This window comes from Nicotiana sylvestris, chromosome 9 (genome assembly GCF_000393655.2).
Source record: "Nicotiana sylvestris chromosome 9, ASM39365v2, whole genome shotgun sequence".
Taxonomy (NCBI): Eukaryota; Viridiplantae; Streptophyta; class Magnoliopsida; order Solanales; family Solanaceae; genus Nicotiana; species Nicotiana sylvestris.
The window spans coordinates 1,854,081-1,998,259 of record NC_091065.1 but is presented as its reverse complement, the minus strand read 5'-3'; the positions used below and the strand labels follow the sequence as shown (position 1 = coordinate 1,998,259).

The 144,179-nt window shown below is 34.7% G+C and overlaps 7 protein-coding genes, 1 long non-coding RNA gene and 3 other non-coding genes across 11 annotated transcripts; 3 read left to right on the top strand and 8 right to left on the bottom strand.

Moving 5' to 3' along the window:
• Nucleotides 1–31,736: 31,736 nt before the first annotated feature.
• Nucleotides 31,737–35,257, bottom strand: LOC104224949 (large ribosomal subunit protein uL1z-like). Its single transcript, XM_009776679.2, has 5 exons — nt 35,146–35,257; nt 33,724–33,943; nt 32,790–32,955; nt 32,169–32,374; nt 31,737–32,041 (listed from the first exon to the last, which is right to left on the bottom strand). Exons 1-5 carry the CDS (start codon nt 35,148–35,150, stop codon nt 31,988–31,990), a joined length of 651 nt encoding a protein of 216 aa, XP_009774981.1. The 5' UTR covers nt 35,151–35,257; the 3' UTR covers nt 31,737–31,987.
• A 10,519-nt stretch (nt 35,258–45,776) lies between these two features.
• On the bottom strand, nt 45,777–51,015 carry LOC104224948 (ABSCISIC ACID-INSENSITIVE 5-like protein 1). The gene is made up of 6 exons (XM_009776678.2): nt 50,943–51,015; nt 49,508–49,786; nt 48,417–48,742; nt 46,790–46,861; nt 46,130–46,159; nt 45,777–45,996 (listed from the first exon to the last, which is right to left on the bottom strand). The coding sequence occupies exons 2-6, from the start codon at nt 49,758–49,760 to the stop codon at nt 45,910–45,912; spliced, it is 768 nt and encodes a 255-aa protein (XP_009774980.1). The 5' UTR covers nt 49,761–49,786; nt 50,943–51,015; the 3' UTR covers nt 45,777–45,909.
• A 14,067-nt stretch (nt 51,016–65,082) lies between these two features.
• Nucleotides 65,083–66,458, bottom strand: LOC104226687 (uncharacterized). The gene is made up of 2 exons (XR_710895.2): nt 66,144–66,458; nt 65,083–65,282 (listed from the first exon to the last, which is right to left on the bottom strand). It is a non-coding gene; the product is annotated as an uncharacterized lncRNA (long non-coding RNA).
• A 16,108-nt stretch (nt 66,459–82,566) lies between these two features.
• LOC138878824 (U6 spliceosomal RNA) lies at nt 82,567–82,670 on the bottom strand. The gene has a single exon (XR_011402598.1). It is a non-coding gene; the product is annotated as a U6 spliceosomal RNA (small nuclear RNA).
• Nucleotides 82,671–85,480: 2,810 nt separating this feature from the next.
• On the bottom strand, nt 85,481–86,140 carry LOC138876947 (uncharacterized). The gene has a single exon (XM_070156218.1). The coding sequence runs from the start codon at nt 86,138–86,140 to the stop codon at nt 85,481–85,483; it is 660 nt and encodes a 219-aa protein (XP_070012319.1).
• Nucleotides 86,141–94,505: 8,365 nt separating this feature from the next.
• On the bottom strand, nt 94,506–94,610 carry LOC138878823 (U6 spliceosomal RNA). The gene has a single exon (XR_011402597.1). It is a non-coding gene; the product is annotated as a U6 spliceosomal RNA (small nuclear RNA).
• Nucleotides 94,611–94,780: 170 nt separating this feature from the next.
• LOC104226689 (uncharacterized) lies at nt 94,781–98,562 on the bottom strand. Its single transcript, XM_009778719.2, has 5 exons — nt 98,299–98,562; nt 97,360–97,629; nt 96,076–96,287; nt 95,716–95,977; nt 94,781–95,188 (listed from the first exon to the last, which is right to left on the bottom strand). The coding sequence occupies exons 2-5, from the start codon at nt 97,624–97,626 to the stop codon at nt 94,862–94,864; spliced, it is 1,068 nt and encodes a 355-aa protein (XP_009777021.2). The 5' UTR covers nt 97,627–97,629; nt 98,299–98,562; the 3' UTR covers nt 94,781–94,861.
• Nucleotides 98,563–103,497: 4,935 nt separating this feature from the next.
• TRNAS-UGA (transfer RNA serine (anticodon UGA)) lies at nt 103,498–103,584 on the top strand. Its single transcript has one exon. It is a non-coding gene; the product is annotated as a tRNA-Ser (tRNA).
• Nucleotides 103,585–124,693: 21,109 nt separating this feature from the next.
• LOC104226690 (zeatin O-xylosyltransferase-like) lies at nt 124,694–126,257 on the top strand. Its single transcript, XM_009778720.1, has one exon. It carries the CDS (start codon nt 124,707–124,709, stop codon nt 126,144–126,146), a length of 1,440 nt encoding a protein of 479 aa, XP_009777022.1. The 5' UTR covers nt 124,694–124,706; the 3' UTR covers nt 126,147–126,257.
• A 1,653-nt stretch (nt 126,258–127,910) lies between these two features.
• Nucleotides 127,911–136,625, bottom strand: LOC104226692 (uncharacterized). Its single transcript, XM_009778721.2, has 5 exons — nt 136,535–136,625; nt 134,773–135,029; nt 131,540–131,751; nt 129,570–129,837; nt 127,911–128,516 (listed from the first exon to the last, which is right to left on the bottom strand). Coding segments are annotated over exons 1-5 (1,029 nt in total). The 5' UTR covers nt 136,536–136,625; the 3' UTR covers nt 127,911–128,225.
• Nucleotides 136,626–138,933: 2,308 nt separating this feature from the next.
• On the top strand, nt 138,934–142,193 carry LOC104226693 (uncharacterized). Its single transcript, XM_009778722.2, has 4 exons — nt 138,934–139,317; nt 140,064–140,275; nt 141,100–141,361; nt 141,441–142,193. Exons 1-4 carry the CDS (start codon nt 139,150–139,152, stop codon nt 141,765–141,767), a joined length of 969 nt encoding a protein of 322 aa, XP_009777024.1. The 5' UTR covers nt 138,934–139,149; the 3' UTR covers nt 141,768–142,193.
• The last annotated feature ends 1,986 nt before the right edge of the window (nt 142,194–144,179 follow it).

The window sequence follows — 144,179 nt, the reverse complement described above, 5'->3', positions numbered from 1 at the left end:
GACTGTCCACCAAATACATGCCGGAACAGTCCTCCATCTATCTCTGCTAGTTGCTTCAGCTCCAGCTTCTTCCCAGCTATAAATGACATCTTTAATCCTGTATGGCATTGACCATGAAATACCCCTAAGACTAATAAAGATTTTCCATAGTTAGTCTGTAATCTTGCAGTGTAGAAACAAATGGTTGACAGTTTCTGCATTTTCCCCACACAGAAAACATCTTGAACACAGAGAAATTCCCCTTTTTATGAGATTATCCTGGGTTAAAACCGCCTCCTTTGCTAGTAGCCAAGTGAAGCAGGCTACCTTGTATGGAATCTTTGTTTTCCATATATGTTTCCAAGGCCATGTGTCTACCTGTTGATTATCATGATTCAAAATCTTATATGCATCCTTCACTCGGTAAACCCCTCTGTTGTGCCTCTTCCACCATATTGAATCCAACCCTTCCTGTAGTCCTGTAAATGCTTCCAGCTCTTTGTAGAGGTCAGTTAATCTTGTTATCTCCCAGTCATTCAGCAATCTCCATGAACTTGGAGAAATTCTTTTCCAACTTTCTGATCTTATATTAACATACACAGATATAAAATACCAATGGTTGTTTAGAATCGACTAGCAAGAAGTGTATTTCAAAAAAAAAACTTTTCCAGCTCCCTTTTTTGTTTGGAATGCGAGAGGTAAAGGTTTTCAGAGACATACATGGGCATAAATCTCCAAGGTAATGCAAAGAAATTCTAAACAAGTTCACCTAATACCTATGAACAAAGTTTCTTTCTGTCGTTTTCTTAACATTCAAGAGTTACAACCACATAGCATCCCATCTTTATTACTATATTAGAAGTGGGAGTGCACTAGGTGAAGCAGGGAGGCCTTCGTCGACATGCCTGCTTTACCTAAAATATGTTTGCCACTCCTTTTATATATTATTATCCCAATTGTCATCACAAAGTTTTGTAAATAAAAGAAACTTCTTAGGCATTCTCAGGGGCCATATTGTCAGCCCAATTTGTGCTGTATTTCCCTGATATGTCTGCTTAAACTTTGTTTGAAATGAAAAACAATGCCGAGAACCTGGTGGTAACCAGGTGAAACCAAATATTTGCTCCATATTTTTGAAGCTTTACTTGAGCAAAAACAAGAATAGAAAGATCCTTAAACAAGAATATTTTTGAAAGACTTATTAATACTTTACCATTGTTTTTACTCTTCACTCATTAGTTCTTAATTAAAATATCAAGCAAAATTAATAAAAAGGAAAAAAGATGATTCATTCTTAATTTGGTATGCTTTTATACTTTATCGTATCAACTTTTATTTACTCGAGCTTAATTATTTATTCAATATATTTACTACTAAACTTAAAAATATAGTCATCTATTAGTCCTAATTAGTGTTATTTGCCAAAGCTTTTGATAGAATTGTGATACTAAAGCAACTGAGTTACACAAATGATTTTTCAGAATGATCATGTTCCAAATGGTTTCACTACCTAGCAATGAAATGATGAATTGGGTTATAATTGATTTCCTTCTACTTTGAACGTATTCAAAATATTTGATGAATTACTTAATGTAAGTTATTATTTTTAATATAAAAATAAAATATCTCCTCGAAATATATCTTACACTCACTTATTATTTATAACTATTTTTAATATCATACTCGAAATTTAAATATAATAACTTTATCTAAAAATTTAGCTAAAATTATTGAATCGCTAAATTATATATAGTGTTCAATCTAGAGAAAGTTGACACATAAAGGATATTTCAAATAGTAAATATTCATTAGCAAATATAGACAAAGCACACCTAAGCAGTTAAATATTTTGCGAAATTTCCCTTGATGTTTGAGAACATTGATTAATAGTTGATATTTTTTATACGATAGGTTCTATGAAAACACCAGTTAAAATAGTATAATATTAGAATTTTCTTCTTTTCATCACAATTTTAATTGTAATGTTGGGCCTGCGCACTGCTGCTATTATTGTCATATCCTGCGATTAGCAATACCGAAAATCAAATTTTGACCATGTCGCAACATAAGGTTATTCCAAGGATAACATTAAGAACACAAGGGCGTCCTGTTTGAATTCTTTAGTTCAGGAGCTTCATTTGTAGTCAGTTGGAAATTATATTACTTTCTTTGTCCATGTGAGCAACTAAGATTCATTTGTATTTTTCAGTTTAATTAAGCTAATATCTTTTAACTATTTTTTCAATGCTAAAATTTATATTGTCCAAATATCCAAAGGACAAAATAGATACTATGGAGTTCACTGTGTGTTTTGAATATGGAAAAAATAAAGATATTTGTCATGTTACTCATTTGCTTCATGCTCCTATGGCTAAAGGATGAATTATTAAAGTCAACAACGGAATGCACACATCCATTGGTTTAATTTTATCATAAATAAAATTTTATAAATCTCAAAAGGAAGATACAAAGGACCATTTAGTTAAACAATCTTATATTAATGCTATTAAACAATTATCTTAATTATATGTGTCGATATATTAAATGATACTTTTTGAACGGGAAACATCATTACTAGAGAACCTATGTACGACCATTTTAAATAACAAAATATAAGTTAGGAAAAAAAATTACTTATGCTAATTAGTGAACTCGATAATGAAGCAAGCTACTTTTACAATTTGATTTTCACGTGATAATAGGGATCAACAAAATTATGATAGTAATTTCTTTTAAATAATTTCAAGTAATATAAGATTAACTCTAGGATCCTTTGAAGATGGATTTTAATAGAAGTTTTTTCCATAACGAAAACAAATTATACTCGAGTATTTAGCATATTTGGAGGTAGAGCCAGAATTTTAAGTTTATAGTTATGAATTCTAAACGTTTTAATTTATTGTCTAAATTAATATTTTGTACATATCTAAATACATTATTTGAATCAAAGTTATATGATTCGATCAAACCCGTAATCAACACTCTGCTCCTGAGCATACTGTTATTGGGCCCGTGCTATCCTTACTAGTATTAAGAGAGATCTCGGCCACTTCCCTCCAACTTAGTGAGACTACAACACTGCTTTTGCTTTTAGCAAAACAGAGGACGAGCAAATTTCTGCCGAGCTGCATAAACATTTTCTTTTTCTAAAGCTTACAGACATGTCGGCATACGATAGAATACCCGATTATGCAAATAACATGTCATTTCATGTTAGCTTTAAACTTAATGACAATATCTACAGGTCAAAGGAAATCAAACCATCTTTACATATGTAACCACTAAGCCCACCTCTCATAAAACTGAATTAGTAAAAATAGATTGTAATTTAACCAAAGAGATACTACTATCGTTTCAGAAGATGAAAGTAGCAGAGATGAGGATGTTGAGGTGGATGTGCGGGCATACAAGGATGGATAAGATTAGGAATGAAGATATTCGAGAGAAGGTGGGTGTGGCCCCCATGGAGGACAAGATGCGGGAAGTAAGACTCAGATGGTTCGGGCACATTCAGAGGAGGAGCACTGATGCACCGGTGAGGAGGTGTGAGCGACTGGCTGTAGTGGGCACGCGGAGAGGTAGAGGGCGACCTAAGAAGTATTGGGGAGAGGTGATCAGACAGGACATGGCGCGACTTAGGATTACTGAGGACATGGCCCTTGACAGGGAATTATGGAGGTCGAGCATTAAGGTTGTAGGTTAGGGGAAAGTTGTGAATATTTCTACAGCACAATAGAGTGAGACTAGCCAGTTAGGAGTTAGACTAAGAATGTCATTGGTCGTCTATTGATGCAGGGCTTTACCTGCTAGTTTTACTATACCAGCCATCTATTTCGTATTTCGTATTCTGTATTTCATATCTCTTATATTGCTGTTATTTTATTATGCATTTTTATGGTACTAATATATCGGCTCCTGTTGCTTTTTCGAGCCGAGGGTCTCCTGGAAACAGCCTCTCTATCCTTCGGGGTAGGGGTAAGGTCTGCGTACATATTACCCTCCCCAGACCCCACTTGTGGGATTATATTGGGTCGTCGTCGTTGTTGTTGGTGTAGATACTACTATCGTTTCGAAAAATAGAAGCGAGCAGATATGATGGAAGCAATACTATTAACCGAGATACAATTCTCCATGTCAATTGAGATGCCCACTCTGTTCCAAATTAGCACAACCTCATTTTCTTTCTAAGCTACACACCAGGACCTTATTGCAGTTCACTATACTGAATCAGCTGCTTTATTTTTTGACACAAGCATTATATAGAAGATTAATCGCCACAAAATTTTCTCCAAGTGCATCCTACGTAATGAGTTTTATAAGCCGTCATTTGTCGGTGAATCTGTTAGGTGTCTTTGGCTTCTAGGACTTTCTCAAATAAAATGAGCACATTGATGTTCGGTATCATTTCGTACGAGAAATCATAGAAGAAGGTGGAGTCACGGTGAAGAAAATTCATACTACAGAGAATCCTGCTGATATGCTGACAAAGGTGGTGACTGCGGTCAAGTTTCAACATTGTTTGGATTTGATCAACATTGTTGAACACTGAAGATTGAAGATGAAGACACAACCAAAATTTGTTATTGAGAGAGAATTGAAAATGTGGAATTTTGCCAAGGTGGAGATTTGTTGAAGTTTGGCAAAATGCCAAAGTCCCACATTGGTTGGGAGTTAAGTTTGGGGGGGATTTTTCCCCTATAAAAGAAGGCCTAATGTTTAGGATTGAAACACACCTCTCATTTGCCTTCTCATCTGTTTAAGGCATTTGTATCTTCTCTCTTTAGTATTATTTCACTTGTATTTTTGGAGTGGAATAAAATATTTGGTTGTGTCCGAGGAGTAGGCAAAATTAGCCGAACCTCGTAAATTCTGGTGTTCCCTTTATTATTGCTTTATTGTCTTATTTATTATTTGGTGGTTGTCATAATTTTTGGTATAGTAGTTGTGACTTATTCACACTCTATACATTTGGCTTCCGCAACAATTGGTATCAGAGCCAAGGTACTGTCTAAGTATGCTCTGTGGTTGCAGCATAGTCTGATCTTCCACATCAGAAAAGATTTATCTTGGTAACTGAGTCAAGGTTCTGTCTGAGTATGCTCTGTGGTTGCAGCTTAGTCTGATCTTCCACACCAGAAAGGAAATAATCTTGATTTGTGTCGTCAGCTATTAAATAATATTTGTGTCAAAGATGGGAGACAATAAACAAGAAGAATCTACATCAAGTGTCAACAATACGTCATCATTGGCATCTTCGCTTATGACAAGAATTGTGTCAAATGCGAAATTTGCGGTCGAAATATTTGACGGGTCCGGACATTTTGGGATGTGGCAAGGCGAGGTTCTAGATGTCCTTTTTCAACAAGGGCTAGATCTGGCCATTGAAGAAAAGAAACCAGATGTTATTGGAGAAGAAGATTGGAGAATTATCAACCGTGTTGCTTGCGGTACCATTCGATCCTACCTTGCTAGAGAGCAGAAATATCCATACACAAAGGAAACTTCTGCAAGTAAATTATGGAAAGCACTGGAGGATAAATTTTTGAAGAAAAACAGTCAAAATAAATTGTACATGAAGAAGAGACTGTTTCACTTCACCTATGTTCCTGGTACCACGATGAATGAACATATCACCAGTTTCAATAAGTTGGTCACAGATTTGCAAAATATGGATACAACTTATGATGATGGTGACTTGGCCTTAATGTTGTTGGCGTCACTTCCTGATGAGTACGAGCACCTTGAAACTACTCTACTCCATGGAAATGACGAAATTTCTCTCAGAGAAGTTTGTTCAGCTTTGTACAGCTATGAACAAAGAAAGCGAGAAAAACAGAAGGGCGGAGAAGGAGAAGCACTGTTTGTGAGGGGTCGTCCTCAAAATCAAACGAGGACAAAGAAGGGAAGATCCAAGTCAAGATCCAGACCCAGTAAAGATGAATGTGCCTTTTGTCGAGAAAAAGGGCACTGGAAGAAAGACTGTCCGAAGTTGAAGAATAAGGCCAAACATAACAATGGAAAGGCCATTATGGATTCAAATGTAGCTGATTGTGATGATTCAGACTTCTCATTAGTTACAACAGAGTCATCAACATCATCAGACATATGGTTGATGGACTCGGCTTGTAGCTATCATATGTGTCCCAACAGGGACTGGTTCATGGAATTTCAAGAAGGAGAATATGGAGTCATCCACACAGCGGATAACAGCCCTCTTACCTCATATGGCATTGGTTCAATACGATTAAGGAACCATGATGGAATGATCAGAACATTGATAGATGTTCGATATGTACCGGATTTGAAGAAGAATCTCATCTCTGTGGGAGCCCTAGAATCAAAAGGGTTCAAAATCATTGCAGAAAATGGAGTGATGAGAGTATGCTCCGGTGCACTAGTGGTAATGAAGGCTAATCGGAAGAATAATAATATGTACCGCTATCGTGGCAGTACAGTTATTGGGACAGCGACAGTAACATCCAGTGACGACAAAGAGGCAGAAGCAACCAAGCTATGGCACATGCGCTTGGGACATGCTGGAGGAAAATCCTTGAAAACTCTATCAGATCAAGGATTGTTAAAAGGAGTAAAGGCTTGCAACTTGGAGTTTTGTGAGCATTGTGTCAAAGGGAAACAGACAAGGGTTAAATTTGGTACAGCGATCCATAATACTAAAGGCATTTTGGATTATGTACACTCTGATGTTTGGGGTCCTTCCAAAACACCTTCATTGGGTGGGAAGCACTATTTTGTAACCTTTGTTGATGATTTTTCTCGAAGAGTGTGGGTGTATACAATGAAAAACAAAGATGAAGTGCTGGGAATTTTTCTCAAATGGAAGACGATGGTGGAGAATCAAACAGGCAGGAGGATCAAGTGTATTCGCACAGACAATGGAGGTGAATACAAAAATGATCATTTCAATAAGGTCTGTGAAAATGATGGCATCGTCCGACACTTCACTGTTAGACATACACCACAACAGAATGGAGTGGCAGAACGTATGAACCGGACCTTGCTGGAGAAGGTACGGTGTATGTTGTCCAATGCTGGCTTGGGCAAAGAATTTTGGGCTGAGGCAATTACATATGCATGTCACCTCATTAATCGTCTACCATCTGCTGCTATTGATGGCAAAACACCATTTGAAAAATGGTACGGAAAACCTGCTGTAGATTATAACTCTTTGCACGTGTTTGGCTCAACTGCATATTATCATGTGACGGAGTCAAAATTGGATCCAAGGGCAAAGAAGGCTATTTTTATGGGAATTACTTCTGGAGTCAAAGGATATCGCTTATGGTGCCCTATGACAAAGAAAGTAATATTCAGCAGAGATGTTACCTTTGATGAATTTGCTATGGTAAATAAGGTAACAGAAGATACCAAACAAAATGAAGGTGCTTCTAAGCAGGTGGAGTTTGAGGGAAAATTTATTTTTCCTACACAAGAAGCAGAGGAGGAAACAAATGAAGATTACCCTCTGGAAGGAGAGCCAGTAGAGGAGATTCCAACTCAGGAATCTCAACAACAACTTGAATCAATAGCAACCAGCAGGCCAAAAAGAACAATAACGAAACCTGTTCGTCTCATAGAGACGGTTGCTTGTGCAACCTCAATTGTAGCTGATGATGTTCCTACTACTTATAAAGATGCTGTCCAAAGTTCAGAAGAAGATAAGTGGAGGATTGCCATGAATGATGAAATACAGTCCCTTCATCAGAATCATACATGGAGATTGGCCAATCTCCCGAAGGGAAAGAAAGCAATTGGGTGCAAATGGGTATTTGCAAAGAAGGAAGGATTTCCTAACCAAGTAGATGTTCGCTACAAAGCAAGATTGGTGGCCAAAGGATATGCTCAAAAGGAGGGAATTGATTACAATGAAGTGTTTTCTCCAGTTGTAAAACATTCCTCCATTAGAATTATGTTGGCTTTGGTAGCACAATTGGATTTGGAACTAGTTCAGATGGATGTAAAAACTGCGTTTTTACATGGAAACTTGGAGGAGGAAATCTACATGACTCAGCCAGAAGGATTCAAAGTTGCTGGAAAAGAAAATATGGTGTGCAAACTTGAAAAATCGTTGTACGGATTGAAACAATCTTCTAGACAATGGTACAAGCGATTTGACGAGTTTATGTTGCGGCAAGGGTACAAGAGAAGCAAATACGATCATTGTGTGTATTTGCACAAGCTTAAAGATGGTTCCTTTGTATATCTTCTCCTATATGTTGATGATATGTTGATAGCTTCCAAGAATTCGGAAGAAATTGATAAGTTGAAGATTCAACTGAAGAAGGAGTTCGAGATGAAGGATTTGGGTGAGGCAAAGAAAATTCTTGGCATGGAGATAATTAGAGATAGACGTTCAAAGAAACTCTGTTTATCTCAAAAGGAATATTTGAAGAGAGTACTTCAACGTTTTGGCATAGATGACAAGACTAAGCCAGTTAGTACTCCACTTGCTTCCCATTTTAAGCTAAGTACTACTATGTCGCCAATGGATGAAGCTGAACGAGAGTATATGTCAAAGGTACCATACGCAAATGCTGTTGGTAGCTTGATGTATGCAATGGTTTGCACAAGGCCTGACATTTCACAAGCTGTTGGAGTTATTAGCAGATATATGCACAATCCAGGGAAGGAGCATTGGCAAGCTGTGAAGTGGATTCTACGGTATATTCATAATACTGTAGATGTCGGGTTAGTTTTTGAGCAGGAAGACAATCAGTTTGTAGTTGGATATTGTGACTCAGATTTTGCGGGTGATATGGACAAACGAAGATCAACTACTGGTTATGTGTTTACTTTTGCAAAGGCACCAGTTAGTTGGAAGTCTACTTTGCAGTCAACAGTTGCTTTGTCTACAACAGAGGCAGAGTACATGGCTATTACAGATGCTGTGAAAGAGGCAATTTGGCTTCAAGGATTGCTAAAGGAGCTTGGTGTTGAACAAAAAGGTATCACAATTTTTTGTGATAGTCAAAGTGCTATTCAATTAGCGAAGAACCAAGTTTATCATGCAAGGACGAAGCACATTGATGTTCGGTATCATTTCGTACGAGAAATCATAGAAGAAGGTGGAGTCACGGTGAAGAAAATTCATACTACAGAGAATCCTGCTGATATGCTGACAAAGGTGGTGACTGCGGTCAAGTTTCAACATTGTTTGGATTTGATCAACATTGTTGAACACTGAAGATTGAAGATGAAGACACAACCAAAATTTGTTATTGAGAGAGAATTGAAAATGTGGAATTTTGCCAAGGTGGAGATTTGTTGAAGTTTGGCAAAATGCCAAAGTCCCACATTGGTTGGGAGTTAAGTTTGGGGGGGATTTTTCCCCTATAAAAGAAGGCCTAATGTTTAGGATTGAAACACACCTCTCATTTGCCTTCTCATCTGTTTAAGGCATTTGTATCTTCTCTCTTTAGTATTATTTCACTTGTATTTTTGGAGTGGAATAAAATATTTGGTTGTGTCCGAGGAGTAGGCAAAATTAGCCGAACCTCGTAAATTCTGGTGTTCCCTTTATTATTGCTTTATTGTCTTATTTATTATTTGGTGGTTGTCATAATTTTTGGTATAGTAGTTGTGACTTATTCACACTCTATACATTTGGCTTCCGCAACATTACTAACATAAATACGAACTATCATAACAAATGAAAAAGAAATGCTTTAATTACTTTGAATAATAAACTTGTGACATTAACAAAAAATCACAAATTACATATTATATAATTAAAGTAACATAGATTCAAAATAAATGCTATGGACCTAATTAAATACTATTATATATTACAACAATCAGCTTGAGTGTTTCAATAAATCTTCGGAATTTCAATTGATTGATAATATTGGGAAACCAAGTTTGTAAAAAATGAAAATAAATGTATGTTTTCATAAATTTGAACTATCATTTTTTCACTAAGCTAAATACTAAATTTTTAACAAATTCAGTTAGTGATGTTATTCAATAATTCACTTTCTGACTCATATTTCAAACTAACATCATATTTAAAACTAACATCACGCTTCCAATTACTTTCTAAGTGGTAAAATTAGCATATTAACATTGCGGATTATGCTTCTATTTAAGTAAAACATTTTAATATTGTTGAAATATGTTTCTTTTAACATTTTAAATTCAAATATTATTCTTACTTACTCTATATTTTACCGCATTACTATTTTCTATCTGACACAGTTGGATAAATCCTTATAAAAAAAAGGGGGATAGTTATTAGGATTTTGCTTACTGATTATTGGACAAGTGTATTTGGAGAGATAAAAGCTTCTCTGCTTTAGAAAAACTAGCATGAATAAATGGTGATTGTTTTACATCCAAGGATCTTGGAGAACTATGAGGTTCTTAGGTTCAAATCTCAGCAGAAGTAAAATTTACTAGGCGATTTCTTTTTATTTGTCTAAGTATTGGTATGTAGAATTACCCGGTACGTGTATTGATGAGAGGTAACGGGTATCCGATAGAATAGTAAGTGGGTAATTGGTTTAGGAGAAAGCTAAATTTGATGAAGTTTTCCTATTGCTACTAGTACTAAAATATGAACTCAATCGTCACCCAAGAGGTAACCTAGTGGTCAATAAAGTGGATTGAGAATCGTGAAGTCTTAGGTTCAAATCTTTAGCGGAGGTAAAAATACTATGGTTATGGTAATTTCTTCCTATATGTTCAAGCCTTGGTGGACAGAATTATATCCAATAAATTTTCTTCTGGGAGCACCTGTGGAATTAGTCGAGTTGCCTTACACGCTGGCCCGAACACGATAGTTATAAAAAAAATGAATCCAATCTAAAACTATCATAACAACTAACTAAAAAAGCACTAAAACCAAACACCAAAATTTCAAATTAATAGCATTAAAAATTCGAAAATTATGACCAAAAATTTAAATCATGTTTCTATGATACAAACACTATCAAATATATAAATAACATTTTTTCTTAAAGAAAAGTACCTCTTTTGAAGAAAAATTCCAAATTTGACAGTTTCCAAAACTTTAATTTCACGAACTTTCAACCAAATTTGTAGATCGCTGGAACAAAATGCGACCTACAGTGGACTAATTTTCTAGGAAATAGTGACACGATAACGATAGAGAATAAGATCAGAATTATCTGCACTAATGTCTAATACTACGTTATTACTAGTTTTTAGGTCTTATTTCTGATATCTGATTTATAGACAATAATATAAAGAAAAACTATACATAACTAGAAACTAAATAAAAAGTACTACTAAAAATTACTTCTTCCGTTATAGTTTACGCGATAAAGTTTGAATAAGCACGAACATTAAAAAAGAAAATAAATACTTTTGAAATTTATAATCATCAACATATCATAATATTTGTGTAGGGATAAAAGTTTCTCGTTAAGAAATTAATTTAAATTAAATTATTTCTAAATTTAGAAAATTAAGTTCCTTTGACATCAAACTAAAAAGAAAATGTTACTGCTTAATCTGAAACGGAGGGAGTACAACTCTTTATCATTAAAATATTTTTAAAATTAAAAAAAATTGTGATCAAAGAAAAAGATATTTTTACTAGTACTATATAAAGTGAGTAAAACAGACAGGGTAATTAATTGTTATTAGGTAATAAAAGTATATATAAAATTAAATTTTATGTATTTATTAGTTTTTTTTCAAATATCGGCTGCAAATAAAAAGCATATCAAATATCTAAAATGACTGAATACAAATGATTTTTTTATTAATTTGTATAAACTTTTATCGTTTAATAGTAGTTAAGTAGGAGTGTATATTTTGCACTTGATGTTGATTATTTATCTATTTTCTTAATTTTGGCGGAACTAGTGGAGTAAGAGCTTCATCCTTTTGACTTAGATTTTGTAGATTTGTTAAAAAGAATTTACTAAATAAATATAAATAATAAATTTCAAACACAGTAAATTAAATGAGATATGATAGAATTTTGAATTCGAGCCAAGAAAGTTATGTAACTCCCCTTGTATGTGCAATGTAAAAGAAGAACACTAACACATGAATCAAGCAAGACAAATTCTCATAACCAAAACACAAGAATCTCAAATTTAATAAGGAAAAAAAACCAAGTAAAGAATCTCAAATTTAATAATAACAAATATATACAAATTTCCTTCTTTTTTCTCGCTAAACATCAATCTTTTAATTTACAGATAATTTCATAGATCTTCCGTCACGTTTCACTCCATCACACTGACCTTCATTGTGATTTACGATATAGTTTATACCTTCCCTATTTTAATTTTTTTAACAGTTTTTGTAATCTAATTTTGTAACAGTTTATACATTCTTTAGTTTTCCTTTTCCAAGAAAGAATTTCTTTAGTTTATTTAGCAACAATAAAGGGCTTGCACAAGCTCCATTAGCATCATCAAGACCTTTATGCTCTTCGTCGTTTTCACTACCATTAATTAAAGAAACAGTATATTATAAAGGGCAAATTAGTCAGTTTATAATTTTTTAATATTAATGATAAATAGATTACAAGAATTCTTACAAAAAAATTAAGATAAGGAAAGCAAACGTAATATCATAAACCAAGAGGGTGATCAGTGTAATGAATCGAAACGTGATGGGAGATCTCTAAAATTAAGTTTAATTTAATAACATTCAAAATAGTACGGTCTAGCCAGTTTTTGGACTGATTATTCAAAAATAGCCAGCGTTTGCCAAGTTATTGAAAAATAGCCACTATTTTGCTGCAACAGAGACCGGTCCAGCATAATATACTGGAGGTCGGTGCACCTATGTATGAACTTTCAGCATATTATTCTGGACCGGTATACTTTTCTGGCTCCAGTATAATATAATGGAAATTGGAGCATTGGTGCTCCAAACTCTAGTATATTATGTTGGACCGGTATATTATGCTGGACCGGTATATTATACTGGAACTCCACTATATTAGACTGGAGTTCAAGTATAATATACTGGAACTCCAGTATATTATGCTGGAGTATTTTTTCGGATTTTGAACAGTGTTTTCGTTCAGATTTATCTTTACATGAAAAGTGGCTAAATTTCAATTATTTTTGAAACTGTGGCTATTTTTGAATGACCACTTGTAAATCTGGCTATTTTTCAATTTCTCCCCACATGTAGAATATTTGATTTTACAACATTATTTATAGTATTACTAAAATGTTGGGATACAATTAGCTGTAGAAAAATAAGGTAATTCAAATGATGAGTCGTAAAACAATTGAATTAAATTATTATATTTTGTGTGCGTAACTTAAATAAGTGAGCTAAACCAATAAGGGGTTGGTTGTTTAAGTTTTTGCTAAAGTTGAGCTTTGACAAATTTTCATAAAGCACTATCTTTTAGGAGTAATTAGCCATTTATATATACCATTTGTTATATTACGGAATATAGATACATTTTTTGTGGTTATAAGATGTATTTGATGTATTTAAGTTATTGTATTCATTAATACAGTAGCAAAAATAGGCGTAAATCGGGGAAGTCCAGCTAATCAGTTGTTATATTCGAGTGTATTCGACTGTATTCATGGAGTAAAACATGGGATTATAGCTGGACAGATTATTGTATTCGACTGTATTCATGGCGTGAAATAGGGGATTACACTATTTTTAAAACGGAAAGTGAATCAATTAACATAATAGACTCCGAATATAACTCAACAAACTCAATTATAACACACAAATTTTTTATTTTTTAGTTATAAAAAAGATTCTCAACCGCAAAATACCCCAAAAACATAGCAATCTTCAGAGAAATTATATAATACATCTGAATACATAAATTATATTAATTAAAAAAATACAATTGAATACATTCATGGCATATAGCGAGGCAATGAATACAATGAAATAGATAGAATACAGAGGGATACATTGAAATACAATGAGAAAAAAAGACACTGAATACAATAAAATATATGGAATACAACGAGATACATTGAATTACAAAGCAAAAAAAAAGATAGTGAATATAATGAAATACATAGAAATACAGCGAGATACATTAAAATGCTCTTAAAAAAAGGTAGCAGAATCTTCAAATTGCTCAACCCCAAACTTCAGACGACCTATTTTAGTCGACAATTTTCCGATGACCCATCGGATTCCGACCATGATTTCATAAGCAACGATGAGAGAAAGAAGAAGAAAACGAGAAAGATCCAATCCAATTGAAATAAGGACTTAACCTAACCCGTGTCACACCTCCTTTTTCCGCACCCGCGAGGGTGCAAGGGAGTTTTTCCAATTAAAGGACAATCGAGACGGGATTGGTTTATTTATTTCAGAGTCGCCACTTGGGAGATTTAGGGTGTCCCAAGTCACCAATTTTAATCCCGAATCGAGGAAAAGAATGACTCCATATTACAGTCTGCGTACCAGAAATCCGGATAAGGAATTCTGTTAACCCGGGAGAAGGTGTTAGGCATTCCCGAGTTCCGTGGTTCTAGCACGGTCGCTCAACTATTATATTCGGCTTGATTATCTGATTTTATACAAATATGAACTTATGTGCAAATTTTATATTTTAACCGCTTTATTATTATTGTTTTTAAAAGAAATATGAACATCGCTTAAAACACGTCTTTGGACTGCGTTACATGAAATGCACCCACAATCCGGAACACGTTTTATTTGATGTTTTGGGATTTGGATTCGGGTCGCATGAAATGCACACCCAGGCTTAAGAAAGTAAAATATTAAACACGCGCCTAAAGAGACTATCGCGTTATTATTTTGGGGAAGACCGTGAAATTCGCTAAACGGTCCTTCCGAATTCTAATTAAACCATACATTTTGTGAGGGCCCCGCAATCTATACGTTTTATTTGGCGAGGCTCGTCTCATTTTTATTTTTAAAGGATAAACCTACAATGACTATATTTTCTATTAAGTTCGTCTCTAAAATAAAAGAAAATCTCTTAATTATTTACATGCTGAAAAACGTAACTTATTAGTTATTAGTTTACGGCTAATGCGAATGGAAAATTGCGATCGAGTTTGTACAAAGAAAAACTGCTTTCATTTTATATTCTGTTATTCAATAATACTAGAACATGAGATTGACCATAATATCAAAACAGATTAATTATTCTCCGTAATTTAAACTAACATTATTAGATGAAGAAAGTATACATATGCAACCTCATTATTCATTAATCATTCAACTACATCTTTATACGAAGAAAGAAAAATTATATTCAACCACAAATCTAAACAGGAGGAATTCAACAGGAACAAAGCCTGATTAATATTTCATTTTTTGCTTCAAGCCGAGATTGTACAAATGTGTACCTGGAAACAGCAGTACAAGAACAAAAGAAGGAGAAGTCAGCAGCAGTAATAACACAGCAACAGCAGATTCAGCAACATCGCAAACCAGTACAGTAGGAATAGCAGAAAACCCAGGAGACTATAAACGACTCCAAGTATAGTGAAGAAGTAAAAGGTAGGAAGGTTTCTGACTATTTCAGATCTTAAGCGAGGCAATGAAGCAGTAACTATTCTTTTTCAACTTCAAAACTCTCCAAAATGAATTCTGCCCTTGTATATTCAGTGTATCCAGAATGTATATCGGGTGTATACTTCTCACTCCGCCCCCTCTTTTTTTCTTCTCTCTATCTAGTTTTTCCTCTCTTTTTTTCCACCCTTCTTCCTAAATTTTCTCTTCTATTTATAGCAAAATTTTCGAAATTTTCAGATTTGTTTTTTATTATTTTATTATTTTTTTAATTAAAAGAAATCCCACTTACAAATTGCTTTTATTTTTTTAGAAAAAGAAATCCCACCTTTATTTACTTTTATTTTTAAAATTCCAACTTTAATTACTTTATCTTATTTAAAATCCCACTTTTTATTTTTTTAAAAGAGAATCTCACTTTATTTAACTTTTCTTTAAAAAATAAACCACTATCTTTTCTTTTTCTTTTAAAAATGCTACTTTCAATTACTTTAAATTTTTTTAAATTTTCAGATATCTTTATATTTATTTTTTAATTCCAACCTTCTTTTACTTTTAAATTTTTTAAAACTTTTTACTTTTTTTTTAAATTTTCTACATTCTTTTACTTTTTTTTATTTTTTTATTTTTTATTTTTTTAAAATCATTTCCGAAATTACTATATATATATATATATATATATATTTTTTTAAATAAAAATAATAAATAAAATAAAATATTTTCGGATTTTTTTATATATATAAAAAAACAAAAAATAAAAATATTAATAGTGATAATTCACTTTTTTTTTTTTTTGGTTTTGTTTTGTGTTGGACAAAAATGAAGAAGGGGTGTTGGGTTAATGGATTGGGTCGTAGGGAAGATTGGGCCATTTTTTGGGCCTATAGCTTGAAATTGAAGAAGAGGCCCAATTCCGACTTTCTTTATATTTTCGCTCTCTTTTCTTCTTTTATTTTTCTAAAACTAAATTATAAAAATACTTAAACTATTATTAAGAACTAAATTAAGTTATAAAGGCGCAAATTAACTCCCAATAACAATTAACGCACAATTAAGTATTAATTAAGCATAAAATTATATATTTGGACATTAAATGCTAAAAATGCAAACGATGCCTATTTTTGTAATTTTTAATTTTTGTAAAACAATTTTAATTACTAACAATTGTAGAATTAAATCCTACATGCAAAATGCGACATATTTTTGTATTTTTTATTAATTTAGCGAATAAACACGCACAGACAAATACAAATAATTCTTCAAAATATCACAAAATTGTACACCAAAGAAAAATCATTTTATTTTTGAATTTTTTGGGAGTAATTCTCATATAGGGCAAAAATCACGTGCTTACAGCTGCCCCTCTTTGCCCGGAGACACGAAGGGTTTTCGTGCAAAGATAAAGCGAGCGATTTTTGCCCATCCGAGTACTCCGTTGAAGCATTTTTTTGAAAAAGATTTGACCGAACCTTTGCTTCAAAGGTTTCCTACATATCCTGGGCTAAACAGGAATCAGGTCAATGTAGTTCGAGAAATTTTGGTAGCTGGGACTACCGTTGGACTGCAATGTTACTGTTGTTGCATGCTATTACTACTGCTTACCGATCTCCTTGTTACACCGTGCTTAAAAAAAACAAGAAGCTAGGCTAGAGTACAATTTGTTTTTGTTGCCTTGCTTCCTTGTCTGCTTGCATTTCTTTCGGTGCTTTACTTCTTTTGACACATGTACTTGAGTTTGTACTGTGACCTCTTGTTGCAACCTTCTGTTTCCCGGTGCCGGGGAATTTTATTGTTTCCTGCTGGGGATTCCTATTGTAACCCTCTGTTTTATTGTCCTCTGACTTGATTTTGAAATGTATGCCTCTGTTATCTGGGCGGGCTCCCAATTTTAATACTTGAAAATTAAAGACTTGAAATGTATGCCTCTGTTATCTGGGCGGGCTCCCAAGTTCAATGCTTGAAAATTAAAGACTGAAATGTATGCCTCTGTTCTATGGGCGGGCTCCCAACTTCAACAACAACTTTAAAAATGAATGTCATTCCTCTCTTCAACCAATACATCGCCATTCTGTTCTTCAGGGGGCTCCTGATTTCAACAACTTTAAAAAATAAAATCCTATTCGAGGGCGGATGAACCCGAAATATCCTATTCGAGGGCGGATGAACCCAAAATATCCTATTCGAGGGCGGATGAACCCAAATATCCTATTCGAGGGCGGATGAACCCAAAATATCCTATTCGAGGGCGGATGAACCCAAAATATCCTATTCGAGGGCGGATGAACCCAAAATATCCTATTCGAGGGCGGATGAACCCAAATATCCTATTCGAGGGCGGATGAACCCAAAATATCCTGTTCGAGGGCGGATGAACCCAAAATATCCTGTTCGAGGGCGGATGAACCCAAAATATCCTATTCGAGGGCGGATGAACCCAAATATCCTATTCGAGGGCGGATGAACCCAAATATCCTATTCGAGGGCGGATGAACCCAAATATCCTATTCGAGGGCGGATGAACCCAAATATCCTATTCGAGGGCGGATGAACCCAAATATCCTATTCGAGGGCGGATGAACCCAAAATATCCTATTCGAGGGCGGATGAACCCAAAATATCCTATTCGAGGGCGGATGAACCCAGAATATCCTATTCGAGGGCGGATGAACCCAGAATATCCTATTCGAGGGCGGATGAACCCAGAATATCCTATTCGAGGGCGGATGATCCCAAAATATCCTATTCGAGGGTGGATGAACCCAAATATCCTATTCGAGGGCGGATGATCCCATTTTCAACATCTTGGAATTGTCTTACCTCCGACTGTTTTTCTCCAAATCTTGTTGTCTTGCTATCTCTTAAAACTTGAATTGATTTCCTTGTTCTTCTGAGAAAATTTTCGACCATGGCAGAAAATCTTCTGCCCCAGTTTTGATGCTTTTCCTTGTTCTCCAGGTGGACGCCTGACTTCTGATATTTCAACTGTTCTTCCTTGTTCTCCACGTGGACGCCTGACTGTTAATTCAATTCTTCATCCTTGTTCTCCAGATGATTGCTATTTCTTTTCTTCATCCTTGTTCTCCAGGTGGACGCCTGATTGTTGTTTCTTTCATTGCTCTTCCTTGTTCTCCAGGTGGACGCCTGATTTCTGATATTTCATTGCTCTTCCTTGTTCTCCAGGTGGATGCCTGATTACTAATACTTCAACTACTCATCCTTGTTCTCCAGGTGGATGCCTGATTGCTGTTTCTTTCATTGCTCTTCCTTGTTCTCCAGGTGGACGCCTGATTTCTGATATTTCATTGCTCTTCCTTGTTCTCCAGGTGGATGCCTGATTACTAATACTTCAACTACTCATCCTTGTTCTCCAGGTGGATGCCTGATTGCTGGGGATAATACCACTGGGGAGTCTCCTTTCTTTCCTTCCTTCAAATTCAATTTTTTTTTCTTTTTTTTTCTTTCTTAACACTGCTGGGGATAAAAGTGTTATCTTCTTGGGATAACGTTGTTGAGGATAACGCTGCTGGGGAATTTTATCCCTTCAAATCGATGCTTCATTCTTCTGGAAGCTGCTGGGGAGGATAATGGCTCTTTGCTTTTCTGAGCACAAATGTCATCTCTTTGTTTTGTCTGCTGGGGATCAACTTCCTCCATTGGAAGCTTATTATGTTGGGGGAAACCCTGGTTCAAAGACCACTTCCTTGGTGCTATCTTTATTCTTCCCCAAATGGGTACCTGATTTCCAGAAAATTTTCTAACTGAAAAGAAAATTTTCTGCCCCAGTTTGCATTTTCCCTTATGGTCTTCACTGCCATTCCATTTACCTGTTTCAAACCAAACAAAATTTGTTAGTTTAAAAACCCGGTGGTTGGTTATGATACTCCTACTGGGATGGTTTTTTCCCTTTCTCCCTTCCCCACTCTATGTTGTCCGACCCTCTTGGAACTTGGTCGAAAATCTGTTGGGGATGCTCCTACATCTCGATGATCTGTCGGGGGCCCTCTTGGAATTAGGTCCACAATTTTCTCAACTGTTGTTTTCCTGTTTTTCTCCAACTTCCCCTGGAAATTTGGTCCTATTGGGATCTAGGCCCCTTTCATCATTTGGTCTTGCGACCAACTTCTTTTCTCTTTATCGCCTTATCTTTGGCGTGTCCTATTCGCATTTTGCTTTGCATCATTTTGGCAACTGGTAGTAAGCTCTGAAAATCCTTTTCAAAAACAAACTGCTGGGAAGGTAAGTCTTTTAAACCAAGAAATAAAAAAGTGATGATTTCAAAAAATAGAAAAAGAAGAAGTCTTTCTGAACAAATGCTAGGGAAAAGGAAAGAAAAGAACTTATCTGAATGATATAACCGATTCCAACGATCATGTCGCGCATTCCGGATTAATCAACCCAGTCTATTTGTATCAATCAACCTTCCAGACGGCCTCATGTTGCTGGGGATAAACAGGCACTCAACTCTTTGCGGATCCTTCCCGCCAATCTTGTTTTGTCGCCTCATAGTGCCCTTCGAGGGGTTTTCACTAATAAGACTCTCTCATTTCTCTCAACTCCTGTCGCCTTATGGTGCCTGTGAAGGTTTTCACCGATAAGACTCTCTCATTTTATTTTATTTTTCAGCTGGGAATTGGAGTGTTGCCGATATGACTCTCTCTGTTGGGGATTCTTTCGGCTATCAATTCAGTTCCAGCTTATGATCTTCTTCTTTGCTGGGGATCAGAGTGTTATTCCCGACTTCCATTTGCATTGACTTAGCACTTCTCAGATACTGATCGGGAGGTCTTTTTTGGACATCAATAGGGATTTTTGTGTATGGCTGAAAGGAGAAGGGGGTATCAAAAGTTCAAAAATAATTTTTAGGGGTAAAATAGTACAACTCTTGGAATCAAACTTTCTTGCCAAAATTACAAGCGCCAACTTCTGCCCCAGTTTTTCTTGCTTGGGGATTTTTATTTTGTCACAATATGTTACCTTATGCACACTATGTTACACTATGACCGAGCCGTGAGGCACCTACGTATCCTTCTTTGAGGAATCAGGTCAAACGTAGTTCCCATTCCTTTGTTTTTTTTTTCTTGACTTTTCTTTTGTTCTTATTATCATTACTTTTTTCGTTTTCATTACAGATTCCAAAAGAGGGGTATGAAAGAGTAAATAAGGCTCAAAAGGGGAAGCAAAGGTCAAAGTGTTTGGATAGAAGAAAGAATTGCCTCCGTCATTTCATTCTCTGATAAATGCTAAGTACAAACAAACAACAATTACAATTACCAGAAATCATAATATCTCTTAACTGCGTCAGAATTGATAGCCATGTCGACGCATTTCCCTTCGATATCTGTGGATCATAAAGCGTCGGGCTTGCTCTGTTTAGATTGCGATGATCAACACATACCTCGGATTTTCCTTTTTTTTTTTTTTGGCACCACATTAGCCCACCAATCAGGATATCGAGCGGCCCGAATAACCTTAGTATTCAGCTGTTTGGTCACTTCTTCCTTAATCTTCCCACTCACGTTGGTTTTGATCTTCCTGAATTTTGCTGGACGGGGGGTAATGCCGGGTCAGTGGGCAATTTTTGAACCACTAGATTGGTGCTTAAGCCCGGCATGTCGTCGTATGACCATGCAAAATGTTTTGAATTCAGTAAGTGCTTTGATTAGTTCTTCCCTGATGTTTGGTTCCATGTGGATGCTTATCTTAGCTTCCCTGATGTCATCCGCATCCCCTAGATTGACGGCTTCCGTGTCATTTGAGTTGGGCTCTTTTTTTTTTTCAACTTGGCTCAACTCTCTGTTAATTTTTCTGAAGGCTTAGTCCTCATCGTATTCCGACTTATCATCACAATCTTGTACTATAAGTTCGAAATCAGATTGATTGATTTCTTTTTTTAGACTAGGTTGAAGATCCGTCGTGCATGCCATGTCATTAGAATCAGTAGAAAGAGAACTGTTCAGAAGACAAAAATAAGAAGAAAAATTAAAACAAAATAAGGAATGAGGGAAAAAAACTTTCACTTTATTAAAATACGGGATAGCAAGGTTTCACACTTTGGCGAGCACAAGAAAGATTTGGATTACAACCCTGGAATAATCCAGACAACAAAAAAGAAAATCAGAGCCCACTACCAAGACTCCCTTCGTATAGGAAGAGGAGTAGCCATTCAATTGTTGATTTTTGCTTTCAACCCCACAAACTGTACATCTGCCTCATTGGACCCTTTTCCCAACACCATAACTGGCTTGTTATCCACCTTTTCCAACTATACCACCGTTTTCCCACTGGTTAACATTTATTTTGAACCGACACGGATCATCATCACTGTTTGTGAGGGTTTCTTTAGCTTCCCTCCTTCGTGCATTAGCTCAATCATGTGGGTTTCAAGTTGTGCCGGCAACGGGTTCTGATTGATGTTGGGTGCCTCTGGTGTCTGAACCTCAATCTTGTTGGTGTCAATAAGATTTTGTACTGCATGTTTCAACTTCCAACATTTCTCGGTATCATGACCGAGAGCCCCCGAACAATACTCACAGCTTACCGAGTGGTCCATATTTTTGGGAAAGGGATTTGGCAATCTGGGCTCAACAGGACTCAACAAGCCTAACTGCCTTAATTTGTGGAACACGGCAGTATAGGTTTCCCCTAACTCAGTGAATGTTCTTTGTATTTTTTCATTTCTGAAAGCCTGATTTCCCCGGAAACCTACCCCTGGAGGGTTCTTGTAGGCTCTTGGTGGTGAATAGGTGTTTTGCAGTGGTGTATGTGTGTTCTGGGGAGCCGGTGCGCGCCATTGCGAGCGAACCGGAGGCTGAGTATATGTTTGGGCTTGGTTAATGGAAGAATGGGGCTCTGTAAGGTGATAGTAGTGTTGGGATGAATTGTGGTGGTAAGTTGATTGGCGAGGTCGTTGTTGATTATAGTAAGGCGGTGAACCTCTGGGTCCCGACCAAATTCCTGAACCAACTACCGCTGCTTCCTCTCTCTTCTTTCTTCCGATTTCTCCTACCCTGCCTTGAATAGCTTGAGTAGCTGCCTTAATTGCTGAATAGCTCATAATTTTATTTGTCTTGAGGCCTTCTTCCACCATACCTCCCATCTTCACTACCTCGTTGAATGATTTCCCTACCGCTGAAACCAAATGGGCATAGTAAGTTGGTTCCAAGGCTTGGAGGAAGTAGTCTACCATTTCACTCTCCTTCATAGGAGGATCCACTCTTGCTGCCTGTTCTCTCCACCGAAAACCATACTCTCTGAAACTTTCATTATGTTTCTTCTCAAATTTTGTCAAAGATAATCTATCTGGGATGATTTCCAGATTGTATTGGAAATGGTATGTGAATGCCTGTGCCAGGTCATCCCAGGTGTACCATCTCCCATGGTCCTGGCGTGTATACCACTCCAAAGCTGATCCGCTTAGACTTTGACTGAAGTAAGCCATCAATAATTCATCCTTTCCCCCAGCTCCTCGCATCTTGCTACAGAAACCCCTTAAGTGGGCTACTGGGTCGCCGTGCCCATCGTATAGGTCAAATTTAGGCATCTTGAAACCAACTGGTAATTGTACATTTGGGAACAAGCACAAATCCTTGTAAGCTACACTGACTTGCCCACCTAATCCCTGCATGTCTCGGAATGATTGTTCTAGACTTTTGACCTTCCTGAACATTTCTTCTTGTTCAGCATTTTTGGCTGGCTTGTCAATTTCGGTTGGGATATCAAAACGAGGAGCAGTTGAATGGATTTCGGAGGCTTTGAGGGTGGGCTCCGGGGGGTAATATTGGTTGTCCTGGGCCTGGAATGTAGGCTCACTAGGAGATTTGTGGAATGTAGCCGGGGGAGGTGCTACGAAAACAGGAGTCACAGGTGGAGGAAAGTATGAAACTGGTTTTGGAGGTGGAGACTGCGGTGTTTGAGAGGTGGTTCCTCGGTAGTGTTGGTAAATGGGGAAATTTGGGGATAATTCAGTGGTAATATTATCCTGAGTTTGGGTCATTGATGGAGCAGGGTTAGTTGGGTAAGATAGGGGTAACTGCCCTGTAGACCAAGCCTGGTACATTTCAGCCATTTGCTGTTTGAGTTTAAACATCTCTTCTTTCATTTTCCCGACATCCATCTCCTCTAGCTCAATACCTGTGTCAACATCTGGGATAGACATACTTTCGGGTATTCGTCCTTTTGATCTCGTGTGATAATGATAATATGCCAGTATACTCTTTAGAGAAACTAACTGCTTGAATTCTGGAAATGAACAAACTTGTTAGTTTTGAGAATTTAACACATATATAATTACACGTTGAGATGCAATGCTCCTAGACAAATATCCCCTTTCTATTATGCATTTGCTCGACTGCTTGTGTCGTCCCAGTTTTCTTGAAAATTTTATTCACTTATATTTTATTTTATTTTATTATATATATTTTATTGTGGTGGTCGAATCTTATAGAGATTGCCTACGTATCATGCCCCTGCATGAATCAGACCTTGCGTAGTTCGGACCAATAAAAGATAAGCAATACTAATCATTTTTTTTTCAATTTTCATATTGGGTTTCAAAGGTTTAAAAATGACCTACAAACTAGAAAATCAAACGACCCACATATTATAATCAAAAGTTTTACAAACTCCAAAACAAACGGCCAGCTTCCTTTCTCCGTTTGACAAATGCAACCAAACGGTTATTTTTGCAAATGTGGCCCCGTCCAAATTTTGAGGCCGGAGAGGATTATTTTATGACACTTTACACACTTGTCCGTTCTTTTACGAAAATAGCCTTTCGACAACTGAAAGATACTCTGAGGCTATTTCGGCAAGAACGGTTTAAGACGCGGCCGAAGCTGGCTCGGCTTATTATGACAAAATTCAAACGGTATTCACCTGACCGCCGACTATTTATTTTTATTTTATTTTTTTTTAAATTACAATAAAAACCTGGTGTTGCAAACACGGCCCTTCAGCGCCTCGGGGACGAAGATTTTTAAGGCTGTGTGGGTCAACTAGACCAAAATCCTAAACATGACCCAAAAGGTGGTTGTTTATGCAAAGTCGGCCTTCTGGCGTCCCATTCGGGAACATTCGGCTATGTCTTGATAAAACAACGTCACCCGACTTCTTTATGACTCTTAAAATTCGACATATTTTTTTTTTGGCTATTTTGTTTTAGCAAAAAGTGGAGGCTGGACACTGCCCGACTTATTTATGAAAAAAAATTAAAATTTTGACATGTTTTTTATTTATTTATTGGTTTTTGGCTATTTTAGCAAAAATGGGGGTTGGACCCGATGAGGGTTGCCTACGTATCTCACATCCGGTGAGAATCAAACCCGCGTAGTTCGGGCAGGTCATGAATAAAGTAAGTAAACTAATTTTAAATTATTATTATTTTGAATTTGTAAAAGAACTGCTTTGAAAGAAGAAATGAAGTATATATATTTTTTTGATTTCTTTTTGAAAGAAAAACTCGTAAAAATTCCTTTTCTTTTGATTTGAACTTTGAGACTTTCAAAAGTAAAAGGAAGTTTTTTTTTTTTCGAATTTCCATTTGTCTTTTTTTTTATTCTAAAGAAAAAAAATATTTTTGGAATTTTACTTTTGATAAAAGAAATGCTTCTAAAAAATATTTTTTTGAATTTTGAATTTTCTTTTCAATTTTGAAAGAGGAATCAAAATATTTTCGGATTTTTTTTCTTAAAAGAAAACATTTTTATTATTTTTGTTTTATCAACAATGGAAAATAAAGATATTTATATTATTTTTTGCAAGACATATTTTTTGGAATTTTATTTTGAATTTTCTTGACAAGAAAAATACTCTTTGCAACAAATAAAGATATATATATCTTTTGGAAATAAAAAAAACTTTTCGGATTTATATATATATATATATATATTTGCGACAAATAATGAAAGACCTTTTTTTTTTTTTTTGCATTTTCATAAGCAAATAAAATAAAAAAAAAACCATTTTAAAAATAAGACTCTTTTTTTATTTTCATTTTCTATTTTTCCTTTGCTTTTAATAAAACAAACTAATAAAACATTTTTTTTTCATTTTCTCAAAATTTCGGCAGAGTTTTGACAGTTATTTGGGCATTGGTTTTTTTTTTCAAAAATAAACAGTCAATTCCCTAACCGCTATTTTTTTTTCAATTTTAAAATATTATTCATGATATTCAAAAGTCAGTCAACACACAAATCCGGATCAAATAAATGCGCAAGTAGCAGCAAGTAAGATGCATCAGGATGGTCATTTTTTTGGTACACCTGTCCTAGACAGACCCAACCCCTGTGTTGAGTCTCCAAAGTCAAATGCACGTGATGCAAACAATCGCTCCTACTAGGGATCCGGCATGAAGCTGAGTTATTCTAAGTGAAAAAACCTGAGGCATATTGATCTAGCCCTGGCTTACCCAAACGGACAGTTTGAGCCGAAGCGGGGGCAACGTACCGGGAGCACGAAAGTCTACCCGGCCTAGTTACTTGTCCCAACTTCGTCTTATTTGGTATGACTTTAACAGAAAGGTGGGCCACGCGCACGTGTGCACCATAAATTTAGAAGACTCAGAAAGAAGGGGGTTTCGTAGCAGTTGTATATATTCATAATTCAAATAATATTAAAGCGGTAAAAGTGTCATTTAGCACATTGGGCATATATCATGTAAAAAAAATCAGATAATAAATAAAGCCAACTATAACAATTATTTTAAGCTCGAATTCTTGAACCCTGAACCAGTGGTTCTGGGCCAAGTCCCCAGCAGAGTCGCCAGAGCTGTCACACCTCCTTTTTCCGCACCCGCGAGGGTGCAAGGGAGTTTTTCCAATTAAAGGACAATCGAGACGGGATTGGTTTATTTATTTCAGAGTCGCCACTTGGGAGATTTAGGGTGTCCCAAGTCACCAATTTTAATCCCGAATCGAGGAAAAGAATGACTCCATATTACAGTCTGCGTACCAGAAATCCGGATAAGGAATTCTGTTAACCCGGGAGAAGGTGTTAGGCATTCCCGAGTTCCGTGGTTCTAGCACGGTCGCTCAACTATTATATTCGGCTTGATTATCTGATTTTATACAAATATGAACTTATGTGCAAATTTTATATTTTAACCGCTTTATTATTATTGTTTTTAAAAGAAATATGAACATCGCTTAAAACACGTCTTTGGACTGCGTTACATGAAATGCACCCACAATCCGGAACACGTTTTATTTGATGTTTTGGGATTTGGATTCGGGTCGCATGAAATGCACACCCAGGCTTAAGAAAGTAAAATATTAAACACGCGCCTAAAGAGACTATCGCGTTATTATTTTGGGGAAGACCGTGAAATTCGCTAAACGGTCCTTCCGAATTCTAATTAAACCATACATTTTGTGAGGGCCCCGCAATCTATACGTTTTATTTGGCGAGGCTCGTCTCATTTTTATTTTTAAAGGATAAACCTACAATGACTATATTTTCTATTAAGTTCGTCTCTAAAATAAAAGAAAATCTCTTAATTATTTACATGCTGAAAAACGTAACTTATTAGTTATTAGTTTACGGCTAATGCGAATGGAAAATTGCGATCGAGTTTGTACAAAGAAAAACTGCTTTCATTTTATATTCTGTTATTCAATAATACTAGAACATGAGATTGACCATAATATCAAAACAGATTAATTATTCTCCGTAATTTAAACTAACATTATTAGATGAAGAAAGTATACATATGCAACCTCATTATTCATTAATCATTCAACTACATCTTTATACGAAGAAAGAAAAATTATATTCAACCACAAATCTAAACAGGAGGAATTCAACAGGAACAAAGCCTGATTAATATTTCATTTTTTGCTTCAAGCCGAGATTGTACAAATGTGTACCTGGAAACAGCAGTACAAGAACAAAAGAAGGAGAAGTCAGCAGCAGTAATAACACAGCAACAGCAGATTCAGCAACATCGCAAACCAGTACAGTAGGAATAGCAGAAAACCCAGGAGACTATAAACGACTCCAAGTATAGTGAAGAAGTAAAAGGTAGGAAGGTTCTGACTATTTCAGATCTTAAGCGAGGCAATGAAGCAGTAACTATTCTTTTTCAACTTCAAAACTCTCCAAAATGAATTCTGCCCCTGTATATTCAGTGTATCCAGAATGTATATCGGGTGTATACTTCTCACTCCGCCCCCTCTTTTTTTCTTCTCTCTATCTAGTTTTTCCTCTCTTTTTTTCCACCCTTCTTCCTAAATTTTCTCTTCTATTTATAGCAAAATTTTCGAAATTTTCAGATTTGTTTTTTATTATTTTATTATTTTTTTAATTAAAAGAAATCTCACTTACAAATTGCTTTTATTTTTTTAGAAAAAGAAATCCCACCTTTATTTACTTTTATTTTTAAAATTCCAACTTTAATTACTTTATCTTATTTAAAATCCCACTTTTTATTTTTTTAAAAGAGAATCTCACTTTATTTAACTTTTCTTTAAAAAATAAACCACTATCTTTTCTTTTTCTTTTAAAAATGCTACTTTCAATTACTTTAAATTTTTTTAAATTTTCAGATATCTTTATATTTATTTTTTAATTCCAACCTTCTTTTACTTTTAAATTTTTTAAAACTTTTTACTTTTTTTTTAAATTTTCTACATTCTTTTACTTTTTTTTATTTTTTTATTTTTTATTTTTTTAAAATCATTTCCGAAATTACTATATATATATATATATATATATTTTTTTTTAAATAAAAATAATAAATAAAATAAAATATTTTCGGATTTTTTTATATATATAAAAAAACAAAAAATAAAAATATTAATAGTGATAATTCACTTTTTTTTTTTTTTGGTTTTGTTTTGTGTTGGACAAAAATGAAGAAGGGGTGTTGGGTTAATGGATTGGGTCGTAGGGAAGATTGGGCCATTTTTTGGGCTTATAGCTTGAAATTGAAGAAGAGGCCCAATTCCGACTTTCTTTATATTTTCGCTCTCTTTTCTTCTTTTATTTTTCTAAAACTAAATTATAAAAATACTTAAACTATTATTAAGAACTAAATTAAGTTATAAAGGCGCAAATTAACTCCCAATAACAATTAACGCACAATTAAGTATTAATTAAGCATAAAATTATATATTTGGACATTAAATGCTAAAAATGCAAACGATGCCTATTTTTGTAATTTTTAATTTTTGTAAAACAATTTTAATTACTAACAATTGTAGAATTAAATCCTACATGCAAAATGCGACATATTTTTGTATTTTTTATTAATTTAGCGAATAAACACGCACAGACAAATACAAATAATTCTTCAAAATATCACAAAATTGTACACCAAAGAAAAATCATTTTATTTTTGAATTTTTTGGGAGTAATTCTCATATATGGCAAAAATCACGTGCTTACAACCCGAACCGACTGAACAAAAAATGCCACTATGCTATTGAAGTAGGAAAACCCAAAATTCTATTCCCTGTTTGTGGAGTTGTCCTTTAAGTTCAAATACCAAATTACCAATCTATCGCATACACAGTTGAGCTCGTCACTGGTAGATCGTGTGCAGAAAGTAAACATTCTTTCACTAAGAATAATTGATTAACCATTAGGAATATGCCGTTGCAGTCGTCGGATGCGAGAGCCGGAGCAATTTCTAAAGTGGGCTTTGCACAAATTCGGTGGAAGAAAAAGGAGATCTGAAATTTTAATGGAATGGGGGAAGAGAATGTGATGTATCAAAGTAGAGAGAGAAAGAAAATAGTGTAACTGATTAGCGTATTTAGTGACTTAGGGCTAGGAAGTAACCAAAATTAAATATTTTGCTATAAACCTTAAAATGTATCTATAGAATATAATTTTTTTAAATTTTATTTATTTAAAATAAATAAGATCTTAACATTTGCTATGGGAGGTAAAAATTCCTAAAATTTTTAGTTTCCGTAAAAAATTGTTTCATTGACGGAATTTTTTCCAAAAAGTGAACTAATTATATTTTTCTTTTTGGAAATTTCATACTTAAAACTAAAGAACTGCCACGAATATTTCAAACGTAAGTTTTGGAAAATATCTAAATACCATATATAGCGAGCGACAAACTATGTTGCAAATTTTTCATTGATGCAAATTACTAATTCTTCGTATGTGCATGATCTTTACTATTTTCCAACTTAATCCCTTAGATTTCTCATTCATCTGTTAGAAATTAGATGAAGAGAATTGGAAGGAAATACCCAAAATAATTATTTAAATATTTACTCCAATATTACAAACTATATAACATCATGTTTGTTTGGTTACCAGCACTATTTATTATACCTCATTTGTCCTAGAGAAACTTTCAATATTTCAGCAATAATTTATTACTATTATAAAAGTGGGAAGATACAAAGTAAAATATTGGTAGACCAAAATGTCTACATAAAGTAGGTGTTTTTTTTTCTTCTTAAAAATACATTTTTTGACATTAATGTACAAGATATTTTATCAAATCTTATAAGTTAGCGAAAAATATTTATTATTTGTAAGTGTAATAAGAAAATATTTTAATAACTATGAATTAGCATGACACTAAAATTAATATAAACTTCTAATCCATATAATCTAGCCTCACGAGTGTCGGCAATATAATTCATCAAGCTATACATCAAAAGAAAAAGAATTTTAATCCAGTTAGAAATATTTTTCGTGAACAATTTACGTATTACTTGAATACTAATATGAAACCTTAACAAATCACGAATGTGAAACACCTAACTATCAATCACTTCGTAGTATTCTATTATAATTATTAACTGTCACGTAAATATTAAGTATTTGATTGTAGCAGAGATCTAAAGGCTATATGCAATTGTTTATTAGACTATAACCTTAATGTTATTTCATCCGTTCTAACTTATGTGAACCTATTTGATTGGACACGGAGTTTAAGAAAAAATGAAGACTTTTGTAATTTGTGGTCCTAAACAAGTCAAAAAGGGTCCAGAGTATTTGTGTGGTTATAAAAGCTTCTCATTAAGTGTAGAATTGTAAGTTTAAGCTAAATTGTTTCCAAATTTAAAAAGTGGTTATTTTTTTTGGAACGAACCAAAAAGAAAATAGGTTCACATAAACTGAAACGGATGAAGTAATATTTATAGGACTTAGTTTGATCATAAAACTTTTTCAGCTGATTTTTTTCTCTTTGCTTTCTTTCTCTCCTCTACCCTCGCCTTTTACAAAGTGTGGGGTAAGGCAAGAGTTAGTGGTGGTTTTACACACCATCAATATACATCTTTTATATATAAACTTATTTAAAATTGGAAACTCACTAGCCCAATTAATTTGAATTTGCGTAGCATAAGTCCCCCTTAAAAGGGGAAAGCATTCCATACGGGGATCTTTTGTATTTTCAAATCTCGAATGTGAAACTTACAATTAAAGATAGTTGGATCTTATTCATTTCACCGTAATTCTTGGTGGTTCAATCATACCAAGTGACTTTAGTGTAACATAGTTACTTGATAGGGTAATAAAAACCAATATCGACCTTGAGAATTTACTTGTATATTGATAGGCATTAACAACAATGTATAAGAATTAGTTTATCATCTAGCCCTTCTTCATACGAATCAACTCCTTTTGCATAGAACTCTCTTGGGTTTGAGTTTAACTAGATGTTAAGACAAGATCACATATTTTCAGTAGATAGAATCATTATCTTTTAGTTTAATAACTTTTCTCTTATGTTAGAAAATAATGACTCATTATATTTCTCTTGAAAAGATATAATACCATTATGGAAGAGTTTAAATTAAATAATTTGATAATTCCATCAGTGATCTTTAAGTAGATATCTTCTATATTTATATTTTTCTCATGTCATTTAGAAATGAACCCAAATAGAGTGATAATCCACATTTACGTGGTACAATCAAACATTTATATAACAGCATTATTTGTTCCGAATTTTTTTTATTACTATAGTAACAAGCTATTATAGAGAACATACATTATAACATAACACAAAAAATTAGTTCCAAAGAAAATATGGCCGTTATAGTAAAGTGTTGTTATTGTGGATGGGAAAAGTCTGACGGTATCTTATAGATTTTGTATACGTTCATCGAATTTTTATAGTAATTCTTTTATGCTTATTACAATAATAATCACAGAAATGAATATCATAATCGTATGCCAGGAATTAAAATTCTTAAGTACCTGTTAAATTTTTTGGATAAAACAAGACAATTTTTAGATATCTATTTTTGTGTCTGCATGCCTGAATTTTTACTTTAGGCTTCAGAGAGAAGTAATTTAGGTAATGCAAAGTCTAAGAGCAAAAAAGTTTTCTGGCAGATATTTTCTCCTTCAGGATAATAATTTGACAATCTTCAAGAAATCTAAACCATGATAAAACAGAGAGAATTGTGGTACCATCTTAAAAGGAGAAAATAAAATCATCACAAAACTGATATCAAGTTCAAGACAAAATCCAGGATCACAACTAACCAAAAATTTCAATAGCATCTATAGCGCATACAAAGCAAAACGCCAGAACTGCCAAGATTGTAATACAATTTCCTTAGAAGACGCGTTGAGTCTTTCCCATGGTACTCTTCAAGTACAGGCATCTCACCTGTTAGCATTAACGACGAAGAGATATTAGAATAAGTTTGAACATTGAATGAAGTTATCAGACTCGAAGAAACTATAAGGTAAATGCTCGGGGATAAACGAAGTTATAGGATGTTAAATAAACTCACATTTTGCCAGTTCTTTTTTAGCAAAGACACTAGAAAGTTGACACTCATCTGCACATTCTGGAAGATTTGTTTCTCCTCCATATCCATATTACCGACAGCAACTCCCATGCAAAGCACCTTCTTCAATTGGAATTTTATAGTGGCCTTGGTCTCGTTAACCTTAGACTCGAGCGATTCTTGGTGGCTAACAAGGCTAGGAAATTTACCTGCGGTTTAAAGTTAAAGAGAAGTAGTTTATACATTGGCAAAAATTATTTGAATAAACCATTGCGAGTGAGATGGCACTTAGGATAACAACACCAAGTCTACAATAGGAAAAAAAATGTACGAACTTTTTCACACTAAGATTGATACGACATTGACAGCTAGAAATGATATTTGGGGAAATTTGGTGTATTAGAGAGCTAACATTTCATTAACAAAATATCTGGCTGGTAAGTGCGTGTATTTTTCTGACATCATATGTACGTATAGGTAAAGCCAATGGTGCTAGGGACAGTACAACTCAATCAAAATAAGGCACAACCACCAATATGCACAACTATAAAGCACAAAGATGAGATGTAAACCAAAGAGGCTCAAGAGCTAAGCTAAAACATCAAAATAGTCTAATGAACTTACCGGCTTTGTTCAAGCCGGGCCCCAAGAGACGGGGGATTTGCTTTATAACAGCTTCTGATGCCAAAAAAGCATGGTATTTCTTTGCGAGCTTCTTAACCAACTTCTTGTTTTTGTTAAGCTTCTTCAGGCCTTCCACGTCCATGTACTCCAACCCAATCTTTTCAGCCTGAAAAACAAACGCAACAAGCTTTCATCACCCTTGCACAAAATCACCTTAAGCAGTACCCCTAGAAGTAGCTTTAGCCTTCAGGTAAACTAACAAACACAAAATTTTCAAATAGTTATGAGGACTAGGCAATCAACTTCATACAAAAATGGAACTCTATGAAATTTGCTGCTTCCTCAAATCTAAGACATAAATGCAATAGCACTATCTAAATTTATCAGGTACCAGTAGTGTGCATCCCAAACAAAACATTCAGTCACCGCCAGGACATTTAATCGAAGGACAACTCGGTTCACGGAGCATCCCGCATTCACACAAGGTCCACAAAAGGTTCGTACCCCAAGGGGTGTGATGTAGACAACTTATCCTAATGCAAGCATAAGTGGTTGCTTCCACGGCTCGAACCCGTGACCTATAGGCCTCACGGAAACAACTTTACGGTTGCTCCAAAGGTCCCCTTCATTGCCAGGATGTTTAATCAAAGCCGAAAAAATAGACCAGAAAATTTTGAAGAGTGCTTTGATAACGAATGCTATAATCCCATAACCACACTAAGCTTGGAAAAAGAATAATTGAATCACGTTTTATTATACAAATCATTGAAGTATGAGCCTTTAAGGATCCACCGCCTAAAACTTAACAGAATATTATTGAAGTGATACTTATGCAAATGTGAGTCAGTCAGTAGCTTGTTCAACTGCCAAAAATATGGTAGACAAACTGAGAAATTCAGCTCCATTATTTCTGTGACTAGTTAACATGGATTACCTCTTCAACATGCTGAGCATCTCCAAGCATGCAAATCTTCATCTTAGGGCGAGGAATGTGAGGCAACTTGACTGAACCACTGAAACGCTTGTCCTTTTGGGGATCATAGTTTTTCAGCCCAATCTGGAGCTCAATGGTTTCAGTGAACTTCCTTTTCTTCTCATTTGAAGCGCTCTTAATCACAGTGATGGCTTCTCTTAGGGCATCACTCTGAAGCTTACTGTAATTATTAAGGTAATTAACAAGACAGTACAAGATACTCCAAATAGCAAATTTAGTAAAGTTCTTATCAAAGATATTATGCTAAAGGAACAAAAGTAAAATATAATCAATCAACTATAACTCAAGGTCCCCAACCCAAACTAGTTGGGCTCAACACAGTGGCGGAGCCACTTAGGCTCAAGGGTGGTCAGTTGAACACTCTTCATCAGAAAATTATACTGTGTATGTAGGTCAAGTATTACGTTTTATGCGTATATACTAAATAATCTTCAACACCTTTAGCGAAATTTTTGACTTTGCCACTAGGTCAACAATATACATCCTCTATATCCATTCATTGATCCTCTTTTCCTTCCCCTTATTGTGATAAGGTAAAGCCCACCCTCAAACTCACCACCTAAGGGTCAACGGTGGCCCTTTTCGCTCTTTTGTTACTCAAACTCTCAACCTCTTGGTTGAAAGTGAAGTCCCCGTGCCACTGGAGCAACCTCACTTGCCATATCCATTCTGCTCTATTTCGGTCCCATTTCATTTCAACACTCAATAATCCATCAACTAAAGCAAATTAAGTTTTCTCTAAATTATCTATATCTCACACTCCAGCCCCCTACACTGAGATAAAGTTCAGTAACACTGACCATACCAACCGTATTAAAATTACTCATAGCAAATACGATGTAGACGATCCAATCTCTACACCTAATTTGCAACATTTGACACCTGCCAAGTAGTAAATTTTACTTGACTTTCTAAAATTTGACTCAAAAAATATAGGCATTTTTCATACATTAGATTCATTAGCACATTCCGAATAACCCCACATCAACAAGTGCCATTTTTTCCGTATAAATAAAGAACTAAAGAGAACTACTAGTATTTTTTTTATTTCGTATAATATTAGCCGTATATGAGTTTATATAAAGTAAATGATATAGGGAACTGAGGGGCAGTTGTTTTTGCTGTAAATAAAAAGTTAAAAGATCAAAATTTCTATAAAATGAGAAAATTATCCATCTCTAGTTTTACTATTATGCCAAGCAAAATATTGTCATATATTAAATCAACAATTATCTAATGAACCCAAATCCTACATTCAAAGATTCATAAGTGATAATCTACAAACTCTAAATATGAAAAATAAAATAACATTTACATCGAAAAAGGATAAAAAAAAACGAAAATTTGGAGTTATGTTTATACCTCATGGCTCAAAGGAAAACTCGAGAGTTGGCTGCAAACGAAAGGGAGAATGAGTGAGTGAGCGAGCGGCGGAGAGGTGGTAAGAATTTGAGGGTTAAAACTGGTTCCGATTGGGCCTATTTGCACATTCTTGTGGATTATGTTGCTTATTGGGCCTGCCTGCTAGAAGATATTTGGTCAAAATAGCAAAGTATAGCCAGTTTTCGGACTGGTCAATCAAAAATAGCCACCATTTATGAAGTCAATGAAAAATAGCCACTATTTTGCTGCAACAGTGACCGGTCCCGTATAATATACGGGTGTTCGGTGCATCTGTGTACGAACTCCAGCATATTATGCTGGACCGGTATACTTTGCTGACTCCTGTATAATATACGGGAGACTGGAGCACCGGTGCTCCAAACTCCAGTATATTATACTGGACATTCATACTTGCTGGAACTCCCGTATATTATGCTGGAGTTCTAGCGTACTTATGCTGGAACTCCAACATATTATGCTGGAGTTCCAGCATAGTTATCCTGGAACTCCCGTATAATATGCTGGAGTTCAAACATACTTATGCTGGAACTCCCGTATAATATGCTGGAGTTCAAGCATACTTATGCTGGAACTCTAGTATAATATACGGGCATATTTTCCGGGTTTTGAACAGTGTTTTCGCTCAGATTTATCTTTACATGAAAAGTGGTTAAATTTCGATTACTTTTGAAACTGTGGCTATTTTTGAATGACCGGTTGTAAATCTGGCTATTTTTAAATTTCTCCCAGATATTTGGGCTTGTGCTGAAGTCCATTTTTTTCATAGCCGCTCTCAAAATAATAACCGAAAATATATATATATATATATATATATATATATTATATGTTATATGCAAAAATTATACTAATTTTATATATTTTTTTAGCTATCGAATGTAAATAGTTTCTGGCACGTGCTAAAAATGATAATACCCCTTTTTCAAATGCAAGAATCTGCTAAAATTTTGTAGAAATATGACCTTTTTAGGGGGTCTTTAACTTTTGACTCTCGCTTGCCCTATGGGAAAAATTTCAAGGTTTAAAGTTAAGTGTTACCTATGGGATAAGTAAGGGGTAACACTTGTTAAATTTGAAATTCTGCTCACGAGGCAAGATGCGACGAAAATTTAATACCATCCACTTTGAGGATTATTTGTGTACTACAATTTGCACCAGTGTCGTTTCTGATGGCTTGTATTTAAATTTTGTCCTTATTTTTAAAAAAAAAAATCCAAATATAAACTTACGATGTGGCGGAGCATAACTTGTTCAGAGTAATGCTCCACTTGTTCAAAGTTGTCGGCCCGACATAATTTCTATGTCCGCTTCAAAATGTTATATCCCACCAATTTATCCGTGTTTTGTGTGATTTCTCTCCTTTCTTCAATTGTTTTGCTTCAATCTTATTTTTATTGTTGTTCTTAGTTTGATACTTGCTTTATGGCCAAGTTAAAGAATTTTTATAGCTCTCTTTGATTGATTTAGTGGAGCTTTGAGGGCATTTGGTCACATGATTTTTACCTTCATATTGAAGAGATTTTTCACGTAAATCTTTGTATCTCGTATGTTTAATTATTTTACCTTATCATATTTGTGTTGGTTGATATACTTGCTACTCGTATATGTTTGTGCTTAAATTTATTTGTTTTTTGTTGATTCAAATAGATTGGACAAGTTAGACTTGGATATTATTCTGCTGCTACTAACTTGTCATGCACATTGTTTATGCCTTGCTGTAATATCCCATAATTTTAAACAAGAATATAGTAGTCATTTAGCAAACTAAAAAAAAGTGAAATGCACAAAAAGGGACGAAGCCCACCCAATTTTAATCTGGCAAAAGACAAAAAAAAAGGGCTAAATACGCAGTAGACAAATAGAGAAAGGAGATTTGGGTGAAATCCTAATCAAATTAAAAGGGATTAAGGGAAGGGAAAACTCACGGTATCAAGATAAACAAAAGGAAGGGTTAGGTATTGAAGCATATCAAGCTTCGGCAGAAGCTATTCAACACAGTAGAAGGAAAAAGACAGGAAGGTTCTATCTATTCTCGTTGAAGGAATTTATAAAGTGGGGAAGAACAAGGTAAGTAAAAATTTACTCAATCTAGCCCCTTAAACGGTTGTTTCGTTAATTAGAAACAAGAAAAGATAAGTTACTTTTGATTTAGCACAAATATGAATTTTGAATTAGATGAATAAGTATTTTATTAATTTCATAACAAATAATCTAGCCTAATGAAGAACCACTAGTGCTTATAAAGCACTACGTAAGAACATGAATACAATCCTTTTAAATCAGTTCTTTTTACCTTGTCTCTGTATATAGAATTATCATGGTATCAATTCAAAATAAATAAATAAATAAGAATAATTAGAAAATTGTAGTTCCTATTGATTTAGGTACTACTAAATTGATTAACAGAGAATCAATAGCTATATTTCCGAGGAAAAAAAAGGAGGGAATGTCATGATAAGACTAGTTATGTTAATTGTTCACGAAGCTGATATATAGACCGATTTTGTGATAATATAGGTAGTTGAATGAGTCTTATGGACTGCTCGAGGTGACACGCTTGGTATTTCGACACGAGTACTGTGAGTAGTAATCTTACCGTAATTTGTATTTTCATAACCTGCATGGTTTATACATTATTTTGAAAATAAAAGGTGTTACCGAATATTTGAAATTTGCATGTGGGACAAGTCCTTTACTTGATATGGTACCGAACAGTTTACTTGAGATATCTATAGTTATTTAAAATATTCTCACTGTTACTAGACATGTTTTTACTGCTATTTGAAATATGATTACTATTACCGAAATGGGATTACATGATTTGACAAGAATTGAAATGCCCTGTACTATTTTGAAAATGCTTTCCTACGAGTATTTACTGATTACAAAGACAAGTATAGATGGGAGGAGACTTTGAAGGATCCCGTAGCTAATGGCGAATTCGTTAGACCTGGTGCACCTTGTATTTACCGATTACCGAGAACAGTTATAGCCCTCACTAGTGGGAAGGTAGAACTAGCACACAGTTACAGTTTTCCCTCGAGTAGGGACCTGCAGTTATATTTGACTCTTTTTACGAAGGGGTCCACACAGTGATACAGATTACATGATCCTTTTCTGAAACCTTCCAAATATAAAGATTTGCTATGACACAGTATTTACCGAGTTTATTAATGAATTGTTAAATTGATTTTGTTACAGAAAACACATGATGAGATTGATTATTATTACCGTTTTAAAAAAAGGGTATTTTATTATGTGATTATTATACAAGCATGTTTTCTGACTTGTCCCCAATTAAAAATGATTGTGGTTAAGTGTTATTATTCACTGAGCTAGCGACTCACTCCCCGCTATTTTTTTTATAGAAACAATAGTTGACGGGAGCAAGAATTTCGTTAATTAGAGTACACGAGTTGATAGTTCCTAGTGAGCCCCGCATTTGTTCGCGTGGGCGAAGAGCTAATTTAATTATTATGTTCTGTCCTTTTGAACTCTTAGAGTCGCTCCATATTCATTTTATTAGTGTCGTGTGTATTCGTTCATTATTAGACCCATGACTAGTATTAGATTCTCTCATAGTATTTTGGAGATAAAGTTAAGATTACCGTGTTGCAAGTGATTGATTAATAGTGGTGAATAGCTGTTTGATTAGTTGATGAAAATTATGAGATATTTGGTCGATATAGGTTGGTTTTGTTACTGATTTTTGAGACAGGGTAAACTTTTGGATAGTCCTAAAATAGGGAAAACTCTGTCCGATTTTCTGTAAAATACCGATGAAGTTTATTTAGGGGCACTTGCTCCTAAGCGCCGGTCATGATCCTAAATTGGGTCGTGACAAAGATGGTATCAGAGCCCTAGGTTATTCTTATGACTAATGGAGCACACGTCGGTAGTAGACTCTCAATTATGGTTATGTAGCCGGTCATTCCCATAATTGTGATTCTGCTAGGGCGTGATAAGATTGTATTGTCTTTCTTTCTTATTCCTCCGTATGTGTGTGGAGATTAGGGTCAAATAACTAAATCTATCATTACTTATCTTATTCGTGTATGGTTCGGACCAATTACCTTATAATAGAATTTGCCTAGAGGTTCAAACTTCAAAGACGTCAAATTTCGGCAATGGACATGCAACCATCTCCAAGCAAAGAAATGTTACATAATTAGTATACAAGATCAGTGAAAGGTTCATTGTGCCATGTGAGGTGCTTTCCGATAAAATGCATAATAGAGTCTGTTTCGAAAATTTATACTAGTCCACCACTACAGTGATAAAGGAGTGCTATCACAAAAAGGTACTTACCTCCATGGAAAAAAATGAGATCTTTATGGAGGTAATAGATAAACATGAGAAGAATGAGAAAAAAAATAGGGTCTCTAAAGTCCTCATGCACCTAGAAGATTATGGGGACCAACAAACAAAATATTCTTACTACGTTATGAGCTATAGGATATTTCATGAAGAGGTCTATGGAATAGGCAACTTTTAGACTAGAAAACATGGCGAATACATGAAATGCTAGTGTACTCTTAGGGATGCCAACAAGAGCAATACAACTAATTTGGGAATAATTTCACTAAAGGGTTTATGAATCAATTCCTTCTTATCAGTTTGTGACATAAACTTGCCTGCTAGATCATTTAAAATATTGATTTAGACAATGGGTATACTCACATAATACCAAATTTTCTTAGCTAGATACACAAGCAACATCTTAAGTTTAGAGGCTTGTTGAAGGGTTGGTTCACCGTTTAAACAAGGCAATACTCTCATATACGAAGATTTTGACCTATTATGTGGAAGTTGAACTTGCTAGAAAAAAAAATAATTAAGAACTGGATGTGATTGACATGCAACTAAGAATTCATTTAAGAAGGTAGAGACTAGGAAATCTCGCAGAAAAAAAAGGGATATAGAGTTAGATAAATAACATCTTGAGATATTATGGGATCCTTTAATAATTTCTACTTTTATGAAAGAATATCGTACAGTTGAAACTTAGTATTAAGCTTATCAGATTCAAGTTGAGAGAGAAAATACCATATCTAGACAAATTGTACTTGACCTTTATAATTTTGACGTGCTTATAGGTGTGATTGGTTAATATCTTATTCAATTACCTTTTATTACCATGCGAAGGTAGTTAGAGTGACATATCTAGCAAACCAAAAAAAAGAAAAAAGGGAGAAAGAATCGTATACCAGTGATAGTCGAGGTTATACCATTTAAGAAGGCTCTACAATTATTAAATAAGAATGGCTAAGGTCTCGTAACTTCCGTAAAGATATCCAAGCGATATTGAAAAATAAAAGTATCATAGTGAAAAATTCTCTAATATATTCTTAAGGATTTACCAGTACTACCTCCAATATGAGAAATAAACTTCGATATTTATTTGACACTTGACACAAACCATATTATGTGGCACCAACGAAATTGAGAGAGCTAATGAACGATTTTGAGACCTACTGGATACGGCTTTTATCATATAGAGTGTTGCGCTATGGGGTACACCAATATTGTTGAAAAAAAAACAGAAAGAGGGAGAAATAGGTCCATAAGAATGTAAATTGACTACATATAATTGACTAAGATAACAATATGCAATATGTACTCATTGTCTCATATAGATGACTTGTTTGATTAGTTACAAGGAGCCTCCCACTTTTAAAATATTGATCTTTAGTCTGGTTATCACCAACTTAGAATAAGAAAGGAAGATATTTCGATGTAAGCCTCTAGAACTCAGTAAAAACATTATGAGTTACTTGTGATGACTTTCGGACTGGCCAATTCTCTAGCCGCATTCATAGATATAATGAATATGGTGTTCAAGTTATTTCTGGAAAAAAAAAGTATCATGGTCTTTATTTATGATATTTAGTATATTCTTGTAGCTAGAAAGAACACGAAGATTTACTTGGAAAAAAAAATTGTGTTATAGATGCTGTCGAAAAATTAGCTTTTTACCAAGTTCTTGAAGCATGAATTTTAGCTAGAGTCGGTGGCATTCCTCGGGCATATTGTAACTAAGGATGTGATTATGGTAAATTCTAAGAAGATATAAACAATTCAAAAATGGCAAAGATCAACTATTCCTATAGAGATATGCAGCTACTTGGTTTAGTAGGCTACTACATGCATTTTGTACATGATTTCTTCAAAATAGCAGCGCCACTAACCTAACTAATACCACAAAAAAAACTATTGGATAGAGGAATGTGAGCAGAGCCTTCAGAAACTCAAAATATGTTTCGCAACTACACTAGCAGTAACCTTACCATCAGGTTCGGGAGACTCATAATATTCAGTGATGCTGTGAGGGTGGATTAGAATATGTTCTCGCTTCTCACGCGTATGATCGTGTTATAGCTTATGCTTTGGGATAGTCCAAGAAACACGGGCTAAACTATCTTGCTCATGATTTGGAGTTGGTTGCAGTGATTTTGGCTTTGATGGAATTACTTATACTACGAAACTTATGAGATTTATATTGACCACAAGAGCTTAAAATATATTTTTTAGCACACGCATCTAAATCTTCGGCATTTTGGTAGATGAAACTACCCAATGACTATGATGTTTCTATTTGGTATCATTATGGAAAGATCAATATGGTGGCTGATGCATTGATCAAAAGATCTATGGGCAACTTGACACATATAGTTCTGCCAAAAGGACCTTTGACTAAAAATATACAGAGGCTAAAAAGGGTACATGTATCCAATTTAGTATGGAGAATATAGAGATAATACTGGCTTGTGTTAAAGCCAAGTTTTCACTGGTAGAGCACATAAAGGCCACTCAATATGGACTGTTTTATACTTCAGGAACGAGCATAAAGAAATATTGATCACTTTTGTCTTAATCTTATTTAAAAAAAAAAAAAAGAATCAAGTGTCTTGGAATCAAATATTCAGACAGTCTTTCTTGCTATCGAAATCTGAATAAAAAAAATTATATATGAAAATAAATTGCGTCGAATAGTATTTGAACCTATACCAAAGGTATGGAGATGAGTGATTATGTAAATATCGAGATGAGGTCTTAGCTAATAAAAACAAGGATATGACTATTGATATTCTTCAATTAGGTAACCGCTTATGTGTACCAGATATAGATAGGTTAAGACGAGTTATTCTTGAGGAGCTTACAACTCTAGATACACTGTACATTTGCTGTACCATGGGTAGAAGAAAATTATAATTGTGAGAAAAGAAAGAAGAACGATTTCTTTAACTTGTTTATGACTATTTGACTTGTTAGCATGTCAAGGTAAGCATTTATGATTTGCAGGACCACTATAACAATTCGAGATTTCTAAGTGAAGATGGAATATAATTATAGTGAATTTTATGACATAACTACTTTAAACAATAAGAAGTTATGATTATATGTTGGAAATTTAAATAGGCTTTTATAGTAAGCATACTTCTTATTTGTCAATACTTTTATAGTAAAGTGATATATGCACAAATATACATAGATTGGAAAATTGTCCGACTTCATAAGATTTTATTGTCCATTATTTCTGAAAGAGGATCACAATTTACTTCACGCTTTTGAAAATCTTTTCAAGAATTATTGAGTACACGAGTAGATCCTTGTACTGCATTTCATCCACAGACAAATATATAGTCTGAAATTACTATACAAATCTAGGAGGACATGTTGAGAGCTTGAATATTTTCTCTTGGAGGTAGTTGAGATGATTCCAAACGTTAAGCTAAATTTACCTACAATGATAGCTTCAGTTAGAGTATTAAGATGGCATTGGATGAAACTATATGACGATGTCGTTCCCTTATTAGATGATTAAAAACAAATGAGGCTAAAGTGTTAGGTTCAAACTTAGTAGTATAAGAAGCTTTTGATAAGATCCAGTCAATCAGACAGATATTACTTACATCACAAAGCAGACAAAACTCTTGTACAGACGAAAAAATTAAACTTAAAATTTACAGTTAGTGATCGAGTGATCATACGAGTCTTTCTTATAAAAAGCGTGGTGCAATTTAGAAAAAGAGAAAAGATGAATCCAAGGTACATAAGATTATAAGAGATACTTGAAGTGATGGGAGTCGTCGCTTACCGTTTAGTTCTGAGTTATTGCTTTTATTATCTAGTATTTCATATCTTTATTCTATATAAAAAAAAAGTATATTAGACTCCTCCCATGTGCATGAAGCACCAATTATACTATATGATGAGAAGTTAACTTATGACGAAGAGTCAATCGCTACTGCTGACAGATAAATAAGAAAGTTACGATCAAAAGAAATTGTGTTGTTAAAGTCTTATGAAGAAATCATACCATTGAAGAACTACTTGGGAAGTAGAAGATGATATGCGCGTCAAATATTCTCATTTATTTCAGTCTACAGGTGCGTACTTGAGTTAAATTCAGGGACCGAATTTTATAAGGTGGGGAGGATTTAATATCCCATAATTTTAAACAAGGATATAGTAGTCATTTAATAAACTAAAAAAAAGTGAAATGCACAAGAAGGGCCGAAACCCACCAGATTTTAATCTGGCCAAAGATGAAAAAAAAGAAAAAAAGGGCTGAAGGAAAGGGTACGCAGTAAACAAATAGAGAAAGGAGATTTGGGTGAAATTCTAATCAAATTAAAAGGGATTAAGGGAAGGGAAAACTCATGGAATCAAGATAAACAAAAGGAAGGGTTAGGTATTGAAGCATATCAAGCTTCGGCAGAAGCTATTCAACACAGTAGAAGGAAAAAGACAAGAAGGTTCTATCTATTCTCGTTGAAGGAATTTATAAAGTGGGGAAGAACAAGGTAAGTAAAAATTTACTCAACCTAGCCCATTTAACGGTTGTTTCGTTAATTAGAAACAAGAAAAGATAAGTTACTTTTGATTTAGCACAAATATGAATTTTGAATTAGATGAATAAGTATTTTATTAATTTCATAACAAATAATCTAGCCTAATGAAGAACCACTAGTGCTTATAAAGCACAACGTAAGAACATGAATACAATCCTTTTAAATCAGTTCTTTTTACCTTGTCTCTGTATATAGAAGTATCATGGTATCAATTCAAAATAAATAAATAAATAAGAATAATTAGAAAATTGTAGTTCCTATTGATTTAGGTACTACTAAATTGATTAACAGAGAATCAGTAGCTATATTTCTGAGGAAAAAAAAGGAGGGAATGTCATGATAAGACTAGTTATGTTAATTGTTCACGAAGCTGATATATAGACCGATTTTGTGATAATATAGGTAGTTGAATGAGTCTTATGGACTGCTCGAGGTGACACGCTTGGTATTTCGACACGAGTACTGTGAGTAGTAATCTTACCGTAATTTGTATTTTCATAACCTGCATGGTTTATACATTATTTTGAAAATAAAAGGTGTTACCGAATATTTGAAATTTGCATGTGGGACAAGTCCTTTACTTGATATGGTACCGAACAGTTTACTTGAGAGATCTATAGTTATTTAAAATATTCTCACTGTTACTAGACATGTTTTTACTGCTATTTGAAATATGATTACTATTACCGAAATGGGATTACATGATTTGACAAGAATTGAAATGCCCTGTACTATTTTGAAAATGCTTTCCTACGAGTATTTACTGATTACAAAGACAAGTATAGATGGGAGGAGACTTTGAAGGATCCCGTAGCTAATGGCGAATTCGTTAGACCTGGTGCACCTTGTATTTACCGATTACCGAGAACAGTTATAGCCCTCACTAGTGGGAAGGGAGAACTAGCACACAGTTACAGTTTTCCCTCGAGTAGGGACCTGCAGTTATATTTGACTCTTTTTACGAAGGGGTCCACACAGTAATACAGATTACATGATCCTTTTCTGAAACCTCCCAAATATAAAGATTTGCTATGACACAATATTTACTGAGTTTATTAATGAATTGTTAAATTGATTTTGTTATAGGAAACACATGATGAGATTGATTATTATTACCGTTTTAAAAAAAGGCATTTTATTAAGTGATTATTATACAAGCATGTTTTCTGACTTGTCCCCAATTAAAAACGGTTGTGGTTAAGTGTTATTATTCACTGAGTTAGCGACTCACTCCCCGCTATTATTTTTTATAGAAACAACAGTTAACGCGAGCAAGGATTTCGTTAATTAGAGTACACGAGTTGATAGTTCCTGGTGAGCCCCGCATTTGTTCACGTGGGCGAAGAGTTTATTTCTCTCCTTTTGAACTCTTAGAGTCGCTCCATATTCATTTTATTAGTGTCATGAGTATTTGTTCATTATTAGACCCATGACTAGTATTAGATTCTCTCATAGTATTTTGGAGATGAAGTTAAGATTACCGTGTTGCAAGTGATTGATTAATAGTGGTGAATAGCTGTTTGATTAGTTGATGAAAATTATGAGATATTTGGTCGATATAGGTTGGTTTTGTTACTGATTTTTGAGACAGGGTAAACTTTTGGATAGTTCTAAAATAGGGAAAACTCTGTCCGATTTTCTGCAAAATACCGATAAAGCTTATTTAGGGACACTTGCTCCTAAGCGCCGGTCATGATCCTAAATTGGATCGTGACACTTGCTTTCCCCAATCAAAACTACCTACATAAATTGTTTCTTTATTTTGTAAATCCAAATGTAAGCAATAACTTACATGCACACAGAAGACTAATAATTGTGTCAAAAAGACATTGTTAATAACATTACAATCCTTGTAAACAATTATGCTAATTCACCATGAGACACTTGACATCCTTCTAAGTCTTCTCAGTTTGTTAGCAATCCATTGAGCTTTTGTTGGTTGTTTCATTTTCTCCTCCTAATACATCACAAAGACATATGAATAAATTACAAGATAGCTATAAACAAACAAATAAATAACTGGATTTAAATTACAACTAATCTTAAAACATATTTCTTTACAAATATATTTATAAAGGAAATAGTCATACCTCATCTTTTCTTCTGGTTGCAACTTGAGCCTTGGCCATGTAAAAAAGAAAAAGAAAAAGAGTAAGTGATAATTATTAAAGGTGCTATATGTGTATTTAATAATTACACTCATACCAATTTATTTTTTATCTTTTTCTTTTTTGGTTAAGAGTTTAAGATATATATATCGTCAGTGTAAGGCAAGAGCGAAGTTATACTCATGTAAGGGTGGTCAATTGACCACCCTTCATCATAAAATTACAATATATATATATATATATATATATATATATATATATAGGTAAAATATTAGGTTTTAGATGTATATAATATATATTGACCACCCTTCGTCGCAAAATTACATTGTATATATAGATAAAATATTAGGTTTTAGAGATATATAATATATATTGAATACCCTTTGTTGGAATTTTTTTTATTTCTTTCAAGTTTGAACACCCTGGGAGAAATTCTTGATTTCGCCACTGATGTAAGGATTTTTATATCATGGGGTCACCTTTATTTGTTTTAACAAAGTAATTTATCTTATTTTCAATATTATAAGTCATAAATTTTAAGAAAATTTACCTGTAAAAATATTCTTTAGTGACCTGATAGCATATAAAATTACTTACACTAATGATGATATAACTTAATAATATTTTCATCTTTCACCTTACCACAAGTAACTTGAGTTTTTCATTCTCTTCTCTCAGTCGATTGAGTTCTATTTCCAATTCTGCTGTATATGCCTGCATCATACCAAAGTTTACTTCATCAACCAATCAAAAGTCAAAACTATCATATTATTGAATTAGGAGGGACTTATTAGCAAAAACGAATTTGGAAGGACTTAATAAAGTCCAAGTTTAAATGTAATAAGAGACCAACAAATTGAAAAAAAAATAAAACAAGATCATTATACTATGGTTTTTACTATTATTGTAAGTAATACCATGAATCCAACCTTGGTTGGGTTTCTTCACCATTTATCGAAAAATTTAAACTCTTATTACTGTTGTATAATATTCTTATTATCCTAAATTGGACTCTTCTTTTTCATATTTGTGTTACAGAATACTGTTTTTATTCTCGTGGATTGTTTAAGGATTTCAAAGAGATTTAAAAATTACCTCCACTCATCGCATGCAGTGGCGGAGCCACATTGAACCAAGGGGTGTCAAGCGATACTCCTTCGCCGGAAAATTACACTATATTGTTAGTTTTTTTGTTTTATTTTATATATATTTACTATATGTTGATTCCCCTTGATTTTTCGATGTATCTAATTATTTATATTTTGACACCTCTTGATGAAAATTCTGACTTCGCCGCTAATCGCATGATCACATAATGCAACATAATATTATAATAAAATAAAAATCCTGACTTTAAATCTCATTGTCACCCTTCATTAAAAAAGAACTTTCACGTGCTTTCACTTATCAATAAGATTCAGACTTGTGCATAGATTGTGAATTTGGACATAGAATCTTTAAATTTTTGAAACAAAATTTGTATATTTGAAAACTACATAAAAAGTACTATAAATCACATTAATTAACTAACGATTCAAAACATTAAAAAGAGAAAAAATTACGGTCAAACAAAAATTTCGTTTGATTCTCAAAATCCAGACTCCGCCACATAAATTGGGACGGAAGGATAACTGAAAAAACCTGTAGCATTCTCTAAAACTTTGACGGTACAAAATATCATTTCAATCGACTATCAATCAACTATATGCTTTAATCACAAACAGTGCTGATCAATTATTATTTTTAAAAATAATCTCTTGACTTTTGATGGTTCAACCCTTATTTATGTGCCGTTTTACTCTGAAAGGAAAATGAGCTTTGCTCCGGGAGCTAGGCGCTCCCGTCATTTTCGAGTGAATAATTTGAGACAAAGAGAGTGTTTGGCTTAGCTTATAAGCTGGTCAAACTGGCTTATAAGCATTTTTTGGTTTATCTACGCAAATTAAAAGTGCTTATAAGCCAAAAATAAGCCAAAAGTCATAAGTTGGTCTCCCCCTAACTTATTAAATTTCAGCTTATAAGCACTTTAGGTTTGACCAAAATATTTACTATTCTATCCCTAAAATACTTCTTTTTAAAACAAAACTTTTCGTATACCCAATTCTTCAGCTACTTATTATTAATTTCAGCACTTTTATTCAAACACGTAACTGCTTATTTTTTAAATCAGCTTCAGCACTTAAAAGTGTTTTTCAGCACCTTATGCTTATCAGCTACTCTAAATCAGCTAAGCCAAACGGGCTCAAAATTAAGATGAAAAAGTTGTTACCTGCTTTCTAGCTCTAGATCGTGCAGCAGACTCTCTGTTCTTAATCATTCGACGTTGTCTCTTCTCCATTACTGTTGCTTCTAATGAAACACTTGATGATCTTCTTCTGCTATTGTTAATTGGTTCACTAACATCTGATGCACTGTTGGAATTTTCAATATTTTCTTTATTTGTTGTAGTGATTTGATCAGAATTCTGGTGTCCATTAATGAAACCACCATTAACTTGTTCAAAGATTTGATGATGTGTTGAAGAAGAATCAGCATCTCCTTTGCCATTTTCAGCACACTTTGAGTGGCTGAGGAAATCATACCTTGAATGTTGTCCTGCGCGGGTCAAATGTTTTCATGGAATTTTTGAATTTTTTTTGTTTTCTATTCGGTGTCTGATATGTAGGATCGAAATAATATGGTCCATACGGAAGCTAATAAAGAAAACTTTGGTAACGATAAATTAGGAATAAAAAAATATATCAAAAGTGACTATCATTTAAAGTGTTAATTGACCTATATTTATAAGAAAGGAGATTAAAAAACTAATATTAATTAAAAAAAAAATACCCTAATAAGAGATTTATTTCTTTTAGTAGTCTTTTTCCCTTCCTACAAGAAAGAGAGTCCTAATAGATTAAAATTTAGGGCAAAATCCTAATAAAATATCCATATTGGAACCTCGATCAATCCGAATTCATGCCGCAAAATAAATAAATTAAAGTGTTTTAAAAAATTGCACTAAAACAACAACATTTGACTTTTTAAATAGTAAATGTATCATTCTTATGAAAAAAATGCTTCTAAAGTGGGGATTAAAATAGGGATGAAAAGTTTTAAAAAAAATTGGAAATGTGACTCAGAGGTCAATAAAGTGGATCTCAAATCATGAGGTGTCACGTTTAAATATCAATGGAATAAAAATATTATTAGGTAATTCTTCTCATTTGTCTAAACTTTGATGGACAGAATTACCTAATAGATGTGTTGATGAAACGTGAAAAATATTCCATGAAATTAGTTAAGGTGCACGCGAGCAGGCCGAACACCAAGGAAATAAAAAAGCAAGGGTAAAGTGAAAAGGTTACAAATATATGTTACCTTCTTTTGTTGGGATATCTTGATTTGAATTGGGAGTAACTTGATTTCCTTCATTGTCCCAAAAATTATTGAGTAGGTCATCTAAATTCATAGACCCATAATTTCTTCTCTTCTTGCTTTGAAATTCATCTAAGGTTAGTGAAAATGCAGAAGTATTTTGCCTACTTGATGAAGAAATTGAATGGTATTTTGAAGGTTCTGCTTCTAAATTGATTTTACAATAGTCAACACTGTTATTCTCAGATACTTCCATTCTTTACCTACAACTTCGTCAAATCTCTGCAAATAATAAAAGAGTTAGTCTTAGTAGACGTTTGGACATAAAGATTATAATTAAAAAAAAAGTATTTGGAATTAAGTTGAAAAATAATATTTGAAATTTAAAATTACGTTTAGACTTGCATTTCACCTGAAAACTTATTGTAGTTTTATCAGTGGCGATGCCAGAAACTTTTTCAAGGGTGTTCAAATGAAAAAAAATTCCGACAAAGAGTATTCAATATATGTATATATCTATAAAACCTAATATTTTACCTATATACTCAGTATAATTTTCCGACGAAGGGTGGTCAGTTGAGCACCCTTTCAAGCATGTGGCTTCGCCCCTGAGTTTTATGAGTGGAGAAAAAAGTTTTTCCGACAATTTGAAAAAGTGGTCAGAATCATTTGTTGGTTTTTGAAAAACTCATTTTTAAAAAATTCAAAAAGTTGCAAAATTTTATGGACAAACACATTTTAAAAAAGAATTTCCGAAAAAAAAAGAATTTTTTTTATTTTTTTTTGGATAAACTATTCCACTAGAAACATAAAAGGGCATAGGGGTAAGTTCGCCTTTATGTCTTTTCGTTATTTTTTTTTTCCTTTTCTCTATTTTTTGGTTTTATTTTTATCTTTCATTTTCTTCTTTTAAGTGTTTTATATGGGGCAGAAATCATTTTTAACTCGCAGTCGAAATATTATTATTTTGAGAGTAACTATACAATGTCATTTTCCCTAACCACATCGTCTTGCGGTCTTTTCTTGCTATAAGATTGAGTTCCATTCCCACTTAAAAAGCCCGACACTTTTCATTTTTTGGATTACTTGTTTTAAATTTAATTACAAGAGAACAATTATAACAACATATTCACTGAAATACACAAGTGAGATATGAGGAAGATAGCGTATACGTACATCTTATTCCTACTTTTGTAAGATAAAAAAGACTGTTTTCGATAGACCCTCGGCTCAAGAAAAGCATAACTCCAATAATCATTAAGAGGCAAAACGATAGTGGGAAAGTCTAGAAGCAGTACCAACAACAAGAAAAATAAAATAACCGAAGTTAAAAAACATGATATTTCAAACTTTATTTTAAATTCGATAACCTTCAAAAACTTTTAAATTGGAACAAGTGGAAAACTTAGAAAATAAAGAAGGGAGGGAATCAACATACTTTAAGACGAAAATTGAGATCCAATATCTTCCTTTGCAGAAATATTTTCAATAAAATCTTCTCTGAATTGAAGGTTTCTAGATATCAAAAAATTTCATCAATTATTTTTCACAAGCAGAAAAAGATATCAGAAGAGTAAAGTAAAAGAAGAAGGCAATAATGGAGAAATTGAAGACACGTCCATAATAATTAATATCATATTGACACTTGCCAACAATTTTCACTGAAATTTAGTGCGTTTCAATCCATAGTTTGTATTCTTTTGCAGTTTGTTAGTTTTGGGAACTCCGCCCTTTAGCTCTTAAATTTTTGAGTCAAATTTAAATTTTTCATACTTCCTCCGGTCTAAAATAAATGATTTTTTTAGTTATTTTCACATATATTAAGAAATTTATATTTTAACGTTAATTAGCAATGAAACCGACAATATTAACTTTTACTATCTTTTCACATAAATATTCCTAACACATACTCCAACATTATTTACTCCAAAATGTAGGGAAAAAAATAATTAATTCATTCTTGAAATCTAGAAAAATCACGTATTTTGTACCACAAAAAAAAAGGCCAAAAATCACTTATTGTAGACCGGAGAAAGTATTTGTCAAGCTGATTTTGTATTTATTTTCTTGGATTTGATAATCTAATTTTAACTTTCATAAATGTTACTATATCCTTTTTGGTTATTATAGTTTTATTCTCAAACATTAGAAATAAGAATTATTGATATTGTTAAGAGAGGTCAATTCGACCCCCCCCCCCCCCATGAACAACTTGAGAGCATATTAATTCTTTAAATTAATAAGAAGCATTTTCATCTGTTTAGACATTTTTTTGGTTTTTCATCCGGTATTCGGTATTTACATTGGTGTCCGATTAAATCCGGATTTACGCTGGGAAGTCCCACATTGGGGGTAAAGCGCTCCCTAACAAAGCGACTTCATACTTAGGAACTCGAACCCGAAACTTCTTGTTAAAAATAAAGGAGTACTTATCATCCCACCACAACCCTCTTGTCGGTTCTAGCGTGAAGGAGATAATAGAAGGACCGGCAGAAAGTAATTCTGTCTTTCCAGGGGAGTTACCGTGCTCTATCTAGAATCGACCATGTTAGAAATTTTAAGGTGAACATCTTTGCTTTTTCTTTCGGTCTTTCCTAACAAGAATTTGCTTGGATCTATGTTGGATCCAATTTAAGGTTAGTATACTTGGCCCACTAAGCATCATGGCCCAAATTTTGAGTTAGACGCTGATGTTGGGTGATTGACAGGAATGGCCCTGCAAAGGGGACAGTCTTCGACGGAAAATTTTATTTTGTGTCTCATATAATTTACACTAGTTGTATGAGGTAACTTTTTATCTCATAGTTTTGTGGACCCAGAATTCTGTGGACCCAGCAGTGTAAGATTACGGTCCACAATTTTGTGAGACAAAAAGAAGCCTCATACAACTAGTGTCAGTTGTATGAGATACAAAATAAAACTTCTCGTCTTAGACGAATGTCTTCAAAATTGGCGGTATTAAGAAACGGTCCCCGACCCGTATGCACGTTTTTCTCTTCAGTGTTTCTCTAACAGATTGATAGAGTTTATGCTACATTTACTTTACCTATCTGTTAAGTTGTTCATGAAGTCTACCAGGTTGGCATGATATTGCTCTTCAGGGGTTTCTCTATGGAATTGCTAGAGTATATGTTATATTTTCACTATCTATCTGTTAAGTTTTCATCGAAGTCTACCGATTGGCATAACTTTTTATGTTGTTTTAACAAAGTATTTTTCAATTTTGCAAACTTCATTTTCAATTAACCCAAATCTGCTCCAAATTGAATAATCTCAATTTGAAATAAAGATTTCAAATACCAACGAAAACAATCTTCAATCACTAATTTAGCCGAATAAAACCAAATTAAAAAGATATGTTTGTTTTCTTCAACACTTTCTAAGTTCCAACAATGTTGTTTTGAGCTTTTTATAGTAAATTACCAAAATGGTATTTGAAATAAAAATTTAGGCATACATTACTAACATTTAGACGATTTTAACAATAATGAATAATTAACCTTCTACTTTTCATTATCAAACAAGAATATTTCTAGCTTTAAAGATTAAAGAACTATGATATTCAAATAAAAATTAAGACATTCCACCAAGACCAGTCCCATTAGGGAACATACCGTATAAATTTTTGGCTGTTGTTTCTATTTTTATTTTTATTATTTATGTTGGATCTTTATATTACGTTTTACGTACTGAAGTCTAAAATCTAAACGAGTCACGTGAAAATAGATTTTTTTTCCTTCATTTGTCATATCTACTCACTCTGTCCATTTTGCTACGACACTATTATTTGAGAAGTGAAAGTTTTTGTCCATAGTCTTCTTAAATATTTATTAAATGCTTCTAATTAAATTACTAAAACCTTGTAGAATGTAATAATTTGAAACATTTGAGTAATGAATTTTAACAGTTACCTTTATGTGTATTTATAACTTTCAAATTGTCACTAAAATCTTCTTTGAACTGAGCGACTTGTATATTCTAGTAGTCACTTATATATTGGTAATATTGTCTTTATCAATTTGACAAGTTTATTCTACCTTTTTTTTAACGGCACGGCGGCAGTAATATTTTAATTAAAAAGTAGTAGCTACTTATAAGATAGACTACAGAAAAAAAATCCAAACAAGATAATATATGGTGCAATTAGAAATTCTTTAGGGATATAATTATCCTGAACCGATTCATCCGACTCTGGCCCCGTAGTGTTTGCCTAAATAAAAGTAAATACTCTTGGTGTAATATTTTCTGCTTAGACATATAAAAAATAAGAAAAATCACTTATTTCACATGAAAATATTTTCCATCATACAAAACACAACTATAATCAGTGGCGGAGCCACCTTATAGGAACGCTGTGTTGCGGAAGCCAAATGTATATAGTGTGAATAAGTCACAACTACTATACCAAAATTATGACAGCCACCAAATAATAAATAAGACAATAAAGCAACAATAAAGGGAACACCAGAATTTACGAGGTTCGGCTAATTTTGCCTACTCCTCGGACACAACCAATATTTTATTTCACTCCAAAAATACAAGTGAAATAATACTAAAGAGAGAAGATACAAATGCCTTAAACAGATGAGAAGGCAAATGAGAGGTGTGTTTCAATCCTAAACATTAGGCCTTCTTTTATAGGGGAAAAATCCCTTCCAAACTTAACTCCCAACCAATGTGGGACTTTGGCATTTTGCCAAACTTCAACAAATCTCCACCTTGGCAAAATTCCACATTTTCAATTCTCTCTCAATAACAAATTTTGGTTGTGTCTTCATCTTCAATCTTCAGTGTTCAACAATGTTGATCAAATCCAAACAATGTTGAAACTTGACCGCAGTCACCACCTTTGTCAGCATATCAGCAGGATTCTCTGTAGTATGAATTTTCTTCACCGTGACTCCACCTTCTTCTATGATTTCTCGTACGAAATGATACCGAACATCAATGTGCTTCGTCCTTGCATGATAAACTTGGTTCTTCGCTAATTGAATAGCACTTTGACTATCACAAAAAATTGTGATACCTTTTTGTTCAACACCAAGCTCCTTTAGCAATCCTTGAAGCCAAATTGCCTCTTTCACAGCATCTGTAATAGCCATGTACTCTGCCTCTGTTGTAGACAAAGCAACTGTTGACTGCAAAGTAGACTTCCAACTAACTGGTGCCTTTGCAAAAGTAAACACATAACCAGTAGTTGATCTTCGTTTGTCCATATCACCCGCAAAATCTGAGTCACAATATCCAACTACAGACTGATTGTCTTCCTGCTCAAAAACTAACCCGACATCTACAGTATTATGAATATACCGTAGAATCCACTTCACAGCTTGCCAATGCTCCTTCCCTGGATTGTGCATATATCTGCTAATAACTCCAACAGCTTGTGAAATGTCAGGCCTTGTGCAAACCATTGCATACATCAAGCTACCAACAGCATTTGCGTATGGTACCTTTGACATATACTCTCGTTCAGCTTCATCCATTGGCGACATAGTAGTACTTAGCTTAAAATGGGAAGCAAGTGGAGTACTAACTGGCTTAGTCTTGTCATCTATGCCAAAACGTTGAAGTACTCTCTTCAAATATTCCTTTTGAGATAAACAGAGTTTCTTTGAACGTCTATCTCTAATTATCTCCATGCCAAGAATTTTCTTTGCCTCACCCAAATCCTTCATCTCGAACTCCTTCTTCAGTTGAATCTTCAACTTATCAATTTCTTCCGAATTCTTGGAAGCTATCAACATATCATCAACATATAGGAGAAGATATACAAAGGAACCATCTTTAAGCTTGTGCAAATACACACAATGATCGTATTTGCTTCTCTTGTACCCTTGCCGCAACATAAACTCGTCAAATCGCTTGTACCATTGTCTAGAAGATTGTTTCAATCCGTACAACGATTTTTCAAGTTTGCACACCATATTTTCTTTTCCAGCAACTTTGAATCCTTCTGGCTGAGTCATGTAGATTTCCTCCTCCAAGTTTCCATGTAAAAACGCAGTTTTTACATCCATCTGAACTAGTTCCAAATCCAATTGTGCTACCAAAGCCAACATAATTCTAATGGAGGAATGTTTTACAACTGGAGAAAACACTTCATTGTAATCAATTCCCTCCTTTTGAGCATATCCTTTGGCCACCAATCTTGCTTTGTAGCGAACATCTAATTGGTTAGGAAATCCTTCTTTCTTTGCAAATACCCATTTGCACCCAATTGCTTTCTTTCCCTTCGGGAGATTGGCCAATCTCCATGTATGATTCTGATGAAGGGACTGTATTTCATCATTCATGGAAATCCTCCACTTATCTTCTTCTGAACTTTGGACAGCGTCTTTATAAGTAGTAGGAACATCATCAGCTACAATTGAGGTTGCACAAGCAACCGTCTCTATGAGACGAACAGGTTTCGTTATTGTTCTTTTTGGCCTGCTGGTTGCTATTGATTCAAGTTGTTGTTGAGATTCCTGAGTTGGAATCTCCTCTACTGGCTCTCCTTCCAGAGGGTAATCTTCATTTGTTTCCTCCTCTGCTTCTTGTGTAGGAAAAATAAATTTTCCCTCAAACTCCACCTGCTTAGAAGCACCTTCATTTTGTTTGGTATCTTCTGTTACCTTATTTACCATAGCAAATTCATCAAAGGTAACATCTCTGCTGAATATTACTTTCTTTGTCATAGGACACCATAAGCGATATCCTTTGACTCCAGAAGTAATTCCCATAAAAATAGCCTTCTTTGCCCTTGGATCCAATTTTGACTCCGTCACATGATAATATGCAGTTGAGCCAAACACGTGCAAAGAGTTATAATCTACAGCAGGTTTTCCGTACCATTTTTCAAATGGTGTTTTGCCATCAATAGCAGCAGATGGTAGACGATTAATGAGGTGGCATGCATATGTAATTGCCTCAGCCCAAAATTCTTTGCCCAAGCCAGCATTGGACAACATACACCGTACCTTCTCCAGCAAGGTCCGGTTCATACGTTCTGCCACTCCATTCTGTTGTGGTGTATGTCTAACAGTGAAGTGTCGGATGATGCCATCATTTTCACAGACCTTATTGAAATGATCATTTTTGTATTCACCTCCATTGTCTGTGCGAATACACTTGATTCTCCTGCCTGTCTGATTTTCCACCATCGTCTTCCATTTGAGAAAAATTCCCAACACTTCATCTTTGCTCTTCATTGTATACACCCATACTCTTCGGGAAAAATCATCAACAAAGGTTACAAAATAGTGCTTCCCACCCAATGAAGGTGTTTTGGAAGGACCCCAAACATCAGAGTGTACATAATCCAAAATGCCTTTAGTATTATGGATCGCTGTACCAAATTTAACCCTTGTCTGTTTCCCTTTAACACAATGCTCACAAAACTCCAAGTTGCAAGCCTTTACTCCTTTTAACAATCCTTGATCTGATAGAGTTTTCAAGGATTTTCCTCCAGCATGTCCCAAGCGCATGTGCCATAGCTTGGTTGCTTCTGCCTCTTTGTCGTCACTGGATGTTACTGTCGCTGTCCCAATAACTGTACTGCCACGATAGCGGTACATATTATTATTCTTCCGATTAGCCTTCATTACCACTAGTGCACCGGAGCATACTCTCATCACTCCATTTTCTGCAATGATTTTGAACCCTTTTGATTCTAGGGCTCCCACAGAGATGAGATTCTTCTTCAAATCCGGTACATATCGAACATCTATCAATGTTCTGATCATTCCATCATGGTTCCTTAATCGTATTGAACCAATGCCATATGAGGTAAGAGGGCTGTTATCCGCTGTGTGGATGACTCCATATTCTCCTTCTTGAAATTCCATGAACCAGTCCCTGTTGGGACACATATGATAGCTACAAGCCGAGTCCATCAACCATATGTCTGATGATGTTGATGACTCTGTTGTAACTAATGAGAAGTCTGAATCATCACAATCAGCTACATTTGAATCCATAATGGCCTTTCCATTGTTATGTTTGGCCTTATTCTTCAACTTCGGACAGTCTTTCTTCCAGTGCCCTTTTTCTCGACAAAAGGCACATTCATCTTTGCTGGGTCTGGATCTTGACTTGGATCTTCCCTTCTTTGTCCTCGTTTGATTTTGAGGACGACCCCTCACAAACAGTGCTTCTCCTTCTCCGCCCTTCTGTTTTTCTCGCTTTCTTTGTTCATAGCTGTACAAAGCTGAACAAACTTCTCTGAGAGAAATTTCGTCATTTCCATGGAGTAGAGTAGTTTCAAGGTGCTCGTACTCATCAGGAAGTGACGCCAACAACATTAAGGCCAAGTCACCATCATCATAAGTTGTATCCATATTTTGCAAATCTGTGACCAACTTATTGAAACTGGTGATATGTTCATTCATCGTGGTACCAGGAACATAGGTGAAGTGAAACAGTCTCTTCTTCATGTACAATTTATTTTGACTGTTTTTCTTCAAAAATTTATCCTCCAGTGCTTTCCATAATTTACTTGCAGAAGTTTCCTTTGTGTATGGATATTTCTGCTCTCTAGCAAGGTAGGATCGAATGGTACCGCAAGCAACACGGTTGATAATTCTCCAATCTTCTTCTCCAATAACATCTGGTTTCTTTTCTTCAATGGCCAGATCTAGCCCTTGTTGAAAAAGGACATCTAGAACCTCGCCTTGCCACATCCCAAAATGTCCGGACCCGTCAAAAATTTCTACCGCAAATTTCGCATTTGACACAATTCTTGTCATAAGCGAAGATGCCAATGATGACGTATTGTTGACACTTGATGTAGATTCTTCTTGTTTATTGTCCCCCATATTTGACACAAATATTATTTAATAGCTGACGACACAAATCAAGATTATTTCCTTTCTGATGTAGAAGATCAGACTAAGCTGCAACTACAGAGCATACTCAGACAGAACCTTGACTCAGTTACCAAGATAAATCTTTTCTGATGTGGAAGATCAGACTATGCTGCAACCACAGAGCATACTTAGACAGTACCTTGGCTCTGATACCAATTGTTGCGGAAGCCAAATGTATATAGTGTGAATAAGTCACAACTACTATACCAAAATTATGACAGCCACCAAATAATAAATAAGACAATAAAGCAACAATAAAGGGAACACCAGAATTTACGAGGTTCGGCTAATTTTGCCTACTCCTCGGACACAACCAATATTTTATTTCACTCCAAAAATACAAGTGAAATAATACTAAAGAGAGAAGATACAAATGCCTTAAACAGATGAGAAGGCAAATGAGAGGTGTGTTTCAATCCTAAACATTAGGCCTTCTTTTATAGGGGAAAAATCCCTTCCAAACTTAACTCCCAACCAATGTGGGACTTTGGCATTTTGCCAAACTTCAACAAATCTCCACCTTGGCAAAATTCCACATTTTCAATTCTCTCTCAATAACAAATTTTGGTTGTGTCTTCATCTTCAATCTTCAGTGTTCAACAATGTTGATCAAATCCAAACAATGTTGAAACTTGATCGCAGTCACCACCTTAGTTAGCATATCAGCAGGATTCTCCGTAGTAACACCATACTTGAAGAGATCAACAACAAAAATCTGTCCAAAAAGAGAAGACCAACAATAGCGCTCGCTATACACAGCAACATTCAGTGCTTTACATTTTGATTTTCAAGATTAATCAAAATGCTCGCTATACACAACATGCATAGATCTCGAGAGGGTGGCAAAAGTTTAAACTTTTGTTTATTGGTTAATTAAAGATTAATGCAGTTTAATTTAAGAATGGTGCAGTTTTTAGCAAGTTTTGAGTTTTAAAATGGAAAATGTGAGTAGATTTTCAAGTAGATTCAACCTAATTTATTTAGTATTTAAATTACGTGCACGGACATTAATGTAATTTTTTTATATTAACAGTGTAATTTAATATGTGAGAGCAATTAAATTAATTACCTTTTTATCAAGTTACCAAGTACTATGTTCATAAAAGAGATTTACACGTAATCGTGTTATAGGGAATCCGATTGTATTTATTTGTTTTTGTTTATCCTAAAAACTGGGTAACAATTAAACTTTGTAATATGGTTTTAAGGATACGTGACTTTATATAATATCAATTGATAAACGTAAAGATTAGTAATAGAAATTGATAATAAAATAAAGCAAACCAGTCTTAGAGCGTGATTCGACCCTCGAACTGGTACCCTCGAACTAGAATAGTTAAGAAACAATGTAACTGATGAACAAGAGTATCAAAGGGAAACTGCAGAAAGTATGATATTGCTCTGATATATGTGTCTGTAAAAAGTGATTAGAATTCCTTTTATACAGTAGAGGAATCCTATCTATGGTACAATTCTAATTACGGAAGTAAATCCCATGATTAACCTAAACAACCACCTTTGATTTGGTCTGTTCCGGAATTTCCGCCGTAATCTTCTTCCGGTTACAGATATTTCGCCTTTCCCTTGTTGCGCTTTGTTCGAAATTTGTCATATTTGATCTCAATCGGTGTTAGCCTCGATCTCGACGAGCACCTCAATTCTCAAACTCGATACCTCATCTTCGTGCTCCGGCCCGATCTATTACGAGACTGACCCTCGCCCTGATTCCCTGGTCTCGATTAAATGGCAAAATCGGGCAAGCCCTATTTTAACTGTATATAGATAATCCCCTTTGCAGGAAAAATAAACTGTGCAAGTAGATAAATTTTCTTTTATATGTATATATATTATGTATTGACTCCTCTTAATTTCGTAGTATATTTAATTTTATATATTTTGACACCCCTTAACGAAAATTCTGGCTCCGTCAGACCATAATGTAACTTACATCAACATTGTGGAATAACACCACATCTAAAGAGATCAGCAATGAAAATCTGTCCAAAAAGAGAAGACCGGCAGTAGTGCTCGCTAGACACAGCAACATTCAGTACTTTACAACAATTTTGATTTTCAGCCTCAGTATTACAGTGCGCTAGAGCTTCATGCAATGGCCCAATATTGCTCACGGGGCCGCCAAGACCGCCGCCGTAATCTTGCTCAAAGGCTCCTCCGCCGCCGTATCCCCGACTAGAAGCTACAACAACACTAACCATTAGAATGGCTAAACTCAAACCCCTAATATTTCTACTAGTAATTGCCATTTCTTAATTCTTATTCTTTTTCTCTCTCTCTGAGGTTTAAGACTTTAAGTTGATACTTAATAGGTACAAGTGGTATATATATATATATATAATCAGAGAAAGAAAGAAAGAGTTGAAGATGAAACGAGGAAGCAATTAACGCATGCATAGATCTCGAGAGGATGGGCAAAGTTTAAACTTTTGTTTATTGGTTAACAATAAATATAGTTTAAATTTATAGCACGTCACTACTAGAAAACTGCAAAAAATCGTCCACGAATACCAATCGAAATCGATCAGAAAACTGAAAAAACCGGCTGATTTTTGATCGACTTTAATCCGTCAAAATAAGGTTGGTCGGTAACAAATAGAGGTTGGTCAGTAACAAATAGCGATCGAAGTCGGTGGCAATTTTTGACCGATTTTGGTTGGTCAATTAAATTTCACAAACGATCAAAAAAGAAAATATTTGCCAAAGAAACTGACCAAAGTCAGTTAGTATTTTTCGATCGAATACACTCGATATTTTTAATTATGTAATTAAAAAAATATACCGTCTAGGAGTTGAACCGGCGTCTGTACTGTGGTAGGATGCTATTCTACCTCTAGACCATGGGGACATTTTGGTTTAAGATTTTATTTTATTTTATTTGTACTCTTTAATTGCATTTTTACACGAAAGTAACTAACCGATTTGGTCGGTTTTATTAAAAATATAAAATTACTGACCGAAATCGATTATTTTTTTAAAATGGCCGGTCGAAATAACCAGTCGATTCAGTCGTTTTTTTTGAATATTTTTTAATTTATGTTACATAAAAACCAGACGAAGGTTGGTCCGTCTTTTAAAAAGTAAATTTCGCGGGATGCCAAAATAGTTTCCCGCTTTTTTGTGCTAATACCGAAGTTACTCAGTTACATAAAAAAAATTAAAAAACCAACAGACTTTGGTCAATTTTTCGGCTGATATTTTGACTGTCCGACGCGGTCAGTTTTAACCGAATTTCTAGTAATGAGTTATTAGGTTAAAATTTTTGCCATGTTACTAATTAGAACCCCGGAAGTTAATACTGACGGATTCATTTAAATCCGTCGAAGATAGCTAATTACCCCCACGGACATAATGCTTTCTTCTTTATTTTTCTGGAAAATGATATTGTATATCGGTTTTTAAAATAATAGTCGAATATATATATATAAATATTCTGTACGTTATATACAAAAATTATACAAATTTTATATAGTTTTTTGATTACCAAATGTAAATAATTTCTGACAAAGATTAAAAATAAAAAATAAAAAAATCCCTTATTTTTGCCGGAGTTCCGTTTTCTCCTTTCTCAAGAGATTTCCGATAGAATGTATATAAGTTGGTAATCACTAATATATTGGTAAAAGTCATTATCAATTTGACAATTAGTTTCTTCCACATTTATTTATTAAATGACACGGGAGTAATAATATTTATAAAGTATTCTCTATGTTCCAGTTTATGTGAATCTATTTCTTTTTTGGTCCGTTCCAAAAAGAATGATCACTTTCTAAACTTGGAAGTAATTTTGCTTAAACATCCAATTCTACCCTTAATGAGAAGCATTTATAACCACACAAATACTCTGGACCCCTTTTTGACTTGTTTAAGACCACAAATTCTAAAAGTCTTCATTTTTTCTTAAACTTCATGCCCAGTCAAACGGGTTCATATAAATTGAAACGGAGGGAGTAATAACCTTGTGATGACCCGATAGATCATCTTATGAATTAAAACCAAATTCTGTATTCCGAGTCCTTAAACCCTCATTTTCTCCCTCCTCGATTTTGCTTGCGCAATCCGAACGTGTTTCCGGAAAGTTTTTATGTTGAAAGTTGATAAAAATAAGGAATTTTGCTTAAAACCCTCATTTGAGCTGACTCAGGTCAACATTTTTGGTAAACGGATACGGACTCGTATTTTGATAGTCCCGGTGGGTCCATATCGAAATATGGGACTTGCAGGGCGTATGCCCAAAATTGGATTCGGAGGTCCCTAGCCCGAGTTATGAATTTTTGTTGAAAATTAAAAGTCTGAAAATTTATTTGTTTTTAAGAAATTGTTGATGTTTGATCTCGTTGGTATCGGGTCCATATTTTGGTTCCGGAGCACGGTACAAGTCCAATATAATATTTTTGACTTATCTGTGAAATTTTATGGGAAACGGAGTCGGTCTGACGTGATTCGGACATTCGGTGGTAAAAATAGAGATTAGCTTTCTTGAAAATTTTATTTGATTTGGTGTTCAATTCGTAGTTCTAAGTGTTATTTTGGCGATTTGATTGCACGAGCAAGTTCGTATGATATTTTTAGACTGGTGTACACTTTTGGTTTGGAGTCCCGAGGGCTTGGGTGTATTTTTGGATCTTTGGTTGAGAGACTAGTAAAGTTAAGAAATTTGGGAGTTTGACTATGGTCAACATATGGTTAAGGCGACCTCTTTTCAGTCTTTTGAGTGCGCGAGCAGGTGCGTAACGTGTTTTATGATTGAAATTTATATATGGTTTGTGTCCGGGAGGTTCCAGATGAGTTTCGGGGTGGGTTCAGATCATCCGGAGAAGTTTGGATTTTGCTGGTTTCTGGTGCGACACTGTTCATTCGCAATTGCGAAAATACTGTTCATTCGCAATTGCGAACCATTTATGACATTAGCGAAAACCTTGTTCATTCGCAAATGCGAAGTTTTGTTCGCAAATGCGATACATAGAGCTGAACAAAAGATGACTTAGACGGGATTTTTGATTCATTTCCCAAATTTTCAAAAGCTAAACCACAAGAAGCGATTTTCCAAAGAACCTTTCTTCCCCAAATCATTGGTAAGTGATCTTAAACTAATTTCTTTCAATCTTTCACTACTTTTTCATAAGATTCAACCAAAAATTTAAGGTTTTCATGGTGAAATTGGGGGTTTTGGGTAGAAACTAGGGATTTCGAAATTTGGGGATTTAGACCTCAACTTGAGGTCACATTCCAAAATCAATTATATATACGCGCTTGGGGTTGAATGAGTAATCGGGTTTTGGTTCGAATTTCGAGTTTTGACCAAGCGGACCCAGGTGTTGACTTTTTAAAAAATGGCCTAAATTGAATTCTTTGCAATTGTGGGTAGATCCTAAGGCTTTATTTAAATCGTTTGGTTGGTAAATTTCTAGATTCTTTTGGTCTATAGGCTTGTGTGAAGGGAAAAGCTGTGATTGAGCTGTGAGTTTGGTCGTTGGAGCGAGGTAAGTGTCGTGGTTAACCTTAGCTTGAGGGATTAGATATTATTTACCTATTTTCTACGTGTTTGGATGTTGAGTACAACGTATAGGTGAGGTGACGAGCACCTATGCATTGTTGTCGAGTCATAGCATGCGAGTGAGTCTTATTCTTGTAACTGTTGTATTCTTTGATTATATTGTTCATGCTTAAACTAGCTATTCGTTATGTTGAGCAACTCTTATCATGTTTTACGGAATTTGGTATTGATTGAGTATTGACTCAAAGTTAAGGCTGGTATTGTGGAACTAAATATTGAAATAAGACTGGTTCTTGATATTTCTATCTCTCTGTTGTTATTGTTTATTGTTTTGGTGAGGGAGAGTGTTAAATCACGAAGGGTGATGTCGTGCAATGTTTAGTGAGTGAGAATTAATGCACGAAGGGGGATGCCATGTCATTTCTTTTGTTTGTATGGTGAGGATGAAAGTTGTCGTGCATTTGTCTTTACTGTGTTTAATACTTTCATTGGTGCAAAGCATATTGTCTGTTGTTGTTTCTTTACTGTTACAGTTTTCTTTATCTTGTCCTCCCCTCAACATGTTTCCCCTCCCGTTATTATCTGTGCAGCTTCTATTAGTTGTTATTGTGCGCGTATATTGTTTAACTGCACATGTTTATGAATGTGTCTTGTCTTAGTCTCGTCACTATTTCGCCGAGGTTAGACTCGATATTTACCAGTACATGGGGTCAGTTATATTGATACTGCACTCTTCACATTTTGTGTAGATTTTGGTACCGGACCGAGTTGACCCTGAGTCTAGCTGCTGGCTTGATTTGTTTGGAGATCCAAGGTAGTCCTGTTGCCGTCCGCAGGCCCTGGGGTCCCCTTCTATGCATTTCTTTTACTGTTTCATTTGTATCGAAATAGTTGTATTTCCTTCAGACATCTTACTTGTAGCTAAATCTTAGTAGTTCGTGGATTGTGACACCAGATTCTGGGTAGTTGTGTATAAGTATTAAAGTTGTTATGGATTTATGCTCTTTTTTAGTTTACCTTATTATGGCTTATTTGATGTTTATCACTGAAAGCTTAAGAATTTAGCTTAATGATCTCTATCGTTGGCTTGCCTAGCAAGTAAAATATTAGGCGCCATCACGATCTCGACGGTGGAAATTCCGGATCGTGACAAGCCTTCTGATAAGCTAAAGGAGTAAAGGAAAAAAAAAAGAACTAAGATAATTTGAGACATAGTATTCCTTGCAATTAGCATCGAACATATATTCGTTCATCATAAAGTTGCACAAAAAAAACGTTACAAGTAATATTGAGGTAATATAGGGAACCACAAGACGAATTTTCTTTTCTCTCTATAAGATATTGTAGAAAATCAAAGGTCGAAACACCAAGGTAGTTTCTCTCTTATTAGACGAACCTTGACTAATCCATTAAGTACCTGCAATCCAACAATAAACACCTGCATGTAAGTTACGTATAAAGATAACGGTATATATGGTGCAATTAGAATTTTTGAGGGATACAATCCCAAATGCATCCATTTCGTCGTCCTTAGTGTTTGTTTAGAGAAAAATAAACGTGCTTGGTACGATATTTTTTGCTTACTAACTAAATAGAAGCGGATCCAGGATTTACGAAGAGGTGAATCCATAATATAAATTTTACGGGTTCAATCTTTAGTTCTTATTATTACACTTTTAGAACTATAAGTTCAAAATTTATTTATTTAATAGAATTTTTTTACATCTATATTTATACTTCGTGGAAAAAATATTGGAATTAGTTAAAATCATTGACTATATGCTACATTATTCACTCCTACTAGTTTTAATATACACATTTCATTTAATCATATAAGATTTTACGTTGTCAAAAGAAGATCAGAAATTTCAGTGTGTGAAAATTTTGAAAGAATAAACCAAAAAAAAAAATCTTAGTTAATAACAAGATTGATATAAGATTTGAATTCATAATTTTACTTAGCGAAGTGCACCAATAACCATCACATTGCATGATACTTTGAACTTAGGTGCACACACATATATTTAATTATTTTTAAAAAGTATAACAATATGATATAAGAGGTGAGCATGGGTTCACGATGCTCCATAGAACCCTCACCCTCCCAGATACGCAGGGGAGCATGGATTTACGTGCTCCATGAGATCCTCCCAGCGACCGATACGCCCATGTAACTAAACATATAAAAAATAAAAATAAAAAATCACTTATTTTACGAAAAAAATATTTTTCAGGAAAACATTTTGATCATACAAAACACACACATAGTGTAACTTACTCAACAATGTGGCATAACACCACACTTGAAGAGATCAGCAATGAAAATCTGTCCAAAAATAGAAGACCAGCAATAACGCTCCTTTTGTACAGCAGCATTCAGTGCTTTACAGCAATTTTGATTTTCAACACCACCATTGCAATGAACCAAAGCTTCCTGAAAATTAATTGCTTCTCCAAAAGCTCCATTGACACTAGAAGCCACAACAATACAAACCAACAAAATGGCTAAACTCAAACCCTTAACTGCCATTTCTCTGATCTTAATTAGCTTTCTGTTTTCTAGGGTTTATTACTACTACTACTAATAGCTCACTTTTGTTTATTAGGGTTTATGATTATACAGTGGTTAGTGGTATTATATATAAAAAGAAAAGAGTTGAAGTATTGGGAAATAATAAATGCATGCATAGATCTAGAGAGCGTCGGCAAGTTTTAATAATTTTGTTTATTTGGTTAAAGAATGATATGTAGACATGTAGTTAAGTATGGTAAGACAAGAGGGGTTGCTCTGATGGAAGACAAGAGGGGTTGCTCTGATGGTAAGCAACCCCCACTTCCAACCGAGAGGTTGTGAGTTCGAGTCTCCCCAAGAGCAATGTGGGAAGTTCTTGGAGGGAAGGATGCCGGGGGTCTATTTGGAAACAGTCTCTCTACCCTAGGGTAGGGGTAAGGTCTGCGTACACACTACCCTCCCCAGGCCCCACTAAGTGGGATTATACTGGGTTATTGTTGTTGTTGTTGTTGTTAAGTATGGTGCAGGAACTTAGCAAGTTTTCAGGTAGTATGGAAACTTCCTATTTAATTAATGAGAGCTTTACATAAATAGCCAACCGGATTCACTGTTTACTTCTTTTTAGTCGCTATACAAAGAATATATATACTAATTATATGAAGGTTACATATATACATATATTTATCTATATAATATACATCCGCCAATTATTTTAGTTAAGCGATTGGATGGGAAACATTTTAGGTTTAAATATAATTTTTTAACAAGTTAAATCATATTGATAATATAATTTTTTTTTTTGCACTAACTATATTATAACTGAGCTAATATTTGTTTACAGGGCGGAATGTTAGTGGACAGAGCTTAGACTCGGTTAAAAAATTGATCATATGCTATAGTAAGATTAAATAGTGGATCCAATTCTTAATTAGAAATTAGCAAAGGGAGTGAATCTTAAAATATTTCGTTCCCTTGTAGCTTTCTTAACGGATTGGCAAGATTTCGAAGTAGCTTCCATTTTATTACTATTTAATATTATTAGTATTAGTATTATATATTTTCGGGTTTTATAATGGTTAGATTGGATCAATGGATCTTGTCTCCTCGTCAGTTGACTAATGGTTGAAATAAGTTTTTTTTATATATATCATGCAGAAGACTACTACCCCTCCGTTTCAATTTATGTGAACCTATTTGACTGGACACGAAGTTTAAGAAAAGATAGAAGACTTTTGAATTTGTGGTGTAAAATGAGGCACGTATATTTTGTGTGGCTATAAATCATTGCATAAAGGTAAATTGTTTCCAAATAGGGAAAGAGGTCATTCTTTTTGGCACGGACTAAAACGGAAATAGATTCATAAACTGAAACAGAAGAAGTATTTTTTTTTTGTAAGTTGTGCTAGTGTAGCATATGCAGCGTACGATAGGGATCTCAATTCTCATATGAATTCTCTATCTTTTTGTTTCGAGATCTTTACACAAATAATTGGTCAAATGTACTGTTTATTTTTTATAATCGGTATACATTTATGTATAATACATAGATTTAATATATATATATATATTTATAACTATTTTTAGTTTAAGCAATAGAATGGAGAGCTATGTAGATTAATTCTTCTTTGTTTTCTTTGCTTTTCCAATTACATTCATGTATTGGCAGATTAAAATTACAATTACCCAACCGTTTAAAAAGGCAGCTCGGTGTATTGGGAAAAATTAAGTTCATATATGAAATTCATTGTAAGATGACACGCCATGACACGTGGACCGGCCAAAGGATGATAGCTGGCAAAGAATAATCAAAGAGGCACGAGCTTCAACAGGCACGAGCAGATATTCAGGGAAAACAAGAAAGATAAATGCTCGAACTTCTTTACGATCGAAGAGAATGAATCTGATAGCAAAAAAGATATAGATACGTATTGTTAGGCATTAAATACGGAAAACGTTAGAGAATCAGTAATGAATCAAATATGATTACCAATTGTAACGTTACATTAAATGTCATTAATTGTCAATAATGGCTCAATTATGACAGAAATAAAACATATTACCTAGAGGTAGTTATAAAAGGAGAAGACTGGTCATTTGTAAGGACACGAAATACTATTGAAATACATTGATTTACTTTGCATTATATTCAGTTATTATTTGTCAATTATTCTTATTTTTATTCGATTATTAGTAACCTGAGTTCTTTTAAAATAAGCTTTGACCGAAATCCCAAATTTTGGTTAAACAAATTGGCGTCGTTGCCGTGGATCTGATAATCATTTACTTTCTTAGTCAAATCCTTCATCAAAAAAATGATGAAGGATTTGACTAAGACTTCGAATCCTTCGAATGTCAATGACAATAACCAACACAATTTACCACCCCAAGATCCTCAACGTCAGGAGAATGATGCAAATGACAGGATCCCACTTCCCTCACTGCGTGATTCACAACGACAGTCACGATAGGGAACTCCAGATGGCTCTGAAACAAATAACGGGGTTGCAAACCAAAACGGATTGGAGGCGAATAAAAATGCTGGAGTTGCGAACGAACAAGCACTCGATGATGCTCTAAAGAATCTAATTGCTCAGCAAGTCAGTAATGCTCTCCGGGCTTTTACCAGCCAGTTACTAGTTGCACCACCAACATCAACTCCGAATCATAATACTTTGGAAAACCCACGTTCTGGGCTTGTTAATTCAGGCACTGGTGGAACTCCTAGCGAGTCTCATGATGGCGAACCAGATAATATAGTTAATTTTGATTTACAAAATTTAGTTCTAACCTTGCAGAAGCAGCTCAAGGAGCAAAGCGATCGCATAGAGCAAATACCTAGAGTACTGCCTGTGATCAAAGGAATAGACATGGATAAATACTCACAACAACATAGAAGCCTAGTGTTGCTCCTGTTCCAATCCCGAAGAAGTTCAAGATGCCTGATATCCCAACGTATGATAGCACAGCTGATCCACGAGACCACATGAATGCATTCACAACCGATGTGAAAGGCAACGATTTAACTAAACAAGAAATTGAATCAGTGTTGGTCAAGAAATTCGGTGAAACACTCATCAAAGGAGCATTAACATGTATTCTCTCTTACCCAAAAATTTTGTAAATTCTTTTGCTTAGCTTGCAGATTCATTTATCAAAGCGCATTGGGGAGCTCAAAATGTTGAAAAAAGAATGGAAGATATTTTCAAAATCAAGCAAGGAGATTCAGAGCTGCTTAAAGAGTTCATGGATAGGTTCCAGCGTTAAAGAATGACGTTACCACGCGTACCTAATAACAGGGCAGCTATGGCTTTTGCCAGTAATTAGAATGAGAAAAGCTTAGAATCCACGAGACGACTCAAGAAAAGTCTGCGTGAATTTCTAGCAACAACCTGGAATGATGTTTACAACAGATACAGCACGAAGCTAAGGATAGAAGAAGACACTATCTCCCGATCTCATAAAGAGGAGAAGGTGAGTTCGAGACGTGCAGAAACCGAAAAAAGGTCCGGTAAAAATAGATACGAACCATACATGGGCCCAGCAGGAAAAGACTCACGATCAAAGCAGGATAATTCAAAGTATGATCATAGATCGAGGAATAGAGAGTCGGGTTCATCATCGAGGTTTGGAAATGATCGAAACACACGAGAGACGCGAGATGATGATTGGAACTTGAAGGCAAGATTTGGTGGTTACAATTTTAATGTCAGCACTTCAGAGTTGGTAGCCGTATTAAGAAGCATGGGTGATAAGGTGTGGTGGCCAAAAGAAATGAGATCAAATCCAAACAGACGTAACCCTGATCACTGGTGCGAATTCCACAACGATCATGGTCATAAAACAAAATATTGTAGATTGCTACAAGGAGAAGTCGACCACCTATTAAAGCAAGGGTATCTCACCGAATTATTTAGTGAAAAAGGTAAGCAAGCTTACATGAAAAACAGGCACGATCCCCCTAAATCTCCTTATCCCAAAAGAACCATTAATGTTATAAGCGGGGGGTGAAGAAATCAACGGCGTGAATTATACAACGGCCAATAAAGTTTCCAAAGTTATAATTACCCACGGGAAGCGGGTCCAACATGTTTTGGAGGAAGAAAGTATTATATTTGATGATGCAGATGCGGATGGCGTGCTAACTCCACATAACGATGCGCTGGTAATATCTCTACTTGTACATGATCCTAATGTGAAACGAGTTTTGATTTATCCAGGTAGTTCCGTGAACATTATTTTGCTAAAAGTACTAAATAAGATGCAAGCTGAAAATAAGCTAGTACCTAAGGCACATATTTTGTCTGGATTCGACAATTCACGCGTTGTGACAAAAGGGGAGGTAACACTTACAATATTTGCAGAAGAGGTTGTCAAAGATATGAAATTTCAGGTGGTAGAGATGGAAATGGCTTACAATATGATTCTCGGAAGACCGTGGATCCACGAGATGGATGTTGTTCCGTCTACCTTACATCAAGTTATTAAATTTCCATCACCATGGGGAATACGTCAAATCCATGGGGATCAACAGACATCTAGGAGCATCAACTCTGTAGCAGATTCAAGTACGAAAAACGAAGAAAAGTAGCAATTATAGAATCCAATTAAGGATACCACGACACAAGCCTCAACTGAACAAGGGCGAACAGATGTGGACTCAAGGCCCGATTCCATTCAAGAACCAGAAGAAAATGAAAATATTAAAACAACGATTGAAGAACTGGAGGCTGTAGAGTTATTTGCACAATGGCCCGAAAGGAAATTCTACAGTGGGGCCAACTTAAGCCATGACATGAAAGGTGAGTTGATTGAATTTTTAAAAACTAATGTGGATTGTTTTTCCTGGTCCCATTCTGATATAACAGGAATACCCCCGGAAGTAATGACTCACAAGTTAAATGAAGACCCGTCGTATCCACCTGTCAAACAAAAGAAGAGAAAGTAGGGGACTTTCAAAAATCAGGCGAGTCAAGATAAGGTTCAAAAACTATTAAAAATTGGGTCTATCCACGAGATAAAGTATCCTAATTGGTTAGCCAATACTGTAGTACTACCGAAAAAGAATGGCAAATGGCGAGTTTGTGTAGATTATACCAACCTTAACAAAGCTTGTCCTAAAGATTCTTTTTCATTACCACATATAGATCAACTGATTGATGCTACTGTAGGACATGAATTGTTAAGCTTTTTAGATGCGTATTTAGGGTATAATCAGATCAAAATGGATATCCTAGATGAAGAAAAAACTTCATTTATAACAGACAGGGGGACTTACTGTTATAAAGTAATGCCCTTTGGTCTCAAAAATGCTGGTGTCACGTATCAAAGATTGGTGACCAAAATGTTCCAAGGACATTTAGGAAAAACTATGGAAGTCTGCATAGATGATATGCTTGTTAAATCTCAACAATCAGGGGATCATATATCGCACTTGTCTAATACATTTCAGATCTTACGAAATTCAATATGAAGCTAAATCTCGAGAAATGTGCATTTGACATTTCATCAGGTAAGTTTTTGGGTTTTCTTGTTTCTAACCGTGGTATTGAAGTAAATCCCACGCAGATTAAAGCCATTGAAGAAATTCCATACAAGCTTACAAATAAGAAAGAGGTGCAAAGACTAACGGGAAGAATTGTAGCCTTGGGAAGATTTATTTTCAAGTCGTCAGAAAAATGTTTTAAATTCTTTTCGCCTCTTAAAAAGCAAGACCAGTTTGAATGTTCAGAAGAGTTTTAACAAGTACTCAAAAACCTGAAAGCATACCTGTCAAAACCACTGTTGCTCGCAAAATCGAAGGATGGAGAAAGGTTACTTATCTATCTAGTTGTTTCAGAAGTAGCGGTGAGTGTTGTTTTAGTTCGTGAAGACCAAGGTAAATAGTCTCCAATTTATTATGTTAGAAAATCATTATTAGATGCGGAGACGTGATATCCTCAGTTAGAAAAGCTTGCACTTGCACTAATCATGACATCTAGAAAACTAAGGCCTTATTTTCAATGCCACCCTATTTCCGTAGTAACTACTTATCCATTGTGTAATATATTACACAAATATGAGTTATCAGGTAGGTTAGCCAGGTGGGCAATAGAATTGAGTGAATACGATATCATATATCAACCTAGAACCGCGATAAAATCTCAGGTGTTAGTAGATTTTTTGGCTGATTTTAGCCATGGGATACAACTAGAAGTTGAAAAGGAACTACGAGTGTTCAATGGGTCTAATCCGGGAATTTAGACCTTATTTACTGATGGCTCATCTAATGTAAAAGGGGCAGGTTTAGGGATTGTTTTGGTGCTACCTACGGGTGAAACCATTCGACAAGCCATAAAATGTCATCCTATAACTAACAATGAGGCAAAGTATGAAGTTTTGATTGTAGGTTTAGAACTGGCACGTGAACTTGGCATTGATCAAATTGTAATAAAAAGCGATTCGCATCTCATAGTTAATCAAATGCTAGGGACTTATACATCCAGAGAAGCGCGAATGCAACAGTACTTAGAGAAGGTACGAGATTTGGTTAGGCAATTCCAAACCTGAAAATTTGTGCAGATACCAAGAGAGGAAAATGTCGAGGCAGATGCCTTAGCTAATCTCGCATCTGCGGCAGATGTGATGAATAACGAAAATGCTTCTGTAATTCATTTGTTTCATTCAGTACTCGATCATGACAAAAATTAGGTAAATTTCAATAACTTAACCTGGGATTGGAGAAACGAGATTGTCGCTTTGTTGCAGTATGGAACCGTCCCTGAAGATAAGAAAAAGGCTCACGCACTTCGTAAAAAGGCTGCTCGGTACTTTTTAAAGCAAGACAATCTTTATCGTAAGATGTTCGGTGGTCCCTTAGCAAGATGCCTCGGGCCTTCTCAAACAGAATATGTAATGAGAGAAATACACGAGGGGCATTATAGAAATCACACAAGAGGAAGATCATTAGTAAAAATCATGATTAGGGCAGGCTATTATTGGCCTAAAATGGAAGAAGAAGCAGAAAATTTCGTGGCTAAATGTGATAAGTGCCAAAGATACGGTAACAACATGTATAGACCTGTGGAGTTGCTACATCCAGTTGTTGCACCGTGGCCTTTTATGAAATGGAGGATGGACATTGTAGGTCCACTACCACAAGCAAAAGGCAAGGTAAATTTTTTGCTAGTCTTACCGATTACTTTACTAAATGGGTAGAAGTAGGTGATTTTAAACAAGTACAAGAAAATGAGGTCAGAGATTTCATTTGGCAAAATATCATATGTCGATTCGGTGTACCAAAGAAAATTGTATGTGATAATGGCCCGCAATTTATAGGCGCTCAAATCACAGAATTTTTTCAAAGTTGACAGATCAAAAGGATTACTTCAATGCCTTACCATCCGGTGGGTAATGGACAAGCTGAATCGATGAATAAAGTCATTATAAACAATTTAAAAAAACGGTTGGAAGAATCCAAATGTAATTGGCCAGAATTGCTACCTAGTGTTTTATGGGCATACCGCACAATAGCAAAAACAAGCACTGGTGAAACACCGTTTTCACTAGTGTTCGGAGCTGAAGCATTGATCCCAGTGGAGATAGGGGAACCTAGCACGATATATACACAAGCGACTGAGGAATCCAATGAAAAAGAAATGCGACTAAACTTTGATCTACTTGAAGGAAAAAGGGAAGCTGCATTAATAAGGATGGCAGCACATAAACAAGTCATGGAACGATATTATAATCGGAAAGCTCGCCTAAGATATTTCAAGACTGGGGACTTCGTACTCAAGAAGGTTTTTCAGTCCACAAGAGCGGCTAACGCGGGAAAATTAAGTCCAACTTGGGAAGGACCTTATAAGATTCACAATATCGCAGGAAAAGGAGCATACGAGCTGGAAACAATGGATGTCAAGATATTACCTTCACATTGGAATGTCGTTCACCTGAAGAGATATTATTTCTAAGAAGTACTCACGGTCAGGTATCCTCATTTTAAAATTTTATTTTTGAATTGTTAAAGTTTTACAAACGATTTTAGATGATAGGCAAAAAGCTAACCCTTACTAAATGATGAATCACGACCTACAAGGCACGTGAAAGAGAATAAATTCCCGGTCTAGGGTTACAACTATTCTGATAGAAATTAAGACGGGTTAAGCAGTCTTCATCTATAATCGTATCTCCGAGTCCCGTATGTTTTATTCCTTTTTCAGGAAAAGGACCAAATAAGAGGAGTAATCAAGTGCCCGAGACTTCATACTTCAAAGCTCAAACACTTGGGGGACTATATAATATACATAGACATATGTATAAAGAAGGCAAAAAAGATTGAGAAATAATCAAAGTTCAAGTCAAAGCCCGAGAAGTTTACTCATTGAATGAGTCAAGTGCAGAGAAAAGTTACGAGCCAATAACATAAAGCCAAAGAAAACCTTATCATAGTTAGGTTAAAGGCAGTGTACAGAAACAGGTTATAAATAAAACCTTGTGTTTTGTTTTCTTTTTTCAAATCTGTTGTAAAGAAAACAGTTACGAGAAAGTTATAGAAATCATTTAAATACATGTAAAGATGTTATTTAAAACTTGACAAAGTTCAAATGAAAACTTTATCAAAGTTATTTCAAGAAACATGTATATTCCTATTTCTTTTATCGTACATTTACACCATTATGAAGTTGAGACGTCTTCTTCATTAAGTGTCGAATTTAAAAGGGCCCTCTTTTATAAAATTCATGATTAATTTAAACATTCATGAAGTTAAGAAAGTATTTTATGAAATAAAAGTGCAAATTATTTAATAAGTCCTTAAATATAAAGGCAAGAATGAGCAAAACAGAAGTTCAAAATAACTAAGTTAAAATAGAAAACTTCTTAATATTGAAAAGTTTAGACTAAGTATGAACTTAGTCATAAACTATGAGTCACTTATACAAAACGTCCCGAAAAAAGGTCTGGGGACTTGATGTTTTCAACAAACCCTCAAATGGGACCAAGGGTTATAACCACATTCCACCAAAAAAAGGGAGTCACATATCATAAACTTGTCACTGAAGAGTTGAAGAAGGAACCAAAGCAGGGTCATCAACAGCAGTAGACTCAAGTTGACTTGAAGGAGTTGGAACACTCACCATACCTATATCATCTTCAATATGTTCAGAAGTTTCAGCCACGGGAGAGGGAAAGTCTTGGCCTTGCTGAGTCTTTTCAATAGTTTCTCTTATTTTAGCTAACTCAGCTTCCAAGTTAAAGTTCTTTTCGCTAACTTCCACAAGGGTATCATGGCGAGTATTTAAAAATGCCCAACTCACTTCAATTGCGGTCTTATCCTCAAGAATTTCGTAATCTTTCTCCCATTCAGCAATTTCACTTTTAAGCTTTTCATTCTCAGCCAAGGCAGAATCATAAGAAGTTTGAAGAGAAGCACGTGAATTTTCTAAGGAACGAACCTTATCAGAAGACTCCCGGAGGTCTTCTTGAGTCTGAGTCAGAGTTTTTACAAGTTCACCGGCATACATTTCTTTCTCACTTAAGAGAGCCTTCAACTCTCTGATCTCTTTACTAGACTTGGAGAGTTGCTCGAAAAAAGATGTTTCGAGAAAATTCTTATATTTACCAGCTTGGTTTGAGGAAGCTTTTTCAACCGCCAACTCTGAAGTTAAAACCCTCAACTGCAGCTCTAAGGTGCACTTGCTTTCTTCTAACTCTTCTATGCCAATTTGAAGGCTTTCATATTGTTCTCTCCAGTTGTCTGCTTCAATTTGATACTAATACATTAATTGCTCCGTGTGGGAAACCCTCTTCATCATTTTTGTACCAACGAGGTTGAGAGAGAGAGATAGAGAGAAAGAGAGAGAGAGAGAGAGAGAGAGAGAGAGAGAGGGTAAGAACCATAATGGAAGAGTTGTGGCTCTCAAGCTTGGGTCTCTCGATTGGACCAATTAGGGGTTTCAATCACACATCAGCCCCTCCTGATTTTCTCAAAAGATTACCATTGGCAGGAACCTCGATGATAACTTGTTTCATAACTTCACTTCCACTTAAAGAACCAACCTCAGTGTGTTGAACAATTGTAGGAGGAACAGTGGAAGGATTCAAAATAGCCTGGGGTGGAGCAGCAACGGCAACAGTCACGGCTGGTAGAGAAGATGTCACAGGGACAGACATGGAAAATGAGGCAAGGGGCACTTCATCAGAAACTGGACCCAAACATTCATTATCAAACCAAGCGAGTAAAAAGTTGATCAATAGAATCACGAGCAGTCGCGGGGGGATCATCATCAAAAATCACCAAGGTAGCCTCAACATGCTCGGTTAGAGAAACAGAACGAGGGGGAGATGCTTCATCATCTGAAATAATGCGTCTTCTAGCCCGTGGTCTTTTACCCAAAGAACCCCCATCTTGTTCTTCCTCTTCTTCAGAGTCTTGACCAGAAGAAGCTTTCCTTTTTGATGAAGAACCCAAAATTATTTCTTGGGCCCTTTCCAAAGAAATTTTGGAAGCTACGACGTCCTCAGCGGTTATGCCTCGAATGGGAAACCCTGACAAAAAGAAGGGTCAAAATAATTTCTAAGAAAAGAAGTGAACGGAAATACAAAAGATATAGAAAACACTTACCGTGAGTTTTCACTTTCCAACCAAACCGATGAGAAAGGTTTTTCCAGGATCTACCTTCCATTGGAGCAGCACTTAACAACTTTCCTAACCTACCACGGAAATTGAAATTTCATCAACAACTCCCACGGTTGCTGAAAAAGAAGAGGAAATTAAATGGCGACCATCAAAATTGAGAAAGAGGTATGAGAAAGTTATAAAAAGAAAACTCACGTGCAAAATTTCACTTCTCAGGAAAGGGAACATTCTCGTCACCCACTAAATCAATAGTGGGGGCAGTAACAAATCTGGCATACCAGTTACGGTCCTTATCGGCTTCTGGACTGACCAGAGCTCTTTTACTTCTCGCTACTAAAGTAAAGATTCCTTGACGAAAAAGTTTGGGAGAATATAGATGGATCAAATGAAAGAACGTAAAAGGCATTCTAGCCATGTTGACCAAATGCCTCAAGCAAGCAACAACCCTCCACACGATGGGGCCAATTTGTCTTAAGCAAACATCGAAAAAGCGACAGAATTCGATGATAACAGGATCAATAGCATGTTTAAAATTCAACGTGAAAGGGTATGTATAAACAAAAGAAAACCTAGTTAAATAAGAAGTGATTCTTTGGTTGGCATTGGGGATTATAATGGGGAAGTCATGACTCCAATGTCAATCTCTACGAACTACAAAAATCAGACCTTTAATGATCTGAGTCGAGTAAATGTCAGCACGATCTAATGAAGACATTTGGTTTCTGATGGACTCTCTATCATTGTAAAAAGATAATTCAGCAGGAACAATTTCATCCATTAAAGGTTCACGAAAAGGTTCAGTGGGTTCTTTAGTCCTAGATGAAGATCTTTGAGAAAGAGAGCCTCTGGTTCTAGAAGGTAGAGTAGAACTCGTCGAAGGAACAGAAGGACCTCGAGAAGATGAAGACCCTAAACTACGAAGTCTTCCTCCTCTCCTACTTCTAACAGGAGCAAGAGGAAAGTTGTCAACAATGGGGACTCTCTGAGTGTTAGGGTTTGAAGAAGACATAGTAGTACGAGGAAGAAGAAAAACATAATTGAATACTCTAAACTTTTTGTAAAAAAGACAAAGGTAAAAATTATATTTATAGTCAGAACCAACCGTCAAAGAAAAGGCACAATGATGGAAACGTCATAATGAGAACTGTTATTCGTAATTGGTGAAGCTATAAAAAAGCCTTAAAAGATGTTGAAAGATTGCAGAATCAACCAGGAGATGCCACGTGTCATAGGCATTAAATGGAAGTGACAGATGAAGCGACAGTTCCAGAGAAGAGTTAATAGCGGAAAATATTCCCGCTTTAAATGAGATCCACTTCCCAAATATTCTATTGATGAATAAATGGCAAGTGGGGGGACTATCAGTATTGGAAAAAATTAAGTTCATATATGGAATTCATTGTAAGATGACACGTCATGACACGTGGACCGGTCAAAGGATGATAGCTGGCAAAGAATAATCAAATAGGCATGAGCTTCAACAGGCACGGGCAGATATTCAGGGAAAACAAGAAGGATAAATGCTCGAACTTCTTTACGATTGAAGAGAATGAATCTGATAGCAAAATAGGTATAGATACGTATTGTTAGGCATTAAATACGGAAAACGTTAGAGAATCAGTATTGAATCAAATATGATTACCAATTGTAATATTCCATTAAATGCCATTAATTGTCAATAATGGCTCAATTATGACAGAAACAAAACGTATTACCTAGAGGTAGCTATAAAAGGAGAAGACTGGTCATTTGTAAGGACACGAAATACTACTGAAATGCATTGATTTACTTTGCATTATATTCAGTTATTATTTGTCAATTATTCTTATTTCTATTCGATTATTAGTAACCTGAGTTCTTCTAAAATAAGCTTTGACCGAAATCCCAATTTTTGGTTAAACACCCGGTGCACTAAGCTCCCACTATGTGCGGGGTCCGAGGAAGGGCCGGACCACAAGTGCCTATTATACGCAGGCTTACCCTGCATTTCTGCAAGAAGCTGTTTCCACGAATTATCCAACCACTTAAACTAAAAATAATTGATGGATGTATAATATATGTATATTTATATCTAATATGTATATTGTCATGTATAATCATATATAATTAGTGTATAATTTATATATACCAAATGGAAAACGTAAACAATGAATTAAACCAACTATTTATGCAATAATCTAAAGCTTAATTATGTCTTTGCGCCTTTCATGTAAATAAGGTAGAATACATTTGGCAGAGAATTCTACGAGATTTGCTAATTAGCTCAATAGTGATATGATCAATGTATATAATTAAAAGTCTACCTTTTTTGCCAAAAACAATTATGACAATCACGTAGAGTAAACGCACTAAGTTTAATCAGGTAGCCTTAATTAGTGAAAACTAAAAATCATGATAATGTGGTAGAATTTGTATCGATTGAGTAAATAAAATAAATTCGAAAAGGTAGCATTAGTCAAATCTAAAAATTATGGCAATCTGGCGGTAGAGTTTGTAAAATAATACGGTAGATTAAATAGAATAATACTATTGATAAAGTCTCTTAATTAATAAAGTTTTACATTATCCCATTTCCACGTTAAATCAGATTAATGAAGTGCCATTAGTGAAAACTTTTTATGAGGTATTATTATTGAAAACTGAAAATCATAACAATTCAGTAGAGTTTTTGAATAAAGAATGAAATCATACTGGGTTGTCATAAACTTGTCTGCTGCCTATGTGAAACATATTTTTTTCTCTTCGTGATTCGTAACTTTGAAATTATGACAACTCTATCAACTAATTTGTCATAATTTGTGCATGGCAATCTTGAATTGATTTACTTGGAAAATGTTTATGGAGCATCTTCATGCATTTTAATTAGTTGTATCATCTTTTTTCCAGACCAATCTTGAATTAATTTTGGTTGCTTTTTCTGTCATCTCTGTCGCTCAATCTTATATAATTTATTTCATTAAATGTGCATCTATACATATGGGGTCATTTCTGTAATATTATCAATTTTGGGATAATATTTTAAGAACAAAAAGTCGCTATTGAATCAATCTCGTTAAAATAGCACGGTATAGCCAGTTTTCGGACTGGTCATTTAAAAATAGCCACTGTTTACGAAGTTAATGAAAAATAGCCACTATTTTACCGCAACAGAGACCGGTCCCGCATAATATACAGGAGTTCAAGCATACTTATACGGGAGACTGGACCGGTATACTTTGCTGACTCCTATATAATATACGAGAGACTGGAGCACCGGTGCTCCAAACTCCAATATATTATATTGGACATTTATACTTGCTGGAACTCCAGTATATTATGCTGGAGTTCTAGTGCACTTATGCTGGAACTCCAACATATTATGCTAGAGTTCCAGCATAGTTATCCTGGAACTCCCGTATAATATGTTGGAGTTCAAGCATACTTATGCTGGAACTCCAGTATAATATACGGGCATATTTTTCGGGCTTTGAATAGTATTTTCGCTCAAATTTATCTTTACATAAAAATTGACTAAATTTCGATTACTTTTGAAATTGAGTTATTTTTGAATAATCAGTTATAAATCTAGCTATTTTTAAATTTCTCCCATCAATCTCTCAATGAATTCTTCATTGATAACTTGGGCTCAAGTGTAAAACCCATGTATATATGTTACCTGGGCCTGAAATGAAACAAGTTTAGAAGATGACCGAGCTTGCAGTACCAAGCCCGACACTTCTTCTCCTAATAGGTGAGGGAGAAATTCAAAAATAGGTCGATTTACAGGTCGTCATTTAAATTTTTACTTCCCGTAGCAAAGGTAAATATCTTATTTAATTTAAATAAATACCATTTAAAAAAATTATATTCTATAGATACCTTTTAAGGTTTATAGCAAAATATTTAATTTTGGTTACCTCCTAGCCCTAAGCCACTAAATACGCTAATCGGTTACACTATTTTCTTTCTCTCTCTACTTTGATACGTCCCATTCTCTTTCCCCATTCCGTTAAAATTTCCGATCTCCTCCTCTGAAATTGCTTCGGCTCCCGCATCCGACGACTGCCAAGTCCACCGGAACTCTCCCATTTTGTCTTGCATACCGCCGCATTGTAACCAAAATTTCTCAAATATGCCATTACATTCCTCTGGAGTATCGATTTATTCGATTTTGCACATGAAAACACTTCCCATGCCTTAGTAATACAGGACGCCAATACATTACGATACCAATCGAGATCGCTTTGGCCATTGTTTTCAGGATAACCGAAAACGAGATCGGAAAAACTAGGAGAAACGACATCATCATGAACGGCGTGAGCGATGTGTTCGCTTTCGCTGCTGAAGTAACGGAGGTCATGTTTATCACAACTAGGAGAAGTGACATCATCATGATCGGCGTGAGCGCTGTGTTCGCTTCTGCTGCTGAAGTAACCGAGTTCATGTTTTTTCTCATTTGTATTTCAATGTATCCCTCTGTATTCTATGTATTTCATTGTATTCACTATCTCGCTATACACCATGAATGTATTCATAAGTTTTTTTTAATTAATATAATTTATGTATTCAGATGTATTATATAATTTCTCTGAAGATTGCTATGTTTTTAGGGTATTTTTCGGTTGAGAATCTTTTTTATACAAGGAAACACAAAATTTGTGTGTTGTAATTGAGTTTGTTGAGTTGTATTAGGAGTCTATTATGTTAATTGATTCACTTTCCCTTTTAAAAACAATGTAATCTCCCACATAAAATGTATCTATAATCCGTAATATGACAAATGGTATCTATAGATGGCTAACTACTACTAAAAGATAGTGCTTTATGAAAATTTCCCTTTAAAAATAGTCATTGTTTTAAAAATAATCGAAACTTAGCCACTTTTCATATAAAGATAAATCTGAACGAAAACACTATTCAAAATCCGGAAAATACTCCAGCATAATATACTGGAAGTTCATACATAGGTACACCAATCTCCAGTATATTATGCTGGAACTTTTCGTGTTGCAGCAAAATAGTGGCTATTTTTCTCTGGCTTTGCAAATGCTAGCTATTTTTCAATAATCAGTCCGAAAACTAACTAGCCCGTGCTATTTTTGCAATAGGTGAATGTGTTGAATTCTACTATCACCTCTACTCGTATAAATTATTAAGAAAAATATACTTTAATTTATTTAATTATATTTTGAATGTCTACTGAGTGTTGGCTTGAATCTTTTGATGAAAAAATATGTCACTCTTTTTATTTTTTTTTGCTGACAATAGATTATAGTGGGACTTGAACCAGCACCTATATCTGATTTGATACAATATTAAATTAGTGATCACCAAATTTTAAAGTTTTAAACATTTCGAGAAATCACAGCTAATTATATCTTAAATAGTGTGAAATTCGCTTATAGGTAGTTTTGACGAAGAACTAAGTGTACTACACCTTAATAACAATATATCATAAAATGAGAATCAAGAACAGACTTCTCATTGGAGTTGAGATAAAATGATTAGAATATCTAGCATGGGATCAGGCATCATAACCATGTCAACAATGGAATTTGACTTCTACGGATTTGAGATCATCATATCCTCTAACTGCATTTATTAGATCATTTCTTGATTTGTGCATGCCAGCCCTGCATAAGAGTTATGCTAATTTTCTCTGTATTGTTCCAATTTTATCAATTTCCCAAAGAAAGAAGTTCGTAGACGAACTTTTTTGGTGAAACAGAAAGCTTTTCACAAATAAACAGAACGTTTTACAATTTATTTCCCCTGATTTCTTCTCCTCTTCCTCTATCTTTCTATATCATTCCTATACTCTCCTGTATTCTTTTTTCATTGTTTCCTATACAATTGATCTATCCGCTCTCTCTCCTTCCTACTGCATTTTTTGTTTAACAGTGGTACTATTCTGGCTTTACATTCTTTCTATATCTGTACACACATTCATGCTTCCTGGTGTAGGTACCCTTTGATTTCACAGTACTTCATTTCTTGCCCACCATATCTTGTATATTAGTGCTGCGATCACTGCTGTTACAAGCTCCCTGCATTTCTTCCCATGGACTCTACGAGTTATTCTTCTCCATATCCCCTTTAAATCATGTTTTGTTGTCCCTCTCTGTATCCATACCAGCAACCTTCTTAGGCATTCCTCTGATAATTTGCACTCAAAGAACAGGTATTCCACTGTTTCTACTTGGTTCCCACATATCAGGCATCTACTATCTTGGCATATCTTCAGCTTTAGCAGTCGTTCCTTTGTCAGTAACTTCCTATGCATTGCAAGCCAGCTAGTAAAACTGTGTTTAGGCACATTCATCCGACTTCATACCCCTCGATACCATGGCTGTTTCTCTACTTCTCCTTTACACCATTGGTATCCACTTCTCATAGTATATTTGTACCCCCCCCCCCGTGTTAGCCAACCATTGTTCACAAATCTAGCAACAAATTTATCCCTAATGGTACAGATTTTCTTCCAATACCAATAGCTGTCGTTTGGAGGTTCATATTGCCACCACAACTGATCCTTTATATATACATGATTGACCCATTTCACCCAAAGTTTGTCTTCCTTATTTGCTATATTCCATACATATTTCATCATTGCTGCTTCATTCCAAACTAAACAATCCTTTATCCCCAATCCTCTTTGTTGTTTTGGCCTACATACAATGTCCCATGCTACTAATGCCATTTTGGTTGAATTCCCTTTTCCATCCTATAGAAAGCTTCTGCAGATGCCTATTATGTTTCTTAAAACCTTTTTTGGGAGGATGAAGATGAAAGCCCAATATGAGTGCACTTGTATCAATACTGAATTCTCTAGCATCACCCTTCCAGTATAGGATATATTTCTTGTGCCCTATGTTCTAACTTTGGTAGCCATCTTCTCCACCAACATTTCACAATTTGTTGTTGATAGCTTCCTAGCAGATATTGGTACCCCCAAGTACCTGAATGGTAATGCCCCTCTTTGATAACCTGTAAGCTCACATATGTCCTGAATGCATTGTTCCTCCATGTTTGTACTGTAGATGTTTGATTTTGCTGCATTAGTGTGTAATCCTGATGCTCTTGAGAATGTTTCCAGCCCCCTTAGGATCATTTCCACAGATTGTCACTCCTCTTTACCAAAGAATAACACATCATCCGCAATACATAGATGGTTTAATTTGAGCCTCTACATTTGGTATGAAACTGGAACCCTTTTTGATCAGTGATGCATTTCATAATTCTTGATAGGTATTCCATGCAAATTACAAATATGAGGGGTGATATTGGGTCCCCTTGCCTTAGCCCTCGTTTGCCCTCAATGTTGCCATAGACTTCACCATTCACTGCTATTGTATAGTGAGTAGATGTGATAAAAGTCATCACCCACTTTCTGAATTATTTAGGGAAGTTAAGAGCATGCAACATCTCTTCCACAAATACCCATTCCATAGTATCATATGCCTTCCTTAGGTCTACTTTAATTAGACAACTTCTAGTTGTATTCTTCCTCTTGTACAGCCTCACAGATCTTGGTATATCAATATATTGCGCACTATATTTCTTCCTTTCACAAAAGCACTTTGATTAGGAGAGATTATCCCAGGTAGTACTTTTTTAAGCCTATTGCATAGTATCTTCGAGATCACTTTGTATAATTGCAGCAAGCAATTGGTCTATAGTCACCTACTGCCGTAGCATGAGTGCTCTTGGGGATAAGAGTTATCACAGTGTTGTTGACAATTTTGAGCATTCTGCCTTCTCTAAAGAACTCCAGAACTCCACTTTGTACATCTATACCGACAATATCCCAATAGTCTTTGTAAAACTGGCTTCCAAACCCATTCGGACTTGGAGCTTTATCTCCTGCAATTGCCCATAGAGCCTCCTTCACCTCTGTTTCTGTGAAGTCTGCTGCCAATTCATTCCTCTGCTCCTCTTTCACTGTTGGCCCATATCTTATAATCTGGCTATTTACGTGATCACTTCTCTTTATTTCCCTTCCCAGCATTTCTGTGTAAAATTCTATAAATGCATTTGGAATCTTGACTGGATCATCAATGTCACGCCCTTTCATGTCCTTGATGTGGAAAATTGTGTTACTGTTCCTTCGAGCTTTCAATAGACCATGAAAGTATTTAGTGTTTAGGTCCCCCTATCTGAGCCATTGTGCCTTAGCCTTTTGTTGCAAGAACATGTTCCTTGCCTTTTCCCATTTGCTGCATTCCTCATTTAATCTTACTTCCTCATTGATTAATGCTTTATTTCTAGGGTCCTTATGTACTTTGATTTGACATTGTTGAAGGGTATTTAGTGCTTCCTCTGCTCTTTTTTCAATGTTGCTGAATCTCTCCTTGTTGATTTCCTGTAAGGTGCTCTTGATTCTGTGTAGTTTCCCCACCAACTGGTACATTTGCGTGCCCCTCTTGTTTGTTTTCTAGTTGTCTTTTATTCTTTCTTTGAAATCCCATGTCATGCTCTACATATTGATGTATTTGAAGCTTCTTTTTTCCTACTGCCCACCTCCCTCCCAACTAATTATGCCCGGGGAATGATCAAATAGCCCTGGTTGCATGTAATGGACCTCTGATGCTGGCAACTTTGTCATCCATTCAAAGTTGACAAGGACTCTGTCTATTCTGCTTAGTACTCTGCTTCCTCCTGGTTGTTTGTTGCTCCAAGTATAGAAGGCTCCTGAAGATCTCATGTCTTGCATTGAGCACTCCTCCATACATTTTTTAAACTCCCTGATTTCTGCCATAGTAACCAAGCTCCCCATTCTTTCTTCAGTACTCAAGATGCAATTAAAGTCCTCCGTTATTGCCCAAGACCCTTTAATTTGTTGGTGTATACTCTTGTTATCTTTCCATAGTTGCGTTCTCATGCTTTGATTGTTAAACCCATAGACTATTGTAATATTGAATTGTTTTCCTGTCCCTCTATGTTGGACCATATAGTGTATAAGTTGCTCAGTTACACTTGTCATATTGACATCATTTACTCCAGGTTTCCATACAACCCATATCCTCCCTGCCGGATGCTTTACTAAGTTCGTAGTAAATGACCACCCAATGCATAGATTAAGAGCAGCTTGTTGTGCCTTAGCTCTCTTAATCTTTGTTTTCAGAAGACCAAATAAGTCAACTCTTTGGTTGTTCATAAACAGGTTCATTTCCTTCTGTTTATATGACTTACTCAATCCGCTGACATTTCAGAAGCCTATTCTATCCATTGGATGAGGGGTTGTCCCCATCCTGCCCTTTTCCTAGAGCCATCTCACTCCCTTTCCCTTTGTTTTTCCTGTTCTCCACCACATTCCCGTCTGCAACTTCTGTTTTCTGTTGTTGATGGTCCTCTAGTGTTGCAAAAGAGTTCCCAGTTCTGATAACATCCTGTTGTATTCCATCCCCAGCTCTTCCCCTTCCTGTATTCTTCCATGTTCTAGATGTGTAGACGAACTTTGAAACCAGCTATACTTTCAATCATAAGTTGTTTGCAATTGTTCATAGGGAAACAAAGAAACAAAGATAGTCTTTGAAACCCGGATTTTTGCCCGTTTTCCAGTCAGTTGTACCATATGTTTTCAAGTAATTAATTCTTCAAATGTTAATTGAAATGTAACACATATATATTCTAGTAATCACTTATACGTAGGTAATTGTCAGTTTGAGAAGTTTACTACGTTTTTGTGAATGGCATGTTGGGTTTTTTGGCTCAAAATAGTATGAATAGGAAATAGAGGGGAAAATGAGATTTTGAATTTTCCTCATTTACAAAAGAACATTGTCGTATATTGGCAGAGGAGAAGATATTTGGAGGGCTTATATACAATTGCACTTCTTCTCACTCTTAAAGAGTTGAGAAGACGGCAATAAGTCTCGCGTCATCGTCATCGCTTGCTCGAATTTGGCTTCGACTTTGGTCAACTAATATGATTCACAGATTTATTTGTTAATATTAATGTTTTATTAACATTTAATGGCCGTTTTCGTAGCGGTAATTTAATTTTTTTCTCCGATTTTATTTTGCATAAATAACGTTTTCATAATAGCCGTTTACGCGAAAGGCCACCTGAAAGAGTTGCACCTATTCGTTTGAAGTCATCTTATTGGCTATAAATACCTGGCCATTCCCTCATATTTTCTTGACGAAAATTCTGAATTTTCTTCTCCGTATCTGCTTTTACTTAGTTTTTGTTTTCAGAATATATTTTCAAATATATAATTTGAACTTATTATTCCTTGCAATTAGCACCGAACATACATTTACTCGTTATAAAGTTAGTACAAGACACAACTTTTTTTTTCTGTCAAGACATAATGGAAAATCAGAGGTCAAAGCACAAGGCTGGTCTCTTGTTAGACGAAACTTGACAAGTCCGTCAAGTGCCTGCACACCAAATAACAAATAACACACGTAAGTTATACTACAAAATAAAGCTATAGTTAATTGAGATTATTGGTCATACAATATATACATGATTGGACAAAAAATTAAAGATAATCACACCTAATGACACAAGGATAGAACAAGCGAAAGTCTTTTGAAATGAGACCAAATATAAAACAACAACAAACGTAGCATAATCCCACAAAACGGGGTCTAAGGAAGATAGTGTGCACGTAGGCTTTACCGTCAAGGGTGGATCCAACTCTCCATCATGGATTCACGTGAACTCAGTAGATTTTATTCAAACAGTGTAAATGCGTTCGAAAAATTTACTATGTATAAATATTTGAACGTGAACCTAGTACAGGAACCCATAAATATTAAATTCTGGATCCGCCGCTACTTACCCCTATTTTATAAAGGTAGAGAGGCTATTTCCTGCAGACTCTCGGCTCAAAAAAAATGAAAAGGAAGCAATAACAACAAGTTGTAACAACAAGATAAGATAATAAAAACACCGAAGCTAATAAATAACCTATATAGTAATAGAATTCTGCGGATAAGAAAATATATAATGTAACTTACTCAACGTTGTTGAATAACACCACATTTGAAGAGATCATCTACGAAATTCCTTCCAAGCAAAGAGTTCCATGCAAGATCCAAAGCATTGAGTGCTTTACAACAACTTTGATTTTCAACATCAGCACTATTGCAGTGAGTTAGAGCTGCATGAAATTTGCCAATATTGCTCTCTTCATTCAAGGTGCCAATGCCGTATCCTGCCTGTGCAAAAGCTCCGTCCAAAAGACTACAAGCTACAATAACACAAACCAACAAAATGGCTAAGCTCAAAACCCTAATATTTCTGCTACTACGTGCCATCTCTTCTTAACTAAACTTTTTCTCTAGGGTTTAAGTCTTAAGTTCACATATGAGTAGTATATATAAATAAATTTTGAGTTATTACAAGAAAGGAGAGAGTTGAATACGAAATGAGGAAGCAATTAACGCATGCATAGATCTCGAGAGGGTTGGCAGTTTAATCTTTTGTGTATTGGTTAAAGAATATATGATGCAGTTTAATAATTTGAGTTTTAAAATGGAAAATATGAGTGGGTTTTCGTGTAGATTCATCCTAATTAATTCAGGATATAAATTATTTATGTGTATACGCATAACAGTAAAGTTATCTTCGTGTAACCTATAAATCAGGGGCGGATTTAGGGGGGCGCAAGGGATTCCGAACCCCCTTCGTCGAAAAATTACACTGTATATATAAGGCAAAATTTGTTTTTACCTCTATATATTAAGTTTTGAACTCCCTTAACACAATCCAAAAGTGTAGTTTAGTGGTTAAGGGGGTTCAAAATCTACATAAGGTCATGGGTTCAATTCCCACTAGCTACAAAAAAAAAAATTGAACCCCTTCGCGGAGATTCTTCCTCCGCCACCCTATAAATAGGAGTGGCAAACGGGCGGATCAGGTCGGATATGGTTCGGGTTGAAAACGGGTAATGAAAAAACGGAGCAATTATCCGACCCGACCCATATTTAATACAAATAAAAAACGGTTAATATGGTTAACCATATTATCCATGACTTTTTGCATATGATCACTTTTGGGAGAATTCTTAGTCTCCTAACTTGAGTAACCCTCAATTTGAGGCTTTACAAATGTAAAAGTTAGACTCATTGGTTATCTATTGGTTTGGTTATCCATTTTCTAAATGAATAATATGGTTCTTATCCATATTTGACCCGTTTTTAAAAAGTTCATTATCCAACCCATTTTTTAGTGGATAATATGGGTGGTTAACTGTTTTCTTTTAACCATTTTACCACCCCTACTTATAAATAACGATTCAAGTTGTGAAAATAACCGCTAGTGATTACATTAGAGTGAGTTGTCTATATTATACCTTTTGATTTGTGATCCTTCATCGAATCCTACGTGAAAGCGGGATGCTTGTGCACCCCTTTTTTATTTACTCTTTTTACCAAATTATCTATTACTGTATTTATTACAGGGATTTACCTATTTCTACATTATAAATGATAAGTTTGTGTAAATATCTTTTTTACATTGACAGTTGAGAGTATTTTTCACTTTACCGATGTAGTTTAACCTTTGATAGAAAATTATATGTAGTTACCATTTTTACCATGTTACCATAATATTTATTATAAAAATTTACATCTGTTCAAATCTTCGACAACCATGAATTTCACGCACTGGACAGTAAGGGACTCGATTTTTGAAAGTGATAATTTTCTAATATGAAGGTTTATACCTCTGCTAACGGTGAGGGAGAAATGAATTTTCGGCACTTTCCTATAGGGTGCCAATTTTCTTTACTAAAAATGCCAAATTAAGCTAAACATTTTATTAATAGTAAGTCGAGTTATTTTTCACCAATTACTGATCATCCAACTGGCTATGCCATACCAGATTTCCTTTCTTAAGATTAATAAGAACCATTGTCTTCAATTTAGACTTCTTTGGTTTTATATTCTCTCCAACCAGAAACCAGAATCTTTGGTCAAAAGTTAAAATGTCATCCATGAGAGAACGAGCGGCAACACTTGTTAGACTTGAAGTGTTGTCCCTGGAATAAGTGCGGTAACAATCAGTAGTGGCACCGAAATATCCTATTTGTTCAAATCACTCATGATATTTAGCCCACTTTACAACTTCAGGCCTTTTTCTCATCTTTCTCCTCCTCCTTCTTCTTCTTCCTTGTTCTTCTTCTTCTTCTCGGGTGACGATGATTTTATATGATATTTGTGAACATATTTTAAGGAAGTTTATGATGTCTTACAATGATGAGCTGATGTGGTGCTTTAGTTTTTTACTATTGCTTAGGTTTCCTCTTTTTCTTTTTCTTAATTGCAAAATGAGTTCGTTAGATTTATTGTTGCTTTGACAAATTGATGATTGGAATTTGTTCTTGATGATATTTGCAGGTTATGTTTCAAATTTGAGCTCATTTGGAATAGATTTAGGTGTTAAATCGTATATTGTTAAAATTCAAAGAACAAATTTCTATTTCTGGAGGATTTTCACTTCAGGCCTATCTGGCCTTAAGTGCGTGAAAACATTGGTTGCACTTCAGATTTATTTGGCCTTAAGTACATCCGAAGTGTATTTTTTTTTCACTCAGACTTATTAGCCTTAAGTACATGAAACCATTGGTTGCACTTTAGACCTATTTAGCCTTAAGTGCATTTGAATTTCAGTTTTTTCACTTAAGACTTTTTGGCCTTAAGTGTATGAAACCATTGGCTGCACTTCAGACCTATTTGGCCTTAAGTGCATCTGAAGTACTATTTTTTCACTTCAGACTTTTTGGCCTTAAGTGCATGAAGTCATTGGTCACACTCCAGACCTATTTAGATTAAGTGCATCTAAAGCGTAATTTTTTTGCATCAGACCTCTCTGACCTTATGTGCATGAAAATATTTATTGCACTTCAGAACTATTTGCTCTTAAGTGCATTTTAAGTGTAATTTTTGCACTTTAGACTTAATTGGCTTTAAGTGCATTGCACTTTAGACTAATTCTTTTAAAAAAACTTTGGACCCGATAAGTCTGAAGTTGATCGTAAAATGGTAGATGTGCAATTTTTTTTTTGCAAAATGGATATAGTTTTAATGGTGACCCCAAAACCAGGTATAGATGCAAAAGCCCCCTTAATTGTTATCACACTAAAAGAAAAGCCCACTAAGCATCATGGCCCAATTTTGAGTTGACGGTGCTACTTTTTTCTTTTATATAAAATTTATAGTAATATTTATATTGCATTCTTATGTTTCGTTTACACATAGGTTATTAGCCTAAGAACAACAACAACAACCCAGTATAATCTCATTTAGTGGGGTCTGGAGAGGGTAGTGTGTACGCAGACCTTACCCTTACCCTGAGATAGAGAGGCTATTTCCAATAGACCCTCAACATCCTTTCCTCCAAGAACTTCCCATCTTGCTCTTGGGGAGACTCGAACTCACAACCTCTTGGTTGGAAGTGGAGGTTGCTTACCATCAAAGTTGCTTAGCCTAAGAAATCATGCACATATAAATCAATCACAAGTGGCTTGTATGTGTTGTCAAGACTGACAATGACATGGTGTAGTCATAACTTGCGCCAGCTGAGAAACAAGTAGGAATATTCATATTCCATTAGCATATGCAGTTGCTATTCAAACTCCATAATAAGCATTCGCAGTTCCTATTCTAAACAACACAACTTTTTACTGAATAATTTACATACCAATTAATTTTTAAAGCGCAACGATATTTTTTCTAATTTATTTTAATAAGGAGCCAAAATTTACAAGCTGAGTATATGCATAACGGAAGTTAGTACACCAAACTGCCTTTTTATCGTGATTCCATGGAAGCCCAACGAATTACTTCTACGGCATGCTGTAATGTCCCAAAAAGGACATAATTTCAGACATCGCAGCTTGCCGTAAATACTCAAGATCATGAGGGTGACACATAATTAATTTCCAAATTAGCCCATGAATAGTGATGGGTCATGTGAAACTTAGTTCAAGGGGGAGATTATTGGGTGTGTGTGAACAAAGTCCCACATGAAAAGTAGAAAAGAAAAATAAGCTACTTATAAGGAGTTGGATACCCTTAATAGTGTGAGGCCCAAAGCGGGCAAATAAGGAATTTTTACATTCCTATGCCATATAGGAAACTATATTACCCTCAATGTTTAAGGTTTGATATAATTACATTTAGTATACCTAATTACCAATTATATACCATTAGTGGTTTTTAAGGGTATTAATTACACTCCTAATTTAATAGTACCATATATTCCTTCTAATACCACTCCCCCCACGTTTCTCTCTCCAATTCCCACACTTTCACCCACGTTTCCCTCCCACACCCACGATTTCTGTATCAAAATCACATTATTTCTTCCATAGCCAAGGCTTTGAATTCGAATTTGGGTTTTCAAAAGACATTGTTTGTTTGGATTGGATGTTATTGCAAAGAATTAAGAATTCTCACTACGTCTCTCTCTATCTCGCAATCCGAAATTTTAGTAATATAAGAGGAAAGGAAAAGAGAGCAGCAATTCCACCATTGACAGCCATTAAAAGGCTTTGAAGCTTTGAATTCTAATTTGGGTTTTCAAAAATCATTATTTGTTTGGATTGGGTGTTGTTGTAAATAATTAGGAATATGGTTTGGAGTTTATATCTCAATTTTGAGGGGTTTTGGTGAAGATTAGACTTGGTTTTAGCTGAATTTCAGATTGAAACTCGAAGAAGAAGAAGAAAGACATGACATACATTATATTGCAGAAATTGTAGATAAATTGTAGACTGTTGTTTATTTATTTTTGAGCTTTGTGTTTTTGTGTTAAAAGTTTTGATGAGAGCTTGTTATTCTACTTCGTCTGTTTTAGAGCTAACTTGTGCAGAGAAATGTTTTTTAAGTTATATATATTGCTATACCTTTAAATTCAAGAAAGTATAGTTGTATTGTAGTTAAAGAGACGTGAATTTGTAGAATAGGTTGAATGTGAGGAATGAGTCAAATAAGACTTACAATGGCTTGTTTTCTACATTTAATCTACAACAAAACTACATATAATTTGAAAAATTAATATGAAAATACAGAATTTCAATGTTTCAACAAATTATCTACAAAATTTCTTAGGAAGATCTATCCCTTCAGCATATTTTTTTGGATTCCATATTTAGCATAGCAGTTTCGTAAGGAGTAATAAGAGCATATAGGAGAATCATAGAATTGTAGCATAATCGGGATTTTCGACATAATTGCGTTTTTTGCAGAAGATTTGTAGAAGTTTAGTCGTTTTTGATTTGTGAAAACAGAAAACAAAGCATCTACAATCAGAATACAAATAATCTACAATTTATCGACAAAATATCTACAAACTAGGTACATTGAATTTTAATATCCCAATTCCCATTCAACAAAATTGGGATTTTCAACATAATTGCGTTTTTTGCAGAAGATTTGTAGAAGTTTTAGTCGTTTTTGATTTGTGAAAACAGAAAACAAAGCATCTACAATCAGAATACAAATAATCTACAATTTATCTACAAAATATCTACAAATTGGATACATTGAATTTTAATATCCCAATTCTCATTCAATTGTAGCATAATTAGGATTTTTGACATAATTGCATTTTTCCAAAAGATTTGTAGAGGTTTTAGTCGTTTTTTATTGTGAAAACAGAAAATAAAGCATCTACAATCAGAATACAAATAATCTACAATTTATCTACAAAATATCTACAAACTGGTACATATTTGGACTCGACATGCTTCCCCTGAAATGTATGTTTCACAATACATATTTTTGTCCAAAACAGTACTAAATCATCCACTTAAATACAATTTTTATACAATGTTGTTCAACTTTCATACAATAGGTAAATGAATAAAAGAAAAATAAATAAACAACAGTCTACAATTTTTCTACAATTTCTGCAATATACGTCTTCTTCTTCTTCTTCTTCAAGTTTCAATCTGAAATTCAGTCAAAACCAAGTCTAATCTTCACCAAAACCCCTCAAAGTTGAGATATAAACTCCAAACCATATTCCCAATTATTTTCAACAACACCCAATCCAAACAAATAATTATTTTTGAAAACCCAAATTTGAATTCAAAGCTTTTAAGATTTTTAATGGCTGTCAATGGTGGAATTGCTGCTCTCTTTTCCTTTGCTTTGTATTACTGAAATTTGGGATTGAGAGATAAAGAGAGATGTAGAGAGAATTCTGGAAACAGAGTGTATCGCAAAAACAGAGTATGGAAAATCTTGATCTGCGTTGTGAAAGATCAGAGTGAAGCCGACGATAATTATGAATGTGCGTGATCTGTGTTGTGGAAGATCTTGAAGAATATTTAATTCCCCAATTTTAGCGCGCCTAAATAAGGAATCCTAAAGCTACAATGATTCCTTATTTAATGCATTGTCTATATTTTGTAGGAATACTATTAGTATGAAGGGTAATATGCAAACTATGAACATATTTCAGTAAAGTTCCTTTTTTGGCATATCTTGGATTTGAGACAAAATGATTAGAATGTCTAGCATAAAAAATGGAATTTGAGTTCTATGGTTTTGAGATCATTATACTGAACTGCATTTATTTGGTCCATTTCTTGATTTCTGCATATCAGTCTTGAATAAGAGCCATCCTAATCCTCTCTGTATCGTTCCACTTTTATCGATTACCCAAAGAAACAAGTTCGCAGACGAACTCTGAAACCAGTTACACTTTCAATCATAAGTTGTTTGCAATTGTTGACAGGGAAACAAAGATAGTTTGAAACCCGGGTTTTCGCCTGTTTTTCCAGTCAGTTGTACCATAGTTTTCAAGTAATTCTTCAACTGGTACTTGAAATGCCTATAATGGATAAAATGCAACAATCACACTTTACTGATTTCAAGAAATAAATTACTTACAGGGTCATCTTTGAGTACAAGAATGAATCAATAGTCAGCTAGCTAACTTTGGCCTGTACAATGGAGGATCTTCCCCGAGCAAAAGCGACTTTAATATAGCTTCACAAACTACAGTATCATACACAAGCAAATGACCACCATCTGGAACTTCATGATATCGAATCCAAGGGAGACTTTGCGCGACGTATCTTTGTAATTGAACAGGCACAACTTTGTCCTCATAACCTTGCCAGATGTGAACAGAGCTTTCGTTTTGTGCGTACGGGTTACTTAGCTCCAGTGGATCGAAATCCCACTTGCTAAAAGCTACAATAAAGTCACGACGAAGGGAGTCGAATACCCTTCGTTTCTTTAGCCCGTCCTGTCAATAGAAGTAAAATCTGTCATAAACCAGAAAGCAGAATAGTTCCTATGCTACTGCATGATTATGACATCAAATCACCTTGAATATTTTGTCATTTCCTGTCAACAAGGAACGATTGGATTACAAAGATCAAACTATTCGGGGGAGCTGGAATCAGGAGCGGATGTAGAGTTCTGCCATCTGGTTCATCTGAACCCAGTGTTTCCGACGTTGAGCATAAATTTATGTATAACAATGCACGAAAATTGCAACAACTGGTAGGTCTGATCCCAGAATTTTAATGGATTCAATGTTAAGAATATTAAAAGTTGAACCCATATAGTTAAAATCATAGATCAGCATCTGACTGGTGTGGGTAAAACACTACTAAAGCTCACGGGAGTGGCCAAATAAGGCTTAGCTGATCGTATCACAATCGAGTCAACTTCAATAAGTATAACTTGATCCGATTTGAGTTAATAAAGTTGGTCAACTGTGTATATTCTTTCATTTTCTCTTTTTTGGGAATAGCTTAAGAAGTTTACCTGAGTGAATAGTTGATATCCTGGTGTATTCTTCAAAACGTCGAGATCTTTGTCACAAAAAAATGTAGGATTTCCTTCAAGAGCAGTAGCTGAAGGGAATAGTTTTTGAGTCAACCACCAATGTAATAGCCCTGGCGTATAACGCGTGAGCCAAATCGCTAATCGGCTGAGTTGTTTCCTGTAGTCATCTTTCGTTAGATCATCAGGTAGCGAACGCCATTTGTAATTGACAAATGGGACAACTAGAGCAACTCCAGCAAGCCTACAGAGCATACATTTTCAAACTTAAACAATTAGGCCTACACCATTTACAGAAAAGCCGGAGAGCTAAAAAAATTTCTGAAGTGAGTATTCTTTTACTTTTGAGGAATGCGTTTGATGCAGCTCCAAGCGGGGTAACATCCCAACGACACGCCAATAACGTAATACTTAGATCCTAATTGCAACTGATCAGCTAACTCTTCAATATCAGATGCTTCGCTTTTAACTGAGCGCTTTGGATTTGGATCACTCTCTCCATATCCGGCTCTATCGTATATCAGAAGGTATATCTCCATTACATCCAGGAGTTCCTGAGAACTAAATAACTATTAGAGCATTGTCAACTGAATTATGCAAATTCAGAAAGAATATTGTGCAAATTCAAGAATGACATTCCTTTAGCAGAAAAGACAGAAAACTGATCATTTTCTGGTTTCTGGCTAGAAATTCTTACCAAAAGAAGGAACCTAAAGATGATAAACAACACAAAAGAAAGGTATCAATCAACTACACTTTGGTCTCAAACTAATTGAGGTCGACAAGGAAGGTAACTCGAGGACTTCTTAGCAGCATTGGCGGAGCTACAGTCACCGAAATTATAATGTGTATATAGGCTAAATAATATCATTTATACATAAAAATTAAATCTGGAATCACCTTTAGCGAAATTCCAGGCATTTCCTAGAAGCTTATCCGTCCTATTAATACTCTCAATCAAGCTACTGATGCTTGCATCAGGGTAGGCTGCCTACATCACACATCTTTGGGGTGCGGCCTTGCTCCGGACCCTGCATGAACGCGGAATGCTTTGTGCATCGGGCTATCCCTAATCAAGCATGCTTCCGGAGTTCTAACAGAATCCGTTGCATTGCCAGTAGTATGATTGCACATATCATATAGTTTCTTTTCTCTTAAAGTCAAAACCAATTATCAGTGCAAACAACTCTACTAACAGGCTAGCGTAAAAGTTTATAGTTTTACTTTGACAAACTTAAAACACATCTGGATCTATTTATTTCAACCCTTTATCTTCATACTTAAGATAAAAGAGAGCTTTGCGTAACTAGTAAAGTTGCTGCCATGTAACCAGGAGGTTACGGGTTCGAACCGTAGAAACAGCCTCTTGCAGAAGCAGGGTAAGGTTACGTAAAATGAACCCTTGTGGTCCGGCCCTTTCCCGGACCGCACACAGAGCGGGAGCTTAGTGCATCGGGCTGTCCTTTATCTTCAAACTTAAGATATTCAACACCCAATTCTCAACTCTAGAGCAGATTGACACTTAACTAGCCTCTTCCACAAAAACAGTAATTTCAAGATTCGGATAGACTGACAGACAAATAGACAGACATACACACATATATATAGAGAGAGATGTGTGTGTACCTCAGAAGCCATAAAGCTCATTTCTTTGGAGCTTCCAAATCCATGAACAATGATAATTCTGTATTTGCACTTGTTTTTAGGCACTCCTCTTTCCCTATAAGCCAAAAATCTCCCATCACTAAGTCTGACTCTACAAGTAGTAGTAGTACTAATAGCAGATTCATCTACTACTGTCTTTGATTCCTGCAAATTATCATTTGGTTCTGTTGGCTGATCAGCACATCCTAAACACCCCATCATCAGCACAAGAATTCTTCTAAACACCATTTTCTGAAGAAAAAAAAAAGGACACAATATCAAGAATCTGGTAAGTCAAAATGCCACTTCAAATTGAGTTCAGCAGATAAAAAAAAGGGCAGCCCGGTGCACTAAAGCTCTCACTATGTGCGGGGTCCGGGAAAGAGCGAGTGAGTTCAGCACATAAATTCAATTAAATGCTATGTTACTCGGACTCCCCAGAAATGCTATCGCCCCCATGTCGGATCCTCCAAAAACATCCTATTTTGGAGGATCCGACATGTACCCGGTAACATTTTTGAAGAGTCCGACTATAGATTAAGGCTGCGTATATCCCATCCTCTCCAGACCCAAGTTGCGGTAATACACTGGATTTTGTTGTTGCTGGTGTAGATAAATTCAATTAAATGCTCCGCACTCGTATCGGATCCTCAACTAAAAAAATACTATCTTTGGAGGATCTGACATGTACCCGGCAGTATTTTTAAGAGTCCGGAGCAACAAATAGATTAAATGGAGTTGTTCGGACTCTTCAAAAATGTTATTGCACCCGTGTCAGATCCTCAAAAACTCCCCAGAAATGCAACCGTCCCATGTCGGATCCTCAAAAAAATCCTATTTTTGAAGGTTTCGACACCTACTCAATGACATTTTTGAAGAATTCGAGCAACATAAATAAAATGGGGGTTGATTTGAACTTACCAAAGAACAAAACTTAGCCACAGCAGAATCAAGACTTGGTGCTAGCTTTGGCTGCTCATTAAATTCTTGAAAATCCAAATTTATGTGTTTTCCTTTTTCTGTTTGAATGGAAGTTGAGTTCTGTTTGCTAGACAATGGAGAGTGGACCACCTTAGACCATGTGCAAATGGGGATGTGTACAGGTAATTTACATCTGAATATTTTACTAAGGTTTTGTCTTTGTAAGTTTGGACATTTCTTGTCTAGCCCCTCTTTCAAAATATAGAGGAGTGCTGATCTCATTTTTTATTTTGGAGGGACAAGCCCTTGTTTGTATTATTAGTACTTGAAAATAAGTTGTTTCAAGTTTTTAACAAAAAAAGATATCCTAAAGTATATTCCAAGAACTTAAATGGGTGAAAAATATATTCCAAGAATTATATTTTATTTTTAAAAAATTTATTCTGTTATTCTGAATTCCTTCATTTCATTTAGTCAAAGTTATTTACTATATACTTGCTTAATATTTATTTATATTTTGACTGCATTATTAATATCTCCCGTCAATTGCCTTTTAAAATTTTAACTTAAATTAATATTATAATCGTTTGAATTAAAAAAAAGCACTAAATAAAGAATTTTTTTTAAAAAAAGAGAGAGAATCCAAATCAAAGGAATATAGACATTTTTTTAGGACAGGAGGGAGTCAAATTGTCTACTGCCTAAAATTGGAGGGGAATTATGATTTTTAAAATAAAGTTGCAGGGCTATATATATATATATATTGTATTTTTTCTTTAACAGAACAATTATTGTATTAGGTACTGTATTTATGGTTAGAGAAAAATAATGAATGCAGTAATACTTGCACCTAGTGATTTAAAATTTGAAACTGCCTTTATTCCACGTAGTAATAAAGATATTAATTTTATCTTTCAAAAATAATAAAGAAAGAAGTATGGTAACTATTTGCGTTTATTAACAACAACAACAACAACAACAACAACCCAATTTAATCCCACTTAGTGGGGTCTGGGGAGGGTAGTGTGTACGCAGACCTTACCCCTACCCTAGGGTAGAGAGACTGTTTCCAAATAGACCTCCGGCATCCTTCCCTCCAAGAACTTCCCACCTTGCTCTTGGGGAGACTCGAACTCACAACCTCACGGTTAGAAGTGGGGGTTGCTTACCATCATAGCAACCCCTCTTGTCTAACTATTTGCATTTATCAACTTGGAGAAATGAAACACTTCAGCTTGAAAAAGAATATAGTGATATGTTAACTTCGAAAGAATAAAGTGTCACGACCCAGATTTTCCATCCTCGGGATTGTGATGGCGCCAAGCCTTTCAGAATACTAGGCAAGCCAACAAATAAAGATTTAAATACGCTAATACTAACCAATTCAATAAATAGCAGCAAATTAAACCAAAGTAGATCAAAGGATTACAGAATCTCATAATAATCTAAGTACTAATACACGACTACCTAAAATTTAGTGTCGCAATCCACGAACTTCTAAGAGTCACTACAGATACTGACTGAAAGAAAATACAACTATTCTCAAAGTAAAAGAAAACAGAAAACTAGGATAACTGGAAGGGGACTCTAGGGTCTGCAAACGCCGGCAGATCTACCTTGGGTCTCCTGTTGGACTGAAGGCAGCAACTCCACTCGGGTCAACACGGTCAAATACCAAAATCTGCACAGAAAGTGCAGAGTGTAGCACAACCGACCCCGTGTACTGGTAAGTGCCGAGCTTATCCTCGGCGAAGTAGTGACGAGGCTAGGACAAGACACGTACATAAACCTGTGCAGTTAAGCAATATACGGGCATACTAACAAGTAAGAGAAGCTAAACACATAATAACGGGAGAGGAAAACATGCGAGGGAAGTACGAGATCATGAGAATATAACAGTAAAGAAAACACAACAAAACAAGTGCACGGCATCACCCTTCATACTTTTACTCTCATCATCACCATAACAAATGAAAAGAGCGATGATAATGAATATGAAATGGCACGGCATCACCCTTCGTGCTTTACGTTCTTCCTCATATGATAATGAATATGACATGGCACGGCATCACCCTTTATACTTTACACTCTTCCTCATATGATAATGCATATGAAATGGCGCGGCATCACTCTTCGTGCTTTACACTCTTCCTGTCTGGTATGAGAAGTTATGGGAAAGAGTATATTACAGCATTTCTAATTCGTGAATTTATAATGATCGCCGTGTTCTGCATGCTGGATCTTCTACTATTCTATGTTCTTCCCGAAAGTGTGCTAATCCCTATGTTGTGCGGAGCTGAGTATCTTCTATTCGCTGGGATAAAGCCTTTCCTCTGCAGGGGCCTTGTGCAGTAAACCCCCTACGGGCGGTCGTCCGTCGTCCTAAAGTAGTCCCCGCGAAGCTTTCGGGAAGAGGGGTAGTCTTGTGTGTAAGCATAGCATGAACAAGCTCCATTTCAATATTTAGTTTCACAACGTCAACCTCAACTTTAAATCAAAACTCAACCAATATCTAATTCCAGGAAAATATGATAAGAATTTTCCAACATGAAGAATAATCAGTTTAAGCATGAACAATACGAATAAAGAATACAACAATCACAATCACAAGAATAAGACTCACTCGCATGCTATGACTCGACGACAACGCATAGATACTCGTCACCTCACCTATACGTTGTACTCAACAACCAAACACATAGCAAATAGGCAACCATACCTAATCCTTGAAGCTAAGGTTAGCCTCAACACATACCTCGCTTCCACGGCCAAACTCAAAGCTCAATCATCGTTTTCCCTTCGCACTAGCCTACGGGCCAATAGAATCTAGCAATTACTAACCAAACAATTCAATTTAAGCCTTAGGAACTATCTATGATTGCAAGAAAATTCCATTTAGGCCATTTTGAAAAAAGTCAACAAAGTCAACACCCGAGCCCGCTTGGTCCAAACCCAAAACTCGGACCAAAACCCGATCACTCATTCACCCCCGAGCCTGGATATACAATTGATTTTTGAATCCGACCTCAAATTGAGGTCTAAATCCTCAAATTTTGAAATCCCTAGTTTCTACCCAAAATTCTCAATTCCACTATGAAAATCCTAAATTCTAGGTTGAAATCTTGTAAAATAAAGTGAAAGATTGAAAGAAATGAGTAAGAATCATTTACCTATGATTTGGGGAAGAAATAGCCTTTAGAAAATCGCCTCCTGAGGTTTAGGTTTTGAAAATTTGGGAAATAAATCAAAAATCTCGTCTAAGTCCCTCGTTGCACAGCTACAGATATCGTATTTGCTACCTGAGCTTTGCAAATGCGAAGGTACCATCAAATATGCGAGGACCCTCACACATCTGTTGCCTTCGCAATTGCGAAGAAAGGTTCATAATTGCGAACTCAATTCTCCACAAAAGCGACCAAAAGATCGCATTTGCGATCACCTGCCTTCCCGCCTTACTTCGCAAATGCGAAGGTTACCTCGCAATTGCGAGGTCTGCTTGGCCCAGCTACTCTTCGAATTTGCGATGAGGAGCTCGCAAATGCAGAATCAGGGTTCGCAATTGCGATGCCTGATCTTGCAAATGCGAGATCAGAGGCCTGCAACAAGTTCAGCTATACCAGCAAAATTTTCTAAGTTCCAAAACACTCCGTAACCTATCCGAAACTCACCTGAGCCCTCGGGGCTCCAAGCCAAACATGCACACAGTCTTAAAATATCGTATGAACTTGCTCGTGCGATCAAATCGCCAAAATAAAGTCTAGAACTACGAATTTAGCACCAAATTGCATGAATTTTTCAAGAAAGTTTCAAAACTTCTATTTTCTCAACCGAATGTCCGAATCACGTCAAACCAACTCCATTTTTCACCAAATTTTACAGACATGATTTGAATATTATATTAAACCTGTACCGGGTTCCAAAACCAAAATACGAGCCCTATACCAACGAGATCAAGCATTAATCAAATTCCTTAATCCATTTGATTTTCAGTTTAACAATTTTTAACAAAAATTCATTACTCGGGCTAGGGACCTCCGAATTTGAGTCCGGGCATATGTCCAGGTCTCATATGTTACTACGGACCCACGGAACCATCGAAACACGGGTCCGGGTCCATTTACCCAAAACGTTGACCGAAGTCAACTAAAATGAACTTTTTAGGCCAAAAATTATTATTTTTCTCAAATTTTCACATAAAGGCTTTCCGGAAACGCGTTCGGATTGCGCACGTAAATCGAAGAGGAAAAAAATAAGGTTTTGAAGGCCTTTGAACACGAAATCGAGTTCTAAAACATAAGATGACCCTTTGGGTTATCACATAAAGCATCTTAACTTTAAAGATTGCTTCCCTAAGGACTCCTCCACTAAGCAATAAGAGTTCTTTTTCTAAGAAATAATTATTCACATAGATCCACCATTATCGAATTAATAAATATATTATATATTTATTTCACATAATTTTTATTTCTTAATTTTAATTAATTATATATATATATATATACACACCGTAAATCAGTTAACCATAGTGTATTAGTGTAGTTGGATATAAATATAGAATGTTCGAATAAAAAAAATTAAAAGTCCCGCTTTAAGCCTCTAAAATTGGGTAAAATACTTAGTTACATCTGGTATTCACGTTAAATCATATTAATTTATTATGGTTAAGTAATACCTAAAGTTAGAATGTGTACTAATTAATTATAATTTGGTAATAACTATATTTATGAAGACATATCTCGTGTAATTATTGGATTGATATAAATACTGTTACCACTAAATATTTTCCCCATAATTGATGGTAACATACTACAATATTTTAAGAAATGATATTGGGAAGAACATGTTTGACATGCTGTCACTTATGACTTGGATTCAATGATATGTTATCATGTGGGACAAACTTTTCTTTATAATTGAGTAGCTGTGTTTATGGTCTAATTAATGGTTTTGCCTAAATTTCCAATTATATTGTTTTTTTTATTCCTTTTCTTTATTTGGAAATTTGAGTTGGTAGCATTGCTATCTCATATGTACTAATTATCATAACAACAACAACTAGTAATAAAAAATAATAGAAGTTAGTTTCGCTAACCGGCAGGCAATATAATCAGCCGATAGGTGCAGGCAAGCGTAGCGAATCACATAGATAAGCCCCTACCTGCCAGCGCGCGGATGGATAGGGCGGGCGAAGCGCGAAGGGGATGGATGTCTGAGCGGTTGAAAGAGTCGGTCTTGAAAACCGAAGTATTTATAGAAATACCGGGGGTTCGAATCCCTCTCCATCCGCGAGGTCATAAGTTCTCTCTTGCGTTATCTATAGATAAGAACGAATCGGATCGACTCGACTGATATGATAGATGGAATGGGAGTTTGTGTTCTATTTAGTTAGCAATAATTGGCGTGAGGACTTTAATTTGAAGTGGTCAAGAGAAAGTTGTTGACAACAATTCATTAATTCTTTAAATTGATTCCGTGTGTAACTTACAAAAACGTGTACATCCAAATTAGATTAAATTGATTCATCTTGCACACGTGCGGGTGCAACTCTATGTTATTGAGTTCATCTGAATTTAATATTTTTCCTTGAAATTTGCCAGAACTGTCATCACCTATGGTTGATTAAGAAAAAAAACTGGAAACAAGAGACCTGGTTTTTTTCCAGTTTCTGATTCCAGAATGTCTGCATCTATTGTTCTTGTTATAGATGAATGTTTAGATGAACTACACCTCCTGAATTACATCCCTCCTTGCATGCATTTGTTGATTCACTTCCCTCGACAACGAGAATTTAGAGTATATTGTATGGCCGCACAGTATTTTATGATTTTTCGGAGGAATTTATAGCATCCATCTGCTAATGTGTAATGTGCTGCCTGGTGACAAATCACCAACTCAGGAGTCCTTGAAAGCCTTGATCTACGGAACTGACATATACTTGTGCCCAATGCATGCATCATCAGAAGTGGCACACAAAATATTCTCATCACTGAGGCCATACAAATTGAACATTCCAGAAGCTTCTAGAGATCGGCGCCTGGGTACGGCAAAAGTTCAAATTCACATAAAAAACTAATCAATTTGACTCTCATATTCCGAAAAAATTCAAATAAATTGAAACAAAGGAAGTAATAGATATGAACTCATAACTATAAAAATATATGGAGTTCAATTCTAAGAACCTTAACGACTAGAACTTAAATCTTGGATCAGCCTCTGTTTAGACATGGTATAAACGTATATACCACTATATAAATAAGTGTTTTGTTAATTATTCGAATCATGGAATTGGTTTATACCTAAATACTATAAGAATATTCTATGGTGCCATTTTTTGTATGAAATTGGGTCTTTTTCAATACATGGACAGAGTTATGGAGTCGGGCCTTAAGGAAAACTTGTCCCACAACATGAAATATATGATCACAAGACAATCAATTTTAAGGTTTATTTAGTGGAAAATATCAAGACAATCAATTTTAAGGTTTATTTAGTGGAAAATATCAAGACAATCAATTTTAAGGTAAATATTTTGTGTTAGTCTGATCCTTTTAGATAAGTAACCTAAATAGTTGTTCACGTAATTATTTAAACAAAAAACAGTAGGTAGATATATAATATATGTATAATATATGTACGATCATATATAATCAGTATAAAATCTATGTATGTCATCTGAAAAAAATAAAGAGTGAATCCGGTTGGCTATTTGGGTAAACATTTGATATAGAATTTTAGATCTCCAATTTGTGACATTTGCATGCCGAAACTGGGTCAAAGCCCATAAAAGCTAAACCCAGCCTAGAATTAAATCAGGGATCTTTACGTAAATAGCCAATCGGATCACAGTTACTTTGGAAACTTTACATTGTATAGCCGCCACCAAATAATGACAAAATAGTATGGTCTAGCCAGTTTTCGGACGGATCATTCAAAACTAGCTAGCGTTTGTCAAGTCATTAAAAAATAGCCACTATTTTGCTACAACAGAGACCGGTTCAGCATAATATACTAGAGTTCAGTGCACCTATGCATGAACTTCCAGCATATTATACTGGATCGGTATACTTTGCTGACTATTTTTAAATTTCTCCCCCAAATAATAGTAGCCGAATATATATATATATATATATATATATATATATATATATATAAATGTATATATATACATATTTTTGTCATAATTAGTACATATATATATTTTTATATATATATTTCGCTAGCATATATAATTATTTTCGACTGACTGGCCATATGTGTTAAAAGCCCTTTACTTTTTCTAACCGATATACATGTATCATATATCGATTATAACCAATTATACATATGTTATACATGATTTTTTATATGTATATATATAAAATCTATCGGCTGTTTAAGTTTAAATAGTTGGGTGACCGGCTATTTGGCACAAAGTGGGATTGAACTGAAACTCGAAGTTGGGACTTGAGTTGGGAAACAGTGGCGTGCAAATTATCAATGGTGAGTCGTTGTAGCCCATCTCGCTTTGGATTCTGGTCAAATCAAGACTTGTAATTTGTGTATGTACAACAACAATTAGAAAAAAGAATTTTTACCTCCTATAACAAAGGTTAACATTTTATTTATTTTAAATAAATACCATTTAAAAAAATTATATTTTATAGATATCTTTTAATATTTATAGCAAAATATCTAATTTTGGTTACCTCCTACTCCTAAACCACTAAATACGTTATCCAATTACACTATTTTCTTTCTGTCTCTACTTTGATACATGTCATTCTCTTTCCTCATTCCCTAAAAATACGATGCCCAATCTCAAAATTCCTCTCACCCATATCACCTACCATTAGTCACAAACAGTGATTTTGCCTGGATTCCATGTGAGATTCAGTGAAGAAATTCATAATTTATCTACAGTGAAGAATTGATGATCAAGAAAGCTATGAAAAATTTAAAAGAAAAAAGAAATCAGAGTAGTAGAAGCCGGTGATGGGGAAAATGGAGCTATTAAAATCAATTGGGCTGATGGTGCTAATTTTGCAATAGGAAAATCAAGAGCAGGAAAAGCAGACCCACTTGGTTTAAGAAATGAGGAATACTTCAAACCAGAAAAGCAAGAAGAGGAAGATAAAGAAGAGGCTAAAAGGGAAAAGAAGAAGGTGAAAAGGAACCTTATTGTTGGAGTTGCAGCCCCAATGATTCAGGGTTTTTGCTCGACGGTGGATTCGCCGGAAATTAGGGTTTGTTCTTGAACAAAGACGACGGAGTTTGGGACTGAGCAACTTGATTTTCTGTTAATATATTTCAATGTGTTTTATGTATTTCATTGTATTCATTGTATTTTTTTCCGCATTGTAATTCAATGTATCTCGTTGTATTTCATGTATTTCATTGTATTCATTATCTTTTTTTTCATTGTATTTCAATGTATCCCAATGTATTCTATGTATTTTATTGTATTCACTGTCTCGCTATATGCCATGAATGTATTCATATATTTTTTTAATTAATATAATTTATGTATTCAGATGTATTATATAATTTCTCTGAAGATTGCTATGCTTTTGGGGTATTTTTTGGTTGAGAATCTTTTTTATAACTAGAAATACAATTTTTTTGTGTTATAATTGAGTTTGTTGAGTTATATTAGGAGTCTATTATATTAATTAATTTACTTCCCGTTTAAAAACAGTGTAATCCCCTATTTCACGCCATGAATACAGTCGAATACAATAATTTGTCCAGCTGTAATCCCATGTTTCACGCCATGAATACAGTCGAATACACTCGAATACAACAACTGATTAGCTGGACTTCCCTGATTCACGCCTATTTTTGCTACTCTATTCATGAATACAGTAGCTTAAATACATCTAATATATCTTATAACAACAGAAAACGTATCTACAATCCGTAATATAGCAAATTGTATCTATAGATAGCTAATTACCACTAAAAGATAGTGCTTTATGAAAATTTCTTAGAAAAATCGAAGAGACTATGATAATCTTAAGGAAATTGAGGTGTATATATAGATAAACATCATTAAAGGGAGTTGGTTGAAATTCCACAAGGGTGGGTTGTGATTTTTATATCTTTTTGAACGAGATAATTTTTCACGTAAAAATTGTGTGTTCTTTCCTTTTATCTGCATTATATTACCTGCATTGTATTTTTTGTATGTTCTTTAAAAATTGTTTATCTACCCTCTATATGATCCTAAAATTCTTCAGAACTATATATATAATTTTTATCAATTAAGTCTATTTGGAACTGAAAGATTGTAGGTCTTTTCATATGATTTTAGGTCTACTTTTTTTTAAATTTTATTTTAATGTCTTCAATTACCATTCTATTATGTATGTAGATCGGTGCATTTTGGATGTTATGTAACACATGACAACCATTTCAGGCTCATTCTCATTTGGACATAAATATTCTCAGATTGGTGTTAACTTTTAACTCTTTCCCCCCCATAATTTTATGTTTTATTCCTTCAAATCAATGCATCACGAAAATGTTACTTGTATCTTCTTGAAAACATCTTTGAAAAGAGAAAATGATCAAAATCGTCCCTTAAATTTAGGAGTTGGATCAAGTTTGTCCGTCAAATATTAAGGATAACAAAAAAGGTTCTTCAACAACAACAATAACAACGACCCAGTATAATCCCACAAGTGGGATCTGGGGAGGGTAATATGTACGCAGACCTTACCCCTACCCCGAAGAGTAGAGAGGCTGTTTCCAGGAGACCCTCGGCTCAAGTATGGTTCTTCAAGTATGGAAAATATGGACACTTTTAGTCCACCCAAACGGCACCGTTTAAGCAAAACAGACTGACTAACAAAGCTATAGATTCTCTTTTGATGATCCATCCATTCTTTTAGTCAAATCTTCAATTTGTTTTCCTAAATATGATTCTTCCCCGCCTCTTCGGACAATGGCTAGGTGGTTATCTAAAAATTAACTTAATCGACCGAACTAAATCTTATCGAGGCGGTTTTTATATTTTTTAAATTAAATCATAGATTTTGATATAAATATATAACCATATCGAAAAATTAGGATATATCTTTATTCCATAAATACCGACTGTATTAAATAGATTTATATTTATATTATATAATATAATATAATATAATATAATATAATATAATATAATATAATATAATATAAAGCTTAAATATTATTAATTTATTTGGCTTTGAACCTTGGGATGGATTCCGATGGAAAAAGTTACAACTAACAACCAAAACCAAACTCTACGACTATTGATACTAAATTGATCTAGAAATTTGTAGCAAGCTACTAAGGTATATTCTTGTCTTCCTCTTTTTCTTCCCCTTTATATCTTTATGAAATTTGGGTCAATAATCAAGTCTTCTTTTTTTTTAAATTTTAAAAAGGCGGTATGCAACGAGTTAATTATTGAGATTTTACTGCAAATTTTCAGTTAGCAACTTTTTTATGCATATTTTATTTTATGCACTAATTACATTTTGTCCGGTGGTTATTTTCAGAATGGACTTGTAGAAAAAGCCTTGTCGCTATTATCATGTCACTACCCAAGTTCTTCCTCTGTGAACTGTCGTGACGGCACCTAATCTCTACGACTAGGTAAGCCTAACAATTTGCAGAAAATAAATTAAGGATACAAAACTAGCCAACTAATATGTAAATATAATAAAAGAGTTTAAAATGCCGCTCGGCATATACAATGATAACACTCTGAAACATAGCACCCCCAAAACTCGGAATCTAATGAATCACAAGCTAAAGAAGTACATAGTGTTTTAACTCTAGAAGTCTAAACGAAGAACAATACAAGAAGTCTATATCTGAAGGGAGAATAGAGAGGGACTTCCAGGTCTGCGGACGAGGCAAATATACCCCGAAGTCTCTGGATTGCCTCGCCTCACGGATAGTATGGCTGAGTAGAAGAACCTGGATTTGCACACGAAAAACATGTGCAGGAAAGGGCATGAGTACACCACAGCGGTACCCAGTAAGTGTCAAGCTTAACCTCGGTGGAGTAGTGATGAGATCAGGTCAGGGCCCTACTGGTTATATATATCTGACAATATAAAATAATATGAAATATGACAGTATAATTGAAATACTAACAGTCAATAAAAAAAATGAAATCACTGAAAGAAATAACTCAGTACACAGAGATAGTAACAAGGGATCTCCAGGATAACGTCCCGTAGTCCCAAAGGTAAATGTGAAGGGGGGATCTCCTGAAATACCGTTCCAAAGTAAATATCCAGTACAGAGGGATCTCTCGGGATACCGTTCCGTAGTCCCAAAGTAAATACACAACCAAATCAATATACGCAAAAGTCTCAAGAAGGAAATCTACAGTTCTATTCAAGTTCGTATCAAATAAATAGGTAATTTCTACCCTAAACATGCTACATAGAATCCAAGTAAGCAGTTACAGCAGATAAGACAGTTAAGTCACGTAAGCATACTTTCCTAAGCTAAACAGGAGGCTTCATATACTAGTATTGCTTAATTAAAGCAAAAACATAGAAACTCACTTAATGAAAATGGGTTTTTTTGACAATTAGCACATGTACGCACTCGTCACCTCACGTACACGGCATTCATATAACAACAATACCAAAATCCTAAGGGGAGTTCACCCACACAAGGTTAGACAAGTCACTTACCTCAAACCAAGCTCAAAATCAATCTGATATCACGCTCTTGCCACGAGTATCCAACTCCGAGTGGCCCAAATCTAATCAAATCAATTACATAACGTAAATATAGCTACACGCAACGAATTTAACTTATGAATTTAAAGCTACGATGAGAAATTAAGAAAACGCCCAAAAATCCCCCCCCCCCCCCCGAGACCACGTCTTGGAATCGGGTAAAAGTTACCAATTTAGAACATCCATTCACTCACGAGATCACTCGTCCAAAAACTATTCAAAATTCTAACACCTAAAACCCGATCAAAACCCAATAACTCGATTGGGGTACTTTTCCCCTAATTCCCATTTTTTCCACTCAAATTCTTTGATTAGATTGAGAAAATTACTAGACAATGATGAAATATAAACGAAATAGGGTTAGGAATTATTACCCTTTGGTTTCCTCTTCAAAATCCTCACAAAATCGCCTTCTCCCAAACTAAAATCGAATTTGATGTTATGAACTTCAAATCCTCGAAATTTCCTATTTTTGCCCAACGATTACCGCATCTGCGTTCATGGGGCTGCATCTGCGGTCCTGCACTTGCGGAAAAAGCTTCGCGAGTGCGAAAGCCACTTATCCGGGTTGGGGCCGCATCTGCGATTCCCCAGCCACATCTGCAGTCCCTGATGCACAAGTCCAAATCCGCTTTTGCGGTTCACTCAGCTGCTTCTGCGGCGCCGCACCTGCGGTCCAAGATCCGCAGGTGCGAAAACAACAGGTTCAGCACTTCAGAAATTGCCTAAGTCCAAGTTTTCATCCGTTAAGCATCCGAAACTCACCCGAGGCCCCCGAGACCTCAACCAAACATACCAACCAATTCTAAAACATCATACGAACTTAGTCGAGCCCTCAAATCACATCAAACAATGCTAAAACCACGAATCACCATCCAATCCAAACCTAATAAACTTGAATTTCTAAAATTCTACATATGATGCTGAACCAACCAAATCACGTCCGATTGACCCCAAATTATGCACACAAGTCATACTCAACACTACAGACCTACACCAACTTTCAGAATCGGATTCTGACCCTGATGTAAGAATTTCACTATCGGCCCGCAACTCGTCATTTCAAGCCTAAATAAGTTACGGACCTCCAAAATACAATCCGAACACGCCCCTAAGCCCGAAATCACCCAACAGAGCTAACGGAATCGATGAAATTCTATTCCGGAGTCGACTTCATACTGTTCCGACTAGGTCCAAATTATAATACTTAAACTCGAACGAGCATAGAGGCATAACTGAAGTGGTGAAAAGATGAGGGTAACGGCTGTGCATATCCTGCTCGGTCTCCCAAGTTGCCTCCTCGACTGGCTGACCCCACCATTGAACCTTTACTGATGTAATGCTCTTTGACCTCAACTTTCGAACTTGCATGTCCAATATAGTCACTGGCTCCTCAACATAAGATAGATCCTTGTCCAACTAGACTGAACTAAAATCCAACACGTGAGACAGATCGCCGTGATACCTCCGGAGCATCGAATCATGAAATACTGGATGAACTCCTGCCAAGCTGGGAGGCAAGGCAAGCTCATAAGCAACTTCCCCAACATGTCGCAACACCTGAAAGAGGCCAATAAACTTTGGGCTCAATTTGCCCTTCTTCCCAAATCTCATAAGGCCCTTCATAGTCGAAACCCAAAGCAAGACCCGCTCTTCGACCATAAACGAGACATCGCGAACCTTATGATTTGCATAACTCTTCTGTCTGGACTGGGTTGTGCGGAGTCTATCCTGAATTACCTTAACCTTTTCCAAAGTATCCTGAACCAAGTCTGTGCCCAATAATCTAGTATCACTCTGCTCAAACCAACCCATCGGGGATCTACATCGCCTACCATATAGAGCCTCATGCGATGCCATCTGAATGCTGGATCGATAACTGTTGTTGTAGGCAAACTCCGCAAGTGGAAAGAACTGATCCCAAGAACCTCCAAACTACATCACACACAGAGCATATCCTCAAGAATCTGAATAGTGCGCTCGGACTGTCCTTCCATCTGGAGGTGAAATGGTATGCTCAACTCCACCCGAGTACCCAACTCATACTGCACGGCTCTCCAGAACCATGATGTAAACTGAGTACCTCTATCTGAAATGATGGAAACTGGAATACCATGTAAGCGAACAATCTCTCGGATATAAATCTCAGCCAACCACTCTAAAAAATAGGTAGTACACACATGAATGAAGTGTGCGGACTTGGTCAGCCGATTCACAATTACCCAAATGGCATCGAACTTCATCAAAGTCTATAGGAGTCCAATTACGAAGTCCATGGTAATCTTCTCCCACTTCTACTCTGGAATCTCTATTTGCTGAAGCAAGCCACCCGGTCTCTGATGCTCATACTTCACCTGCTGATAATTAAGGCACCAAGCTACAAACCCCACTATATCTTTCTTCATCCTCCTCTATCAATAGTGCTGCCTCAAATCCTGGTACATCTTCGCGGCACCCGGATGGATGGAATACCGTGAACTGTGAGCCTCCTCCAAAATTAGTTCCCGAAGCCCATCAACATTGGTTACACATACTGGCTGGCTAAGGCCGGAACATCCATTTCCATGGGCCTCTCCGCTGCTGGTAGATAAGCCAAATTCTCCGAAGAGTAGAGAGGCTGTTTCCAGGAGACCCTCGGCTCAAGTATGGTTCTTCAAGTATGGAAAATATGGACACTTTAGTCCACCCAAACGGCACCGTTTAAGCAAAACAGACTGACTAACAAAGCTATAGATTCTCTTTTGATGATCCATCCATTCTTTTAGTCAAATCTTCAATTTGTTTTCCTAAATATGATTCTTCCCCGCCTCTTCGGACAATGGCTAGGTGGTTATCTAAAAATTAACTTAATCGACCGAACTAAATCTTATCGAGGCAGTTCTTATATTTTTTAAATTAAATCATAGATTTTGATATAAGTATATAATCACATCGAAAAATTAGGGTATATTTTTCCAGAAATACCGACTGCTCTGAATGATTTATATTTGTAAAATATAATATTATATATATAAAGCTTAAACATTATTAATTTTTTTGACTTTAAACTTTGGGATGGATTTCGATGGAAAAGGGACTTTTGATTAAATTACTCTTATCGTTTTTTTAGACAAGTCAGTCATGACTATTTGCCTTCTTGGAGTAGTACGGGCGGTATTAGGAAGAATAGTTAAGCCTTCTTGTTTTCTAAAGTGACAAATATTTTGAACTAATTTTCTTTTTTTTGTGTGACTAAAGTGGCAAATAAAAGCGTGAGAGGATCTACCATCCGACTATTGTATGATTGAGATGTTTCTTTCTTCTGTCAGCGGCATGGGAAGGTGAGAAATGAAGATGAATATGAAATCTTTGGATCTAGTGAACAAAGATCGAACAACGTGTGCTTGAATAATGTAAAGTGAACAAGACAACTTTTGTTTATCCTTTTTAGTCAACTTTTACAATGTGCTCTTGTCAAAAAGTTAAGATCCCCTTTTGTTCTCTATCTCTTACTATTTATAAGAGATCTTCCCAATAAACCCTAAAAAGTATAATATAAGGAATATCCAATGGAATATTCATGGTGTCCTTTTCTAAGCCAGTCCAATTGCAACTTCAGTTATGCATCCTCGGCAATGACCCTTACGAGGGCAACCCCTTCGCTATAATGTCGTGGTCGACCCCGTCCGCGGCACGACTTATCTGCAGTTACCGAGTTGCCAAATTTTAACCAATACATGTACGACATCCATTAGCCAAGGATTCCATTGACAGAACAATTTGCTGACAGGATCAGCAAGATCCTCGCAGTCCTTGATACCAACATCCCCTGGTCAACCCTGTCTATAGCTTCTAGACGCACAAGTATACTGAAGTTAAGCCTGCACTCAGCAACATGGTTGCAACTGCTAAGCTCCTTCGCGCACAGTTGGCGAGCACCAACCAAGTGAGCTTGAATTACCATACATGTCTTACAAAGACAGGGGTAAGGTCTGCGTCATGGGAAGGATAGGGAGGTGGTTGCTCGGTTGTTGATATTTCGGGGGTCTTTGAAAACCCGAATAATGATTTGCATGATTATACTACCCCTCCCCCACGTGTGTGACTACACTGGGTATGTTGTTGTTGTCGTCTTACAAATGAAATACTTGTTGGATTGCGTATAGGTGTTCGTAACACGCAGCGGAAGACAATAACAATCCTAGGTAGATCTTTTCATGTTTAAAATTTATTTACATATCAATAGATCGGATCTAAGACGTACCTGGTGAAGAAAGTCTTGTTTCAAATTCTTCGATAGTGCGAAGACTCTATGTGTATCCACACCGAGACTGATCATTGCTATCAACTCTTTGATCGATGAAACCCGCGAACAAATTGAACAAAATATTGTGTTGAAATTTTTCGCAAAAATCCCAACTCAATGTTAGAAGAACAAGAAATACTTTTCTTGCAATTGTATTTTCTCTCTTGGCTTTGTACTGCACTCTCACTTTCACAAAGTGGGTTTTCTTCTCAAGAATAAGTACGACAAATTTTCTCCATCACCCTTTATATATCATCACATATAAACCCTTTTTCTATTTGGTTGAGGTAATAATTTACTGAGGGTAAATTTTTTTTTTTTCAAAAACAAACTTTTATGTAATCGTATAAGGAAAAATCGACAACCTATTCTTAAAAGGTTTGAGTCTGCCGCGACTTCATGGACTTAATGTCCCACGTCAATTATGGACTTTTCTGTTATCCAACTCTTAGTTGGTTTTAACAAATAATTCCTTATTGACATTACTATAGAAAACCATTCCAAAAATGGTTATCCCTTTTCCGTTGGCTTCCAATTCCAATTGGTTTTAATATTGATTAATATATTATATACAATACTTATATATAAAATATATTAATTATGAATACCAAATATATATCAAATATACATTTCAACCAAGAAATATAAATTAATTTTCTATTCCAAATAGAAAACATCAATTTATTCACAATATTAATTACATCCTCTATGCTAGCAAAAAATATAATAATATTTCATTTGGACTAATAACTAAATTTATTTGACTAATTAAATTCATTAATTCAATTATCAAATAATAAGTTAATCAATCCTTTAGCAAAGATCAGAACACTCGTTAGTGTGCGACCCCATAGGTTCAATACTAAATCGGTAGTAAATTGACCACATCAATATACTAATCAAGGGTGGCGTCTAGCAACACTCCTTAACGACCGGATAGCATGAAGTATACAATTTACTCTCAAGAACCAGTAGAAGAATAATGTAGTAATTCCTTCTGTCCTTATAGCTCTGGATCACCCTAGGATATGGTTCAACTGTCAAATCCTAATAGGCGACCAACTATGTGTCCATGTCAAATATATTCGACCATTGAATGACCTAAGAAACTCTTTTCTTCTTTCATTCAATTGCCCTGGCCAAGGTCTTAGTTTGGTCGTTTATAATTCATGACAACATGGAGCTTAAACTCATTACCAAGAGTTGACAGATTCCATCTTGATCAATCACTAATTCTACAAGCATTTAATCATACCCAATATCCTTTCAACTATCGCCCTAGGGCCATAGGTGTCTAGTATCAAAGCACAATATATAACTTGTCAATTACTATGACGATCTCAGGTCAAAGGAAACGGTTACATCACATTCTTCAAGAGAATATCCTATTGACAGTTTATGGTAATTCTAACCATTAGGAATTATCCAATGAGTCGGTTCAATGATCATATCTCTATATGCATCATCTATCTATGTAATTTAGTTAATGAGATCAACTAATCTTTATCCCATAAAGACGATCACATAAATATTGATCTAATCGGATTACTAATGTCCAAATTAATAATCCTACGATCAAGAACAAATTTAGATTAAATTATAAGAAACTTCACTCTCATTATCATGATCTCCATCACAATGTCAAGTCTCAAAATTTAATCAAGGACCTTATCAAATTAATCAAGCAATTAATAACAATGATAAAAGAATATCAAATGCCATATATATTTTATAAAAATATGTTCAAAACATCAAATGTGATATTGAATCTAGGGCATATCTACTATATCCCTAATAATACTTGTGTCTATCTAATGAAAAGTTCTATTTGAAAATGCTATATAGCAGCTTTACTTGTCAATTTTAAAATATAAGAGTATCACATATTATAGGTAATTTATCAATTGAAAAAGAGTTTTACTTCTATAGACCTGTAAAAGGTCACCTAATTGAAAGATAACTATATGTAACTAAACATAATAAGTGGATCTAGTAACTGAGAAAATAAGGCAGACAACAGGTTAGAATAGGTCAAATAATTAATCTCAGGCAGATACATGCTGCAAAAATTGTGTTAATAATAAGAAATGGCATCTGACTTTGATACTCTCACTTTTCACAAATCATCTAAATAAGCTCAAAATGAAGCTGCTAAGTTTGCTTTCCTTTACTTTACTTCTGGTATGTGAAGTAACAATCCAACGAATTCGGAATCTGCAAGGCGGAGAAGTGCATTGAGATTTGAGGTTAGGAGGAACTTTCAAGACCGAGAGGTCGCAAAATTTCAATGTTTGGTTGAATTTCTTCATAAGTAAAAAACCTGGAGATGGAGGGAGCTGATTAGTTGATGGATTGACACTTGAATTTTGTTTTAAATTGAGAGTGTGGCAGTGTTATCAAAGGCGCGCTTAAAGCGCGGTTAAGCCCTGAAACGAGGCTCAACACCTGTTCAGTGCTTCGCCTCACTTACCGGGCGCTTCAGTGTTGTTATCAAGGCTCTAAGGCATACTTTTCCTTGCCAATGAGCGTAATCCTGAAGAGGCGACAGTAAACATTTGATATTTTCACTTTATCGTAGCTTTTCTTTAATTTCTTTGCCCATATATTTGGTATTCATGCTTGGAACTATAATTATTTGGTTCACTGATAATAAATAATTGTCAGGGGAAAGAGCTGTAGATAGATTATGCTGTATACAATTGTAATATAGAAAATTAACTTCTGCAATTTCTTGAACTACTAGTAGAAACATATTAAAGTCTTATACATTTAGATGTCAAATGAGATATTTGTTGAAATATGCTTCCTTCTCTATTTCAAGTTCTAATATTGAGTTATAAATCTGGTTTCCGTATACCACAATGCCAATACTACTTTTGTACAGAGCCAAACCCTATTTTGCTTAGACTTTTTGCATGGGTTATTCCTATCCATGTCCATATTCTATTAGTACTGGTGAATAGGATGCTTCCACATATTAAACAATATTTATGGATCCATCTAAAAATCACTTGTTTACCGACGCAAATTACCTACGGATGTCCGTCGGTAACAAGGCTTTACCGACGAAAGTCCGTCGGTAAGTGGTTGGCAGGTAAATCCTTCCTCGGTAAAATATACCGATGAAATCCGTCGATAACTTACCGACGGACCCCATCGGAAGGCCATCGGTACATTTCTGACGACAGTTGGTCAAATAATTTTACTTACCGACGGATATCCATCGGTATATTATAAAATAATATAATAATAATAATAATAATATCAATACCGACGGATATCCGTCGGTAAATTAAAAATAATAATTTAATAATATCGACGGACACCATCGGTAAGTTTAGAATTTTAATTTAGTAATATAAAAATTAAAAATACGAATAAATTCATTTTCCGATGGCTATCCGTCGGTATTTTCAACAAAATTTGAAAATACACTTCTACTTAGTAGAATTTTTAATGTAAATGTTAATCAATCACTAATATTAGTTATATATATATATATACTATTAATATACTTTTACTTAGTTTAGTTGCCAATCTATAAATTAATTACATCTAATATACTGTTATTTAGTGTAATTATTAATATATATACTAATCTATCATTAATATTAGTTAAGGATACCATTAATACGCAACTACTTTTTGTAATTATCAATTTATAAGCTAATCAATCGCTAACATTTCTTACTGATATTACTAATACACTTCTACTTAGTGTAATTCTCAATGTATATGCTAATCAATCAGTAATAGTTCTTAAGAATACTATTAATACACTTATACTTAATTAGTCTAATTATTAATACATGGGCTAATCAATCATTAATATTACTTAAGGATATTACTAATGCGCATCTACTTTCTGTAGTTATCAATTTATAAGCTAATCGATCGCTAACTTTTCTTACTGATATATTTCTAATACACTTATGCTTAGTGTGAGAACTAAGAATACTACTAATACATTTCTACTTAATTAATGTGTGTGTATGTGTATGTAATATTTTCAATGTAATTCATCTTTTAACATTAATTAATAATGAAATTAATATTAATAATTTAAAATAAATCATAAGCTAATGTAATTATTAATTTACAAGCTAATTACTACTAAACCACTTTCACGTAATTAAGTATCAATTAATAGTCTAATCAATCACTAATATTACTTAAGGATATCACTAATGCTCTTCTACTTAGTGTAGTTATCATTTTATAAACTAAACAATGAGTAATATTTCTTAAGAATACTGCTAATACACTTCTACTTAGTAGAATTTTTAGTGTATAGGCTAATCAATCACTAATTTTTCTTACTGGTATTATTAATACACTTCTACTTAGTGTAATTTTCAATGTATAAGCTAATCAATCAGTAATAGTTCTTAAGAATACTATTAATACACTTATACTTAATTAGTCTAATTATTAATACATGGGCTAATCAATCATTAATATTACTTAATGATACCACTAATAGGCATCTACTTTTTGTAATTATCCGTTTATAAGCTAATCAATCGCTAACATTTCTTACTGATATATTTCTAATACACTTCTGCTGAGTGTGAGAACTAAGAATGCTACTAATACACTACTATATATATATATATATATATATATATATATATATATATATATATAGTAGAACACGTATCTACGTAGTGTCTACTTTAACGATACCACTAATACGTATCTACTTTTTGTAATTATCAATTTATAACTACATTAATCGCTAACATTTCTCAGGTATAAGCTAATCAATTAGTATTAGTTCTTAAGACTACTACTGATAAACTTTTACGTAATCAGTGTAATTACTAATAGATAGGCTAATCAATCATTAACATTACTTAAGCATACCGCTAATATGCATCTGCTTTGTGTAATTATCAATTTATAAGCTAATTGATCGCTAACATTTCTTACTGATATTACTAATACACTCATACTTAGTGTAATTCTTAATACATAAGCTAATGAATCAGTAATAGTTTTTAAGACTATACTAATACATACTTAATTAGTATAATTATTAATGTATAGGCTAATGAATCACTAGTGTTACTTCAGAATACCACTAATATTACTTAACGATACCACTAATAAACCTCCACTTACTTTAATTATCAAACTAAAGATAAACAATCACAAATATTTCTCACAAATATCATTAATACACTTCTATTTAGCGTATAATTATCAATGTATCGGCTAATCAATCACTAACGTTACTTATATAAGGATACCACTAGTTCACTAATTGTTAACGTTACTTAAGGACACCATGCATTAATACACTTCTACTTACGGTAATTATCAATTTATAAGATAAACCATCACTAATATTTCTTACGAAAACGAATACACTTCTTCTTAGTGTGTAATTATTAATGTATAGGTTAATCTATGTAGTTAAGGATACTACAAATTCACTTTTACTTTGTGTGATTATAAATTACTAAGCTAATTACCACTAATATATTTTTAAGTAGTGTATTACCTCCACTTAGTGTAAATTTCAATAAATAGGCTATCAACCACTAAGATTATTAAGTAAATACTTATCGAGGGACTTACCGACATCCTCCTTCAGTATTGTGTAATAAAAAATACAAAACAATTATCTATAATATTATATATTTAAATTACCGACGGAAGTCCATCGGTATTGTAAGAACAAAATTCAAATTATTATTTAAATGCAGTAGGATTGACTACGTCGATAGCTTTATTTTCTTTTTCATTTATTGTTTTTAAAAGTACCGAGAGACACCGTCGGTACCTAAAAAAAATAATTCAAAAATATAAATACAAAATGTTCCGAGGGAGTCCATCGCTAAATTACCGAGGGAATCCGTCGGTACAACCATTTAAATCTTGACCGGTCAAAATATCATTATTTACCGATGGAACTTCCGTCGGTTCTTTTTAAAAAAAATAGAAATTAAGAGTTCAAAAGTACCGAGAGACTCCGTCGGAAAGTCCTTCGGAATACCGACAGAAAAAAATCTGTCGGTACTGTTGCGTCGGTAAACAGATGTTTTTTAGTAGTGGGAGCAATACAAAATATAGAACCAGTTTCTCCTTGTTCCGAAACATATAATGTAGCATATTTTGGCTTTGACATGGATGGCGAATTTAAAATGAACTTTTAGCTCTAAGAAATATCAGTATTGCAGATGCAAAATTAACTATTTTAAATACGATGTTTGTAATGTATCGTATTGTTACTTTAAATACGATGCATGTTTTGATTGTTACTTAAATATTATTGTATCGTATCGTTAAATCCGTCGTTATGTAACAACGAAATGTGCCACTTTATGTAACGACCGATTTGGTGTGGTTGCATCGTTACCTTGTTTTTTTCTCTCATCTCGCCCATTATTATTACATAATTTAATTTTATCCTTTATCCTACCTTTTTATATAATAATTCTATCTCGTATCATAATTTTTCTTTATAATATTACAAGTTTATTTTTTATGTTGCTGATGCGTGCATTATGAAACGACAACAAACGATACAATCTATGCAAACATTGTATTTATCAAACAATACAATACAATACGGTAAAACACAATATGATAACATTATATTTGTGTTACATTGATAAATATACATTTCAATACTTTTCGTGTTTTGGCCAGTGTTAGTACTATTGGTTTTTCTGTTTATTCATTGTAGAATCTTGCATTCTAAAACTTTTCTATTTGAAAGATTTTCCTGTTTTTTATAAAACCTTGCTATGAGCAGTTGATGCATTAGATGCTTCACTTCTTGTTTTCTGGACTGCAAACAACAAGCACTTCATATTTGGTGGACACTCTCACTGCTTTATTATTTGTGGCACCTTCTTAGTTTAATACTCTGTAGTATCTTCTAATTCTATTGTTTTTCTTTGTGCCGGACCTTATCTACTGATTATTGGTAGTGCTTTGTATCTATTCGGTGGTTCTTAGTTTGCTGTCATTATTTTTATTGTTTTCTGTCGATAGTACTGATATATTGTCTTTCTTTTCTTCTTCTTGAGCCAAGGTCTTCCAGAAACAGCCTCTTACTCTTTCGGGGTAGGGGTAAGGTCTGGGTACAGTCTAACCTCCCCAGTCCCCATTTGTGAGATTTTACTGAGTGGTTGTTGTTATTGTTGTTGTTGTTGATAATGTTGTAGTGTCTTCTAATATTTTTTCTGGAAAGCTTTTACTACGATTTGTGATCTCTAGTTGAACCACAATTTTTTGTTGTGTCTTCCAAGTAAACTAGTTGAAGTACATTGAGATATATGAGATTTCTATGCTACTTACAACAAGAGGTTGTACTTTGAAAGTTATTTTTGATTAAAAAGGGAAAGAAGTGCCTTCTGCAACTTGATTCATTTTTTATTTTATTTTGATAGGTATTCTGTACACCGTTTAATTTTGGGAGAAATTTAAAAATAGTCAGATTTACAACTGGTCATTTAAAAATAGCCCAGTTTTAAAAGTAATCGAAATCTAGCCATTTTTCATGTAAAGATAAATCTGAGCGAAAACACTGTTCAAAACCCGGAAAATGCGCCCGTATATTATACTGGAGTTTCAACATAAGCATGCTTGAACTCCAGCATATTATACGGGAGTTCTAGGATAACTATGCTGGAACTCCCGCATAATATGTTGGAGTTCCAGCATAAGTACACTATAACTCCAGTATAATATACTGGAGTTCCAACAAGTATAAATGTCCAGTATAATATACTGGAGTTTGGAGCACCGGTGCTCCAGTCTCCCGTATATTATACAGGAGTCAGCAAAGTATATCGGTCCAGCATAATATGCTGGAGTTCGTACACAGATGCACCGAACTCCCGTATATTATGCGGGACCGGTCTCTGTTGCAGCAAAATAATGACTATTTTTCATTGACTTCTTAAACGGTGACTATTTTTGAATGACCAATTCGAAAACTGGCTATACCGTGCTATTTTAACTTTAATTTTGTACTACAACATCCGTCGATATGAAGACATTGAAAACTTCCTAAGATTGTTATAAGAAAGGCTTCCCATTAGTACGACAACTCTGAAAACATAATTTCTATACAATCTTTAGTTGCATGGGCAGACTCATACTATAAATTTTGAGCCCACTATTTCAAAAGTGCAATTGATTAATTAATTCACAGGTAAAAATCTTAAAAGTTAAGCTGAATCTATCGAGTTTAAATCCCAAATCTGTCACACATTTATCACTCTCGACACGAGTCAAGATAAATGAAACATGGGCTCAACTAGGGGTGGTAAACAGGCGAGTCGGGTCAAATATGGATGGATTGAAAACGAGTAATATAAAACGGATAAATTATTCAACCCCACCCATATTTAATATGGATAGAAAATGGGTTAACCGGCTGATAATATGGGTAACCATATTATCTATGACTTTTTGAATATGATCATTTTGGGATAATTTCTAGTCTCCCAAACTTAAGGAACTCCCAATTTGAGTATTTACAAATGTAAAAGTTAAGCCCATTAATTATCCATTTGTTATCAATTTTCTAAGTGAATAATGTGATTCTTATCCATATTTAACCCGTTTTTAAAAGGTTCATTATACAATCTATTTTTTAGTGGATAATATAGGTGGATAACAGTTTCTTTTATCCATTTTGTCACCGCTAGGCTCAACATTTATGAGATGCTGATTTTACATACCACCACTAGAGAATTAATTAATGGGCTTTTTTCACTTTTAACTCGTGCCAGAAATTATATTTATTTGGTAGCCGAAAAAATATATAAAAATTATATAATTTTATATATAACATACAAAATATATATATAAAAAATGTATATTTTTTTGCTATTATTTCGAGAGAGTTTTTACAATGTCATATTTCCTTTAATAATTTAATGCTGAGGGCAGCAAGATGGAAGAGGTTGACTAAGTTTTTAGTCAGTAGCAATGAGTTTTTGATACTCAAATGTAATTTCCCTTTGTAGTTACTTTACTTTTTTGGCTTTTGCCACACCAAGATAATATGTCAGGTTTTATATGTTGTTTTTGACAAAAGGTACTTACAATGCAATTATAGCTCTTATTACTATGTACTAGCTAATATAACTCTTCTATAGCATTTCCATAGGTTGAGTTAGTCCGATTAGAACCTAAGTTGCTCCGACAGGGTAATTTAGGTATCGTATATGTGTTGACACGACACTAGTATGGGTATGAGTATAGGATATGTATCAGATTTGGTTAAATAATTTTGGGTACTTTGACCACGGCGGACGAAAAAATTTGGAACGAGATACAATTTGATTCCCGAAATCATAACCAAAATTAGGATAAATTTGAAGAAAATAACATACCTTATCTAGCAAATCAACCATTTACTTATCTACATCTTGAGAATAAAAAAGAAATTCACATTTTACAAGCTATACGTAGTATTCCACAAAATTTCTTGTTTATATTTTATTTTTTTGAATTACTTTTAGCTGGATCCCCAAACCCGTATCTGTACTAGGATCAGAATCCATGAATCTTAAAATTTATATCTCGAAGGATCCGATCACTAAATCCGCACTCGTGTCCGAGCAACTTAGATTAGAACTAGGAAAAATGGGAGAGCCAATTTAATGAATTCAAGGTCGATGTAACAGGTTCATGGATATAAGCTTCATCATAATATTTCTTGCATTTCAGTTTATGTGGCAATATTTTTTTTTATAATCCGTTTAAAAAAGAATGATAGTTTTCTAATTGCAAATAATCTAAATTAAACTTCTCATTTTTCGCCTAATGTCAAACATTTATAGTCACACAAATGTTATGTCATTTTTAATAACATATAACATAAGTTTCAAAAGTCTTACAGTCATACAAATATTCTGAAAAGTTTAAGACCAAAAGTTTCAGAAGTTTTCCGTTGTTGCTTAAACGTCATAGCCAATCAAATCATGCCACATAAATTTCGTAGGAGTACTAATGTGCTATACAAGTACCAGAGTAAGTTGGGGTAGAAAAGTCTGAGGAGGGAGCTCATCCAATATAATTGCACTTGCATAGCCATGTTGATACATGTTTCAACCTTGTTGTCAGCAATATGATGAAAAACTTCCACACCTTCCTCGTAGCAAAAAAATGACAGTTCGGTGCATTAAGCTCCCGCTATGCGCGAGATTCGGAGAAGAGTCGAACCACAATGGTCTATTGTACGCAGCGTTACCCTACATTTCCGCAAGAGGTTGTTTCCACGACTATCAAAAAAGGTTTTGTTTGTACATGTCTGCTCATGCAATTAATGTGTTACAATTCAGTTCCTATTTTTGCACATTGTTCACTGATTATCATATATATAAGAGCTAGCATACATCCTATTGAAAAACCATACTGAAACAACAATAGATTGTTATAAAAATCTTGCAATGGCTAGCAATATTGCTTCTCTTGCAAACCATAGCCAAAATAGCACCAAACATCAAGATGTTGTAATGGTCATGGTACCTTTTCCAGCTCAAGGACATCTCAATCAACTCCTCCATCTCTCTCGTCTCGTATCATCGTACCATTTACCAGTCCATTATGTCAGTTTTAGCACTTCTATTCAACAGGCCAAGCTCCGAGTCCATGGTTGGGATCCTGTCACCGATACCACTCATAACATCCATTTCAAAGAATTTCCATTACCTTCAACTCATGTTCAATCTCCTAATTGTTCTAATATGTCAAAATTCATAGCATCAACACTTGATTTATCCTTAACCTTAAGAAAGCCAATAAGTTCATATCTAAATGAACTCTCTAGCAAAACTAGGAGATTGGTAATTATTTATGATAGCTTAATGGCTTGGGTGGTTCAAGATATAGTTTCTATACCAAATGTTGAGGCCTATTGTTTTCGTGCTGTTTCTGCTTTTACTACAAGCTCCATATTATGGGAAGGAATAGAGAAATTTTTTCATCTCCCTAAATTTCTAGGGAAATTTATTGCTACCAAATTTCTTAAAATTCCACAACAACTTCCTTTACTTGAGAGTAGTTTCACACAAGAGTTATTGGATTTTATTTTCATGCAAGATAGGCATAACAATATTTGCTCTGGAAATTTATTTGATACATGCAAAGTAATTGAGGGACCATTTCTTGAAAGTCTAGAAAAATTACATAGGTTGTTAAGAAGAGGTAACCAATGGGCAATTGGTCCATTTAATCCAATCAAAATACAAAAAGACTCAAAAAATTGTCACAAATGTTTGAGATGGCTTGACAAACAAGAACCAAATTCAGTAATATTAGTTTCATTTGGGACAACAAGTTCATTATCTAGTGAACAAATTAAAGAGCTAGCAATTGGATTAGAAAAAAGTAACCAAAAGTTCATTTGGGTAGTGAGAGATGTTTTGTTAGGAGAAGATGAAGAAGTTAATATCCCAAATGGATATGAAGAAAGAATAGAAGGAAGAGGTATAATTGTAAAAGATTGGGCACCTCAGTTTGAAATCTTGGGACATTCATCGACTGGCGGTTTTCTGAGTCATTGTGGATGGAATTCTTGTATGGAAAGTATTACGATGGGAGTGCCTATTGCTACATGGCCAATGAGTTTTGATCAGCCAAGAAATGCAGTGTTAGTGACAAATGTGTTGAAAATTGGCATAGTTGTGAAAGATTGGGAACATTGTGAAGATTTGGTTAGTTCAACAACAATTGAAAATGTTGTAAGAAAATTGATGGTTTCATCAGAGGGAAATGAAATGAGGAAAAGAGCTATGGAATTTGGTAAAAAAGTTAGAGAATCTATGATGGATGGTGGTATTTCTAAGATGGAAATGGATTCTTTCATTTCTCATGTTACTAGATACTAGTTTATTCAAAATAAATATTTTATCACTTGTTTCTGTTCTGTTTTCTAAATAATTCTGGTTGTGGAAAAACAAATTATGTACTATCTACTAGTGTCTCCAAGTGTGACATGATTAGCCAGATTCCTATTATATAGAATTTATAATATATCTATGGCAGTGCATAGAGCCTCAAACAAATCCTCTTTTGATATTACAAAAATTAATGTAATTCAGTCAATTTGATTTACTATATTCCTTAGTTTGCTATATTCGCATGTCTCGTTTCACTGTTACTTGTCATTGGTAATTCTGTAGTTTGCTAGTATTACTTCGTTCATATTCTCGTATGCTGCCTTGGAATTAGTTATCTAAATATGTTATCTTGCTACTACTTGTTATTAGTACCCGTTTCATATTATTTGTTGCTATCTCCGGTTTAGTTTTCTAATTATTGTATTGTTGTTACGTGCTACCAGTGATTTTCTCACCTTCTTTGGCCGAGGGTCTATCGGAAACAGTCTTTCTGCCCTTCCAGGGTAGGGGTAAGGTTACGTACAACCTATCTTTCCCAGACCTTACTTGTGGGACCATACTGGGTTATTGTTGTTGTAGTCAATTTGATTTACCATACGCGAAAAAAAGCAATTTCACTATAATAATTGTACATAAAAGAAAGTACATAATTAGAGATAAAACTTTAATTACCCTAAAATGTATTATAAGAAAATAACCTCGTAAAATCACTCGCGAAAAAAAGGTTCACTCAAAGTGTTCCCCGCACTAACCCCGTGTGATATACTAAACTCTCCATTATAAAGAATACTCAAGATAAGTTTTTGTCAAAATGTGGGCAGGCCCATAATTATTGCACAAAGTTCTCGGTCCTCAAGTAAAGATAAAAGAATTAAAAAAATATTTTATTTTTTGGTCCCAAACTAAAATTCTTTAGCTCTAGTTTCATTCTTTGTTTTCGTTCCAAGATTGGTTGTGGATAAATTTAGGTCACATCTTACAGAGAACAATCAAAAATAGGCCAAAACAATCTAAAATAGGCCATGTCTTACACATTTTTTTATGCTTATCCTAAGCCAAATGTCATGACGACTTTGGATTCGCAAATTGTATGGTATAAAGATCCATTAAAGTGTAAGCGCTCTCTACTAGGGGTGTTCAAACCGAACTGGAAAACCGCACCAAACCGAAAAATCAAACCAAATCGATTAAAAATCCGACTAAGTTTGGTTTGACTTAATTTGGTATTGAGTAAAATAACCCGAATCAAACCGACATATAAATATATAAATTTTATTTATATTTTTAAGACTTTATAGTATATTTTCTTTAGAAAATGTAGAAATATTTGGGATCCTCTCATGTATTAACCTTGAAAGCATAAATTAACGAAAAATTATTGTTAGACGACTAAGAAAATAACTATCATGTGTTACTAAAAAAATTCTCCCATTAGAATATTTTAATAGATCATATGTTTGTCAATTTTTTCCATATTTACTAAACATATATTCACTTATCAAAGCTTTATCTATAATTTTAACAAAGTAAGATTGAAATAATATTCATGTAACAAAAAAACCCGAAAACCCGAAAAACTCGACAAAATCGAACCAATCCAAACCGATATAGTTGATTTGGTTTGGTTTTACTAAAAACCGAACCAATCCGGTCTATGTACACCCCTACTCTCTACCATGACTTTGTTAATTTCTAGATGTGATAATTCTAATGCATTTATGTGGAAATTAAAAGAAACATGAACGAAATCAGTTGAATAGGAAAATGTCACAGCTTTTTATTTTTTACTTGGAATTATCACAAAAGCTAATGAATATTACACTTATTTTTAAAGTTGTTCATCTCAACTTGCTTGTAGAAAATAATCTACCTATACAAAAATAAGCTGCCAAATTTAGTAGGGGCAGATCCAAAGCATGCTTATCCCTTATATATATATTAAAAAATTCATTAAATATCTATACACATCAGACAGTAAACTCAATTATTACTGTATATTAATTTGAGATTACTGTAAGAACTCATAAACTATAAATCTTGGATCCGCCTCTTCATATTATTCCCTCTTCATCCATTCACAAGTTTCCTCAGGATGGTTTCACATATAGTGGCATTGTAAATTAAGAAATGTCCAGCATTAGGAACCTCATGATATTGAATCCAATGAAGCTTTTCTGCTAAATATTGATTGAGTTTTCTTGGAATAATTCTGTCATCATAGCCTTGCCATATATGGACTTTACCCTCATTTTCTTGAAATGGATTAGAAATTTCTGTTGGATCAAATTCCCATTTTCCATAACCTACTATTAGGTCTCGATACAACGATTCAAACTCGCCCTGTTGTCGTACCTTTTCCTGAATGAAAAAACAAAAGAATCAAGTTCACACGTAAAAGAGCATGTCGAGACTTATCGCCTAACAGGCTCAAGTTTAAACGCGTCGCACCCTAACTAGTTTATTGACTTCACCTAGCGAAACTTATAGCCTGTTTGGCCAAGCTTTTCCAAAGCTAAAAATAGTTTTTTTCAAAAAAAAAGAAAATGTCTTTTTTTTCAAAGTTTGAGTGTGTGGCCAAGAATCTCCAAAGCTAAAAGCACTTTTTATTTATTTATCAAAGTTAGAATATTTGGCCAAACTTTTAGGGAAAAAAAGGTGTTTTGAGTGGAAGCAGAAACAGAAAAAAAATTTGGAAATCACTTTTGAGAAAAATACTCTTAGAAACAAGTTTTAAAAGCTTGGTCAAATACTAATTGTTGCTCAAAAGTGCTTTTCAAATTAATTTGTCAAACACAAACTGCTTCTCACCAAGAGCACTTTTATAAAAAGCGCATTTGAGAAAAAACACTTTTCAAAATAAGCTGATTTTTGAAGTTTGGTCAAACAAGCTATTATTGTCTAACTGGCTCAAGTTTAAACGCGTCGCACCATGACTAGTTTATTGACTTCAGCTAACGACTGAACTCAAAATAAGCTATCAAATTATTTGGTCAAAATAAGTCTTACTATAGTGACACATTTTTAAAATCGTGCGAGCCTAGGTCCAAGGCGGGCAATATTACTAATGGACTGGACTGTTATATACAGATGTATCAAAAGGAATTTGACCTCAAGTTCAAAGAGCAAACTATATATTTTGCCGTGGGAATCGTCTTGAATTCCTACTTTATGGCCTTAAAACGCCAAACAAAAAAAGAATGGTCATAGCAAAACAATGATTAATTCATTAGGTCGTTTTTATGGGCTCGCAAAATTATAGGAAATTCGGGACAGATCACCCGAATTCATGCAGATAGCATGGACCATAGCACACGAAAATCTGAAAATTCTCCTGAATTCCTGTTTTATGAACCCTAAAACGCCAAAAAATGAGGCATGAATTAACCGGGTAAAAATGAGAAAATAATTTACCTGACTAGGATTCGGGGCTTCTTTTAACTGTTTCACGATTTCCAAATCTGCATCGCAGAAAATCGACATATTTCCTTCCATATAACTTAAAGTATGGAACCATTTTTGATTAATCCACCAATTAATTAGCCATGGGACATAATGTGCAATTTGAAATGTCCTCTTGTCTTGTGGAATTATCATTTTCAAAGCTTCTTTTGATAGTTTAGAAGGATAACAACTCCACCAATAGTTCACAGCCGGACCAACAAGAGCAACTCCAGCCAACCTACACAGATGATTGATGCATCAATCAATCACATAATAATATAGAACTTCGGGTTAATTTTACGTATGATCACTAAGCGCCTGTTTGATCATAAGAATTTTTTCACTTTTTTTTCGAAATTTTTTACTTTTTTTCGGAATCGATGTTTGGGCATGAAATTTTGACCATAAGAATTTTTTCACTTTTTTCGAAAAGATTTTACTTTTTTTCGGAATCGGTGTTTGGGCATGAAATTTTGAGCATAAGAATTTTTTCACTTTTTTCGAAAAAAAATTACTTTTTTTTCGAAATCAGTGTTTGGGCGTGAAATTTTCAAAATTCACTTGAAGTTGAATTTCGGAATTTTTCGAAAATTTTAGAAACTCTAAAAAGTTATTTTTCAAAATTTTTACTTTAAATCACTCGTAAAAATTCAAGAACAACCCAAAATTATATTCATGTCCAAACACAGCTCTAATTTTCAAATACCATTTTCACAGAAAAAAAAATTCACTTTTTTTTGGAATTTTACAATTCTTATGCCCAAACGCCCACTAAGCGCCTGTTTGACCATAAGAATTTTTTCACCTTTTTCGGAAAATTTTCACTTTTTTCGGAATCGGTGTTTGGGTATGAAGTTTTCAAATTTCACTTGAAGTTGAATTTCGGAATTTTTTGAAAATTTGAAAACTCTAAAAAGCTCTTTTTCAAAATTTTCAGTTCAAAACACTCACAAAAATTCAAAAACAACTCCAAATTATATTCACGTCCAAATACAATTCTTATTTTTAAATAAAATTTTTATTTGAAATTTTTTTCACTTTTTCCCAAAATTTCAGAATTCTTATGTCCAAACCACTAAATTTTGCCTACTACAACAGGAAAAGTCATAAAATAATATTTTATCATATTAAAGTACCTAAACTATGTGTAAATAACCTAGAAAATATAAATGATCGGAAGGTCAAACATCCGACATCAGTAATGGCATGTGACTTGTCATGTCACCGCTTTGTCACCGGTGGCGTAGCCATATACATTGAAGGGTGGTCGATCGAAAATCCTTCATCAAAAAATTATATTGTGTATATAAAAATTTATATTCTGTATATAGGTCTAAAATTATTTTTAACATAAATTTTTTTAAATTTGGAACACCTTTCAGGAAAGTCCTAACTTCGCCACTGTTTGCCTTTATAAATTCCACGTCAAACATTTTAAAAGAGGAAGAAGAAGAAGAAAAAGTAGTAGTAGTTCAACCATGTAAAAATTTTCACTATCCATATTTTTAACAAAAGAAAATTAAAAAAATGTATTTAAATGAAATATGGGATAACTAAACAACTTTTATACTATAAAATTTATTGAGTGTAAAAAGTGCGAGATGTAGTGAGTGACGTGTCATAACCAGGCGTTAGAAATTAGACCTGGTCGGTTATTTGTATTTTTTAAACTATTCAAACATAATAATTTTGTGATTTTACTATTATATAAGAAAAGGAGCCTTTACGTATCTGGTAAAGTTGTTATCATGCGACCAGGCGGTCACGGATTCGAGCCCTGAAAACAGACTCTTACAAAAATACAGGGCAATGCTGCGTACAATATACGCTTGTGATCCGGCCGTTTTCTGGAACCCTCACGTAGCGAGAGTTTAGTGCATCTATACACGATAAAATTCAGTTATCATACATCAAATTAGACAATGATTTTCAAGGTATACCTGTGTGGAATGTAATTTAGGCAACCCCAAACAGCGTAGGCTCCCATTGACAAACTAACCACATAGAACTTTGGTCCTAATTGTAACTTATTGGCTAGCTCCTCAATATCCAATGCTTCACTCCTCACTGAACGTTTTGAATGTGGAACACTCTCTCCATAACCAGCACGATCATATGACACAAGATATATTTGGAGCTCCTCAATCAGGTCCTGCAGCGACAGATCCAGGATTTAAAATTTATGGTTTTTTGTAACGATCTCAATTTAATATATAGTAATAATCGGATCAACGGACTTGATTCCGAGATAAATATTATTATACATTTAGTAAATTTTTAACACAAATATAGAATCAACACAAAAGTTACTGAGTTCACGTGAACCCCTGAGTTCCTGAGAACTTAAAATCAGAACCAGTAGATTTATATAACTTTGGGTTGGAGTTATAGGTTCAGGCACGGGGTTTAATTGAATCCTCTTAATTAGAAAATTATATATAGTATAAATACGGCAAAAATAAGGTTTTTTAGTTATATAAATTATAAACAACCAAGAGTCACTTTGTTAAATCGTAGCCTGATTGTACAGATAGTACATATAATATATTCTCACCGAAAAGGATAGTTACAATTCAGAGGCGGATCAACGATTTCCGAAAGATGGGTTCACTATTACCTTTTTTTTAAAAAGAATTAACCCAAGAGGTTGGTAGGGGACCAGAACTAATGCACCACTTAGTCTTATTTGACCTTGGGTTTCATCAAGTATATATATTTATTTTTTCCAAATTATGTACATCATATTTATACTTTAACCCGAGGATCACGGGTTCACGTAAACCATGTTTTACATGGTAGATCCGCCCCAGGTTATATAGTTAGTTTTTCAAGAACTTTGATGCAGTTGTCCTATGTAAATATGATAGACGTACAGCTGTTATAATCCAAAATTTAAGAGTACAACAATAGCCGCTTATTCAACTGCAAATAAAAATTACTGGTTAATTGATAATATACGTATAATTAATATATTATATGAAAAAATCATGTGACCTATGTATACTAGTGAGAAGATGTAAATAGTGAATTATATCTGCTATTTGTATATAGGGGCGGCTCAACGGTATTTATGGCCTAAAGCCAAACTTAAATGAGGGGCCCTAAGATTTTTGTTGTAGAAGAAAATTCATAATTTTATTTGAAATTTATTTTTCTAGCTTTTTGAGATGCGAAATTATTAATAATTTGTTTATAATCAATTTCTTCTAATAATTCTTTTTCAATTGATAATATAGCTAATCCATTTAATCTCTCTTGAGACATTGTTGATCTTAAGTAAGATTTTATTAATTTTAATTTTGAAAATTTCTTTCCGTTGAGGCAACTGTTACTGGAATTGTTAACATTATTCTATAAGCAATATAAGCATTTGGAAAAGAACAAGTCTTTTTATATGATTAAGTATATCGATTAGAGTATCATCTTCTACATGAATTATTTCCCTTAAAACTTTTAATTCAGAAAATAAATCTAAACCATCAATATCAGAATGACTTTTATGTTTCAAAGAACATTCAAGGTTAAGACAATTTTTCTTCAAGTTCTCATCATCTAGAGATCTCAATTTTTTGCCACTAAATAGGAAACCAAAAATACTTTCATACGCTTCAAATTGTTCAAATCTAGTTTGAAGTGAAAAAATAGTCTGGTCTACTATGTATAAGAAGTAATCAACTCTAAAATATTTTTCAAGAGACTTTGTAATTTCATTATCAACATTCTCATCAAATTGTTTCTTCCTATATATTACACGTTTATTACGAAATTCAGGTTCTATATTCAACTCATATGCAATTTCCTTAGCAGAAATCATCGCAGTTTCAAATCCTTCTTCTCTATATTTTTTGAAAAACGAAATTAAACCCCTAATTTGATCTATGGCAACATCAATATGCATATCTTTTGATTGTAAATGTTTGCTAACTGAATTGACTGCAAATAGTATATCATACCAAATAGTCATACCCAGTAAAAACTCAAAATGTTCAAGCTCATAAGTTGCTAAACAACTAGTTTCACTTTTAGTTTTTGGATCCTCGCTAACTTCTACTGTATACTAGTCCATTGACTAGGATCATATATGTTTCTAGGAGTATAATTATCCAACTTATTTCGAACTTCTTGTTTTTCTTGAGGATATATGTTAGGTTTCTCGCCAACTTCTCCTCCTTCCTCTTCTTCTTGAATTTTATTATTGTCTATCTCAATTGTATTAGTGATTTGTTCATCTATCATAAAATCTTCCGCATTTTCTGATTTAAAATTTTTACTATTCGCTACAAATTTATCAAGTGCTCCTTTTTGGGATTCTATAAGAGTTTCAATCCTTTTCCTTTTTTGACGTTTTGAATACCCGGATTCATATTTTCTAGTTGACATATTAAAACTCTAATAAATAACTAAAAAGACAATATATACTTACAAAGAAATATATCAAAAAAAAATTAAAAAATAGATGCAAATAATAAAATAAAAAACAATCAAACCTGATTCAACAAAGATAATTTGATAAGCTTTTGCTACTTCAAAATTCTTGATGAAACGCCAAAATGATTGAGAACTAAAAAAAACATATGGTACTTGTAAGTTATAACTTGTGTTCTGCTCTTTTTATTTGTGATAATGACTCAATGAGATTAAAATGTAAAAAGACCAAATGAACAATAGAATGTGGGCGGTCTTATGGATGGATGTGAAAAAGTTGGAAGGTTTGAAAGGTGTAATGCAAAAATAATTTTTCTAGAGTTCCTTCCATCTCATTTCATGCGACGGTCTTTGACTGTACACGAAATTTTTACAAAAAAAGATATATTTTTGGAACTTGTGTACTCAAATATGTTATGACATTTACGTAGCTATAAAATTGTGTCACTAAGTAAATGAAATAAAAGGCAACCCGGTGCACGAAGCATCCTCTACATTTACACAAGGTCCAGGGAAGGGCTGCATCCCTAGGGGGTATGATATAGACAGCCTACCCCAATGTAAGCGTTAGTGACGACTTTTACTGTTCGAACACGTGACTTATAGGTCACACGGAGACAACTTTATCGTTGCTCCAAAGTTCCGTTTCATTGAGTATTAAATAAGCAGTTTAGAGTTATATTTACTTTTAAATATATAAATGCGACATTCTTTTTGGAGCTGATTAAAAGGGAAAGTGTTTACATACTTGGGAGATAGGTAAGTTCTCATCTTTGGAGCTATCAAAGCCATGAACAATAATGATTTTGTACTTAGCATTCTCTTTGGCAATACCTCTCTCTTTGTAGGCCAAATATCTCCCATCTCTTAGTTGAATCCTTGGTGAAGTCACAGGAGGACCATTTAATGAGCCACAAATTTTTGGAGGGGGAGGTTTAATTAATGCCAAATATGCCCATCCAAGAATTACAACTAATGTTGCTACTGCTATTTGTAAAATTAACACTGAAAAAAAGGAAAAAAAAAATAATAAGAACAATATTGGTAATGGGAATAGGAAGAAATTAAACTAAGGTAAAGAAGAGTAATGGAACACAATGCTACGCAGTCCCTCTATTTCGCTTTATTTATCTTAGTTTGACTTGACATAAAGTTTAATGAAAAAAGAAAACTGAATCTTATCTGTCGGTATTTTTGAAGGATCCTAGCAACATGGGAAGAAAGACCACTAAAATCAATGACACTAAAACAAGAGCTCAATTTAAACTAATCAATTGACAATTACACCTAAATTTCATATTAGCAGCTAGTCGATATAAATCCTCTGTATCCATTTTGCTCTATGCAAGTTAAATATTCAACATATTTATTTGAAGTTATACTATTTCTGTTGAAGGGAAGCCTTTGAGCAAATATTAAAATTATTTCTGTGTGACCTATAGGTCACGGGTTTGAGTCGTGGAAGCAGTCACTAATACTTGTGTAAGATTAGGTTGTCTATATCACAATGCAATTCTTCCTCGTATCCTGCATAAACACGGGATGCTTTGTGCACCAGGCTGCCCTTAGACTATTTCTAAGTTAACCGTCACCCCCCCCCCCGCCTCCCCAATTCGCAACCTCTTTTTGGATCAGTTGTACTTTAAGTAAGCATTTGGACAAAAAAATTACTCTACGCTTTTCGGGAAAAAAAAAGTAGTATTTGGATTTAAATTGAAAAATAATATTTAAAATTATATTTGGGCATGCATTTCACTTGAAAAAATATTACAGTTTTGCGAGTAGGGAAAAAAGCTTTTTTCATAAAACTTGAAATTTTGATTTATGAAAAACTCATTTTCAAAAAATCTCCAAATACTTACAAATTTTCATAGAAATACATGTTTCTGAAAAAGATTTCCGCAAAAAAAAGAAAAAAAAATCTATAGACAAACAAGTCCTAAAATTAACTATCAATTATATTTAGGTAGTGAAGATAAGCATTAGAAACTGAAAAAAGAAACAAGACAAACAAAAATAAACAACAACAACAACAATAGCTATCCAGTAAAATCCCACAAAGTGAGGTCTGGGGAGGGTAATGTGTACGCAGACCTTACCCCTACCCTGATAGGGCAGAAAGGTTGTTTCCCATAGACCCTCGGCTCAGAAAAAAAAAAAAGAAGGAGACAATTCATTAGTAACTCCAGTAGAAATCATAATAGTAACAGAAGCATAACAACCAAAAGATAAATGACATGCAATAACAGTAACCAATAACTAAGGCCCGGGGCTAGGATAAACAACAAGGATAGTGTGGATTCAACATAAACTGCAAGCTATCTAAGATCAACCCTAATCCAACCCCGCCTCACCTCCAGTATGAAATACGCAAAGCTCTACTATCCTCTAACCTACAACTCTAATGCTTGACCTCCAAACCTTCCTATCAAGGGGCATGTCCTCCAAAATAAACTGCAAGCTATCTAAGACAAACAAAAATAAAGTGCAAAACAAATGGTATAACTTACTTGGATTTCCTGGTATGAGTTCTAATTGATGCTACTCTTATTTTTAATTACTAATGGATATCTTTGGTAGAAAAAATGTATATTGACGTGTAGTGATCAGTGTCACACTACTGCTATATATGCTGGTCACATATAGCAATTAAGCACGTTTAAATTGCTATGGCGCAATCTTTGGGCCGCCTAATCTACAAGTAAGCCGTTTGCTATTGATGTAAGGGTTACTCGCCTTTATATGATTTGACTTCTTTGTTGCGACAAAATAGCACGGTATAACTAATTTTCGGACTGGTCATTCAAAAATAGTCAACGTTTACGAAGTCAATGAAAAATAGCCACTATTTTGCTGTAACAGAGATCGGTCCAGCATAATATACTGGAGTTCGGTGCACCTGTGTATGAACTCCAGCATATTATGTTGTACCGGTATACTTTGCTGACTCCAATATAATATACTGGAGGCTGGAGCACCGGTGCTCCAAACTCCAGTATATTATATTGGACAATTATACTTGCTGGAACTCCAGTATAATTGTTTTGTTTTCCTCTGTTTCCTAATTCCCTTGTTTTTGCTTTCCTCTTTATTACTCCTATTATTTATCGTTTTTATTTTGTAAATACTTACTCACACCAAATCAAAGTAATTTAACTTTTATAGTTAATAATTAGTGTAAGAATGCATATCATTTCACTATAATTAAGTGATAAATATAAATATAAAGATACATATCTTGTACTTATTGATTTGATATAAATACCGAATGCAAGTAAATTTTTACCTAAGATAGGCAGAGCATAGGAGTTAAAGTAGGAAAAATAACATTGTATATCCTCTCCCAAAATAAAAGCCGAAAATATATATTTATATATATACACATTTTTGTATGGTAATATACAAAATATATATATATTTTTCGGTCAGTGTTGTGTTCATGCTACTCTTCCGTTTTCATAATGTCGGTGCTTATTTACTGGTTATTAATTTTTTCCATCTATTCACTGGTTCTTATGATGTTGTTATTATTTCTATGGTTTTTTGTTGATGGTACTGATATATTGTCTCTTTTCGTCTTTTTGAGCCGAGGGTCTATCAAAAATAGTCTCTCTACCCCTCAGGGTAGAGGTAAAGTTTGCGTACACACTACCCTCCTTGACCCCACTTGTGAAATTTTACTGGATCGTCGTCGTTATTGTTGTTTTATATACTTTTCGGCTATCATATATAAATAATTCGGTCGCGGGCTAAAAGTGATCTTTGTCCGGTAAAAGTAGGCTCTGAAAAGTCAACTTAACATCTTCCTTGAAGATTGAGACTTAAGTATGTATACTAACTAATATCTTATTAATCGAATAATTAACTTTGATGTTTGGAAAAAACAGAAAAGAAGAATCAGAGCATGTGTTTTTATTCATTGACCAATAAAATAAATTAATGTGCACAATCAATTGGAACGATGGTAAGCAACCTTCACTGAGTTCGAGTCACTCCAAGAGCAAGGTCAGGAGTTTTTGGAGAAAAGGATGTCGAGGGTCTATTTGGAAACAGTCTCTCTACTCCAGAGTAGGGGTAAGGTCTACGTACACACTACCCTCCCCAGACCCTATTAGTAGAATTATACTGAGTTATTGTTGTTGTTACTGTAATCAATTGGAGCTGGAGAGTAATGAAAGCAGATTGCTCTTGAACGTGGCCATAAAATATTTCATAATTACAACCATAAAAGTTTTTTTAATTACTTAGGTTTCCGTTATAATACTTCACTGTCACAACAAAAAAGATAGAAAATAAAGGAGAGAAAGAATTTTACCTTACACTCCTGATGTAATAATTTTAAAGAAATTAAGAGAAAGCATTTTACATGATACTTCTTTTTCTTTTTTAATTTTAAAAAAAGAAACAGTTTTTAAAAAGACATAGAATTTTGGGCAAAGATTACTTTTAGCCAACGGTCGAAACTATTTACATCAAGTAGTCGCAAATAGTGGCGAAGCTAGGAATTTTTTCAATACTATTCAAATTTAAAAGCGGTGAAAAATTTTCCGATTAAGGGTGTTCCGTATGTATACAGTGCATACGATGCAATTTTACCTATGTACACAATGCAATAATTTACCTATGTATACAGTGCAATTTTTCGACGAAGGTTATGACTATGTGGCCGCAAAAGAATATAAAATTTATAGATTTTGTATATAACATACAGAAATGTTTATATATACAAACAATATTAAAAAAATATTTTTCGATTATTATTTCGGAAAAAAACATCTTTCCACAAAACTAAAGGCCCACAAAATCATTTTACCTTGCTTTAGTCCCAAAAAAAAAAAAAAAAATTCTTTTCAACGAATCCACCCCCACCTCTCCACCACAAAATAATATTTTTAGAAAAAAGACAACTAGAAAAACATTTCCAGCAGATTTTAATGCCGGCCAAAGAAAAACTTTATCTTTTTAAATTTTCACAAAACTACAAAAGGGTGATGACTTTTCTTGTTCTAGGCAAATGGTTGACCAAAAATGAGATCTTTTCTTGTATAAAATGTGATCAGATCTCAAGAAAAACAAATCTCACAAATATTTTTATTTTTTATCTTCATAAAAAATTCATTTCAGAATGGTTTCATCAGAAACTAATCCTAATAGTTCAGCAAAAATCAAATTAATTGATGGAAGAAACTTGGCTTATAAAGAAAGAGGTGTTCCTAAACACAAATCAAATTACAGAATTATTATGGTTCATGGCTTTGACAGCTCCAAAGAAAGAGATTTTCTTGCACCTAAGGTAACTATCTACCCTTGAATCATTTCCCCTTTGATATGTTATGAGCAGTGGTGGTAAACGGGCGGGTCGGGTCGGGTATGTGCTAGTCGAAAATGGGTAATGTAAAAACGGATAAATTATCCGATCCGACCCATATTTAATACGGATAAAAATCGGATTAACCAGCGGATAATATGAATATTCATATCCATATTATCCATGGATTCTTGAATATGATCACATTTGGGAGAATTCTTAGTCTCCCAAACTTGAGAAACCCCTAATTTGAGGCTTTACAAATGTAAAAGTTAAACTCGTTGGTTATCCATTTTCTAAGTGTAAAATATGGTTCTTATTCATATTTGACCCGTTTTCAAAAAGTTCATTAGATATGGGTGGATAGCTGTTTGCTTTTAACTATTTTGCCACCACTAATTATGAGCAAAGGTGGTAAAAAGGCTGGTTGGATCAAATTTAGGCAGGTCATAAAGGGTACGACCCAACCTGCTAAAAGTTTGTTTGGATCAAGATGTGTCAAATAGCGGGTTATAACTCAACCCCACATGACCTAACCCTCATTTTGCTTTTTGGATGGGTCATTTCGGGTTCAACCCATTGGCCGAGTCAACGAACGGGTCATAACCGAATCTGTTAAAACTTGGACGGGTTGGACGGATTATGAAAAAAATGAGTTAATTTTGCCACTATATGTTCTTAAAAGAGCAGTTAGATATATAGCTTGTTAAGTTTTTGAGATTTTGTTACAGGAACTTATGAACAAAATGGGAATATATATAGTTCAATTTGATAGAGCTGGATATGGAGAAAGTGATCCAAATCCTAAAAGATCACTAAGGAGTGAAGCATCTGATATTGAGGAATTAGCTGATCATTTGGAATTAGGATCCAAATTCTACATTATTGGTTTCTCAATGGGTTCTTACCCAACCTGGAGTTGCATCAAACACATCTCTCATAGGTAAAAATCAAATTTCTTGCTTTTATTTCGTCGTACCGCCTTTTTTTCCGATCAATATCAGCAAAGGGCAGCCCGGTGCAGTAAGTTCTCGCTATCGCGGGGTTCGGGGAAAAGGAGGACCACATGAATTTATTGTATGCAGTCTTGCCCTGTATTTCTACAGGAAGTTGTTTCCATGACTCGAACAATAAACTTAATCTAAATTATAGAGCTAAGAGATACAATGAAACGGGAACAAACAAAATGTCAAATTGAATTGTGTTAGTCTTTATTCTAATCAATATCAGCAATGTTGTTCAATCAACGATAAACTTAATATAAATTATATAGTTATGAGATACAAAGAAACCCGAATGAACAAACTTGTCAAAGTGAGTTGTACATGTCTCTATTGTGGTCAATATGTGTATCCACAGTGTACTTCACGTTTCTCTTTTTCGTATATCCTTTCTTCAAATTGGTAGAAGGGGAGTCATAATGTAATTGGTAAAGTTGCTGCCATGTGATCAGGAGGTCACGGGTTCAAGCTGTGAAAATAGTCTCTTACAAAAATACAAGATAAGGCTACGTACAACCCTTGTGGCCCTTCCCGAACCCTGCATATAGCGGGAACTTAGTGCACCGAGCTGCCCTTTCTTCACCTTGGTAGATAGCAGAGTGTAGCATTTGTTCTTCCTATTATATAGCTATGAAATACCATGAAACCCGAATGAACAAAATGTCAAATTGAATAGACCAACTCTCTGTTGTGGTCAATATTTATAGCCAGAATGTGTATTCAGGTCTTCTATTTTGTTTTCCTATCATTTTCTTGAACTTGGTAGGTTAGGAGGGGTGGCATTTGTGGTTCCCATTGTGAATTACCAATGGCCATCTCTCCCGGAATGTCTAACAAAGGACGATGAACGGAAGAGGTGGTACAAAAGGATGACGTTGGTTGCAAGATTTGCTCCTCGATTATTGCATTGGTGGTTGATTCGAAAATCATCGCTCTCATCCTCAGCTGATAATTCAAAACCTACATACTTCACTGCCAAGGACTTAGAGCTATTAAAGAACGCACCTGGATTTCAATTTCTTACCTCGGTAAGGTCAATTCGACTTCACCATTCCAACATTCTCTTTTTCCATGCTAACAAGCTGCTACATCATATTATTTTGACAGGAAAAGCTAAAGAGCAGAAGTGTTTTCAACAACCTTTGTAGCGACTTCCTCGTGGCATTTAGTAAATGGGATTTTGATCCTTTGACGCTTAGCAATCCTTTTCCTGAAAATGATCAAAATTTTGTTCATATATGGCATGGCTGTGAAGACAAATTTATTAATTTGAAACTACAGAGACATGTCTCGGAAAGGTTACCTTGGATTCAATATCATGAAGTTCCTGATGGCGGACATTTGTTGATTTATGATACTATAGTCTGTGAAGCTATCTTAAAGTCTCTTCTGCTTCGAGAGGACACACCACTCTATACACCTAATTTTTCTTAGCGAGCGTCACTCCCCTTTTTCACCAAGCTGTTCTGATTTCTGGTCTTTGAAAAATGAGAAACGGAAAGAGCTTCGCGATAAATGTTAGATGCAAATTCATTGTGTAAAAAAAAAACTTACTGTTTTCCATTTTTCAGAGTCTCAAAGACGTTTGGTGAAAAAGAGGTGTGACACTGAGACATTAAGTTCTAGTTCTAAATGACTTTCTGTTGTGTCAAGTTCTTCTCACCCGAAAAATCTTTCATCCCCTCAGCCATAAGACGTCGCAGCTGGAAATTTTCTCTAGAATTTGCAGCTGTAATACATAACTTTCTATATATAGCCTTGTGGCTAGCAATTCATTTGTGTGATCTGTAGAAAATCTGCAGACACCATTCATGTCAAAATACTGAGCTGCCATCAAAAGAAAACCAAGTTTTATATGAACTTATGTTGTTTATTGTTTACCTGTAACTGCAACTATAAGTAGCAGACCTGCAGTTTGTATGTGGTCTGAGCACGTTTGATATAGTGCGTAAAGTGGAAGAAAAATATGCCAGGTACAATATCGCTTTTTTAGATTGGTTAAGCCATAATACATAAGTGGGGCTGTTGGTGAGTGAGTCGATTATTCTGCATTCTGTATAGAAAGTCGCGGGATCCAGGAAGGGCCACAAGGGTCTATTATACGCAGGCCGCAGCCTTACCTTATATTTCTGCAAGAGGATGTTTCCACGGTTAGAACCCGTGGCTTTCTGGTCACATAGCAGCAACTTTACCAGTTACGCCAAGCCATATTGAGAACAAGATGCGGGAAGCGCGGCTTAGGTGTTTTGGTCATGTGAGGAGGAGGAGCACAGACGCCCTGGTGAAGAGATGTGAGAGGTTGACATTGGAGGGCCTACCGAGAAGTAGAGGTAGGCCAAAGAAAAGGTGGGGAGAGGTGATTAGGCAAGACATGGCGCAGCTTCAGCTGACCGAGGACATGACCTTTGATAGGAAGGTATGGAGGTCGAGGATTACGATAGTAGAGTAGGTAGTCTAGAGTGTTCATAACAGTAGTATTGGCACACGGTCTCGCTTTCTGTGGGCAGTAGGTCTTTATGACTATTCGTTGTTTTCTTTCATCGTGGATAACCTTATTACCTTATTGTTTTTATTCTACTTTTATATGGCTTTTTGGTACTGTCCCTTGTATATATTTTCATTAATGTGGTACTTATGCTTTCCTGAGCCGACGGTTTATTGGAAACAACCTCTCTATCCTCACAAGGTAGGGATAAGGTCTGCGTACACACAACCCTCCCCGGACCCCACGACGTGGGATAAGACTGGGTATGTTGTTATTGTTGTCGTCCCCTTCGTATTATGTATAAACCGGCACTCAAATATAATGCCCACCAAACAGTTATTGATTATTGCATATTAATCATTCCGATTATAATCTTGATCTATAGACTATAACTATTACTAGTTGTCATATGTTGCATAAAAACTCACCATGTTCTAACTTCTACAATTTCACAACATAAAGAAACACAATTTTCTCAAAGATAGCATATTCAACTATAGGAATGAAAAGGAAATATAAAATTTAAAAAAAAAAAGACCGGCGTACGAAGCATCCCACTTTCACGCAGGCTTCGGGAAGGGCCACATCATAAGGGGGTGTGATGTAGGCAGCCTATTCTAATGCAAACATCAGTGGCTGATTCCACGGCTCGAACCCGTGATCTATAGGTCATACGAAGACAACTTTACCGTGGCTTCGAGACTCTCCTTCAATGAAAAGGAAATATAATTTAAGGATATGGGAGCATACATAAATGTTCAGATGTATAAAAGATTGTTACTTTTGATTTTGATTTTTTAAATTAAATATAGGAGGTGTTATCAACAGCCTACTCAATTCATTAGCTTATTAAAGCTATAGAAAAGTACATCTGCAAATTAATTGCAAAAGAAGCATATCATAAAACAAATTAAAAGGTGAAAGATTATTAGAATAGAGTAAATTCCACAATACTTGTGGACCAAAACTTAATCACAAGTCAAGAATTTAGTGCCAAAAAGTAGGCATTTAATTGTTAGTCTAAAATGGCCATAAAGGTTGGCCACCTAACGTAGAATATTCAGCCAATTAAATGCAACTACTCACACAATAGGGGTTGTTCTGATGGTAAGCAACCTCCACTTTCAACCAAGAGGTTGTGAGTTCGAGTCTACCCAAGAGTAAGGTGGGAAGTTCTTGGAGGGAAGGATATCGAGGGTCTATTTGGAAACAGCCTCTCTACCCCAGGGTAGGGGTAAGGTCTGCGTACACACTACCCTCCTCAAACCCCACTAAGTAGGATTATACTGGGTTGTTGTTGTTGTTGTAAATGCAACTACTCTATTTCCCTAACTTTAAGGTTAAGACTAGATCAGAAAAAT

What these genes read in the sequence shown, in the direction of transcription:
- LOC104224949 (XM_009776679.2), bottom strand. An exon ending in ATGCTCAGCATGTTGAAGAG is followed by an intron (nt 32,956 to 33,723) that starts GTAATCCATGTT and finishes TTTGTTTTTCAG; the next exon opens with GCTGAAAAGATTGGGTTGGA. An exon ending in GCCCGGCTTGAACAAAGCCG is followed by an intron (nt 32,375 to 32,789) that starts GTAAGTTCATTA and finishes TTTAAACCGCAG; the next exon opens with GTAAATTTCCTAGCCTTGTT.
- LOC104224948 (XM_009776678.2), bottom strand. Translation starts at nt 49,760, where the DNA reads ATGGAAGTATCTGAGAATAACAGTGTTGACTATTGTAAAATCAATTTA. An exon ending in AGATATCCCAACAAAAGAAG is followed by an intron (nt 48,743 to 49,507) that starts GTAACATATATT and finishes TGACCCGCGCAG; the next exon opens with GACAACATTCAAGGTATGAT. An exon ending in CAACCAGAAGAAAAGATGAG is followed by an intron (nt 45,997 to 46,129) that starts GTATGACTATTT and finishes GTGATGTATTAG; the next exon opens with GAGGAGAAAATGAAACAACC.
- LOC138876947 (XM_070156218.1), bottom strand. Translation starts at nt 86,140, where the DNA reads ATGAACCTGTTTATGAACAACCAAAGAGTTGACTTATTTGGTCTTCTG.
- LOC104226689 (XM_009778719.2), bottom strand. Translation starts at nt 97,626, where the DNA reads ATGGTGTTTAGAAGAATTCTTGTGCTGATGATGGGGTGTTTAGGATGT. An exon ending in TGAGCTTTATGGCTTCTGAG is followed by an intron (nt 96,288 to 97,359) that starts GTACACACACAT and finishes TTTAGTTCTCAG; the next exon opens with GAACTCCTGGATGTAATGGA. An exon ending in GATATCAACTATTCACTCAG is followed by an intron (nt 95,189 to 95,715) that starts GTAAACTTCTTA and finishes TTCTATTGACAG; the next exon opens with GACGGGCTAAAGAAACGAAG.
- LOC104226690 (XM_009778720.1), top strand. Translation starts at nt 124,707, where the DNA reads ATGGCTAGCAATATTGCTTCTCTTGCAAACCATAGCCAAAATAGCACC.
- LOC104226692 (XM_009778721.2), bottom strand. An exon ending in AGAACTTACCTATCTCCCAA is followed by an intron (nt 131,752 to 134,772) that starts GTATGTAAACAC and finishes CTGTCGCTGCAG; the next exon opens with GACCTGATTGAGGAGCTCCA. An exon ending in AAGCCCCGAATCCTAGTCAG is followed by an intron (nt 128,517 to 129,569) that starts GTAAATTATTTT and finishes TTTTTCATTCAG; the next exon opens with GAAAAGGTACGACAACAGGG.
- LOC104226693 (XM_009778722.2), top strand. Translation starts at nt 139,150, where the DNA reads ATGGTTTCATCAGAAACTAATCCTAATAGTTCAGCAAAAATCAAATTA. An exon ending in GAGATTTTCTTGCACCTAAG is followed by an intron (nt 139,318 to 140,063) that starts GTAACTATCTAC and finishes ATTTTGTTACAG; the next exon opens with GAACTTATGAACAAAATGGG. An exon ending in ATCAAACACATCTCTCATAG is followed by an intron (nt 140,276 to 141,099) that starts GTAAAAATCAAA and finishes TGAACTTGGTAG; the next exon opens with GTTAGGAGGGGTGGCATTTG.